This window comes from Mustelus asterias, chromosome 4, assembly GCF_964213995.1.
Source record: "Mustelus asterias chromosome 4, sMusAst1.hap1.1, whole genome shotgun sequence".
Classification (NCBI taxonomy): domain Eukaryota; kingdom Metazoa; phylum Chordata; class Chondrichthyes; order Carcharhiniformes; family Triakidae; genus Mustelus; species Mustelus asterias.
In genome coordinates, this window is record NC_135804.1 from 2,721,844 (window position 1) to 2,855,811 (window position 133,968).

General features: G+C 47.6%; 3 protein-coding genes across 6 annotated transcripts in view; all 3 read left to right on the forward strand.

Annotated features, from left to right (window-relative positions):
- The first annotated feature begins 229 nt into the window (after positions 1-229).
- Positions 230-33,302, forward strand: ss18l2 (ss18, like 2). Of its 4 annotated transcripts, none has more exons than XM_078210531.1 (9): positions 239-549; positions 4,475-4,551; positions 13,495-13,579; positions 15,509-15,611; positions 16,502-16,690; positions 23,369-23,470; positions 27,727-27,846; positions 29,253-29,380; positions 31,713-33,302. In XM_078210531.1, exons 1-9 carry the CDS (start codon positions 481-483, stop codon positions 31,737-31,739), a joined length of 900 nt encoding a protein of 299 aa, XP_078066657.1. In that variant the 5' UTR covers positions 239-480; the 3' UTR covers positions 31,740-33,302. The 4 variants fall into 4 exon arrangements, with proteins under 4 accessions (XP_078066659.1, XP_078066657.1, XP_078066658.1 ...); XM_078210532.1 differs by having other exon boundaries at positions 263-549; positions 16,505-16,690; XM_078210533.1 differs by lacking the exon at positions 23,369-23,470 and having other exon boundaries at positions 230-549.
- Positions 33,303-37,224: 3,922 nt separating this feature from the next.
- On the forward strand, positions 37,225-79,750 carry uba2 (ubiquitin-like modifier activating enzyme 2). The gene is made up of 17 exons (XM_078210508.1): positions 37,225-37,436; positions 41,373-41,456; positions 42,715-42,785; positions 45,304-45,368; positions 46,572-46,672; positions 49,405-49,526; positions 55,141-55,208; positions 58,540-58,661; positions 61,590-61,689; positions 63,476-63,639; positions 68,701-68,794; positions 71,949-72,061; positions 73,601-73,756; positions 73,870-73,966; positions 74,433-74,538; positions 75,603-75,739; positions 78,520-79,750. Exons 1-17 carry the CDS (start codon positions 37,299-37,301, stop codon positions 78,705-78,707), a joined length of 1,926 nt encoding a protein of 641 aa, XP_078066634.1. The 5' UTR covers positions 37,225-37,298; the 3' UTR covers positions 78,708-79,750.
- Positions 79,751-131,209: 51,459 nt separating this feature from the next.
- Positions 131,210-133,968, forward strand: part of LOC144492437 (uncharacterized) — a 3,146-nt gene continuing 387 nt past the window's right edge. The window contains exon 1 of the mRNA XM_078210445.1: positions 131,210-132,893. Within this exon, the coding sequence (XP_078066571.1) occupies positions 131,573-132,893 (1,321 nt within the window). The 5' untranslated portion in view covers positions 131,210-131,572. The remainder of the gene's footprint in view (positions 132,894-133,968) is intronic.

Below are 133,968 nucleotides of genomic sequence, written 5' to 3' on the forward strand. Positions count from 1 at the left end.
TCAGTCAGAGTCACCCTGAGCTGCTGCACATTGCTCCTGGCCTGCAGCAGTTGTGTGTTGGGAGAGGGGGTGGAACAGGCTGGGACACTCAGCCACACTGCAGCAGATTCCCCCTCTGGGCACAGAGATGCTGAGGGAGCCTGAGGGTCCCCGGGAGGGGGGGAGAGAGATTGTCTGTGAGCTGGGGATTGCTGCCCCTCCCCCAAGCCGCCCTGCAGTGCGCGCCCGGGGACTGGGGGAGGCGCTGGAGAGCAACCCGCCCAGAGACAGAGGGAGGGAGAGACTGGGGTGGTGACAGTGTGAGGGAGGGTGAGGGTGACGGGGAGGGTGAGGGACACAGGGAGTGACGGGGAGGGTGAGGGACACAGGGAGTGACGGGGAGGGTGAGGGACACAGGGAGTGACGGTGTCAGAGTGTGAGGGGCCCCGGGCTGAGGCCGCTCTCGGGCCCGGGACTCTGGCAGCGGCTCCGGGCCGCGGGATGTCGGTGGTTTTTGTGCCCCAGAGACTGCGGGGGAAATGCGAAATCAACCAGGCGACAATCCAGAAGGTGAGGCCCGGGTCCGGGGGACCGGGGATCGTGACCCGGGGGTCCGGGGGACCGGGGATCGCGACCCGGGGGTCCGGGGGACCGGGGATCGCGACCCAGGGGTCCGGGGGCCGAGGGCCGCGGGTGGGGGGGCCTGGACCCCGGTGTGGGGGCCGGGACCGGCTTCCCCCGGTAATCCCCGGGCCTGCCGCTGTCCGGTGGCTGCGAGCGGCTTTCCGGACACTCCGCGGCGATCCGGGCGGGAGCCGGGCCGCGGGGCTGATCTTTTCCTCCCGCCCGCACGGTTCCGCGCCGCCCGCCGCCTGTGAAACACAAAGTTTCTTCACTTCAAACGCCCGCCCGCTCCGATTTAAACCCCCCCCCAAATTTAGATTTAAAAAGAATCAAGCTGAATTCCTGCCGCTTTCTGAAATATCAAAAGGGAGGAGAACTCGGGGGAAGAACTCGGCCTGAGTTCTTAATTGTCATCGCTGGACCGTCAGCAAGGGGCAGGATATCGAGCAAAATCTGATCAGAGGCTGGAGACTGATCAGATTGAATAGTAGGACAGTCTGGAAGGGCTGAATGGCCTCATGTTCTGCTCCTGTGCACCATTGGCTACAGGATGGGGCTGGCTGAGGAGAAGGTTGGGTTTGGCTGTGATGCAACATGTAGTTGAATAGTATGTCAAAACAAATTGTCTAGAATAGTTCAGCGTGGGTCAGGTGCAAGAAATAATTTTAATTCACACAATGTGATTATTGTACGATGGCAAATAAGTGCTGGATAACAATTTTTTCTTACCAGTCCTATCCAGCAACTTTATTTAGTTTAAGCTCTATAGTCGGCTGCTTTGGTGGGTGGCGCAGTGGTTAGCACTGCTGCCTCACAGCACCAGGGACCCAGGTTTGATTCCGGCTTGGGTCACTGTCTGTGTGGAGTCTGCACGTTCTCCCCGTGTCTGCGTGGGTTTCTTCCGGGTGCTCCGGTTTCTTCCCACAGTGCGAAAGACATGCAAGTTAGGTGAATTGGCCATGCCAAATTGCCCTCAGTGTCCCTCGGTGATTGCCATGGTGAATGTGTGGAGTTACAGGGGTAGAATGGGAGAAAGGGCCTGGGTAATCTGAGAGACATGATGTGGAGATGCCGGCGTTGGACTGGGGTGAACACAGTAAGAAGTCTCACAACACCAGGTTAAAGTCCAACAGGTTTATTTGGTAGCAAATACCATAAGCTTTCGGAGCGCTGCCCCTTCGTCAGATGGAGTGGAAATGTGCACATTTCCACTCCATCTGACGAAGGGGCAGCGCTCCGAAAGCTTATGGTATTTGCTACCAAATAAACCTGTTGGACTTTAACCTGGTGTTGTGAGACTTCTTACTGTAATCTGAGAGAGACAGTCTGTGCACACTTGATTGGTGGCGTTTCCATGTATCTACTGCACTTGGCCTTCTGTGTGGTAGTGGTCACAGGTTTGGAAGTTGCTGCCAAACGAGCCTTGCTGCAGTGCATCTTGCAGATGGTAAACACTGCTGCTAATGTGCGTCGGTGTGGTAAGAGTGGCTGATCAAATGGGTAGCCGTGTCCTAGATGGTGTGGAGATTGTACACGAACTGCTTCAGTATCTGAGGAGTTGTGAATGGTGCTGAACATTGTGCAGCGATCAGCGAACATACCCACTTCTGACCTTATAATGGAGGGGAGATCATTGGTGGAGCAGCGACAATGAAGGCCGATAATCCAGGCAGTAGAGGTCACGGGTTTGGAAGGTGTTGTCAGAGGAACATAGTGATTGCTGCAATGCATCCCTGCAATACTGAAGGAATGTTGTATTGTCAGAGGTGCCGTCTTTCAAATGGAATGTAAAACTGAAGCCTTGTCTGTCCTTTCAGATGGGTGCAAAAGATCCCGTGGTCACTATTTAGTGGCAGAGCAGGTTAAATCCCTGGTTCCTGCTACAAACCAGGAAAGAGCCATTCAGCCCAATTGAGGGTGTCTGTCTCTTCAGAGGGAGGTGAAGCCTTTCTTCTGGAGCTGGCACCAAGGTACACAGTAACTGGTCAGTTATCTCCTGCTGTTTGTGAGGTCTGGCTGTGTGCAAATTATCTGACACATTTCCCCAAATTGCGACAGTGGCTACAATTTAAAATGACTTCACTGTAAATCATTTAAAACAGTAATAATGGAAAGGAATTGGATTCAGGGAATTAGTTGATCCTATTGCGGCACGGTAGCACAGTGGTTAGCACTGCTGCTTCACAGCTCCAGGGACCTGAGTTCGATTCCCGGCTCGGGTCACTGTCTGTATGGAGTTTGCACATTCTCCTCGTGTCTGCGTGGGTTTCCTCCGGGTGCTCCGGTTTCCTCCCACAGTCCAAAGATGTGCGGGTTAGGTTGATTGGCCATGCTAAAAATTGCCCCTTAGTGTCCTGAGATGCATAGGTTAGAGGGGTTAGTGGGTAAAATATGTAGGGATATGGGGGTAGGGCCTGGGTGGGATTGTGGTCAGTGCAGACTCGATGGGCCGAATGGCCTCTTTCTGTACTGTAAGGTTTCTATGATTTCTATTGCGTGAAGCATCTTAAAACTCTCAGACAGTTGTTTGGAAGGGGACACCTCACTAATTTGTCACTTCCTTTATTCTTTCACGGGATGTGGGTGTTGCTGGAAAGAACAGGATGTGTTGCCCGTCTCTAATTAACATTAAACTGAGTTGTTAAGAGTTGAGCACATTACTGTGGGTCTGGAGTCACATGCAGACCAGACTGGCTAAGGATAGCAGTTTACCTCCCGAAAGGACATCCTTGAACCAGATGGGTTTTTACAACAATTGATGATAATTGTTGTAGTCACCATCACTGAGACTAGCTTTATATTCCAGATTTATTAATCAAATTTCAATTCTAATAGCTGCTGTGGTGAGATTTGATTTTTGATTTATCATTGTCGCATGTATAGTATACAATGGAAAGTATTATTTCTTGCGCGCTATGCAAAGCATACCGTTCATAGAGAAGGAAAGGAGAGGGTGCAGAATGTAGTACAGTCATAGCTAGGGTGTAGAGAAAGATCAACTTAATGCAAGGTAAGTCCATTCAAAAGTCTGATGGCAGCAGGGAAGAAGCTGTTCTTGAGTCGGTTGGTACGTGACCTCAGATTTTTGTATCTTTTTCCTGATGGAAGAAGGTGGAAGAGGGAATGTCCGGGATGCGTGGGGTCCTTGATTATGCTGCCTGCTTTGCCGAGGCAGCGGGAAGTGTAGACGGAGTCAATGGATGGGAGGCTGGTTTGCGTGATGGACTGGGCTTCGTTCATGACCCTTTGTAGTTTCTTGCAGTCTTGGGCAGAGCAGGAGCCAAACCAAGCTGTGATACAACCAGAATTTGAACTTGGGTCCCCAAAACATTAGCCTAGGCTACTGGATTACAAGCCCACATCAGCATTTCTTGCCCCCCTCCCCTCCCACCCCGTTCACTAGCTCAGGGATGCTGAGACCATACAAACATACAAATTAGAAACAGGAATAGGTCCCTTGAGCCCGCTCCACCATTCAATAAGATCGTGGCTGATCTGATGGTAACCTCCACCCCACATTCCTGCCTCCAATTACAGTGTTTTTGTTGTTGATCATGACTGATGATGGCCGACCCAGACTGGAGACCTTCTGATCTAGCTGTATGTTGTAGCCATTAGCATTGCGTTATGTAAACAACTTGTGGATCCTTTTTTCTGTGCCATGTAAGAATGGGATTACTCTGAACATAGAACATAGAACAGTACAGCACAGAACAGGCCCTTCGGCCCACGATGTTGTGCCGAGCTTTATCTGAAACCAAGATCAAGCTATCCCACTCCCTATCATCCTGGTGTGCTCCATGTGCCTATCCAATAACCGCTTAAATGTTCCTAAAGTGTTACTAAAAGTGGTAATATTGTCTGATTTCAGTTACTTGATGAGAACAACCAGTTAATTCAGTGTATTGTGGAGTATCAGAACAATGGAAAAGCTGCAGAGTGCACTCAGTAAGTCATTTATTTTCTGATTTAATAGTGAGGGAGGGAGAGGGAAGTGGGTTTGGACACTGGAGAGGTAAAACTGCCTTACTGATGTGGGCAGTGGGGTAAATTGGAATTTCCCAATTTAAATTGGGTATATTTATTGGCAATTAATATAAAGTATAAATAGAAATAGTAACGTTGAATGTTCAAATAATAAAATTCCAGTGGGTTGGAGATTTATTTGGATAGAATATTAAAGTTGCTGTGGATTCTCTGAATCACATCCTAGTCAATAACATGTTGCTCTGGCTCATTGAACAGCATTCCTTGTTCAGGGAGTGAAAAGGAGATTTTTGTTGTGACCTGTTTCATATTTTGGTATTTGCACGTTTAGGTTTCAGCTAAATTCTGTTGAGCTGCAGTTCTCCACACACACCTCCCACGAGTAGCAAAACAAGTGAACGTGTGCGAATCGATGCCTCCAGGTGCATTGTTTTATTTGCATCTGTGACCAATTCATGCAACAGAATGATTCATTAATGAACTGTGCAGTTAGTTCAGTCACAGAAACACAGACACTTAATCTTCTAGGAGTTTAGAAGTGGGGAGAGGGTCATTTGACTCATCATATCTGTGCTAGCTCTTTCAATCAGTCCAACTCCCAGCTCTTTCCCTCTCCTGCATGTTTTTCCTTGCAGAGTATTTACCCAATTCCCACCTGAAAGTTACCACTAAACCTGCTTCTGCTACCTTTTCAAGTATTGAATTCCACATAATAACTATTTGGTGTGTTTAAAAGAAATCTCCTCATTACTCCTGTCACTGGAAACAGTTTATCCTTATTTGCTCTATCATAATCCTTCATATTTTTGAACATCTCTATTAACTCTCCACTTAACCTTCTCTGCTCTAAGGAGAGTAAATCCGGCTATTCCGAGCTCTCCACATAACCCAAGTCCCTCATCCCTTCTACCAGTCGAGTAAATGTCCAAGGTCTTGTCATCCAAGGATATATCTTTTGATCAAAGAATAGAGTTTGACCTTTAAATGAGACAATTCAAGCCCAAATAATAGTTTATTTAAAAATCAGATAAATTTAGATAATTTACCAGTCTTTGTCACAGAACCACTATTTATTCAGCAAACACCAACAATCATAGTTCTTATGCCGCTTGGACCTAGAGTAAGGATGCTCTTTAAATCAAAGGGATTCATGTCTTCTTACTTAAGGATTGACATAAAATAGATGTAGCCTGACTGAACACAGCAGCAAGTCACCATCCTTCACTAAACTGGCAAACTGAGATGGTGGGTCTATTAGTGATAATGTTCCAAAATTGGGTGAGGGATTGTTACTGGGAATGTTCCCCCAGATCTCTCCTTTCCAGAACAGAAATACCTCGAACTGTAATTGACACTGTTTCTCCGTCCACACCTTCAGCACCAAGTGTGAATAGCACTGGCTGTGAGACTGCAAGAAATAAAGATTTACATTAAAAGCACCTCACACAACCTTAGGATGTTCCAAAGAGCTTTACAGCAATTGAAGTGTAGTTGTAATGTAGGAAATGCACAAACCCCCACAAACAGCAATAATAGAACCAGAGAAAAGCTACAGCTCAGAAGGAGGCCATTCAGCCTATCTTATCTATTCCAGCCCGAGGCCACCCAGATGCCCTTTCTAATCCCACCTTCGTGCACCCGGCCCACAGCCCTGCAGCTTACAGCACTTAAGGTGCAGGTCCAGGTACTTTTTAAGAGTTTAGGGTCTCTGCCTCCACCACCAACTCGAGCAGAGAATTCCAAACACCCGCCATCGTCTGCGTAAAAAAAAAATTCTTCTTCATGTTCCCTCTACATGTACTGCCACTTATCTCGAATCTATGTCCCCTGGTTCTAGAATTTTCACCAAGGGAAGCAATATTATCCTGTTCTGTATCTCTTCCCCTCATAATTCTGTACACCTCTATCAAGTCACCCCTCAGCCTTCATTATTCCAAGGAAAATAACCGCAACCTATCCAATCTCTCCTCACAGCTACTCTCTACTAGCCTTGGCAACATTCTTGTAAACCTCCTCTCCATTCTCTCCAGAGCAATTACATCCTTCCTGTAATGTGGTGACCAGAACTGCACACAATACTCCAGTTGTGGCCTCACCAGTGTTTTATATAATTCCAACATTTTATCCTTATTTTTATATTCTATACATAAGAACATAAGAACATAAGAAATAGGAGCAGGAGTAGGCCATCTAGCCCCTCGAGCCTGCCCCGCCATTCAATAAGATCATGGCTGATCTGAAGTGGATCAGTTCCACTGACCCGCCTGATCCCTATAACCCCTAATTCCCTTACCGATCAGGAATCCATCTATCCATGATTTAAACATATTCAACGAGGTAGCCTCCACCACTTCAGTGGGCAGAGAATTCCAGAGATTCACCACCCTCTGAGAGAAGAAGTTCCTCCTCAACTCTGTCCTAAATTGACCCCTCTTTATTTTGAGGCTGTGCCCTCTAGTTCTAGCTTCCTTTCTAAGTGGAAAGAATCTCTCCACCTCTACCCTATCCAGCCCCTTCATTATCTTATAGGTCTCTATAAGATCCCCCCTCAGCCTTCTAAATTCCAACGAGTACAAACCCAATCTGCTCAATCTCTCCTCATAATCAACACCCCTCATCTCTGGTATCAACCTGGTGAACCTTCTCTGCACTCCCTCCAAGGCCAATATATCCTTCCGCAAATGAGGGGACCAATACTGCACACAGTATTCCAGCTGCGGCCTCACCAATGCCTTGTACAGATGCAGCAAGACATCTCTGCTTTTATATTCTATCCCCCTTGCGATATAGGCCAACATCCCATTTGCCTTCTTGATCACCTCTGCCAATGAAGGACAGCATTCCAAATGTTTTTTTTATAACCTTGTCTACTTGAGCTGCTGCCTTTAGGGACCTGTGTACTTGTAGCCAAGATCTCTCACTTCATCTATCCTTCTTAGTATATTCCTGTTTGCTGTGTATTCCCTATAACTGTTTGTTCTCCATCACATTTCTCTATATTAAAATCCATCTGCCACTTACCGCCCACTCCACCAACCTATCGATACTGTTTTGGAGACTATAGCTATCCTCTACACTATCCACTGCTCGGCCAATCTTTGTGTCGTCTGCAAATTTCCTAATCGTGCTCCCCATGTTCACGTCCAGATCGTTAAGATATAAGACAAACAGCAAGGGTCCCAATACCGCGCCCCATGTAACACCAAATAATGACCAGATAATCTGTGTTGGTGATGTTGGTTGAGGTATAAATATCGGCTAGAAGGTAGAAGCTCCTAGATCTATTTGAATTAGTGTTCATGGAATCTTTTACATCCATTTGAGAGGGCACATGGGTCTCAGTTTAACATTGAGCCCAAAAGACAAAACTTCTAACAGTGCTGAACTCCCTCAGTGCTGTATGGGAATGTCAGCCTTGTCTGGATGCTCTAGTTTCTGCAGTGGGGTTTGAAACTACAACCTTCATACACAGGTGACAATACAACCCACTGAACCATTCTGACATGAATATCCTCTTTCACTTCCCCCGGACTATGAACCCCCATCACATTAAATGTTTCTCCTCCGTCATGTTCTGGTAGAGCACACCACTTCAGTGAGATATACTTCCTGCTTTGTTAATATTCCTCTCAGCCTCCCATCACTTTCCATTTGAAAATCCCTGGCAGCACCTCTGTGCCCCCTCCTGCAGGGTCCATTTGATCCGCTCAATGACAAACTCACTTATAACCTTCATCTGTTCTCTAATGTTCACTCAGGTTCCTGTTTCCCAATCATTACCCACCTGAGCCAGACATCCCTCTTTCAAACCCTCATTCTGCTGTGTTCATGGAGGTCAGCCTGGCCAGAGGCAGGAATAATATCCTCTGCCTATGTGAATCTGCTGTGTCAACCTTAGCCGCTCCTCTCTGCAGCAACTTTCACCGCTCTGGGAGAGCCAGTGTCACACAGACTGTATTAAGACAGTATGAATGGAACAGGGTTTCTCCAGCAATGGCTTCCCTCTCTTTCCCTCCATTATTGCTTCCAAAGATACTCAAATAATGTCATTTTGTGAACATATAAATGCTACTCTTTGCTAATGTCATTGGCAGTTCTGGCTGAATGAAAACATCGCTGCAACTGGAGATTTATTCTGTATCTAAGTGCAGTTCCTATCCTGGGAGTGTTTGATGGGGACAGTGTAGAGGGAGCTTTACTCTGTATCTAACCCCGTGCTGTACCTGTCCTGGGAGTGTTTGATGGGGGACAGTGTAGAGGGAGCTTTATTCTGTATCTAACCCCGTGCTGTACCTGTCCTGGGAGTGTTTGATGGGGACAGTGTAGAGGGAGCTTTACTCTGTATCTAACCCCATGCTGTACCTGTCCTGGGAGTGTTTGATGGGGGACAGTGCAGAGGGAGCTTTACACTGTATCTAACCCCGTGCTGTACCTGTCCTGGGAGTGTTTGATGGGGACAGTGTAGAGGGAGCTTTACTCTATATCTAACCCCGTGCTATACCTGTCCTGGGAGTATTTGATGGGCATGATGTGGAGATGCCGGTGTTGGACTGAGGTAAACACAGTAAGAGTTTTAACAACACCAGGTTAAAGTCCAACAGGTTTATTTGGTAGCAAATGCCATTAGCTTTCGGAGCGCTGCTCCTTCGTCAGATGGAGTGGATATCTGCTCTCAAACAGGGCATACAGAGACACAAAATCAAGTTACAGAATACTGATTAGAATGCAAATCTCTACAGCCAACCAGGTCTTAAAGATAAAGTGTTTGATGGGGACAGTGTAGAGGGAGCTTTACTTTGTAACTAACCTGCCGCATCCAGGCAAAATTTAACAGTGGATGCATTTTGAGATTAAGTGACTGTGGGAAGTGACGAATGTAGGAATTTGAACAGTGTTCCCGAGTAAGTCTGATGTCTCAATCTGTCTCACGCTGACAGTAAGATCTTTGTTCTGGACGTGTCTGGACTCAACTGTAACATGATGCCAGAACGCGAGTGGTGTCATTGTTTGTGTTTGATGTTGCACAGTGAGTTTCGCTCCTCATTCTAGTCTGGCAGGTTTATTCAATAAATTTCCCTACAATAACCTTCTTGTTGAGCCCTGTAGTCTCCTGTTTCCTTCCTGTGCCTTGGTGGTGAATGTCACCGAGTGCGACTAACCTGTATGGGTTGTGGGGGTGGGCAAAGTGAGTGCATCATATTCACTTTTTGGCCTATCTCATTGTCCCCAGATGTTTATGGACTGGTTCCTGTTTCCTTGTCTCATGTTCCAGTGACTGCTGTTTGCAGATTCACGCTCTAATCCCAGCCCAAAAACACAAGAATGCCATTCTCCAACCTGTGTCTCAACAAGCAGAATGTGGCCTAAATCGACTGTCTGACTGAGAACATGACACTGCTCAACAACAACTTGCATTTATATAGCACTTTTAACATGGTAAAAATCCCAAGGAGCATTATCAAATTGAATTTTACACTGAGCCACCTTCAGGCAAATTGGTTAAATGGGAGCTTTCAAAGAACATCCTACAGAAAGAGAGAGAGAGGCAGACGGGTTTCTGAAAAGAGTTACAGACCTGAAGACGTGGCCTCCAATGGTGGAGTGATTAGAATCGGGGTTGCACAGTATACCGGAATTGGAGGAGCACAGAGACCTGGGAGGATTGTAGGGCTGGAGAAAACAAAGTTATAGCAGAATTCCCATGTTCAACTCCAAATAATGTTGAGTGAGCTGGTCTCAGTTAGTGCTCCAGGGTTTGGACAGGCTGTTGGTTCTGACCAATCAGCAACTACCGGTGGGGGTGCCAGCTCTGATTGGATGTATTCTTTGAGGTTTCATCACATGGTTGATTGCTGAGCAGAGCAGCGTGAAGTGATCATTTGGAATAGAGAACAATAACACCATAAGACATAAGAGCAGAATTAGGCCACTCGACCCATCGAGTCTGCTCCGCCATTCAATCATGGCTGATATTTTTCTCATCCCCATTCTCCTGCCTTTTCCCCATAACCCCATGTCCCCTTATTAATCAAGAACCTATCTATTTCTGTCTTAAAGACACTCAATGATCTGGCCTCCACAGCCTTCTGCGGCAAAGAGTGCCACAGATTCGCCACTCTCTGGCTGAAGAAATTCCTCCTCATCTCTGTTTTAAAGGATAGTCCCTTTAGCCTGAGGTTGTGCCCTCTGGTTCTAGTTTTTCCTACTAGTGGAAACATCCTCTCCACATCCACTCTATCCAGGCCTTGCAGTATCCTATAAGTTTCAATAAAATCCCCCCTCATCCGTCTAAACTCCCAACGAGTACAGACCCAGAGTCCTCAACCGTTCCTCATACAACAAGCTGTTCATTCCAGGAATCATTCTTGTGAACCTTGAATCTTGTGACAATACAAAATAAAGGGTACAATTCTAAAGTAGGTACATTTTTAAAAATTCATCTTGCAGGATGTGGGCATCACTGGCTAGACCAGCATTTATTACCCATCCCTAGTTGTCCTTCAGAAGGTGCTGGTGAGCTGCCTTCTTAGAACATAGAACATTACAGCGCAGTACAGGCCCTTCAGCCCTCGATGTTGCGCCGACCAGTGAAACCAATCTAAAGCCCATCTAACCTACACTATTCCAATATCATCCATATGTTTATCCAATGACCATTTAAATGCCCTTAATGTTGGCGAGTCCACTACTGCTGCAGGCAGGGCATTCCACGCCCTTACTACTCTCTGAGTGAAGAACCTACCTCTGACATCTGTCCTATATCTATCACCCCTCAATTTAAAGCTATGTCCCCTCGTGCTAGCTATCACCATCCGAGGAAAAAGGCTCTCACTATCCACCCTATCTAATCCTCTGATCATCTTGTATGCCTCTATTAAGTCACCTCTTAACCTTCTTCTCTCTAATGAAAACAACCTCAAGTCCCTCAGCCTTTCCTCATATGACCTTCCCACCATACCAGGCAACATCCTGGTAAATCTCCTCTGCACCCTTTCTAATGCTTCCACATCCTTCCTATAATGCGGCGATCAGAACTGTACGCAATACTCCAAGTGCAGCTGCACCAGAGTTTTGTACAGCTGCAACATGACCTCCTGGCTCCGAAACTCAATCCCTCTACCAATAAAAGCTAACACTCCGTACGCCTTCTTAACCAGCCTATCAACCTGGGTGCCAACTTTTAGGGATCTATGCACATGGACACCGAGATCTCTCTGCTCATCCACACTACCAAGTATCTTACCATTAGCCCAGTACTCTGTAATCCTGTTACTCCTTCCAAAGTGAATCACCTCACACTTTTCCACATTAAACTCCATTTGCCACCTCTCTGCCCAGCTCTGCAGCTTATCTATGTCCCTCTGTAACCTGCAACAGCCTTCCGCACTGTCCACAACTCCACCGACTTTAGTGTCATCCGCAAATTTACTAACCCATCCTTCTACGCCCTCATCCAGGTCATTTATAAAAATGACAAACAGATAAAAATGACAAACAGATAAAAATTGAACCCCTGCAGTCCCTGTAGTGTAGGTATACCCACAGTGCTGTTAGGGAGATAATTCCAGGAATTTGACCCAGCAACAATGAAGGAACGGAGATATATTTCCAAGTCAGGATGGTGAGTGACTTGGAGGGTGTTATGTATCGTGAAACAATGCATCGCTGTGATTAATCACATGATGTGCTGTGACATCACCCGAGGCAATCACAGGTTTTTTTATCTCTCCTCCATGTTGGACTACAGTGAGGCAACACTTTGTAAATAAAGCTGCATTGGTTTGTTGAAGTAACCCACAGTGTGGCACCTCAGAAACCCTTCCTCCTTGTTGTCAAACCAATCAGAAACAATTACACGTACACAACAAAGGGGAACCTCCAAGTGGTGGTGTTCCCAAGCAACTGCTGCCCTTGTCCTCCTGGATGGTAGTGGTTGTGGGTTTGGAAGGTGCTGCCTAAGGAATCTTGGCGAGTTCTTGTAGATGGGACACATTGCTGCCACTGTTCGTCAGTGGTGGAGGGAGTGACTGTTTGAGGAAGGGGTAGCAATTAAGTAGTCTGCTTTGTCCTGAATGGGGTCAAGCTTCTTGAGTGTTGTTGGAAAAAACAAAATAAATAAAAATGCATTAACTTAGAATAAAACAAATACATCCCAAGCTAAAATCATTCATAAGCCTGCATGCTCAGCATGTGAGCTGCCTTATGCAGACAAATTGGCACCATGTAAAACAGAGCTGCATTTTAAACATACCCCTTACAAGAAACATAAAAAATATATTTCTTAAAGACATAGTATCATTCCAACACAATCTGAGAATATGGGGCTGATCATTTTGGACTGAGATAAGGAGAAATTACTTCAATCAAAGGGTTGTGAACCTTTGGAATTCTCTACCCCAGGCGAGCCTCCTCCACAGCTGTGTGGTTCACTCCTGCTCCAATTGCTTGTGTTTAATCTGCTTGGTGTCTCACCTTCCGATGACCAATTGGAAAGTGAACACACTGGCACTGTAATGAATAATCTTTACTGTTAGTTAAATTCCCCCACCTCCAATCTCTTCATTAAAAATAAAAAATGCGCAAACAGGGTTCACAATGTTTTTAACGTCCTGATGATTTATCGCCTGGGATTTTACTCTCAGCCGTGCCGCAGGAAATTAATCATGAATTCCTAGAGGGTTGGCAGCCTCTAACCATGCTGGTATGTGAGGACAGATTGGAAATAGCCCAGGAGTAATGCCACCACCCCCCCCGCGCCCCCGCGCCCCCATTCCTGCTCAGTAGCCTGTCAAAGGCACATGTAAGAAACAGACTCGCTTGGAACTCTCCTCCAGAACGAATTGGTGTCTTAAAGAGAGAAAGTGGTGGATGAGAAATCAATAATCTTTTCTCATTATCATTCAGATATCAGCAGATCTTGCACAGAAACCTCATCTACCTGGCTACGATAGCAGACTCCAGCCAGAATGTGCCCAGTGCCCAACCTGTGGTAAGTGGCAGTGAATAGCTCAGTAATTGAGGGAATTGAACCGTATACTCCATGCCTGGGAAATGGGTGTCGGAATCCCTGCTCAGGTGTGAATGTTAGCCCACATAAACAGGCCAGCATGTTATCCTATGTGCTACCTGGCCAGGACTGTGTGTTATTCCGTGTGCTACTTGGCTAGGCCTGCGTGTTATTCCATGTGCTTCCTGGCTAGGCCTGTATGTTATCAAGTGCACCTTGGCCATGTGCACTCTTTGTCCCATTCCTGTGGGTAAATTCTGTATAAAAACTTCTCAATTCTAAATGGTAATCAAGCTAAACTGGAGAATATTTACCCATCCTCAGATCTTCACTATTCAGCCTTGGCGTGTTGCACTTGCAAGCAACATTGGGTAACCCATTCCCACGCATCTCAACCTCAGTCAGCTGGGGATTAGAGAGTGTGGTAGAGTCCAGGATGGGTTAAAGTGTACATGGGCTATGAAATAGATTAAATAGGTGGGCAGGGTACAGGTAAGTTGGGGAAGGAGGATAATGGGTGGGTAGAATCCATGATAGGGTTGGGTAATCCAGGGACTCTGGGTGAAACCGTCTTTCTGGATTGAATATAGAATGTTTTCCTCCTCCTTCACTTTCTGGAATCCGATCAGGAGTGTGTCTCGACTTGTTGTTGTTTGATTTACAGAGTGCATGTTCGGAATGTGCAGCAATTTGGTTATGCCTGATTTCCATGCCTTGTTTAAGCTTGAAGGTGTAAAACTGAGTTGTGCTGAGAATAGTTGTGTGTTCAACCTGACTCAGAAGCACTGGCAATGAGTGTGAGGCAGCTTGTGTGCTGTTCGGGGTGGGATACAGGGTGGAGGGAGGGAGGTTTGGCAACGCGTCAGCACTGCTAGTATCAAAAAGATTACGTTGGGAGCGGAATTATAGAACTTCTGTCCGTGTTCCCCCCTTTGAAAGAGCTTTTTGACTAGTCCCACTCCTCTCCTGTTATTCCCCCATGTCCCTGAACAATTTTTCTTTTCAAGTATTTATCTGGTTTTCTTTTGAAAGATTGACTCTGCTTCCACCGCCATTTTGAGCAGCATGTTCCAGATCAGAACTCACTACAGGAAGTAAATTCTCCTCCTGGTCCTTCTGCCAATTATCGGCCGCAGATCCATCAGAAAAGGACTTATTTAATGTTCTGGGTGGGAGCATTCACCCCACAAAACTTCCATCTGTATCTCCCTTTCCAGAGACGAGTGTATTTCTCTCTCTCTCTCCGACATTCACATTCTTTGTGAGTATTGATGAGGATGATGTGGAGTTATACAGTTGTCTGTTGGGGTTTTCCCAGCCGCTGCTGTTTAGGCCCCAGTCACACGCTATATCACAGAGACATCAGTGGAGATTTAGCCATCTAGCAGCAGACATTTACTGGCAATTCCCCCCCCACCCCCCGATTGTTACTGAGTGGATGGAGCTTTGTTACTTTTGAATAGTTGTTTTATTATTAATGCAGTTTTTAAAACCCCATTAAGCTGGGTCTAAAGAGTCTCCACAACTTCCAGTGCCTGATCCTTCTCTGCTGGTGAGTTTTTACGTCAGCTTGTATTTGCTGACTGCACGATAGCCTCGGTGTGGGCCAGATTCAGTTGTCACAATGGTAAATGGGTCAAATGGCTTCCCGCCCCTACATTTAATTCTAGGAATCAAGTGCCCACCATCACAGAAACAGTCTGCCTCCAAAACCCCTGCCTGACTCCCTCTGAGAACTAATCACTGCCCTTGAAGGTTTGAGGGAAGTGGAGATGGGGCCAAGATGAAATCAGCCACGATCATATTAAACGGCAGAGAGGGGCTAAGTTGTCGACTCGTGCTCCTAGTTCACCATTCCTATGAATCACTACCCTGACTGTTTTTTTTAATAAGCTATTTTCTCTCTCTCAGACACTCAGTCAGCCGATGGCAATGGAGCCTGTGGGCAGAGCTGTAGACTCTATGGGGAGTGGAACCCCTCCCCCTGGATCAGGGAATGCTCATCAGATGGCAGGTAAGTGGCAAATGGGTCCAGTCCCCGCTAGAACTGTTGGATTTAAATTTGAATGCAGTGCATTTAGGTAATAAATTTGAGTTGGGAACTGTGGGGTAGTGGGATGAAGAATCCTGTACTGCATTATATTTGTAATCGCAGTTTTTGTGTTATTCTGAGGGGGTGGATATCACTGGCAAGATTGGCATTTATTGCACTTCTCCTAGTTGCTCTGTTTGATAGAAACAGACTGGAGTCACGTATAGGCCGGACTGGATAAGCTCAGCAGCTTTCCTTCCCTAATTGGTTGCTGCATTTCCTACGTGGCAAGAGTGATTACATTTCAGAAGAATTTCATTGGCTGCAAAGCACTTGAGGATGAGCTGAGTTTGTGAAAGGTGCTATACAAATGCAAGTCTGTCAAATGTACATTAGTGAAACAGTTGGGATTTTTGTGGGAATCCAGCAGCTGCGTGGTCACTTCCAAGATTCCCATCAGATTCTCAAATTGTTGGAATTTAAATTTGTAATCTCTGGATTACGAATCGAGGAACAGAATCACACTTGAGCAATAGACCGAGCTGTCTGTGGCAGTGTGAGTGGACAGGCTGCCTTCTTTCCTTGTGGTTTGTTCTAAAACTTTTCCTTTCTGGTTAAACCCCTCCTCCCCAGGTTAGTATCGTTCCAGGGTTTTGATGGGGGGTTCAGGTAACTCTCTTCATCACCCCATCCCTGGTGTGGCTTTATATAGACGGGCGATTTTAATCTGGATCCTTAGTTTGTTGTGTTTGAGAGATGTGGGTTCAGGAGGTGCTTGATGAAATCGCCATTCCCAGAGGGACCAGTCATTGCTACATGATGGGAAAAACATGATTGTTTGTCTTTTAGAAACTTCTCTTTCTGCCCTACAGCAGGTGTTGGAGCAGCATTTCCCCAGGGGCAGCCTCACTGCCAATCGGTTACACCAAACCCCTCCATGGGCCTACCTGTCAGTAGTCATGGCAACGTCGGAAATTTCAATCAAGCCCAGGAGCAGATGGGAGTGAGTCTGGGGCAGCCCCTAGGGACCCACTTGCAGCCTGTCACCCAGCAGAACCCAGGTACAGTATAGATGGAGTACAAGACCACAGGTAAAATAACCTGCCTGTCAGAGCAAGAGACAACTTACTCAATGCTCCCTGACACCCTGGCCAACACTGTCAATGTTCTCTCTCTCTCCTGTTCCACACCATCTGATCTCCCTGTCACATCTGTTACAGTTTTATCAGAGCTGCAATTTTTATATAATATTCATTCTCAGGCTGTGGATGTCACTGGCGAATCTGACGTTTACTGTCCATTTCTCAGTTGCACTCGAGGAGATGGTGATGCAATTGATTATCTCAGTTGACCACTTCAGGGGAGCAGTTAAGACATAGTGTAGGACTGGAGTGATCTATCGGCCCAGACTGGGTAAGGATGGCAAAGTTTCTTCATTAAAGGACACCAGTGAACCAGTTGGGTTTTTCTGACAACCTGACAGTTTCCTGGTCACTTCAACCCAGTAAGAAGTCTAACAACACCAGGTTAAAGTCCAGACTTCTTAGTTAGACTTAGATCAAGTGTTGGACTTCTAACTGTGTTCACCCCAGTCCAACGCCGGCATCTCCACATCATGACTTCTACCCAGACCAGATTTTTATTTTCAGATTTTAAAAAAAGCCTGTGTTTAAATTTTCAGACTACGTTGGTAGGTTTGAACTCTCGTTCTATAGAAATGCTTGATAATACTTGTTTGTTTGCTCTTGTAGTGAGAGTGCTTGGACCGCGAGTTTCTTTTTGACCAGGCTAGGGGTGGTTTGACTCCATTGACTGACCTTTGTCCATATTCCTTGATGCTATTATCCAACGTAAATCTTTCTCTGTCTGAGCGCTCCAATGAACCCCCAGTATCCCCGTCCTTTTCAGGGAGAGAGTTTCAGATTTTGCGGTAAAGGCGCTCCTGATTTCACTGCTGGACAGACTGGCTTTAATTTGAAGATCCACCCCATAGTTCCGGATTTGACCACCAGAGGAAATAGTTTTCTTCCATCTACCCGATCTATTCCTGTTAACATCTTAAACACCTCAAATATATGACCCTTTAATCTTCTAAATCGAAATAAAATGAGCCCTATTTTCTAACCTTCAGTATTTTGGTGAATCTACACTACACACCCCTCCAAGGTTAATACCTCCTCACTGAAGTGAGGTGCCCAAAACTGACCCAGGTTCCTCCAGATGGACTCCTGCCTCTGTGCAACTGAGCTGTGGAGATGCCGGTGTTGGACTGGGGTGAACACAGTAAGAGTTTTAACAACACCAGGTTAAAGTCCAACAGGTTTATTTGGTAGCAAATACCATTAGCTTTCGGAGCGCTGCTCCTTTGTCAGATGGAGTTGAAATCTGCTCTCAAACAGGGCACAGAGACACAAAATCAAGTTACAAAATCTGTGCAACTGAGCAGCACTTTCTCTGTCTTTCAGCATCTTTGGCGTACAGTCAGGAGGTTCCTATAGCCCGGGGATTGTACCTCATTGAGAGTCCACACCCTCAGGAAAACACGGTGTGGAATCGCGTTTTTAAAAGTCAGTGAAGGTTGGGATGGGGGAAGAGGATTTTTAAAATAGTGACCAGGTTTACTGTCCTGCGACATACATTTCTGCTGTTAGTGCTGCACAGATCTGTAAACAACTCAGCTCCCCCTCTGCAGTAACATAGCTGTACTGCAGGTATATGTGTAACAAGGAAATAATTACCCTTATTTGAACCTTTTAAATGATAATTATGGAAATGAAGTCACTCATAAATTAAAATTTGCTACTAGAGAATGCTGCAGTTTCGCAGGACCTTCGGTACTTTACCCAGCTGAGAATTCTGTCAAAGAGCAGCCACAGGCAAACTGGGCTGAGTGGCTTAACCTGAATGCTCAGTCATTCCACAAACGGCCCAGTTTAATGTGGGAGCCTCAGAGTGAACATTGGCTGCTTATTATATAGAATCCAGAGCACATTCGGTTCGCTGGTGCGTCCACATGAACCTCAACCCACACTGACTTTCCATCTTTTCCTTTATTCTTCATGTACACACAAGCTTCCTTTTACCTCTGCTTCAACCATTCCAAGTGGTAAGGAGTTCCACATTCTCACCCCTCTCTGTGTGTAAAAGAACATATAACATATAACAAACACAGTTTGTTGTTCTGGGTGTATGATGTGGGAGGTCCTGGAGACTCCTAGCCTCCCGGACGCCCATATCTGCGCCAGGTGCATTGAGTTGCAGCACCTACAGGACCGGGTAATTGAGCTGGAGCTCGATGACCTTCGTCTGATGAGGGAGATTGAGCAGACAATTGATACCAGTTACAGAAACATGGTTACACCGGGGCCACGGGAGTCAGACAAGTGGGTAACAGCCAGGAAGGGGAAAGCTCGGGTGACAGAGAGCACCCCAGTGGATGTGCCCCTACACAACAAGTACTCCTGCCTGAGTACTGCTGGGGGGGACAGCCCGCCTGGGGGAAGCAGCGGTGGCCGTGTCTCCAGAGTGGAGGCCAGCCCTGTAACTCAGAGGGCTAAGGAAAAACGGAGGACGACAGTGTTGATCGGGGACGGACAGATGTTTTTGCGGAGACAGGCGGGAGTCTCGGATGGTGGTCTGCCTCCCTGGGGCCGGGATCCAGGATGTCGCTGGGCGAGTCCCAGAAATCCTGAGGTGGGAGGGAGAGGAGCCGGAGGTAGCGGTACATATTGGTACCGCTGATGTGGGTAGGAAGGGGTCATGAAAAGAGAGTATAGGGAATTAGGGAGACAGCTGAGAAGAAGGAAAGCAAGGGTAGTAATCTCAGGATTGCTGCCTGTGCCATGGGAAGGTGAGGACAGAAATGGAGTGACGTGGAGGATGAATGTGTGGCTGAGGGACTGGTGCAGGGGGCAGGGATTCAGGTTCCTGGGACCTCTTCAGGGGCAGGTGTGACCTGTACACAAAAAACGGGTGGCACTTGAATCCCAGGGGGATTCTGGCGGGAAGGTTGGCTAAGGCTACTGGGGAGAGTTTAAACTAGATAGGTTGGGGGGAGGGGATCGAGACGAGGTGACTGGGAGCGAGGAAGTTAGCTCGCAAACAGAGAAGGGTTATAGACAGTGTAAGAGGGAGGAGGTTAATAACATTTCAACAATTCGGGTCCAGATAAAAACTGGAATAAGGACACTTTGCCTGAATGCACGAAGCATTCGGAACAAAGTAAATGAGTTGATGGCACAAATCAGCACAAATGGGTATGATCTAGTGGCCATTACAGAAACGTGGTTACAGGGAGACCAGGACTGGGAAATGAATATCCAGGGGTATCAGGCATTTAGGAAGGATAGACAGGATGGAAAAGGTGGTGGGGTAGCTCTGTTAATAAAGGATAATATCAGGGTAGTAGTGAGGGACGACATAGGTTCTAAGGAGCAAAACGTGGAATCGTTATGGGTGGAGATAAGGAATAGTAGGGGGAGAAAGACACTAGTAGGCGTGGTCTATAGACCCCCAAATAATAATGTTGAGGTGGGGAGGGCTATAAACAAACAAATAATGGATGCGTGCAAAAACGGAACGGCAATAATCATGGGGGATTTTAACCTGCATATTGATTGGCTGACTCAAGTTGGACGTGGTGTGATGGAGGAAGAGTTCTTAGAATGCTGTCGGGATTGTTTCCTTGAACAGTATGTTACAGAACCGACGAGGGAACGAGTTATCTTAGATCTGGTAATGTGTAACGAGACAGGTAGAATTAAGGATCTTCTTGTGAAGGATCCTCTTGGGTCGAGTGATCACAATATGGTCAAATTTCTGGTGCAGATGGAGGGGGAGAAAGTAGGGTCCCAAACCAATGTCCTCTGCTTGAACAGAGGGGAGTACGATAGGATGAGGGCTGAATTGGCTAAGGTGGACTGGGAGAACAGACTAGTAGGTAGGACACCTGAGGAACAATGGAGGATTTTTAAGGAGATCTTTTTCAATACTCAGCAAAAATATATTCCAGTGATAAAGAAGGACTGCAAGAAAAGGGATAGCCAGCCGTGGATAACGAAGGAAATAAAGGAGAGTATTAAATTAAAAACCGATGTGTACAGAATGGCCAAAAATAGTGGAGACTTAGAAGATTGGGAAAGCTTTAAAAAACAACAAAGAATGACTAAGAAAGCGATAAAGAAAGGAAAGATAGATTATGAAACTAAACTAGCTCTAAACATAAAAAATAATAGTAAAAGTTTTTACAAATATATAAAAAGGAATAGAGCGGCCAGAGTGAATGTTGGACCCTTGGAGGACGAGAGGGGGGATTTAATAGTGGAAAACGAGGAAATGGCTGAGACTTTAAATAGGTTTTTTGTGTCAGTCTTCACGGTGGAAGACACAAATAGTTTACCGAATATTAACGATCGAGTGTTAGTAGGAGGAGAGGTACTCAATACAATTAATGTTACTAGAGAGGCAGTGCTTGGTAGACTAACGGGACTGAAGGTGGACAAGTCCCCGGGCCCGGATGGAATGCATCCCAGGATACTGAAAGAAATGTCAGAGGTAATAGCGGATGCGTTAGTGGTTATTTATCAAAATTCACTGGACTCTGGGGTAGTGCCAGCTGATTGGAAAACGGCTACTGTTACGCCGCTATTTAAAAAAGTAGACAAAAGGCGGGTAACTACAGGCCGGTTAGCTTAACGTCTGTAGTTGGGAAAATGCTGGAATCCATCATTAAAGAAGAAATAGCAGGCATCTGGATAAGAATGGTTCGATCAAGCAGACGCAGCATGGATTCATGAGAGGAAAGTCGTGTTTGACGAACTTACTGGATTTTTATGAGGATGTGACTAGTGCGGTTGACGGAGGGGAACCGGTAGATGTGGTGGTTTTGGATTTCCAAAAGGCATTCGATAAGGTGCCTCACAAAAGGTTGCTGCAGAAGATTGGGGCACACGGAGTTGGGGGTAGGGTGTTAGCGTGGATTGGGGATTGGCTATCCAACAGGAAGCAGAGAGTTGGAATAAATGGGTGCTTTTCTGGTTGGCAGATGGTGACTAGTGGCATGCCGCAGGGATCGGTACTGGGGCCTCAACTGTTTACTATTTACATAGATGATCTGGAGGAGGGGACTGAGTGTAGGGTAACAAGGTTTGCTGACGACACGAAGATAAGTGGGAAAGTGAATTGCGTGGAGGAAGCGGAAGGTCTGCAGAGAGATTTGAACAGGCTGAGCGAGTGGGCGAGGATCTGGCAGATGGAGTATAACGTTGGCAAATGTGAGGTTATTCACTTTGGAAGAAATAATAGCAAATTGGATTATTATTTAAATGGAAAAAAATTACAACATGCTACTGTGCAAAGGGACCTGGGGGTCCTTGTGCATGAGTCGCAAAAACTCAGTCTGCAAGTACAACAGGTGATCAAGAAGGCAAATGGGATGTTGGCATTTATCGCGAGGGGTATGGAATATAAAAGCAGAGATGTCTTGCTGCATCTGTACAAGGCATTGGTGAGGCCGCAGCTGGAATACTGTGTGCAGTTTTGGTCCCCTTGCTTGCGAAAGGATATATTGGCCTTGGAGGGAGCGCAGAGATGGTTCACCAGGTTGATACCAGAGATGAGGGGTGTAGATTATGAGGAGAGATTGAGCAGATTAGGTTTGTACTCGTTGGAGTTTAGAAGGCTGAGGGGTGATCTTATAGAGGCATATAAGATAATGAAGGGGCTGGATGGGGTAGAAGTGGAGAGATTCTTTCCACTTAGAAAGGAAGCTAGAACTAGTGGGCACAGCCTCAAAATAAAGGGGGGTCAGTTTAGGACAGAGTTGAGGAGGAACTTCTTCTCTCAGAGGGTGGTGAATCTCTGGAATTCTCTGCCCACTGAAGTGGTGGAGGCTACCTCGTTGAATGTGTTTAAGTCACGGATAGATGGATTCCTGATCGCTAGGGGAATTAGGGGTTATGGGGAGCAGGCGGGTAAGTGGAACTGATTCACTTCAGATCAGCCATGATCTTATTGAATGGTGGGGCAGGCTCGAGGGGCTGGATGGCCTACTCCTGCTCCTATTTCTTATGTTCTTATATTTGATCTGTTAGTAGTATTTGTTTTTTTTATAACCTTCTCGTTCTGCGTTCACCCACAAGTGAAAACAGTTGCTTACCCCAATAGACAAATTCATAATCTTAAAGATCTGTATCAGGTCTCTGCTTTTCCACTGGGAAGATTCAACTGTTGAGGGCCCATTGGGGTAATGTATGACTCTAACCTTAACTGATCCACTCTGCAGGAGTTACTGGACAGTAAACAGGAGCACCGGTTTCTGTAGCTCTACATGGGCCTTTAGTGTCTCTCACCTGAAATCCAGACAGTTAGACTGGCTTCAAACAGCAGATTGAACACCGGCTAACGATCGAACCTGTGATAGTACAACTCACCAAATGTTGTTACTTGTTTTGCGATTGAATACTCAGAACAGAGAAACAGAGGGAGCCCTGTCGAGCCTACTCTGACGCTCAGTTCAATCACAGTTGGTGTGTGTTGTAACTCCACTTACCCACCTAATCCATATCCCTTATTATCCTTACCCAACTAAAGCCCATCAGTCTCGTTCTTGAAGCACTGACCACAGTATCCACAGCCCTGTGTGTGAAAACTGCTCCCTGATCACACTCCTGAAAGGTCCGCCTCTACTTTTGGTGATGATGAGGAATGAGCGTTTTACTGATGTTTGTCTGTCTGCTCAGTTCCTGCACAGCCTCAAGCTTCCCAGGGAGAATTTTTCAACAACCAGTTTAACCAGACACAGGCACCAGCAGAGGGAATGAACCTACAACTTTATACAGAAGGTAAAGGAGACTGAGTGCCTGCAGTGTGTAACTTTGAGAGTGGGTAATCATGTCAAGTTCGGGTTTGGAATGGTTGTAGATTACAGGAGGACTGAAGATATTGAGAATGTTCCCACTGGAGCAGAGAAGGATAAAAGAAAATTTAACAAGAGGTTTTTTAAAAAACTGCCAATGCCTTTGAGAGCAAATGAGGAAAGAAAATTTCCTCTGGCGAGGGAGTCAGCAACGAGGGGTCATTAATTTAAAATGTTATAGGATGTGGGTGTCGCATTTTGTGCCTGTTCCTAATTGCCCTTGAGCAGGTGATGGTGAGCTTTCTTCCTGAACTGCTGCAGTCCCTGTGGTGTAGGTACACCCACTGTGCTGTTAGAACAGGAGTTTGAGGGGATATAATTCCACATCAGGATGGTGGGTGACTTGGAACTTGCAGGTGGTGGTGTTCCCCATGGATCTGCTGCCATTGTTTCTTTAGGTGGCAGAGGTCACGGTTTGGAAGGTGTTGTTGAAGAGCCTTGGTGAGCTGCTGCAGTGAATCTTGTCGATGGCGCACACGGCTGCCGCTGAGGGAGTGAGAGTTTAAGTTGGCGGATGGGGTGCCAATAAAGCGGGCTGGATAGTCCCGGATGGTGTTGAGCTGCTTGAGTGTTGTTGGAGCTGCACCCATCCAGGCAAGTGGGGAGTATTCCATCACACTCCTGACTTGTGCCTTGGAGATGGTGAACAGGCTTTGGGGAGTCAGGAGGTGAGTTACTTGCTGAAGGATTCCCAGCCTCTCAGCCACAGTATTTATATTGCGAGTGCCGTTCAGTTTCTGGTCAAATGTCACCTTCAGGATGTTGACAGTGAGACATTCCATGATGGTAATGCCAGGGAAGATGGTTAAACTCTGTTTTGTTGGAGATGCTCATTGCCTGGCACTTGTGTGGCTCGAATGATATTTCACTCTTATTGGCCCAAGCCTAAATTTTATCCAGGTCTTGCCGCATATGGACATGGATTGCTTCAGTACCTGAGTAATTGCAAATGATGCTGTACACTGTGCAATCATCAATGAATGAGGCTAGATACAGAGTAAAGCTCCCTCTACACTGCCCCCATCAAACACTCCCAGGACAGGTACAGCACGGGGTTAGATACAGAGTAAAGCTCCCTCTACACTGTCCCCTGCAGACACTCCCAGGACAGGTACAGCACGGGGTTAGATACAGAGTAAAGCTCCCTCTACACTGCCCCCATCAAACACTCCCAGGACAGGTACAGCACGGGGTTAGATACAGAGTAAAGCTCCCTCTACACTGTCCCCTGCAGACACTCCCAGGACAGGTACAGCACGGGGTTAGATACAGAGTAAAGCTCCCTCTACACTGCCCCCATCAAACACTCCCAGGACAGGTACAGCACGGGGTTAGATACAGAGTAAAGCTCCCTCTACACTGTCCCCTGCAGACACTCCCAGGACAGGTACAGCACGGGGTTAGATACAGAGTAAAGCTCCCTCTACACTGTCCCCCATCAAACACTCCCAGCACAGGTACAGCACGGGGTTAGATACAGAGTAAAGCTCCCTCTACACTGTCCCCATCAAACACTCCCAGGACAGGTACAGCACGGGGTTAGATACAGAGTAAAGCTCCCTCTACACTGTCCCCATCAAACACTCCCAGGACAGGTACAACACGGGGTTAGATACAGAGTAAAGCTCCCTCTACACTGTCCCCATCAAACACTCCCAGGACAGGTACAGCACGGGGTTAGATACAGAGTAAAGCTCCCTCTACACTGTCCCCATCAAACACTCCCAGGACAGGTACAGCACGGGGTTAGATACAGAGTAAAGCTCCCTCTACACTGTCCCCATCAAACACTCCCAGCACAGGTACAGCACGGGGTTAGATACAGAGTAAAGCTCCCTCTACACTGTCTCCATCAAACACTCCCAGCACAGGTACAGCACGGGGTTAGATACAGAGTAAAGCTCCCTCTACACTGTCTCCATCAAACACTCCCAGCACAGGTACAGCACGGGGTTAGATACAGAGTAAAGCTCCCTCTACACTGTCCCCATCAAACACTCCCAGGACAGGTACAGCACGGGGTTAGATACAGAGTAAAGCTCCCTCTACACTGTCCCCATCAAACACTCCCAGGACAGGTACAGCACGGGGTTAGATACAGAGTAAAGCTCCCTCTACACTGTCCCCATCAAACACTCCCAGGACAGGTACAGCACGGGGTTAGATACAGAGTAAAGCTCCCTCTACACTGTCCCCATCAAACACTCCCAGGACAGGTACAGCACGGGGTTAGATACAGAGTAAAGCTCCCTCTACACTGTCCCCATCAAACACTCACAGCACAGGTACAGCACGGGGTTAGATACAGAGTAAAGCTCCCTCTACACTGTCTCCATCAAACACTCCCAGCACAGGTACAGCACGGGGTTAGATACAGAGTAAAGCTCCCTCTACACTGTCTCCATCAAACACTCCCAGCACAGGTACAGCACGGGGTTAGATACAGAGTAAAGCTCCCTCTACACTGTCCCCATCAAACACTCCCAGGACAGGTACAGCACGGGGTTAGATACAGAGTAAAGCTCCCTCTACACTGTCCCCATCAAACACTCCCAGGACAGGTACAGCACGGGGTTAGATACAGAGTAAAGCTCCCTCTACACTGTCCCCATCAAACACTCCCAGGACAGGTACAGCACGGGGTTAGATACAGAGTAAAGCTCCCTCTACACTGTCCCCATCAAACACTCCCAGGACAGGTACAGCACGGGGTTAGATACAGAGTAAAGCTCCCTCTACACTGTCCCCATCAAACACTCCCAGGACAGGTACAGCACGGGGTTAGATACAGAGTAAAGCTCCCTCTACACTGTCCCCATCAAACACTCACAGCACAGGTACAGCACGGGGTTAGATACAGAGTAAAGCTCCCTCTACACTGTCTCCATCAAACACTCCCAGCACAGGTACAGCACGGGGTTAGATACAGAGTAAAGCTCCCTCTACACTGTCCCCATCAAACACTCCCAGGACAGGTACAGCATGGGGTTAGATACAGAGTAAAGCTCCCTCTACACTGTCCCCATCAAACACTCCCAGGACAGGTACAGCACGGGGTTAGATACAGAGTAAAGCTCCCTCTACACTGTCCCCATCAAACACTCCCAGGACAGGTACAGCACGGGGTTAGATACAGAGTAAAGCTCCCTCTACACTGTCCCCTGCAGACACTCCCAGGACAGGTACAGCACGGGGTTAGATACAGAGTAAAGCTCCCTCTACACTGTCCCCATCAAATACTCCCAGGACAGGTACAGCACGGGGTTAAATACAGAGGAGTAAAGCTCCCTCTACACTGTCCCCATCAAACACTCCCAGGACAGGTACAGCACGGGGGTTAGATACAGAGTAAAGCTCCCTCTACACTGTCCCCCATCAAACACTCCCAGGACAGGTACAGCACGGGGTTAAATACAGAGGAGTAAAGCTCCCTCTACACTGTCCCCCATCAAACACTCCCAGGACAGGTACAGCACGGGGTTAGATACAGAGTAAAGCTCCCTCTACACTGTCCCCCATCAAACACTCCCAGGACAGGTACAGCACGGGGTTAGATACAGAATAAATATGAGGGTTATGGCAGCTATGGATTGAGCTAAGGGGAATGGGAGGACAATTTTGTCAAGATGGTCTTGGTGTCACACAAGGTGATGTAGGATTCCCAAGGTTCCCCCCTGTCTACTGGAAGAGGAAGGGGAGGTGGGGTGGAGGGGTGAGATGGCACTCTTGGCTTTCATATTGCCAGGGTTCAGTTGCGGAAATGTTCTCTGTCCGTGTGATGACAGGTGTGGTCAAGGGAGGCAGTGGAGTTGGAGGCCATTGCCATGTTTACAGAGGTTGACCCCATAGGTGCCAATGGCATCACCAAGGAGCAGTATGTAGGCGTGGACAGGGTGACCTGATTGGGATAGTCTGGGGTGATGGCGTGGGGCAGAGAGAGAAGTTCCTACTGGAGATACTGTGTTCAGTTGAAATCTCAATCTGTAGTTCCTGAGTCCAATAACCGATCCAATACGGCACTGTATGTGCAGAACCATCAAGTAGCTGATGTCAGGAGGGTGGTGATCACCGTTGACCTGTACCCCAGTGTGAGTCACTGAACAAGGGAGTGAAACCTGATGATAACCTGAGATGAGTTTGTGGGTAACAGGAAACTAACTTTAGGGGTTTGTTTTCTTGCAGCAGGTACCTGGTATGGGCCACAGCAGGGACAATTCCAGCAGAACCCTGGCTCCCACCAACAAAACTTCTACCAGCAATACCCCACACAGCAGCCACTGACCAACACGCCTCAGGAATTCAGTGAGTTCCAGAAGTTTCTATTTTCTCTGTTTCTTACCTTACAGCCTGTGTCTGGGGTATATCAGCTCAGTACAGCGTTTATGTTACTTTCAGTCCTGGGTCAGTGATTGAAGGGGGAGAGATGGGGGAGAAAGAGAAACTGGCTGGTGTTTGAATACTGGCCAAACTGAACCGTACACCAATAAGGGAGGTTAATGAAGCCGCACAAACAACAGGGCACAAACAGTTTAACCCCACAGTATTACTGCATCCCACAACCATAACCTTGCTTCAACTATTAACTATATAATTTTTCTATGTACATGAATTTCCTTTCATATTATCTGGTAATTGTTTTACATTCCCCTTTAACCCTTCCCCCTCGACCAGCACTTGCTATATTCTTCATGATCATTTTTCATACTGTGCCCTTTGTTTTATAAACTGTCTCCCTTTTCAGTTAAATTCCAATCTGCTTACCTATGGAATTCTGATTTTTGAATCTCCCTCTTATTGCATTACAAGAGTATATTTACTGTCTGTTGATCTGTTTTTTGCTGTCAATTTGACACCTACCCATCTCATCATGCTGCTATTCCATTCCATATTATCTTTGGGGTGGCACGGTGGTTAGCACTGCTGCCTCATAGTGCCAGGGACCCGGGTTCAATTCCCGGTTTGGGTCACTGTAGAGTTTGCACGTTCTCCCCGTGTCTGTGTGGGTTTCCTCCGGGTGCTCCGGTTTCCTCCCACATTCCAAAAGACGGCTGGTTAGGTGCATTGGCCATGCTAAATTCTCCCTCCGTGTACCCGAACAGGTGTGGCCGGAGAGTGGTGACTGGGGGATTTTCACAGTAACTTCATTGCAGTGTTAATGTAAGCCTACTTGTGACACTAATAAATAACGTTTTTTGTTCTGCATTATCATCTTGCATAGAACAGTTTTCCAATTGTCCAAATCTCACCAGTTATTTAGAAACTAGAAGCAGGAATAGGCCATTCAGCCCTTCGAACCTGATACGTCCCACTTAGTTTCCCAGAATTAAATGAAGCAATTCTTCTTTCCTGGAATCAGCGCCGAGACCAATCCCACTGAGTCTTTAACAAAAACAGAAGATGTTGGAAAATCTCTGTAGGTCCGACAGCGTCTGTGGAGAGCTGCTGGAATGTGCAGTTGTTTGGAAGGAAAATGTAGACAGGATCTAACGCTGCAATGCACCTTGCAGTCAAATAGCCTGTCGTCACACACTATGGATTATGGACACTTGAGACATTGTACCGTTTGATGTCTTGTGGGCCACAGAGATCTTTCCGGTAAATATTCGGGGAACGGGGAAGAAAGCAGTTGTTGTCACAGGGTCTCTGTTTAGCTGCAGTGGTTCATTCAAAGTCATTTTGTTGTTTAATTATCTCTCGCTTTTTTGCAGATTCTGCACAGAATTCTCAAGGACAGTTCAGGAACTTCCAGCAAGATCCAGGACAACAATATGTGGCTTTTCGACCTCAGCAACCTGCTCCCAACCCAGCCCAGCAACAGGCATTTCAGTATGGTCAGGTACGTCAGGAGGCGATTCTGGAGGTTTTAACCATGCAGCTGTACAGTCAGGAACGAGAAATATTATCCAACTATATTAAACTTTGCAGCTTGCCTCGTGACTCTCACCAAATCCTCTACCCCATCAATCCTGTACTCACTGGCGTACACTGGCTTGCTAGCAAGCATTGACTCAAATTTGAATTAGTGACTATTCTATATTTAAGACCCAACAAAGAAAATTACAGCACAGGAACAGGCCCTTCGGCCCTCCAAGCCTGCACCGACCATGCTGCCCGACTGAACTAAAACCCCCTACCCTTCCGGGGACCATATCCCTCTATTCCCATCCTATTCATGTATTTGTCCAGACGCTCCTTAAAAGTCACTACCTTATCTGCTTCCACTACCTCCCCCGGCAATAAGTTCCAGGCACCCATCACCCTCTGTGTAAAAAAAAACCTTGCCTCGTACATCACCTTTAAACCTTGCCCCCTCACACCTTAAACCTGTGTCCCCTAGTAACTGACTCTTCCACCCTGGGAAAAAGCTTCTGACTATCCACTCTGTCCATGCCTCTCATAATCTTGTAGACTTCTATCAGGTCGCCCCTCCACCTCCGTCGTTCCAGTGAGAACAAACCAAGTTTCTCCAACCTCTCCTCATAGCTAATGTCCACCATACCAGGCAACATCCTGGTAAATCTTTTCTGTACCCTCTCCAAAGCCTCCACGTCCTTCTGGTAGTGTGGCGACCAGAATTGAACACTGTATTCCAAGTGCGGCCTCACTAATGTTCTATAAAGCTGCAACATGACTTGCCAATTTTTAAACTCAATGCCCCGGCCGATGAAGGTAAGCATGCCGTATGCCTTCTTGACTACCTTCTCCACCTGCGTTGTCACTTTCAGTGACCTGTGTACCTGTACACCCAGATCCTTCTGTCTATCAATACTTTTAAGGGTTCTGCCATTTAATGTATATTTCCTATCTGTATTAGACCTTCCAAAATGCATTACCTCACATTTGTCCAGATTAAACTCTATCTGACCAACCCTAGTTCTGGCCTCACCCACTTCTCTGTGTCTGCATCATCAAATCCTTTGTGTTGTGATCAGGTCACCCCCTCAACCTTCTCTTTTCTAGAGAGTGCCAGCCTATTCATTCTTTCCCGATAGATATAACCTCTAGCTTCTGGTATCGTAAATCTTTTTGTACCTTCCCCAGTGCCTCTGTATCCTTTTTACAATATGGTGACTGCTCACAGTACAGAGCTTGCTCCAATCAAGGTTCTATACAAGTTTAACACAATTTCTCTGTTACTCTATTCTGTCCTCAAAATTAATTTTGGTATCTTGTTTGCTTTTCGACTTGTGTATCTGTACCCTGCGATCTTTCTGAAACCTGTTTTAACCTAACAACTCCAGATCAATATATTTCTATATAGTATCAACTAGTTTATTTTACTTGATAAGCTTGCCTGTTATGAAAGGTGCTATATAAATCCAAATCTTGCTAGCTTTCATGACCCCCTCTCTAAATCCCTCTGGTTTGCTTTCTGTCTATGAAACAACTTCTCCAGACCTTCCCTTCTTAATCCACATTTGGTTACCTTACCTGGGACAGCAGTATAAACGCTTTGATCCTGGATTAGCAATCCAGAGGTCAGGAGCTGAAATCCCACTTCAGCACATTGTGAAGTCTGTGCTGATTTGTGGAATTGGCACTGGATAAGATGAACATTGTTAACAATCCATCTGGTTCACCAAGTCCTTCAATGAAGGGAAACTGCAGGCATAACCTGCACTGGCCCACTTTCACCTGACTTTAGTTCCCCCACCTTGTGGTTATCTCCGATGCTCAGAGAGGTTTCTGTCAACTGCAAGTTGGTTGTCTTTTTAACCTTGTTCAATGTCACTGACTTGGATCGCCCATGAAACATGTCCACCAGAGCTGACCCAACTCCCTTCATTCCTTACAAAGAGGTTGATTCGCAGCCTGTACCAAGTGAGATGGTCCTATCCCCGGCGGTTGATGGACTGTTTCAAGCGTTCTTAGCAACCCTGGCCTATGGGCAGGGATAGGGTCAATAGGAGTCCAATCCTTTACAAGGATATGTATGTGTGAAGATTGGGCTTGATGTGATGCTGCTCATAGTTTAATGACACATTGACCCTCACTGTGTGGACTTGCACGGCAAGAATGGCCATTTAGGAGGGTTCAGGGAGGGCACCAGCTGGTGCTATAGAATTATTACACAACAAGAAAAGAATTGTAGTGGTGAAGTATTTATTCATGCCCTGAGTTTTAATTTGCTGCGTAACCTAAGCCTCTCTGTCTCTGTTCTTTTCCAGGGAGCTCAGTATGGGGGCTTTCAGTAACACTCCAAACCTCACGATGTGAATGTTTAAACTGCCAATGGACTGCTCCGTACTGCGGACACTGTTGTATTCTGATAATGAAAGTTTAAATTTTGTTTCTCATTGTTGAAAAGAAGATTGACATTGTGATTTTCCTGAATTGTTTTGAAAATATTTCTACTGCTATCAGCCATGAATGCAAAGAGGGGACAAGAAACACAGGCCAAGCCATGAATCTAATATCCACTGGTACAGACCTGTATTTGATTGGGAGCTTATTGTATATTCTCAAACCTTATCTCACCTTTCCTGAAGGTCCTGACCCTTACTGGTACTTAGTTCCATTTGCCCCTACCCCTTCTCTTCCTCCCTCCAGGAGAAGGTGGAGGAATACTGCTTTATATTCGAGTTTATTTCTTCCCTGATGGCAGCCACACTACCCAAGACTTGTTTCGAGTGAATTTGGAGACAGCGATGCTGTAGGAAGCTGCAGGCTCATATTGCAGAATTCCTGATCTCACCCCTGCCACTCAGAGGTCCGGTAATTATTCAGCACAGAAGGAGACCATTCTACCCATCGTACCTCTGCTGACTCCTTAAATTGTGGAGATGCCGGCGTTGGACTGGGATGAACACAGTAAGAAGTCTCACAACACCAGGTTAAAGTCCAACAGGTTTATTTGGTAGCAAATACCATAAGCTTTCGGAGCACTCCTGAAGGAGCAGTGCTCCGAAAGCTTATGGTATTTGCTACCAAATAAACCTGTTGGGACTTTAACCTGGTGTTGTGAGACTTCTTACTGTGTTCACCCCTTAAATTGACAAACCCATTAGTCCCACTTCACTGCTCTTTCCCTGTTGCACTGCCAAATGTTTTCCGTTCAAATATTTATTCAATTCCCCATTTAAAGTTACAATTAAACCTACTTCCACCAGCATTTGAGGCAGCACATTCTAGAAGATCATTTTTTAAATAATTCTACTCCCCTTCAGAGTTTGGAACACCTCCATCAAATCTCCCCTGTCCCTTGTTTCTCGAAGGCGAACGACCCCAGATTCTGCAGTCCCCCCAGTAAGCAGGAGGGGCCGGAGGTCTTAACAGACCTGTGTGAAACACAGTGTCTCCCATCCACTCGATCCAGGACATTGGAATAGTAAACATCGGAGGTACCCGGGTCCAGGTGTGAAAGTAGCTGTACGCTTGGTACTGAAACGGTGAGTAAATAATACTGGTGAGAGCAGCTACAGTCCCACAGGCTTTTCTGGCTTCCCTCTGACTGCATAGGCAGTGATTGGACTGATTGTGTTGACTCTGACACAACTCTGCCACATTCATCATGGCTGTGGTGAACTGGACCAGCATCTTAACAGTTTGACACTTTCTCTTTACAAAGCGGTTTTAATTTTGGAATGGGATTCCTTTGGGTGGTGCTTTAACATGAACTGATTTGTGTAAAATTATTGTTTAGATTGAAGATGAATAGGAAGTTGGATTTACATGTATGGGAACCTCCTGAAATGAAAAAGGGTGATCACTTAATTGTCTGTGCAGATTTCTGATAATTAAAGTGTTTTTTATGTTGACGTGTGAAAACTCTACACCAATAACTTGAGCATTTATACAGTGACTTCAAAGTAATAAAACTGCCAAAGGCCTTTTATAGGATCATAACCTGACACAAATTGACATTGAGCCAAGTAAGAACAGTTTTAGTCCCCTTATCTAAGGAAAGATACACTGGCATTGGAGACCGTGCAGAGAAGGTTCACTAGGTATGGGTATGGAGGGATTTTCTTATGAGGAGAGGGTTGGGTCTGTATTCATTGGAGTTTAGAAGAATGAGAGGCGACCTTATTGAGACAAATAGGATTCTCAGGAGTTTGACAGGGTCGATGCTGAGAGGTTGTTTCCCCGTGTGGGAGAGTTTAGGACCAAATGGCCTAGTCTCAGAGTAAGGGGGAGGGGGGTCACACATTTAAGACAGAGATGAGGAAGAATTTTTTCTCTTAAGAAAGTGAATCTGTGGAATTTACCACAGAGGGCTGTAGAGGCAGGGTAGTTTAGTTCAAGACTGAGATTTTTAATCAGTAAGGGAATCGAGGGTTATGGGGATAAAGCAGGAAAGTGGAGTTGATTATCACATCAGCCATGATCTCAGCTTCGGACCCAGCCAGTTGTAGGAAGAGCTGCCAATGGTGGCGTGATTAAAATCAGGGATACTCAAGAGGCCAGAATGAGAGGAGCCCAGAGATCTGAGGGGTGTTAAGCTGGAGGAGATTACAGAGACGGAGGGGCTGGGCCATGCAGGAATTTGAAGGCAAGGATGAGAATTTTAGCATTGAGATGTTGTCAGACCAGGACTCAACATAGGTTGGTGAGCTCAGGGCTGCTGGATGAATGGGACTGAGGGTACAAGCAGCAGCGTTTTGGATAAGGTGAATTTGTGGAGAGTCGAAGGTGAGAGACACTGTCTCATTGTTAAATGATTTTGTGGCACTCCCACACTTTTCCTGGTAAGTTTTCTGACCTCCCTTTGTGTCACAGACCATTTGCTAATGTTCTGGTCTCTGAATAGCCTCTGTGAGACTGAGACAAGTGAGTGCCCAGTATGGAGAGGCGACGGCCTAGTGATATTATTACTAGACTATTAATCCAGAAACTCAGCTAATGTTCTGGGGACCCGGGTTCGAATCCCGCCACGGCAGATGGTGGAATTTGAATTCAATAAAAAATATCTGGAATTAAGAATCTACTGATGACCATGAAACTATTGTCGATTGTCAGAAAAACCCATCTGGTTCACTAATGTCCTTTAGTGAAGGAAATCTGCCGTCCTTACCTGGTCTGGCCTACATGTGACTATAATGAAATTAACTTTAAAAAAGTTTAACAGTCTTCAAATGATTGTTCGGTCAAGGTAGCAGCTGGTCTGGAACTGAGTCTCACTGAGCAGGAATGGTCATCTCTTCCACATATTGAGTTTGCTGTTCGCTGCTGGAACAGAAAGCGATTAGAGGTATATCTTTAAGGCAGAGCTAGATAGATTCTTGATTGACGAGAGTTGGGGGTAGGCAGGAATGTGGCGTCAAGGCTATAATTAAACCAGCCATGATCATACTGAATGGTGGAGTAGGCTCGCGGGGCCAAATGGCCACTCCTGCACCTGTTTATGTATGGGGACCATGGAATGTGCTTGTGCTGCGTGAGTGGAGCTCACAATGGAACTCGGTTGTGATATTTCCTGTCCCATTCCACAACACACGGCACGGTAGCACAGTGGTTAGCACTGCTGCTTCACAGCTCCAGGGACCTGGGTTCGATTCCCGGCTTGGGTCACCGTCTGTGCGGAGTCTGCACATTTTCCCCGTGTCTGCGTGGGTTTCCTCCCACAGTCCAAAGATGTGCGGGTTAGGTTGATTGGCCATTCTAAATTGCCCCTTAGTGTCCCGGGATGCGTAGATTAGAGGGATTAGCGGGTGGGATATGGGGGTAGGGCCTGGGTGGGATTGTGGTCGGTGCAGACTCGATGGGCTGAATGGCCTCTTTCGGTACTGTAGGGTTTCTATTTCTATGAACACACCTTTGCAGACACTTAATAACTCGGTTCACACTGGGGGAATTTAACTTGTGTGGTGTAAATAAATAAACTTTCCATAGAAACCTGCACATTTACCTGTGGCACTAGAGGAGGCAATGGCCTAGTGGCATTTTCGCTAGACAATTAATCCAGAAACTCAGCTAATGTTCTGGGGTCCCGGGTTCGAATCCCGCCACAGCAGATGGTGAAATTTGGATTTAGATTTAATTTGCAGTTGGCTTCATAGTTCAGTGGTTAGTGCACTTGTCTTGCAAACCAGTGGTTGTGAGTTCAATTCTCACTGGAATCTGGGGCCAATACCTAACTAATGGTAGCAAATCTAATGATAAATATTAGCATTTGGCTCCATAGCTCAGTGGTTAGAGCACTGGTCTTGTAAACCAGGGGTCACGAGTTCAATTCTGATAGAAGCTGTTGGAAAGGGGAGGACAGTCCGTGGAAATAGAGAGTTTTGATGAGTGGAGGTGCAGATCGGGTTTAATTTAGGGCGGCACGGTAGCGCAGTGGTTAGCACTGCTGCTTCACAGCTCCAGGGACCCGGGTTCGATTCCCGGCTCGGGTCACTGTCTGTGTGGAGTCTGCACATTCTCCCCGTGTCTGCGTGGGTTTCCTCCGGGTGCTCCGGTTTCCTCCCACAGTCCAAAAGATGTGCGGGTTAGGTTGATTTGACCGTGTTAAATTACCCCTTAGTGTCCCGGGATGCGTAGATTAGAGGGATTAGCGGGTGGGATATGGGGGTAGGGCCTGGGTGGGATTGTGGTCGGTGCAGACTCGATGGGCCGAATGGCCTCTTTCTGCACTGTAGGGTTTCTATGAAATTCTATGAAAACATTCTCCAAATCTCTCAAACAATTGGTTACTCCCCTCCCCCCCCCCCCCCGGGACCGGGGATCCCTCACCCTGACCCCCCCCCCTCGGTGACCGCTCCTCATCTCGCTCTCAAACCTGCCGCCCCTCATCCTCCGGCTCCAGATTGCCCGACAGGAGGGGACATCCTCTCCGTGTCCCCCCTCTCACTGCCCCCTCCTCCCCCCCTCAATCTGACCCACCCCGAACTCCTCTGACTGCCCAGAACACAAACTCCTCATCTCCACAATCAATCTGGTACACCTCCTCCACTGGAGGGGGCGCTGTGTGGGGATGACTCCGTCTCCGGGCAGGTGGGGGCGCTGTGTTGGGAGGACTCTGTCTCCGGGCTGGTGGGGGCGCTGTGTTGGGATGACCGTGTCTCCGGGCCGGTAGGGGCGCTGTGTTGGGAGGACTCTGTCTCTGGGCCGGTAGGAGCGCTGTGTTGGGATGACCGTGTCTCCGGGCCGGTAGGGGCGCTGTGTTGGGATGACCGTGTCTCTGGGCCGGTAGGGGCGCTGTGTTGGGATGACCGTGTCTCCGGGCCGGTAGGGGCGCTGTGTTGGGATGACCGTGTCTCCGGGTCGGTGGGGGCGCTGTGTGGGGAGGACTCTGACTCCGGGCCGGTGGGGGTGCTGTGTTTGGAGGACCGTGTCGCCGAGCCGGTGGGGGCGCTGTGTTGGGACGACCGAGTCGCCGAGCCGGTGGGGGCGCTATGTTGGGAGGATTCTGTCTCCGGGCCGGTGGGAGCGCTGTGTTTGGAGGACCGTGTCGCCGAGCCGGTGGGGGCGCTGTGTTGGGAGGACTCTGTCTCCGGGCTGGTGGGGGCGCTGTGTTTGGAGGACCGTGTCGCCGAGCCGGTGGGGGCGCTGTGTTGGGAGGACTCTGTTTCCGGGCCGGTGGGGGGTGTTTGGAGGACCGTGTCGCCGAGCCGGTGGGGGCGCTGTGTTGGGAGGACTCTGTTTCCGGGCCGGTGGGGGGTGTTTGGAGGACCGTGTCGCCGAGCCGGTGGGGGCGCTGTGTTTGGAGGACCGTGTCGCCGAGCCGGTGGGGGCGCTGCCTGTGGAGGCCGCGGTCGAAGCTCCGGCCTTTCTCGGCGAGTGCTGGCCGGCTGGGGGCCCTTTGGCTGAGCAAGATGGCGCTGGTCGGGCCGCTGTCCCGCGCTCTGTCGGAGCGGTTGTCCCAGTGCCGGTTGCTGGTGGTGGGCGCCGGCGGCATCGGCTGCGAGCTGCTGAAAAACCTGGTGCTGGCCGGTTTCCGGGACATCGAGGTGGTAAGGAAGGAAAAGCCGAGGCTGCAGGAGGCCGGGGCGCGGGAACTGAGAGCTGGCGGGAGGATGGAGGCTGGGCCCGGGCTTTGCCGCGCTGTGGAGGCGGGGGCCCCTCTCCCCACAGCACTCCCTGCACGGTTTGAATGAGGCTCTGGGGTCAGTGTCAAACATTCTGTGGCTCCTGGGTGTCCTCGGGCTGGCATGGACAAGGTGGCCAAATGGCCTCTTTCTGTGCTGTAACTTCTCCATGGTTCTGTTTGAGGAGCCGGGGATATTCTCCTAGAATCCTTACAGGAGGCCATTCGGGCCATCAAGTCTACACGGACTGAGCATCTTCCCACTGCCCCGTTAGCTCAGGTATTGACAGAAAATGCTGGAAAGTCTGAGCAGGTCTGACAGCATCTGTGGGGAAAAAACAGAGCCAACGTTTTGAGTCTAGATGACCCTCCAGAACTCTGACGAAGGGTCATCTAGACTCGAAGCGTTGGTTCTGTTCTGTCCCCACAGAGGCTGTCAGACCTGCTGAGATTTTCCAGCATTTTCTGTTTTTGTTTCAGATTCCAGCAACCACAGTATTTTGGTTTTAGCTCATGCATTCACCCTGCTAATCCCCCTAAACAGCACATCTTGGGGCAATGTCGCATGGCCAATCCACCTAATGTCCATATTGTTGGACTGTGGGAGGAAACCAGAGCACCCAGAGGAAACCCACGCAGACATGGGGAGAACGTGCAGACTCCACACAGTCATCCAAGGCTGGAATCTAACCTGGGTCCCTGGCACTGTGAGACAGCAGTGCTAACCACTGCACCTCAAGTCATGAAAAATAATTATTCTTCAACTTGCATTATTATAGTCAGTCAAATATTATGTAAAACATTCCCAATCATCCTTTGCACTTTGGAATGACTTGTTCTATGTCCCACATCCAAATTGCGAGTGCAGGACCATTATCTGATGAATGAGACAAGCCACATCCACAATGTATTGTTGCTGTGGCAGTTCACACAGCTCTGTGTAGAAAGCAGCTTGCATGGTAAGGAAAGACTTGCATTCATTCTAAATCACTTTACATTCAGTGAAGTACCTTTGAGGTGTGGTCATTGTTTAATGTGAGCAACACAGCAAGGTCACAGAAACAATAATCAGATAAATGAACAGGTAATCCATTTTGGAGATGTCGATTGGGGGATAAATATTGGCCAATGCCATGGAACCTTTTATTTATGCCCAGCCAAGAGGCTGAAAAATGGTAACTGACAATGCAGCACTCCCACATTGGGAACGGCAGCCTAGATTTGAGCTCAACTCTTTAGAATGGGTCTTGAAGCAGCAATTATCAGACTGTGGGATGTGTGCGCGCCCCACTGAACTGAAGCTGACACCTGTGGACCTGCTAACAGTGACTGTCTGTCTGCTTTCAGGCAATGCAGTGGTATTAGATTAGTGGCAAGATGGTCAAGAAGGCGCATGTCATGCTTGCCTCCATCAGTCGGGGCATAGAATATAAAAATTGGCAAGTCATGTTGTAGTTCTGGGGAACTTTTGGAACATTGTACTGTTCTGGTCGCCACACTACCAGAAGGATGTAGAGGCTTTGGAGAGGGTATCGAAAAGGTTAACCAGCACGTTTTCTGGTTTGGAAAGTATTAGCTATGAGGAGGGATTGGACAAACTTGTTTGATTTCACTTGACGATCGGAGGCTGAGGGGTGACCTGATAGCAGTTTACAAAATGATGAGAGGCACTGATAGAATGGATAGTTGGAGTCTTTTTCCCAGGTTAGAAATGTCAATTACTGGGGGACATAGCTTTAAGGTAAAAGGGGGAATGTTTAAAGAAGATGTGAGGGGCAAGTTTTTTACACAGAGGGTAAAGTGTCTGGAAAGCGCTGCCAGAGGAGGGGGTAGAAGCAGATACAATAGCAACATTTAAGAGGCATCTCGACAGATACATGAATAGGCAGCGAATAGAGGGATACGGACCGCGTAGAGGCAAAAGGCGTCATGCGATGGCACAGGCTTGGTGGGCTGAAGGGCCTGTTCCTGTGTTGTACTGTTCTTATATTCCGTCAAGCAACCAGTTTAGAAGTCCTGATGTTAGATGGAGGCAGAGAGAATGTTCAGTAACAATAGCAAAAGGAGCTGGAATAAAGTAAAAGAAGGAATAAGCATTTAAAAACATCACATGGTGGAGTTACTTAGTGATTGATCTTACTAATTGCACCCTGTTCTTCTGAGGCAGTGATAATATGATAAGGGTCTATCTGAAAAATGTTTCCTGTTAACTCGATTTGGACCATTGCTGGCTGTTTGTAAGATCGATTTCTCCCCCTTTGTCCCACCCCCTGCCTTCTCCCCATTTCCCTGTTGACAGTTATTGGGGGTTTTGCTTGTCTGCTGTTTCTGGTGGGGCAATTTTGTGTCCAAACAACTCTATAAACATGTGTTTGAACATCTTTGTCCTCTGGCTACTAATTCACCAGTAAGAGTTTTAACAACACCAGGTTAAAGTCCAACAGGTTTATTTGGTAGCAAATGCCATTAGCTACCAAATTGGCATTTGCTACCAAATAAAGCTGTTGGACTTTAACCTGGTGTTGTTAAAACTCTTACTGTGTTTACCCCAGTCCAACGCCGGCTTCTCCACATCATACTAATTCACCAACCAATGGGAGTAGTTTTTCTCAATTTATTTAATCAAAACCCCACCTATGTCCTTTAGAGAAAGAAATCCGCAATCCTTACCCAGTCTGGCCTACAAGTCACTCTAGATCCATAGCAATGTGGTTGACACTTAAATGCCCGAACGAGACACTCAGTTCAAGGGTAGTTAGGGATGGGCAGCGAATGCTGGTCCAGCCAGCGACACCCACATCCCATAAATGAATACATTTAAAGAAACTTCATTTTTCAACCCCTCCACCAGATTTCCTCTGAATCTTTGCTCTCGTGAAAAGTGCCCCAGGTTCGGTATTTACAGTCTCTCATTGCTGGCATCATCGTGAATCACTTCAACATCTTCTCCAGGGCTTTGACTTGCTTCCAATCCAGTGCTGTGCCCAAAACTGGATGCATTACATTTTGCTTAATTCAAATCATCTTGAATTTAAATTGGAATATTCTTAATCAAAAACTTATATTAAATTGCCAGACCTGCTGAGGTTTTCCAGCATTTTCTATCTCACATTAAGTTGCTTGATTTGAAATGTTGAGCAAATATACAGCTTTAAATTAAAAGCAATAGATAGCATTCCAACTGTAATCTAACCAGTGAGCAGGACGGGATTAATGTTACCTCATTGGTTCCGAATTCTGTATTTCAGGTTATAAAACCTCTCATATCCCACATGATTTCTTTTCAGTAAATAGATTTTCTGTGCTGTTTATCAGCCCCTCTCAGTGCTCCACTCTGGTTGTGAATTCTCCCACACAGTGATTTCCTGATTCTGGGTATTATTGAGCAAGAGCTTCAGATTTCTTTTCTCAACATCCTCTCGCTCCTGTGGATAAACGGAATCATAGAACCCTACATACAGAAGGAGGCCATTCGGCCCATTGACTCTGCACTGACTGCAATCCCACCCAGGTCCTATCCCCATAACCCTAGCTAGTACCCCAGACACTAAGGGGCAATTTAGCATGGCCAATCCATCTAACCTGCAAATCTTTCAAGTGTGGGAGGAAACCGGAGCACCCGGACGAAACCCACACAAATATGGGGAGAACGTGCAAACTCCACACAGACAGTGACCCGGGGCAGGAATTGAACCTGGGTCCCTGGTGCTGTGAGGCAGCAGTGCTGATCACTGTGCCACCCCCATGTTGGATTTAAGGTTGGGAAGACGTTGAGAGTTGGTACTGATCCTGTGGATTTATTTCACGATGCTATCTCTGACAGAGATTGAATTTCTAACAAGCCACTTTCACTTGTTTCCAGATGGATTTGGATACTATCGACGTCAGCAACCTTAACCGGCAGTTTCTCTTTCAGAAGAAGCATGTTGGAAAGTCGAAAGCTCAGGTAAGAGTCACTGAGACAGGCTTGTCTTTCCTTGCTTCTGTAAAATACTTCGGGGGGAATTTTCCTGTCCCGCTTGCCGTGGGAATCATAGCGAGTTGGGGGGTGGCTGTGGGCGGGCTTTTCCAGTTTTGGGGCTCGCGCGGCAGGAAAATCCCGCCCATTGTGACATTGTTCTCCATTAATGGTTTTATTTTTTTTTTTAAATAATCAGCATTATAAAGCTAGACCTTTCCTGTCTGTCTGACTTCTGGGAAGCCTCAGACTGCGGTGGCTCAAGAAGGCAGCTCATCTCCACCTTCTGAAGGACAACCAGGGGTGGGCAGTAAATGCTGACCTAGCCAGTGTCCCATAAATGAATAAAAATAAATAAATGAGAAACTCTTAGAGTGGTAGCAAGGTGGGTAACAGGTTTAAATGGCAAGTCAAGCAGACAGAATTCTTTAAAGACAAGTTGTGTTTGACTGACTTGGTTCAGTTCTTTGAAATAACAGAGAGGGTTGATGAGACTAGCGCAGTTAATGTGTATATGAGCTTTGATAGAATAGATAAGGATAAGCAGTATTCACTGGCAGGAAGGTTGGTAATCTGGGGACACAGATTTAAAGTGATTAATCAAAGAAGCAGAGATGAAATAAAAACACTTTTGCGTGGTTGATGTGGAACGCACAGGTTGGAAGGGCAGTGGAAGCAGATTTAATAATAATGTTCAACAAAGTGGGATTGGAGGAAAACTTAAAGGGAGAGCATTCACTGAGCAAGGGAGTAGGAGCAATCAGATAACTCCCCAAAGAACTGGTACAGGAACATTCGAACAAACTGCTTCCTTCTGTGTTCTATCATTCTGTGAATATATAATGATACCAGAATGTAGGAGATTACAACCATCGCAAAGGATTAAATAGGTTACTTTTACTAATTTTTCTTGCAAAGGCTGAAAGGAGATCTGATCGAGGTCTGTGATGGTGTTGACAGGGTATGTATTGGAGAGAATGTTTACACTTTGAAAAACTTCAAAACTGGGTCCATAACTCCAGGACGGTCTGATTGCGAAATCAGGGAATGTGTCTTTACTCAGTGGTGAGAATGTGGCGCTGTCTCCCACAGGGAGATGTTGAACTGCACAACTTCGATGCGTTCAGCAGGAAGGCGGACAGTTACATGAGAGGGAAGGAAGCAGAAAGATATGCAGTAAAGCTGAGGAGAAGTAGGCAGAGTGGGAGGAGATTCAAATTTTATTCAACCTTCATTTGGTTTGCAGGTGGCCAAGGAGAGTGCCTTAAAGTTCTGCCCCGAGGCCAGGATTGCAGCTCATCACGACAGCATCATGAAGTAAGCTTTATCTTTTGTTGTGTCTGCAGAACAGTGTACTTGATTTTTAAAGTGGTGTTTGAGACAGCTGCCTGAAGAGTAGAGGGTTAGTAGTGAATCTGAAGAGCAGGAATGCACTTTGAGCTGTGGTAACCTCAGTTCTTCTGATCAGGAAGGGACTGTTCCTGTTAAAGAATTTTATATGGCATCTTTCCCGACCTTCAGCATATCTCAAAATGTCTTCCTTTATTCCTGCTGGTCTCAACATTCTGTTAACCTTTTTAAAATTCTTTCTTGGATTGTGTGTGTTGCTGCCAGCACTTACTGCCCATCCCTAATCACCTTGAATTGAGTGTCCTTCGAGAAGGCATTTTAAACGTCAACCACATTGCTGTGGCTCTGGAGTCACATACAGGCCAGACTAGGTCAGGATGGCAGATTTCCCTCCCTAAAGGTACATTAGTGAAGTAGATGGGCTTTTCTGACAATCGGTAATGGTTTCATGGTCATCAGTAGATTCTTAATTCCAGAGATTTTTTATTGAATTCAGATTTCACTACCTGCCGTGGTGGGATTCGAACCCGGGTCCCCAGAGCATTACCCTGGGTCTCTGGATTACTAGCCCAGTGACAATGCCACTGCCTTCCCTATCTGGTCATAACACGCTGGCATTTTATATTGTTGGTTACTTCTTTAGAAATCCTATTAATCTAGTGGATTCAGATACTTCATGCTGTTACCGATTGACTTGTTAGGTACAGATTCATGCAGCAGTTAATAGTCATAGAATCCCTAGAGTGGAGGAGGAGGCCATTTGGCCCATCGAATCTGCACCGACCACAATCCCACCCAGGCCCTATTTCTGTAACCCCACATATTCACCCTGCTAATCTCCCTGACACTGGCTCAATTTAGAATGGCCAACAACCTGACCCGCACATCTTTGGAGTGTGGGAGGAAACTGGAGCACCCGGAGGAAACCCACGCAGACACGGGAAGAATGTGCAAACTCTACACGGGCAGTGACCCAAGCCAGGGATTGAACCCGGGTCCCTGGGGCTGTGTGGCAGCAGTGCTAACCACTGTGCCACCAAGCTGCCCCCAAACAGTTGCATTGGCATCATGTTGGTTGGGATGGGAGTAACATGTCGGCCCAAACCAGATAGTTGAATGAGCTGGAATTTTCCGACAGTTTTGTGGCAATTTTTATTGATACCATTTCTTTAAATTTCAAATCCTGAAACTCCTACTTAACTGTGGGGTCACCATTACCCCATAGACTGCAGCGGCTCGAGAATTAGTCTACACCACCCTCTGCAGGATAATTAGAGAAATGGGCAGTAAATATTGGCCTTGTCACATCCTGGGGATAAATAAACAACAGCCAGAAAATATTAATGAGACAGATTAAACTGGGAACCCGGAAAGAAGTATTTCCTTTACTTCAGAAAGTGTAGACATTCCACAGATTTGCCAGCAAAGGCTCTGAGATTTCCAGAGTTAGTTCATTCGAACGAGGGGAGCAGAAATGAATGAAAAAATGGATCATGATCTTTACTGAAAACAAGTTAATATCTCAAGTTTCAGTGATGGAAGTAAGATCTGAATTTCGTCCCACACGACTTAGCTTTATTGGATCAAATGGCCGTTTCCAATTCTTGACTGTTGTAACAACAGGGGGGTGGGGGGGATGCAGCCTGCAATACACGGTGACCTCTCCCTCCTTTCCAAGCTCACAGCCTCTGATTTTCCCCATTAAACTTGCTCATCTATTGAGATGATGACCAAGAGGGTGGGAATCGTTGTGCCGGATGACAAAAGAATGGAATGTTTGGAATGAGCTTTGATTTGATTTATTATTGTCACTCGTATTAGTATACAGCGAAGTGTATTGTTTCTTGCGCGCTATACAGACAAAGCATACCGTTCATAGAGAAGGAAAGGAGAGAGTGCAGAATGTAGTGTTACAGTCATAGCTAGGGTGCAGAGAAAGATCAACTTAATGCAAAGTAGGTTCATTTAAAAGTTTGACAGCAGCAGGGAAGAAGCTGTTCTTGAGTCGGTTGGTACGTGACCTCAGACTTTCATATCTTTTTCCCGACGGAAGAAGGTGGAAGAGAGAATGTCCGGGGTGCGTGGGGTCCTTAATTACGCTGGCTGCTTTGTCAAGGCAGTGGGAAGTGTAGACAGAGTCAATGGATGGGAGACTGGTTTGTGTGATGGATTGGGCTACATTCACGACCTTTTGTAGTTCCTTGCGGTCTTGGGCAGAGCAGGAGCCCCAGACCGAGCTGTGATACAACCAGAAAGAATGCTTTCTATGGTGCATCTGTAAAAGATGGTGAGAGTCGTAGCTGACATGCCAATTTTCCTTCGTCTTCTGAGAAAGTAGAGGCGTTGGTGGGCTTTCTTAACTATAGTGTCAGCATGGGGGGACCAGGACAGGTTGTTGGTGACAGGCTGTTGCGACAGCAGTGTGTTGTCTTAATGTTTTTTGGTCTAATTTGTAAAAGAGTGCTTTTATCTTTGTTACCCACAGCCCAGGTTATAACGTGGAATTCTTCAGGCAGTTTACGCTTGTGATGAATGCTCTGGATAACAGGGGTAAGGATTTCTGCTGGTTTCAAACACAAGGAATGAATGGTAAATGAACTCCTTGTGAAAAAAGATAAATGTTACTTACCCTCTCCGTGATCCAGTGGCCAATCCGGCCGGCGCTGAGGGAGGTCAACTGAGCTGGAACCGGGGTCAAAGGACCTTCCAGATCCTCATGGCTTAGTGCATCACTGCCTTAACAAATACACCACCGGGGATTGAGGACTCTGGGTCTGTACTCGTTGGAGTTTAGACGGATCTTATTGAAACTTACGGGATACTGCGAGGCCTGGATAGAGTGGACGTGGAGAGGATGTTTCCACTAGTAGGAAAAACTAGAACCAGAGGGCACAACCTCAGGCTAAAGGGACGATCCTTTAAAATAGAGATGAGGAATTTCTTCAGCCAGAGAGTGGTGAATCTGTGGAACTCTTTGCCGCAGAAGGCTGTGGAGGCCAGATCATTGAGTGTCTTTAAGACAGAGATAGATAGGTTCTTGATTAATAAGGGGATCAGGGGTTATGGGGAAAAGGCAGGAGAATGGGGATGAGAAAAATATCAGCCATGGTTGAATGGCGGAGCAGACTCGATGGGTCGAGTGGCCTAATTCTGCTCCTATGTCTTATGGATGGCCATTGTGATCAGAGAATGCCTGAATCGTGCAGCTATTTGGATTGGTTGTGTTGTAAATGGCATGTGGGGATGGTGAGATCAGTGCAGCAGCTTTCTGTTCTGCTTTTGGCCAGTGTAACAATTCCTCAGTTGAGTCAGAGGTTCCCTATGTGACTGGTCTACAAGGTCACCAGCTGGATTTCAGAGAGAGCAATACTTCTCAAAACTTAAGCTCGTTGCGTTTAAAGGAACAGGTATCAAGGGGGGGAAAAAACTAGCAGTGTAAATGCGTATTGGACAATATCTCCTGTTTGCGCTGGCTCAGAATGGCACAGCTATCCCTCTGCTGCACGAGAACCACTTTAAGTAGAACAATTCAGCATTCTTCCTCCTCTAACTCAGGAGAGTCGCTTCTGTACTGGACAAAACTCTCTCAGATTACAGAAACAAGGTGTTTGGTACTTTTTAAAAGGGTACATTTTTAAATTTCGATTGCGTGCATGTCCTGTTGCTTGAATGAGCAGCAATTTGCTGTTTCGTGGTCGATCGTGTTTACAGATCCCTAATGTTGCTTCTTTTCGATCTGTTGTATTTATTCAGCTGCTCGCAACCACGTGAATAGAATGTGTCTCGCTGCTGACATTCCTCTTATAGAGAGTGGGACTGCAGGATATCTTGGTCAAGTCACTGTTATCAAAAAGGTATTGAATATTATTTATTCTGCAATGACTGCTTTTTAGTTTAATAAAAGCAATCCCAACATTCCCAGTGTTCTGTGCTTGGGTGAGGGGACTGAAGGTATAGTTTGCTAAATTTGCTGATGACACAAAGATAGGTGCAAAAGTAAGTTGTGAGGAGGACGTAAGGAGACTGGAAGAGGACATGGATATGTTAAGTGAGTGGGCAGAGATCTGGCAAATGGAGTCTAATCCAAGCAAACGTGAAATTGTCCATTTTGGCAGGAAGAATATAAAAAAGAAGCTTACCTAAACGGTAAGAGATTTCAGAGCTCAGAGATTCAGAGGGATCTGGGTGTCCTAGTGCACCAATCACAAAAGATTAATATGCAGGTGCAGCAAGTAATTTGGAAAGCTAATAAAATGTTAACATTAATTGTGAAGAAATAAATATAAACATAGGGAGGTTGTGACGCTGGTGAGACCACATCTGGAGTACGGTGTACAGTGTTGGTCTCCATATTTAAGGAAGGATGTAAATGCATTGGAAGCGGTTCGGAGCAGGTTTACTGAACTAATACCAGGAATGGGTGGGTTGTCCAAAGAGGAGAGGTTGGAGAGGCTAGGCTTTTATCCACTGGAGTTTAGAAGAATAAGAGGCGACTTGATTGAAACCTGTGAGATCCTGAGGGATAGAACATAGAACATTACAGCGCAGAACAGGCCCTTCGGCCCACGATGTTGCACCGACCAGTTAAAAAAAAAACTGTGATGGATGAGGAGAGGGTGTTGCCCCTTGTGGGAGAATCTAGAACTAGGGGTCACTGTTTAAAAATGAGGGGGTCGCACATTTAAGTCGGATGAGAAGGGATTGTTTTTCTCTGAGGGTTGTGATTCTTTGGAATTCTCTTCCTCCAAAGGCAGTGGAAGCAGAATCTTTGAATGTTTTCAAGGCAGAGCTGCATAGAGTCTTGGTGAACCGGGGGTGAAGAAACATCAGGGGTGTGAGGGAGGCTACAGTCAGTACAGCCATGGTCTTAATGAATGACAGGACAGACTCGAAGGGCCGAGTGGCCTACTCCTAATTTGTACGTTCATATGAAGGTGCTGGCTGACTCGGTTACGGGTGCCATGGTTACCAGCTGCCCTCAGTGTCCTTATCTCAGTGAGCATCGTTCTTGTAAACGTCAGGGAGAGTGTTGGAAACGAGGTGGTTAAAATTGCTGAGTTTGACACTGGCTTCATGTTGCAGCTGTAAACACTGCAGCTTCTCACCGATACGGCTGGATAGTGATGGGGTGGAAATGAAATTGAATTTATGTCCTCTCTCCAGTAATGTAGGGGCAGGAGGAGGCCTTTTGGCCCTTTGAACCTGCTCCACTGTTCAGTAAGATCATGGCTGATCTGATTGAGGTCTCGACTCCACTTTCCTGCCAGCCCAAGGCACGGCCCAGTTATCATTCCCCAATTATCCCACTCTGAGATCAGTGTGCAGATGGTAGTGAAATGGTTCTTGTTCTGAACTAGTATTATCATAGGCCCGTTCTGGGACCCTTGCTGTTTGTCATTTTCATAAATGACCTGGATGAGGAAGTGGAGGGATGGGTTGGTAAGTTTGCTGACGGCATCAAGGTAGGTGGTGTTATGGATAGTTTGGAGGGATGTCAGAAGTTGCAGCGAGACATAGATAGAATGCAAGACTGGGCGGAGAAGTGGCAGATGGACTTCAACCCGGATAAGTGTGTAGTGATCCATTTTGGCAGATCCAATGGGATGAAGCAGCAGTATAATATGAAGGGTACCATTCTTAGCAGTGTAGAGGATCAGAAGGACCTTGGGGTCCGGGTCCATAGGACTCTTAAATCGGCCTCGCAGGTGGAGGATGCGGTCAAGAAGGCGTACGGCGTACTAGCCTTCATTAATCGAGGGATTGAGTTTAGGAGTCGGGAGATAATGCTGCAGCTTTATAGGACCCTGGTTAGACCCCACTTGGAGTACTGCGCGCAGTTCTGGTCACCTCATTACAGGAAAGATGTTGAAGCCATTGAAAGGGTGCAGAGGAGATTTACAAGGATGTTGCCTGGATTGGGGGGCATGCCTTATGAGGATAGGTTGAGGGAGCTTGGTCTCTTCTCCCTGGAGAGACGAAGGATGAGAGGTGACCTGATAGAGGTTTACAAGATGTTGAGAGGTCTGGATAGGGTAGACTCTCAGAGGCTATTTCCAAGGGCTGAAATGGTTGCTACGAGAGGACACAGGTTTAAGGTGCTGGGGGGTAGGTACAGAGGAGATGTCAGGGGTAAGTTTTTCACTCAGAGGGTGGTGGGTGAGTGGAATCGGCTGACGTCGGTGGTGGTGGAGGCAAACTCGTTGGGGTCTTTTAAGAGACTTCTGGATGAGTACATGGGATTTAATGGGATTGAGGGCTATAGATAGGCCTAGAGGTGGGGATGTGATCGGCGCAGCTTGTGGGCCGAAGGGCCTGTTTGTGCTGTGGCTTTCTATGTTCTATGTTCTCTGATCAGTCTTTCAATTAGCTTCATCGCGGAGTGTTCATCGCGGAGTGTTCAGCACAGCATCTTTGAACATAAAAAATTTGTCAAGTCTCATAGTTAATATAAACTCTGATTTCTTCAATGCTGTGGCCTCTCATGTTATTGCATGCTAATTTTCTCACACACAGCACAGTGGGGGCAGGCTGGGTGAGAGACTGGACCTGTTGTGATTCTGCTGAAAGTAAAACTCTCTTTTTGCAGGGAGTAACGGAATGCTACGAGTGTCAGCCCAAACCAACACAGAAAACATTTCCAGGTTGCACAATCCGAAACACTCCTTCAGAGCCAATCCACTGTATCGTGTGGGCAAAATATCTCTTCAAGTAAGGAGCTGTTCTGGTGAAATGCCATTGGCCTAAAACATTAACTCTGATTCTCTCTCCAGATGCTGCCTGCCCTACTGACTATTTCCAGAATTTTCTGTTTTTATTGCAGAGAAGTGTGTGTCTGACTGTGGGGGGGTGTGTGTGTGTCCATCAAAGTGTTTCTGACCGTGTGTGTCTCAACAATGGACATACCTCCAATCAGGCTTGCCCCTGTGGCACAATAATGAAATGGCTTTCATCAAAGTTACAAATTTAACTGTGCCAAAGGTGGACAATCCCTCCTCGTCCTTCTCGACCTGTCTGCAGCATTTGCCCACACCATCCACTTCCATTACCTTCCGCTGTAGTCCATGCTGGAGTCTCACCTATAATGTCTTCTGTTCCCACACCCCCGTTATTACCACTGGTGATCCCCAAGGATATTGCCATGCTCCCTCCTATTTCTCATCTCCATGACGATACTCGGCTCTCCTTCACCTCTACCTCTCTTTACTCCTCCATTGTCATTAAATTATCAGACAGCTTTTCCAACATTCACCACTGGATCAGCAGAAATTCTTCCAATTAAATATTGGGAAGACTAAGTCATTGTTTTTGGCCCTTAGCTGCTGACTCTATTCCAGTCCCTGGTACCTGTCTGAGTTTGAACCAGACTTCACAACCTTGATGCCATATTTGACTCACAAGGTGATCTTCTGACCACATATCTACCTTCACCCTCACGAAGAATGTCCATGTCCTTGTGGTAATATCGCCTGTCTACACCATTGGCTCAGTTCCCCTGCTGCTGAAACCCTCATCCATGCCTTTGCTGTCTTTGGACTTGACTGTTCTATCGCACTTCTGGCATGGCTTCCCACGTCCTACCCGGCAAAGGTTTGAGATTATCCATAACTCTGCAGCCTGCATCCTTATTCGCACACAATCCCATTCACCTCTCACTCCTGTACTTGGTTGCCAGGATGTGGAGATGATGGCGTTGGACTGGGGTGAACACAGTAAGAAGTTTAACAACACCAGGTAACAACACGGTGGAGGACACAAATAGTTTGCCAAATATTAACGATAGAGGGTTGCCAGCAGGAGAAATACTTAATACAATTAATGTTACCAGAGAGGCAGTGCTTGGTAGACTAATGGGACTGAAGGTGGACAAGTCCCCGGGTCCGGATGGAATGCATCCCAGGGTATTGAAAGAAATGTCAGAGGTAATAGTGGATGCGTTAGTGATTATTTATCAAAACTCGTTGCATTCTGGGGTAGTGCCGGTTGATTGGAAAACGGCTAATGTTACGCCGCTGTTTAAAAAAGGAAGGAGACAAAAGGCGGGTAACTATAGGCCAGTCAGCTTAACGTCTGTAGTAGGGAAAGTGCTGGAATCCATTATTAAAGAAGAGATAGCAGGGCATCTGGATAGAAATGGTTCGATCAATCAGACGCAGCATGGATTCATGAGGGGAAAGTCGTGCTTGACGAACATGTTGGATTTTTATGAAGATGTGACTAGGGCGGTTGATGGAGGAGAACCGGTGGATGCGGTGTTTTTGGATTTCCAAAAGGCGTTTGATAAGGTGCCCCATAAAAGGCTGCTGAAGAAGATTAGGGCACACGGAGTTGGGGGTAGTGTGTTAAAGTGGATTGGGGACTGGCTATCTGACAGGAAGCAAAGAGTCGGAATAAATGGGTGTTTTTCCGGTTGGAGGAAGGTAACTAGTGGCGTGCCGCAGGGATCGGTACTCGGGCCGCAACTGTTTACCATTTATATAGATGATCTGGAGGAGGGGACGGAGTGTAGGGTAACGAAGTTTGCAGACGACACAAAGATAAGTGGAAAAGTGAATCGTGTGGAGGACGGAGAAGATCTGCAGAGAGATTTGGACAGGCTGAGTGAGTGGGCGAGGATATGGCAAATGGAGTATAACGTTGAGAAATGCGAGGTTATACACTTTGGAGGAAATAATAACAAATGGGATTACTATCTCAATGGAAACAAATTAAAACATGCTACCTTGCAAAGGGACCTGGGGGTCCTTGTGCATGAGACGCAAAAGCCCAGTCTGCAGGTACAACAGGTGATCAAGAAGGCAAATGGGATGTTGGCCTATATTGCGAAGGGCATAGAATATAAAAGCAGGGATGTCTTGATGCACCTGTACAGGGCATTGGTGAGGCCGCAGCTGGAATACTGTGTGCAGTATTGGTCCCCTTATATGAGGAAGGATATATTGGCATTGGAGGGAGTGCAGAGAAGGTTCACCAGGTTGATACCGGAGATGAGGGGTTTGGATTATGAGGAGAGGCTGAGGAGATTGGGTTTGTACTCGTTGGAGTTTAGAAGGATGAGGGGGGATCTTATGGAGACTTATAAGATAATGCGGGGGCTGGATAGGGTGGAGGCGGAGAGATTCTTTCCACTTAGTAAGGAAGTTAAAACTAGAGGACACAGCCTCAAAATAAAGGGGGGTCGGCTTAAGACAGAGTTGAGGAGAAACTTCTTCTCCCAGAGGGTGGTGAATCTCTGGAATTCTCTGCCCACTGAGGTGGTGGAGGCTACCTCGCTGAATATGTTTAAAGCGCGGATGGATGGATTCCTGATCGGTAAGGGAATTAAGGGTTATGGGGATCAGGCGGGTAAGTGGTACTGATCCACGTCAGATCAGCCATGATCTTATTGAATGGCGGGGCAGGCTCGAGGGGCTAGATGGCCTACTCCTGCTCCTATTTCTTATGTTCTTATGTAAAGTCCAACAGGTTTATTTGGTAGCAAAATCCACTAGTTTTCGGAGTGCTGTTTGACGAAGGAGCAGCGCTCCGAAAGCAAGTGGATTTTGCTACCAAATAAACCTGTTGGACTTTAACCTGGTGTTGTGCGACTTCCTACTTGGCTGCCAGTCCAGCAAAGCCTCGGTTTTAGAATTCTCACCGTTGATTTCAGATCCCTCCATAAGCTCACCCTCCCCTACCTCTATAATCTCCTCCCGCACCACACCCACTGAAATATCTATTCTCTAATTCTACCCTTGAACATCCCTGATTATAATCATTCTGCCGTTGGTGACCATTCCTTCATCAGCCAAGACCCTAAGCTCTTGAATTCCCTCCCTAAACCTCCGTCTTTCCGTGTCTCTTTCCTCCATTAAGACTCGCTCTTAAAAGGATCAAGAATGAGAGGGCACAGATTTAAAGTCATTTGCCAAAGAAGCAAATGTGCCGTAAGAAAACCTTTTTCACCGGAGTGCTTCATGTCTGGAATGCGCTGCCTGGAAGTGCGGTGGAGGCCGGTTCAATCGAGGCACTCAAAAGGACGTTAGATGATTACTTGAACAGAAACAATGTACCTGGGAATGGCAGGGGAAAGGCACTGTGCTCGTTTGGAGAGCCGGTGCAGACACGATGGGCCAAATGGCCTCCTCCTGTGCAGTTACAGTTCTGTGCTTCTGTAATTTAATATCCACATCTTTGACAACATATTAGGAGCAGGAGTAGGCCATTCGGTCCCTTAAGTCCACTCTGCTATTCAGTGCGATCATGGCTAATCTGCTTGTGGCCTCAACTCCACATTCCACCAACTCCTGATAACTTTTAAGTCCCTTCTTCGTCAAGAACCTATCTACTTTTTCAATAGCGTTGCCTCCACCACTCTGAGGAACAAAGTTCCAAAGACCCGTGGGCCTCTATTGAATACAGGAGTTGGGACATCTTGTTGAAGTTGTACAAGACATTGGTAAGGCCACACTTGGAATACTGTGTGCAATTCTGGTCACCCTATTATAGAAAGGATATTATTAAATTAGAAAGAGTGCAGAAAGGATTTACTAGGCTTCTACCGGGACTTGATGGATTGAGTTATAAGGAGAGGCTGAATAGACTGTGACTTTTTTCTCTGGAGCGTAGGAGGCTGAGGGGTGACCTTATAGAGGTCTATAAAATAATGAGGGACATAGACAAGGTAGATAGTCAGTATCTTTTCCCAAAGGTAGGGGAGTCTAAAACTAGAGGGCTCAGGTTTAAGCTGAGAGGGGAGAGATACAAAAGGGTCCAGAGGGGCAATTTTTTCACACAGAGGGTGGTGAGTGTCTGGAACAAGCTGCCAGAGGTAGTAGTAGAGGCGGGTACAATTTTATCTTTTAAGAAGCATTTAAATAGTTACATGGGTACGCTGGTTATAGAGGGATATGGGCCAAATGCGGGCAATTGGGATTAGCTTAGGGGTTTTTTTTTAAAAAGGGCAGCGTGGACAAGTTGGGCTGAAGGACCTGTTTCCATGTTGTAAATCTCTATGACTCTATTAACCATCTCCCTCATTTTGCCTTATAGGGCTCAGTATCAGATTTTAATCTATATCGCTTCTGAGAGGGTCCTTGGGACATTTTATTACTTTAAAGTTTAAAGTTAATTTATTAGTCACAAGCAAGCCTATATTACCACTGCAATGAAGTTACTGTGAAAATCCCCTAGTCGCCACACTCTGGTGCCTGTTTGGGTACACTGAGAGAGAATTTAGCATGGCCAATGCACCCTAACCAGCACATCTTTCAGACTGGGAGGAAACCCACGCTGACACGGGGAGAACGTGCAGACTCCGCACAGACAATGACCCAAGCCTGAAATCGAACCCGGGTCCCTGGCGCTGTGAGGCAGCAGTGCTAACCACTGTGCCACCGTGCCGATATAGCACAATGTATAAGTTGTTGTTGGAATGGTTGTCGGTGTGTGTTTGCGCATTGGGCTTGTTTTGAGCCAGGTTAGTGGATTGGACCCCCTGCAGTGCCGTGAGGGCAATTGGTACTGAGAACTGGCAGGGCCAGAGTGGGACAAAGGGCTTCTTGTGTTGCAATGATTCTGTGGCCTTGGGCCCAGGAAATTTTCCCATTACAGTAATGATTCTTTTAATTCGAGGTGTCAGGACAGGTAGAGGCCACGTTCACACTTTGCATGTGGTTGCCCAGTGACTGTGACCTTACACTGGCAACTCAGAGATTAAGGTTCCACACTTCTTCATGACAAGTTGGGAAATTAAGTTCAGTAACTTTGGCGGGCACCTGAGAAGATGGAAATGAAATTTGTTGAATTGTTGTAGAGAACCAACTAGTTCACCAATGTCTTTCAAAAAGGGAGCCTGGGTCCTCACCTGATCCGGCCTGCACAGGGCTTCAGTTCACACAACATGGTTGACTCTCAGTGGTCTCAGGGCAATGAGGATTGAGCCTGTGGCCTTGTCAACTGCATCTGCATCCCAAAAACACGCAATTATTTAAAAAGATATTTGCACTGCGTTTCAGCGTGGCCTTATTGGAACTTGGCTGTAGGAAGGGGCTTGAACTAATGCGATTTCATATGTTGAATATATTTAGACCATTAAGAAGTCCACTTGTGCCTATGATAATTCCCTCTCCCTTCCCCCACCTCCAAAGCTATCTGCTCTCGTCCCATTCCCTTGCTGTTTTGTCTAGTATTAAATTTGCTTTTAAATGTTCTGCTTGGCAATGTGAATGGGAAATGATTTGGTCCATTGGGGTTGTGTACAGCAGGGGTGGAGAATTCGGAGTATCAGAATGCATCTGTTAGGCCAGATAACCGTCAGAGTGCTTGTTTTCTGTTCTCTCTATAGCCAGTTGTTTGGAGAGGAAGATGCTGACCAGGAAGTATCGCCTGACACGGCTGATCCAGAAGCTGCCTGTAAGTACAAGACTGAGCCTCGGGTGCCTTCCCCTGAATTCGACCCGCAATAAACCAGCCTAAGGGGATGTTAGTCTGGCTAACAGCAAGTCACAAGGTACCTTCCAACTGGATGGCAGGAATGCACCATGATCACATTACAAGGATGTAGACTTTATGTCAGAGCATAGTTGCAGCAGGGATCTGATCCCTGGACATAACTGGTCAACACCAGTCACAAGTAATTAAATCCACTTCACTTTTCCTTTTGAAAGTAACTTATAAAGAATACACATATATAATATATATCTGCCTGTCTCTGTCAAAGAACAAAGTATCGCACAGGAACAGGCCCTTCGGCCCTCCAAGCCTGTGCTGAACATGATGCCCTAATTGAAAATAAAACCTTCTGGCTTTACTCGGTCCATATCCCTCTGTTCCCATGGACCCATCCAGTTGCTGCTTAAATATTGCTAACGCGTCTGCTTCCACCACCACCTCCGGCAGCGCGTTCCAGGCACCCACCACTCTCTGCATGAGAAACTTTCCCAGCACACATCTCCCTTAAACTTTCCCCCTCACCTTGAACCTGTACCTCTTGTAATTGACACTTCCAACCTTGGAAAAAACCTCTGACTATCCACCCTGTCTGTGCCTCTCATAATTTTGTAGACCTCTATCAGGTCTCCCCTCAGCCTCCGTCTTTCCAGCCTTCCTACCGATCAGGAAATGGTGAGCAGGAGGCTCTTTTCTCTGGAAAAGTAAAGGGTGACCTTATATAAAAGTGGTTCATTGGAGCAGAACTAGAGAAAATGTTTCCACTTGTGGCAGAGTCCAAAACTGGGAGGCACAAATGGAAGATAGTTCTTCCTAAAATAAATCCATTCAGGAATTCAGGCGGAATTTCACCCAGAATGTGGAACTCGCTATTACATGGAGTGGTTGAGGTGACCAATGTTTTTAATGGGAAGCAAGTTAATGCACAAGGGAGAGAAATAGATGGATATGTCGATAGTGAGATTGAAGCAGGGAAGATAGAATCTCACGTGGAACATAAAACCAGCACGGACCTGTTGGACCACTTGGCTTGTTCCTGTGAATTTAACCTCTCCTGAATCTGTTGACTTCATAGAATCATCGAATCCCTACAGTGCAGAAGGAGGCCATTTGGCCCATCGAGTCTGCACCGACCACAATCCCACCCAGGCCCTATCCCCGTAACCCCACATACTTACCCACTAATCCCCTGACACTAGGGTTCATTTACCATGGCCATTCAACCTAACCCGCACAACTTTGGCTTGTGGGAGGAAACCCACGCAGACACGGGGAGAATGTACAAACTCCACACAGACAGTGATCCAAGGCCGGAATTGAACTCGGGTCCCTGGTGCTGAGAGACAGCAGTGCTAACCACTGTGACTTGTTGCTAGATTTCTCCAATTTACTTTTTTTCCAATTGGACCAGTTGCTGGGCTATTTCATCACAAGTTAAGGCTTCTGCTCTGCAGACCATCCGCTTTAGTGTTTTCATGTTGAGGCACTTACAATGTTACACAGGTACCCAGTATTTCAGCAGGTGATTGCTATCATGTTTGAACATAGCTGGTTATTTCATCAGAACCACCGCAGCCAGGACAGAGCCCGACCTCCCCCCCACACAGAGCCCGACCTCCCCCCCACACAGAGCCCGACCTCCCCCCCACACAGAGCCCGACCTCCCCCCCACACACAGAGCCCGACCTCCCCCACACACAGAGCCCGACCTCCCCCACATGGAGCCCGACCTCCCCCACACACACAGAGCCCGACCTCCCCCACACACACAGAGCCCGACCTCCCCCACACACACAGAGCCCGACCTCCCCCAAATGGAGCCCGACCTCCCCCACACACACAGAGCCCGACCTCCCCCCCACACAGAGCCCGACCTCCCCCCCACACAGAGCCCGACCTCCCCCCCACACAGAGCCCAACCTCCCCCCCACACAGAGCCCGACCTCCCCCCCACAGAGCCCGACCTCCCCCACACAGAGCCTGACCTCCCCCACACAGAGCCCGACCTCCCCCACGCGCAGCCCGACCTCCCCCCCCACACAGAGCCCGACCTCCCCCCCCACACAGAGCCCGACCTCCCCCACGCGCAGCCCGACCTCCCCCACGCGCAGCCCGACCTCCCCCACGCGCAGCCCGACCTCCCCCACGCGCAGCCCGACCTCCCCCACGCGCAGCCCGACCTCCCCCACGCGCAGCCCGACCTCCCCCACGCGCAGCCCGACCTCCCCCACGCGCAGCCCGACCTCCCCCACGCGCAGCCCGACCTCCCCCACGCGCAGCCCGACCTCCCCCACGCGCAGCCCGACCTCCCCCACGCGCAGCCCGACCTCCCCCACGCGCAGCCCGACCTCCCCCACGCGCAGCCCGACCGCCCCCACGCGCAGCCCGACCGCCCCCACGCGCAGCCCGACCTCCCCCACGCGCAGCCCGACCTCCCCCACGCGCAGCCCGACCTCCCCCACGCGCAGCCCGACCTCCCCCACGCGCAGCCCGACCTCCCCCACGCGCAGCCCGACCTCCCCCACGCGCAGCCCGACCTCCCCCACGCGCAGCCCGACCTCCCCCACGCGCAGCCCGACCTCCCCCACGCGCAGCCCGACCTCCCCCACGCGCAGCCCGACCTCCCCCACGCGCAGCCCGACCTCGCCCACACGCAGCCCGACCTCGCCCACACACTTGCATTCACCTGTGGATGCCCCATGAGTGAATATATTCAAGACTGAATTCGATAGATTTTTAGTGACCAATGGAATTGAGGGATATCGGGAGAGGGTGGGAAAATAGACTCACGGTAGAAATTCAATTATGACCTTATCAGAGGGGATATCAAAAAGTGATCCTGAGACGTGAGTTCAAATCCCACAACAACTGGGCAATTTAAATTCAATTAATTGAAGTAAATCTGGAATATAAAGCTAATATCACTAATGGTAAGCGTGAAACTATCAAATTGTTTGAAAAGCCCATAAAGTCCACTGATTAGGGACGGACACTTGCCATTTTTACCCAGTTTGGCTTATCTATGAATCAGATACACAGCAATGTAGTTGTAAGTGCCTCTTAACGGCCCTTTGCAATGGCTGAACGAGCCACTGAGCTGTATTCACGAGCGAGGCTCACCGTCACCCTCTGGAGGACAGTGGGATGGGTGATAAATGCTGGCTTTGCTGGCAATATCCACATCCCGAGAATTAATTATAAAAAGAGATGGTGGAGCAGGCTTGCGGGGCTGTGTGGTTACTCCTCCTGTTTCTTATCTTGCGTCTCAGTATATTTCCAATGTGCTTGTTGGCAGGGGAGCTGTCGGAGGCAGCAGCAAGGGCCGGTGCTTCCAATGAGGACGGTGGCATCAAACGCGTATCCACAAAGGACTGGGCCAGATCCACTGGGTATGACCCAGTTAAAATATTCAACAAGGTACGTGCAGCCCAACATCCGGCAAGACCTTTGAGCCAGGAGCAGGCGTAGAGGATGCAACATGTTTGAATGCCAGTGATAACCTTTCAGTCTGTGAGGCTGGAGTTTGTGCCTCAGAACCTGGTGCACCCTCAAACACAGCTCTCTAAATGTTCAGCAGCGTGGGAATTGCTAACTGTTGCAGGGCTAAGTTTGCTGTCTGATGTCCAGTCGGTTTACACAGAGCCCCAGAGATCTCGCTGCTGCTTATAGCACCCTGTGCTACTGTTCTGTTGAGCGTGTAACATGAGTTCAGCTGGACTAAAGACTGCTGGTCTGATGGAACTGCTCAAAATGCGGAGTTTAGATTCTGTAAATTTGGGGAAACTGTTCCTACCAATCTCAGAGTCTGTAATTATGGCACGTACATTAATGACTATCAGAAGAATAGAGTCTGCTGGATGGAAGAAGAATGGGGTCCATCCAGATTACCCTATACCAGCCTGCTCATTGCATGATAAAACAGTCATGGATTTATTGATTAATCATTGTAAACAATCTCTCAGTTTAATAAAAGCAAAATACTCCAGATGCTGGAATCTGAAACAAAAACAGAAAATGCTGGAAAGCCTCAGCAGGTCTGACAGCCTCTGTGGAGAGAGAACGGAGCCAACGTTTCAAGTCTGGATGAGCTCTGACGAAGGGTCATCCAAACTCGAAGCGTTGGCTCTATTCTCTCTGCACAGATGCTGTCAGACCCGCTGAGATTTTCCAGCATTTTCAGTTTTTGTAATCTCTATCAATAGTTTGTTGGGGGTCTGTAGAGACTTTCCATGGGGTCTGCAAAATAACTTGAAATTGTGAGTGAGGAGTAGACTGTGGCCATGAAATGTTCAACACCGACCTGGCCGCTCATTTCATCCGGGGGAAGTGTTCATCGCGGGATGTGGAGAGCTGAACATTAGCAAATACCTGTTTTCTTAAAGGCATTGATTGAAACATTCCCTTCATGCAGCACCTTGCTGTGATAAACATTATTGTAATTTAGATAGGGGAGATCCATAATTATTAAATTCAGAAAGAATGTTCCCAATGGTAGGAGAATCCAGAACTAGGGGTCATAATTTTAGGATAAGGGGTAAATCTTTTAGAAAGTTTAAAATTTATTTATTAGTCTCACAAGTAGGCTCACATTAACATTGCAGTGAAGTTACTGTGAAAATCCCCTATTCACCACACTCCGGTGCCTGTTCGGGTACACTGAGGGAGAATTTAGCACGGCCAATGCACCCTAACCAGCACATCTTTCGGACTGTGGGAGAAACCAGAGCACCCGGAGGAAACCCACACAGACACGGGGAGAACGTGCAGACTTCACACAGACAGTGACCCAAGCTGGGAATCGAACCCGGGTCCCTGGCGCAGTGAGGCAGCAGTGCTAACCACTGTGCCACCGTGCCATCCCTACTGAGGTGAGGTGAGGAGAAACTGAAGTGAGGAGAAATTTCTTCACCCAGAGGGTGGTGAATGTGTGGAATTCACTCCCACAGAAAGTAGTTGAGACCAAAACATTGTCTGATTTCAAGAAGAAATTAGATATAGCTCTAGGGCTGAAGGGATCAAGGGATATGGGGGATTAGGGTATTGAGTTCGATGATCAGCCATGATCAAAATGAATGGGCCTACTCCTTGCTTTTGCTTCTCTGTAATTCATTTGGAAAGGAATCCTTCAACCAGTAATGTTTGAAAACCACTGAATTTGTCTACAACAGGCCCACATGAGGTGAGGAAATTCCCCAGTGGAGGAAAGATTTGGGAACCATTTGTCCAAAGCCACCTGTTCCTCCCAAGCATGCTTAGTTTTACATGTTTTTAAAAAAAGCAAGGTCTTCATGGCTCAGTGGGTAAATATATTGAGCTGCGCTGGACAGTCTGAGGGTCACTCCACAGTTCGGGCTATTATTGATGAGAAGCTGGATTGTTAAATCTAAATAGTGGCAGATGTTTATGTTTCAGTAGGTGAAGTTTCTCCAGCTGTTGTGGCCAGTTATCCCCATCTCCAGTGTGCCAGATGTAATTGCTTCATTCTGCCACTGTGGCTCAGCGAGTAATCGCTTTGACCTGTGTCACACTGCATCTTACTGAGCAGCAGAACGCTTGTTCAATTCTTGATTTGTGCTGTGGGAGCTGATCTCAGTCAGGTCAGAAGACCCCCGAGACGAGGAATGGCAGAATCAGCCCGCTCCCAATGTCTGTGTTTATGGATATCACAAAGTCTGCCTGGACTCATACATGCCATGTAGCTATTTGGGTGCAAGAAAAGAATGCTTGCATTTCCACAGCACCTTACACGACATCAGAACATCCCAAAGCACTGCAGGATGTGTAGTTGGTGTTGTACTGTAGGAAGATGGGCAGCCAATTTGTGCGCAGCAAGGTCCCACGTCTTGTTTCAGGCTTTCTTTGAGGGACAAATGTTAGCCAGGATACTGGAGAGAACTCGCCCGATCATCTTCAAATAGCATCATTGGATTTTTAATGTTCATCTGAGGGCAGGTAGGGCCTCCATTTGACATCTCACTCGAAAGACCGCATCTCTGACATTGCAGCACTCCTTCAGCACCAGCAGTAGGAGTATTGGCCTGGTTGTGTTTTCTAGACTCTGGAGTGGGCCTTGAGCACAAGTGTAGTGAGCGTTGCAGCCCTCTGCATCGTGGTTGTACTGACTGGTCATTCGGAGAGATCAGTCACAGTGCTTCACTGCTGCTAAAGCTGGGATCAGTGAATTCAGCAGTGACGCTGAACCAGTCTGGTCTGTATGGCTCAGCATTACATTAAGTCACCAGTGAAATGGAATATTACCTTTTAAAGGAAAGTTGACAACTGTGGGCAGTGGATGCGTCGATCTGTTATTTTTAAATTATAGATATTTACACATTGTTTTGTTAGCTTTTCAGGGATGATATAAAATACCTGCTCACAATGGACCAACTGTGGCGCAAAAGGAAAGCACCAGTCCCGTTAGACTGGACTGAAGTTGAAAAATTTGGTAAGTGTACTATTGGATCAAGGCTTGACTTTTAATTGTGCTTTTCCTCTCTCCACCTCTTCCCATCTCTAATGCGCTGACGGTGTGTTGGATTATAGTTCCGTGGGTGCTAAATGCTCCTTCACACCTTTCCCCCATGAGAGTCCCGGCAGTAAGTGCTAACCCACTGTGTGGTACAGCACAGCTAACAGGATTTCTGCACGTACTCACGTGTCAGAGCCACATAGCAAACTTATGATGCAGAAAGTGGCTTCTTGGCCCATCATGTCTGTGCCATTCATGGAAGAGCTATCTTGCCTCACCCCACGTCCCAGCCCTTTGTGCACAGCTCTGCAGGTTACGGTGCTTTAAGTGCATTTCCAGCTATTTTATAAATGAGATGGGGGTCAGTGCCTCTACTATCCTCTCAGTGCTGAGTTCTAGATCCCCACCACTCTGAGTGAAAAGATTTCTCTTCAATTCCATCCTCACGGGAATGTGGATGTTATTTATGATGTGGAGACGCCGGCGTTGGACTGGGGTAAACACAGTAAGAAGTCTCACAACACCAGGTTAAAGTCCAACAGGTTTATTTGGTAGCAAAAGCCACTAGCTTTCGGAGCGCTGCTCCTTCGTCAGGTAAGTGGGAGTTCTGTTCACAAAGTGTCTTTATATGCCGTCGCAGCGTCTGCATGGTCTCCCCAATGTACCATGCCTCAGGACATCCTTTCCTGCAGCGTATCAGGTAGACAACGTTGGCTGAGTTGCAAGTCTATGTACTGTGTACCTGGTGGATGGTGTTCTCACGTGAGATGATGGCATCCATGTCGATGATCCGGCACGTCTTGCAGAGGTTGCTGTGGCAGGGCCGTGCGGCGCTGTGGTCACTGCCCTCCTGAAGGTCGGGCAGTCTGCCGCGGACAACGATTGCATTGGGGAGACCATGCAGACGCTACGACGGCGGATGAATGAACACTGCTTGACAATCACCAGGCAAGAGTGTTCTCGTCCTGTTGGGGAACACTTCAGCGGTCACGGGCATTCGGCCTCTGATCTTCGGGTAAGCGTTCTCCAAGGCGGCCTTCACGACACACGACAGCGCAGAGTCGCTGAGCAGAAACTGATAGCCAAGTTCCGCACACATGAGGACGGCCTCAACCGGGATATTGGGTTCATGTCACACTATCTGTAACCCCCATGACTTGCCTGGGCTTGCAAAATCTCACTAACTGTCCTGTCTGGAGACAATACACATCTCTTTAACCTGTGCTTAACCCTCTCTCCACTCACATTGTCTGTACCTTTAAGACTTAATTACCTGTAAAGACTTGCATTCCAACCATTATCTTGTAAATTGAGTTTGTGTCTTTATATTCCCTGTTTGTGAACTGAACTCCCATTCACCTGATGAAGGGGCAGCGCTCCGAAAACTAGTGGCTTTTGCTACCAAATAAACCTGTTGGACTTTAACCTTGTTACGATGTTATTTATGCCAAGGGAACAGGTTTGAAGCATCTCACCTTAGCAGAATGTTGACAGCTGAAACCTCAGTGTAGTGACTCCAGGCTAGGTATAATTCTTATACAGATCCTTTGCTGCTTCTTCAATCATATCAGCCTCCATTGGCACTGTCACCCACTTTGGCACTTTGTACAATACGTAAGAGTAGTGACTTCAGTATTAAAACTATTTTCCTGTAATTATATCCACTATCCTGTACTGTGGAGTGGCCTTTAACCTAAAGACTAAATGGGCGGTGCTTTACTCTCCCTGTCGCCATTGTCAATATGTTGTTCTTGTTGTTTAGAGACCTGTTCGTCGGTGCAGCAAACGGGGACCTGTCAGGCCGGCCTAAAGGACCAGCAGGTCCTGGATGTGAAGAGCTACGCGTACTTATTTTCACAAAGTGTGGATCACCTCAAAGCCCGTCTGGCTGAGAAAGGGGATGGAGGAGAGCTTGTCTGGGACAAGGTCAGAATGCCTCTGACATTGTTTATTGTTTTAATCTTTAAAAAGCCAAACTTATTTCAACTACACTCAGGAATTGGGATTAGTTAAGAGGGCATTGAATCAGAATACTGATTTCACCGTTGAAACCTGAGTTAGCATTCAGCCCAAACAAATACTGACATTTATATAACACATTTCATGACTGCAGAACCTTCCAAATTGCTTTACAGTGTTTTTGCAGTCAGTGTTGTAATGCAGGAGATATGGCTGCAAATTTGTCTATCGCGAATTCACACAAACAGCAATGTGATAAGTAAATACCTGTTTGGTGATGTTAATCGAGAGATAAATATTTGCAAGGCCACCAGGGAGGACTCTGCCCTCCTTCCAATTGTGTTGAAATTTCTCAGGACATGGAAATGGCTGCCAGCAATGCAAAAGACATTCGGAAAGCCAATGATGGTGGACGGGCAGATGCACTACATCTAGTAAATGAAGAAACCGAGTAAAAAGGTGAAGATAGTTGAGTGTTTTATGTGTGGAGGGTCACACTTTGCAACCCACTGCCAGTTTATGGATGCTGTTGTCATCGTTGCAACAAGAAGGGTCATTTACCTGAAGTGGCGAGGTGCTAAGAACAAGTCAAAGGCTGAGCACGGAACTTCGAACGCAAGGAGGCCTCAGTCAACGGCGCATTACCTGGAAACTCAGACAAGACAGAGGAGCAATCTTACGATATGTTTAGTATGAGTGAGGCCTCAATCAGGCCTCCAAGTTCGATGCTTACCCACAACCGTGGGTGGAAGATCTGTTTTCAACTCTAGCAGGGGGAAAGACATTTTCAAAGCTTGACCTGGGCCATGCCTGCCAGCAGCCCTTGTCAAAGGAGGGCTTAAAACAGTATGTCACAATCAACACTCTGAAAGCTTTGTTCAAATACAGCCGTCTGGTTTTCAGGGTACCCTCCATTCCAGCGATTTTTCGGAGGATGATGGACAATTTGTTGCAGGGGGTTCCTCATGTAGCAGCTTACTTGGACAATTTCTGATCACGGGGAAACCTGAGGAGGAGCTCTGCAGAAACCTGGATCAAGTGTTAGAGAATTTCAGTGGCAGAGCTGTGGCTGAAGCGTAGCAACTGCATCTTCCAGGCAGAGTGGGGAATATTTGGGTCATAAAATCACAGTGCAGGGTCTGTCCCCTGTGGAAGACAAAATCACAGCTATCAAGGAAGCTCCAAACCCCAGAAGGGCGGCACAGTGGTTAGCACTGCTACCTCACAGCGCCAGGGACCCAGGTTCGATTCCCGGCTTGGGTCACTGTTTGTGCGGAGTCTGCACATTCTCCCTTTGTCTGCGTGCGGTTTCCTCCAAGTGCTCCGGTTTCCTCCCACAGTCCGAAAAACGTGCTGGTTAAGTGCATTGGCCATGCTCAATTCTCCCTCAGTGTACAGGAACAGGTGCTGGACTGTGACGACTAGGGGAATTTCACAGTAACTTCACTCCAGTGTTAATGTAAGCCTACTTGTGATACTAATAAATAAACTTTAAAGTGTATCTGAGCTCAGGTCATTTTTGTGGTACATTAGCACGGGAGGTTTGTGCCAGACCTCTCAATGTCAGCATCACTGTATCTGCTGCTTCACAGGGAGACTCAATGGAAGCACAAGAGAAAGCTTTCAAGGACGTGAAAACTCTGTTACAATCAGCTCATCTGCTGGTTCATTTTGATCAGGGCACAACTCATTCTGTCATTGTTCTGTGATGCCTCAGTCTACAGTGTCGGGACAGTCGGGACTCTCTCATCTGATGGAGGATTGGGCGGAAAACCCTATGGGTTTGCATCCCACACACTGACTGCAGCTGAGATGGTGTATTCGCAGTCAGACGAGCAAAGTCTAGCCCTCATCCTTGCTGCAAAACGGTTTCACCAGCACCTTTATGATGGTTCATTCTCTATATGTACTGACCATAAACCATTGAGGAGTCTTCAGTGAATCCAAATGCATTCCTCCATTGGCCTCGGCGACAATACAGTACTAGGCTCTCACATTGTCAGCTTGCCAGTATAACATCGCGTACAGAGCACGGAAGGACAAGGCTAACTCAAACGTTGAGTCATTTTCCTTTACCTGATGTGCCAACCAAGATATTATTCCCTCCGGAGACAATTTTCTTACTTGAGGGACTTTCACATTCTCCAGTGAGTGTTAAGCAAATTAAACAGGGATCCTGTCTTGTCTCGGGTGAAGAAATCCCTGATGCAAGGCTGGCCTATGGTTGTAGGGATGTGGAAAGGTGAGCTAAGTGTGCACGACAGTTGCATTCACTGAGGGGCCCAGAGTAGGAACTTCACCCCAAGTCGCTCGCAAGTTATAGATAAAGTCGTTCCCAAGTAAAAGGTTTAGCCAGGCCATATGTTTGGTGGCCTAATATGGATCAGGGCTTGGAGAATAAGGTGCAATCCTTTTCTGTGTGTCAGATCAAACAAAAGATGTCACCACTAGATCTGTGGGAGTGTCCTGATTGTCCATGATCCAGGCTTCATGTGGACTTTGCAGGATGTTTTATGGATCATATGCTTCTAGTCATTGTGGACACATGTTCTAACCAGCAACAGAGAAACTACGCCAAGTTTTTGCAACTCATGGTTTACAGGATTCTCTAGTTTCTGATAACAGTACAATGTTCACGCGTGATTTGTTTCTAGAGTTTGTGAAGCAATGAAATGCACCATGTGCGAACTGCGCCTTTTCATACAGCTTCAAATGATTTAGCAGAGAGAGCTCTTCACACACTGAAAGAAGGATTGAAGAGAATGTCGGGTAATACTCAAGGTTCTTGTTCCAGTCTTGTATCACACCACAAACAACAACAGCACTCTCCAGCTGAGTTACTAATGGGTAGGAAGCCAGTCTCATTTAGATCGGCTACGTCCAGATGTCAAAGTGAGGGTGGAAGGAGACAGGGAAAGTAGACGGTGAGGCATGGTTTCCATCTGAATGACTGAGTGAGAGGAATTTTGGCGGTAATCGACATTGGCTACCTGGAATTATTCTAAACGAAAGTGATCCAGAATCGTTAGTTGTGAAGCTACTTAATGAGGAGAGATTCGCAGACACCAAGATCACATTTATCAGTGCCATGACTCTGAGTCAGTAAAGGTTCCAAATCACTCGGCCGAAGGGGACGCTGTGGAAATTCGATAAGAAGTGGTCCTGCTGTACCAGGGCTTCCAGTGGATTCCACTTGAGGAGAGGGACACTCACCCCACAGATACTCAACCTATTCCTGCGGCCACGAGTTCAGCTGAACTAAGTCCAGCATCACCAGAGTTGACGGAGTCGCCAGTGGTACTGCGCAGATCACAGCGTAGTCACAAAGTTCCTGAGAGGCTGACGTATAGTTCAGACATTAGTTTCATTATCTTTCTGTTCTTCAGGGGGATTGAAATTAAGGGGGGAGCAGAAAGAAGTGTTATTATAAGCATCTTATTTAAAAACATTTGTTGATGTTTCTAACGGTTGTGCGCATGCGCGGAGTAACACCATCGGTAGCGCGGGTTCTGTTTCTTCCACGAGGGATCTGTGTACCAGCTGCTGTTCCCAGCTCTGAGTTCTTGCTGTATTATATTTCAATGTTTCTTTGTATATCAGGCAGTTTGAATTTATTAATGAGTTTGATCACCTTTTGTGGCTAAAGTTACCAGTTTCCATTTACACCACGCTCAGAGACAGCGAGTTCCAGCTCATTACCACTCGCTGTGTAAAAAAGTTCTTCCTAACGTTACCCTCCCCCTTCTCTTGTCCAAAGCCTTCAATCTGTGTCCCCCTAGTCCTTATACCATCAGCCAATGGGAACAGTTTTTCTTTATCTACGTTGTCTAAACCTGCCAGAATCTTGTAAATCTCCCCTCGATCTCCTTTGCTCCAAGGAGAACAACCCCAACTTCTCCAACCTAAAATCCCTCGTCCCTGGAACCACTCTGGTAAATCTCCCTCTGCACCCTCTCAATGTCCCTCACATCCTTCTTAAAGTGTGCTGACCAGAACTGGACACAATGCTCTAGTTGTGACCCAACTAGATCTTTATAAATGTTCAGCATAACTTCCCTGCTTTTGTTCTCAATGTCTCTTAATGAAGCCCAAACCACTCTCTCAGTATGTACTGTCACCGTCTAAGTTTGATGCACACCAGGTCTCTGTCCCCGCACATTCTGTGGAACTGTGGTATTACGTAATTTGTAATTTGCTTCTGTCTATTGTTTCTGTCTAAATCCATCACCTCTCACTTTCTGTAATGAATCCAGCTGCCAGCTGTCTGCCCATTTTGCTCCTCTCTATGTGTTGTTGCAGTCGATTAATATCACCCACACGGTTTGTCACTCCTCCAAGTTTGGCATCACTGGCAAATGTTGAAATGTATTCTGCATTCCAGTATCCAAACCATTTACATGTTTCAAAAAAGCAATGGTCTGAGCACTGACCCACGGGGAGCAGCACCAGGCTCCAGCCTGGAAAATAACCATTTACCACAACTCTCTGTTTTCTGTCCTTGAAAAGTTTTTAACACTGACCCTCATTCCACTAAACCACAATTTGTTAATCAGCCTTTGATGTGGTACTTTGTTAAATGGTCTCTAAAAACATTTTTACATCGACAACATCCAGTGCACTCCCTCAGGATCCTTCACTGTTACTTCAACAGAACATTCCAGTAGATTAACCAAGCACAATCTGCCTTTTACAAATCCATGCTGGCGCTCCTTAATTCACTCAAACTTCTCCAAGTGCATGTTGATTTTTTTTTAAAACCTGATTATTGTTTCTAAAACCTTCCCCATCATTGAGCAGCAAGCACTGGGGTGAAGAGTGGACGGGACTCGCTGGGATTCACAATACGGGCAGTAGAGTTTGGGATAAGCTCAAGTGTAAGGTGGGAGATCCGTCTGGGGAGCATCAGGAGAATCGTGGTGTATGCTGTATGGACGAGGGGCAGTATCTGTAATTATGTCACTTGCTCGTGCACAGGTTCTTTCAGATAATGTGCAATTGAATTAGTTTCCCCGTCGCTTGTGTTCACAGGATGATGTCCCCGCCATGAATTTTGTGACTGCCGCTGCCAACCTGCGGATGCATATCTTCAGCATGAATATGAAGAGCAAGTTTGATGTGAAATGTAAGGCTTGCATGTTTAAGTTTATTGAAGAGACCCCCAGGCAAGACTCATTGAATCCTACTCAATATTGCTAATATGCTTTTGTCTCCCAGAAGTCACTAGCCAGTTTATCAGCCGCAGGACTAGCTGACGTTTCTCTGCCTTGCTGAATTACTGAGGTTTATTGTTCCAGTTCCTACCCTGTCCTCAAGCTCTCCATCAAAAATGCCCTGGCTGTGAGCGACACATTCAGCACGCACCGGGAATTGAACCTGGTGCCTTTGTGGCCTTGTGTGTGTCAATACTACATCCGTGACACTGGAAAATTTGTTTTAAACTTTAATCCTTTGGGATTGACCCAGGTTGAGTAATTCCGCAGCTCCTTATCCATTTCCACACTACCTGAAAGCTTGTGTGGGACACAGGATCTAAGGCATGAGCAGAGTGCAGGTGAAGTGGTGTCAGTGTGGTCAACCCTTGCAGCAATCCTTCCTGACAAACAAACTCGCATTTACTGTTGGAAATCTGAAATAAAAACAGAAAATTCTGGAAACACTCAGCAACTCTGACAGCATCTTGAGAGAGAAAGACTTAGTGTTTCAAACCAAGGACCGTTCATTAAAAAACATTGATATTGTGTCTTTCATGTCTTCAGAACATCCCAAAACACTTCACAGCCAGTGAATTATTTTGATCTGTTGTCACTGTTGTTTTAGCAAACACTGAATTATTTTAATTCATGGCAAATGTCCAATTCATCTGTTTTAATGATATGTTAGTTTAAGTGTTTATCCAGCTCAATTAGTTGATATCTAGCTGAGCTAGCAGTAAGAGGCATTGAATCATGGAATCTTGTAGCATGGAATGATGTTGTGTCTGTCCTGGCTCTTTGGAAGCACGATTAAATTAGTCTCCAGTTGAAATTGGCTTTAGGGAGGCAGATATGTGATACAGGGATAGCTGCATTTCCCTGAACTCTGGCACCACTCATCTTTTGATCCTTTCATTTATCCTGATGCACTGCTGATAATTATCTAATCTTTGGGTGAAATCTCTGTTCCTGGAAGATGGCTGATTGGTGACAAAATGCTGAGAAATGTCAAGAAAACCCTTGATAAAAAGGAGCAGTTGGAGGCAACCAGGGTGGAACCAAAAGCTCAACATGGCGACCTGATTGGTGAGCAGGTTTTTGACACGGCGCTGTTGGAAGGCATTGCAGAATGATGAGTGCCGATATTATTAAAGTTATCGGCGACGAACTCTGCTTTTTAGCACAGAGTGCTGAACTGCAGAGTACCGGTAAGAGGCTCAGTGAAGGGTGGGAAGCACCCTCACATCGAGCATGCAGATACCTCAGTTGAGGCCTGCTTATAATCCCTGGAAAATCAGTGGGAATGCAGTGTGCCCTGCTATATCCTGCTGAGGGTCACAAATCCTCAAGGACGTTTGACAACCCTATTTAGGCTTTGGCCTTTCTAAACTCCACAGAAAGCAATGTTTGGAAACACAATCTGTAGTTCATCGTTAACCCTGGACTGTACCTCTGGTCATTACATTTCCTTGCTGATACCGTGTTGTTACTTACCATATTGACAGGGGTGACCTAGTAAATGAGCACGGAAGCGAATTTCACCTGTTAACCTTTTGGAACCAGGGAGGTCCATGTATCTTTAATGGGATGCATCCTGCAGCGTTACAGCTTTTATTTGAGGAGTGCGCTATGTAGGTTGTATGGCACTTGGGTCATGCAATACTTACCATTTCTTCTCTTGTAATCCTTGCCTTTATAATGGTGGAATATATTATTTGGCTTCCTTTACTCTAATCATGGCTAATACAAGTAGCACCATTGCAGGGAGGTGGGTAAGTGGTTTAGTATAGAGGTTGTGAGTGTGGTCCTATGAGTCCTCAGTTGGTGAGGAAACCCCCCTTGGAATTAACGGTGTTGCGTACTTTTTGTTATTTTTGGAACAAAGAATCTTGGACTTATTCCTGTAAAAGTACAGACAGATCACCTACCCTGGGAAAAGACATTGCATCAATGGTGCCTCCAGAGTAGTTGGAGACGGAGGAAGTACAAGTCATACTCATACCTTCATCCTGATACCTCCCATTCTCTGAAATATCCTTTATTGTTTAGATGGAGGGAGTGAGGACAGGATTGAACTCAGCCATGCTAGACCATGTCTCTCTGCCTCCAGCAACTGCTAAACTGGATGACACTTGCCTGAATCAGGAATTTGTTGGTTCAGGCCCCCTGCCAGAGGCTTGTGCACAGAATTCGGGCTGACTACCTGAGTGTAGTACTGAGGAGCTGTCACAGGTGTCGCCTTTTGGGTGAGAATCCCCTGGGGTAAATTATCCACGGCAGTGTTCAGGAGAACAAGGTCCCTGATGTCATGCTCAGTAGTTCAATATTTATCCTGCCAACAGCATCTGAAACAGGTTAATTGGTCTTTATCACATTGCTCGTGATCCAATTTTGTCTGCTGTGTTTCCTGCATTACGACAGTGAGTAAACTTCAAAAGTATTCCATTAACTGTAAACTGCTTTGGGATCTCCTGTTGATCATGAAATACAAATTTGTTGTCTTGCATTCAAACTTGAAAAATGGTTGTTTGGTTAGTTTGGGATCCAGCAAGTTAGTCCATATCTTGGGATAAAGAGGGTGGAGGTACAAATACCTCAGTACCACAGAGTGTCAGCAGATGGCAGCGTTGGGCATGATATGCCAATCCCTCTGCACTGAGCGTTGCGACCCTGCTGTCCCTATCATAGTGGGTTCAGTAACATGCTGATTCCCTGCTGTCCCTCTCATTTCTGGTGGTCAGCTGCAGCATGGCATTGGTGGGAACCTTATTTCAGGGCGTTAATGCGCAGGGTGGAGAGCAAAACAAGATCTGGATTAAGATGTGGGGAAAATCAGCTGGGTTCCTATTCCTGATCAGTGAGCCAGTGAACTGATCAGGCTCAGTTAGAACAGCCTGCACAGTTGGCTGGGCTGCTGGTACTCTGTCCATGAAGAGTATCAGAGGATTCGTATTCACAGAGCTTAAATCCAGAGAGAAGATAGTTGAAGCTGAGTGTGAGAAGTGGAAGCCTGATCTTCAAACTATCCAGTGTGTAGCATTGACCAAGCTTTCATTCCCGTTAACTTGTATGTCTTGCCCGCAGCCATGGCAGGGAACATCATCCCAGCGATTGCCACCACTAATGCAGTGATTGCCGGCCTGATCGTGTTGGAAGGACTGAAGATTCTTTCCGGGAATCTGGAACAGTGCAGGACAGTAAGTCTATCGAACAAATCATGTAGTGAGGGAGGAAGAGAGAGAGAAATCCAGCCTAATAGCTCAAGTCAACCAGAGCACTGCCCTGTGAATGTGGGAGACCAGGCCGGTGAACTTTATCTTCATGACCTGGTGGCCGTGTTCCTCTTTATAAATGTGTCAGAGAGGCTGATGTTGCCGTATACACAACTGAGCCTGTTCCTCACAATGTTCTGCTTGAGCCTGTTAGCTGATGTCTAATTTATAATCCCAGATTGGCTGAGCGGTGGAGTATGTTCCTGAACACTCTGGGTTCAAGCCCCTCTCTAGATTGGCACTCCAGTGCAGTGGCGAAGGCACCAGCCTCCATCTACCTGCCCAGCAGATGGCAGCGTTGGGCATGATATGCCAATCTCAGCCTTCAAGATGCCCAACGCTATTTGTAGAGTTCTCCATTCCTCGATTGGCAAAAGTTTCCAAACTGAGGTTAACTAGTCTTGTGTTTCCTGGTGGATCCTTGCTGTGGCTCAGTGGTAGCTGTACAAGCCTTTGTTAAAATTAATTCTCAGGATGTTGGTGTTGCTGACAGGACCAGCATTTCTTGTCTGCCTTTTAGCTGGGCAGAGTTTGATGTGATGCAGTTGAGCATCTTGCTGGGCTGCTGGTGAGGATAGTTGGAAGTCAGCCATTGTAAGTACACTTAGTAAATAAAAGTAGGTGAAATGTTCTGCGATGTTTGAGATTAGGCGCAGTATAACTTTATCAAATTGATGTTTGACTGCTGTTTGTTATAAAGAGGGACAAAATAGCCCCAATCTTTGTTGTGGGGTACATCAACCCTTCAGATAGTCCCATGTCCTCTCTCAGTGAAACCTGGTGTGGAGATGCCGGCGTTGGACTGGGGTGGGCACAGTAAGAAGTCTCACAACACCAGGTTAAAGTCCAACAGGTTTACTTGGCATCACGAACTTTCGGAGCACTGCTCCTTCACCAGGTGAGTCAGCTGTTGGATTTTAACCTGGTGTTGCCAGACTTCTTACTGTGAAACCTAGATTGTGAAGAGGAGAACAAAGCATCCCATCCGAAATCCTTTATCCAGTGTGTGGTCAGAACGTCAGTGCCACAGAGAATGGTTGAGGTGAATAATGTCGATGTAGGTAAAGGGAAGCAGGCGAAACACGAGGGGGAAAGCAATAGAAAGATAGGTTGATAGGATGAGATGAAATAGAGTGAGACACTTATATGGAGCATAAAAGCTGACATAGACCTGGTGATCCAAATGGCATGTATCTGTGCTGTAAATGCTATATAATGGGTTCCCCCGGTAGCTTTGTGGGAGGGGGGAATCCTATCAATCCGTGTGTAGCTGAACTCTGCAAAGTGGGAGGGAACCCAATTGTCGGTCTCCACTGGGCAAGGTTAGATCAGGAAAGAAATATTTATCGCTAGAAATTAATTTGAACCTCTGAATGATGGCTTATAAATTTTCCAGTTTAGTATCCCACAGAAAAAAGGCGGGTTTGTCGGAGCATGTTTTAACCATTGGTTTTTTGTGTTTAGATCTTTCTGAACAAGCAGCCCAATCCTCGGAAAAAGTTGTTGGTTCCGTGTAGCCTGGATCCCCCAAACCCCAACTGCTATGTGTGTTCGATCAAGCCTGAAGTCACAGTCAAACTCAACACTCAGAAAGTCTCCATCCAAGTGTTGCAGGACCGGGTAAAGCAACGTGTTTTATGAAAGGGTAGTGTCCCAGGCCCCCCCCCCCTGTTGTGGAGCTGCACTTTGTGATAATTTCTACACTCAAGGTCAGTCTTGTGTTTTTGCTCCAGATTCTGAAGGATAAATTTGGGATGGTGGCTCCGGATGTGCAGATAGAAGATGGAAAAGGAACAATCCTCATCTCCTCGGAAGAGGGAGAGACGGAAGGTACAGAGCAGCTATATTCTCCTCCTCTCTCTCTCTCTCCGCCGCCGCCCCCCCCCCCCCCCCCCCCAACACACACACACACACACACACACACACACTGTGCACTTGGAACTGGGGGTGAGGGGGGGTACCTTGAAACTTGCTCTCACCCCACTGAACCAGCACACCAGCGAAAACTCCCCGTATCTTCCGAATAGCCCCCAGTCAATAGCAGTACAGCATCTCCTTGGTACTGGACGGGGAGTGTCGGTCTGCAATGTGTGCTCAGGTTACTGGAGTGGGACCTCAATCCACAAACCTTGTGAATCACATGAGAGTGTAAGCAACTGAGCCACAGGTGAGTGGATGGGTCAGGGCTTTGCCGTAGCAGCAAGTGCAGGAACCGGGAATTGTTGGTGTGATATCACACCGGAAGGCCAGGACTGGGGATTCTGTGCTGACCTGTTTTTTTTATTGTCTCTCCCAGCGAACAACAACAAGAATCTGTCCGAATTTGGGATCTGCAATGGAAGCCGACTCCAAGTAGATGATTTCTTACAAGACTACACTTTGACCGTCACCCTCCTGCACAGGTGAGAAACCAGCCCCCACTCTGTACTACATCTTTGCTGATGTCAGGGTTGTGATACTCTTCTGTTTTTGTGATCTCTATCGCTGACATTCTATAACAGGTGGCCTCCTCACTCCCTCCAATCCCCTCAAGTGCGCACTGGTTGTGTGGCTGCAGGTGGGAACCACCATAAAGTGCTGACTATCTGTCCTCTCTTGCATCCGCACAGCAGCCTTCCTGATGAAGGAGATGGATTGTTGTTTCCCTAGGCTGGGGCGCTGGGAAACCCGGCACAGATCAAGCATTGAGCGTGGCCCCTTCCTTGTGTATATCCATTCCTTACACCAAGAGCAGAGCATTTGGGATGTTGGCCTATATCGCCAGGGGGATAGAATATAAAAGCAGAGATGTCTTGCTGCATCTGTACAGGGCATTGGTGAGGCCGCAGCTGGAATACTGTGTGCAGTATTGGTCCCCTTATTGGCCTTGGAGGGAGTGCAGAGAAGGTTCACCAGGTTGATACCGGAGATGAGGGGTGTTGATTATGAGGAAAGACTGAGCAGATTGGGTTTGTACTCGTTGGAGTTTAAAAGGCTAAGGGGTGATCTTATAGAGGCATATAAGATAATGAAGGGGCTGGATAGGGTAGAGGTGGAGAGATTCTTTCCACTTAGAAAGGAAACCAGAACTAGAGGGCACAGCCTCAAAATAAAGGGGGGTCAGTTTAGGACAGAGTTGAGGAGGAACTTCTTCTCTCAGAGGGTGGTGAATCTCTGGAATTCTCTGCCCACTGAAGTGGTGGAGGCTACCTCGTTGAATATGTTTCAGTCACGGATAGATGGATTCCTGATCGGTAAGGGAATTAGGGGTTATAGGGATCAGGCGGGTCAGTGGAACTGATCCACTTCAGATCAGCCATGATCTTATTGAATGGCAGGGCAGGCTCGAGGGGCTAGATGGCCGACTCCTGCTCCTATTTCTTATGTTCATTTACAAGGGGGCAGTGGAGTGAGAGACGTTTATGTTTCTCTGTAATGAATCCTTTGGGTTGCTGGGCGGCTTATATGTTGTGATGGTCAATTGCAGTGAAGATCTGGAAAAGGACATTGAGTTCGAGGTGGTTGGAGATGCCCCTGAGAAAGCCCCTCAGAAGCCGAGTGAGGAAGATGGCAAGGCCATAACCAATGGCAGCGACGATGGAGCACAACCGTCCACATCTAAAGGTAATAGCTTTTCGTGCCTACCCTTCCCCAATTCCTCTTATCTTTTCCCAAATTAGATAATAGAAATGCAAGTCTTCTTCTTGCACTGGCATGAACGGACTTGTGTTTTTCATACATTCTTGGGATGAATGTCACTGGCTAGGCCAGCATTCATTGCCCATCTCTAAGTGCCTCTGAGAAGGTGGGGGTGAACCACAGCAGTCTATCTGGCCAGTGTGTGCCCACAGTGCTGTTAGGGTGGGAGTTCGGTGATTTTGACCCGGTGGCAGTGAAGGAATGATGATATAGTTCCAGGTCAGAATGGTGTGCAGCACATGGAGACTATTCCATCACATTCCAGACTTGTGCCTTGTAGATAGATCCTCAGGCTTTGGGAGTCAGGAGGTGAGTTACTCACCGCAGAATTCCCAGTTCTTGTAATGGTATTTATATGGCTGATTAGTTCACTTTCTGATCAGCAGGATGTGATGGGGGATTCAGCAATGGCAATGTCATTAAATGTCATGAGGCCGTGGTTAGATTCTCTCTTGTTGGAGATAGTCACTACCTGGCATTTGTGTGGCGTGAATGTTACCACTTGTCAGCTCAAACCTGAATGTTGATTGGTTGGTAATTGATTAAATTAGGACCTGCAGTGTTAGAAGACTGTCATAGAAACCCTACAGCACAGAAAGACGCCATTCGGCCCATCGAGTCTGCACCGACCACAATCCCACCCAGGCCCTACCTCCATATCCCTACATATTTTATCCACTAATCCCTCTAACCTATGCATCTCAGTACACTAAGGGGCAATTTTAGCACGGCCAATCAACCTAACCCGCACATCCTTTGGACTGTGGGAGGAAACCGGAGCACCCGGAGGAAACCCACGCAGACACGAAGAGAATGTGCAAACTCCACACAGACAGTGGCCCAAGCCGGGAATCGAACCCATGTCCCTGGAGCTGTGAAGCAGCAGTGCTAACCACTGTGCTACCGTGCCGCCCCACGGGATGGTAGCATAGTGTTACTGGGACCCTCAGACTGTCACCATAATATCACCAGAGCCTAACGAGACTCACACTTACACAGTGATTTTTCAGGGATCCTTCTGACCAGTGACATGTAGTCACTGTTATAGGAAATGTGGGTATTCAGCATCATGAGGACTCTGGACAGAGGGAGAAACAGTTCCAATTGGTAGAAAGGTCCAGGATCTGAGTGCACAGATTTAAGGTAATTGGCAAAAGAAGTAATAACATGAAGAAAAACCTTCTCACACAACAACTGGTTAGGATCTTGACTGGTGTCTGGGTGGAGAATTTCAAACATTAACCCAATAAGAAAATAAATTCTTCCTCCTCTCCATCTTCAATGGGAGACTCCTCATTCTGAAATTCTGCTCTCTGGTTATAGGTTCCCCCGTAAGGGAAACATCCTCTCAGCATCTATCTGTCAAACCCTCTCAGAGCCTTTCATCTTCACTAAGATCACCTCTCATTCTTCTAAACTCCAACCTCCTCAACCTTTCCTCATGAAATATCTCCTTCATCCCAGGAATCGGTCTTCTCTGAATTGCTCCCAAGTATATCTCTTTGTAAATAAGGACCAAAATTGTACACGGTACTCCAGGTGTGGTCTCACCAATGCTCTGTATAGTTACAACAAGACTTCCCTGCTTTTCTATCCCACTTATAGTAAACGGGGTTAAAGCTGGGCACTTAGATAAAGGTAATCAGGAAGAGTCAACATGGTTTTGTGAAAGGGAAATCATGTTTAACCAATTTATTGGAGTTTTTTGAAGGAGTCACGAGCTGTGGATAAAGGGCAGCTTACAGACATGCTGCAGTTGGATTTCCAGAAGGCATTTGATAAGGTGTCATATCAAAGATTATTGTGGAAAATAAAAGCTCATGGTATCGGGGGATAGAAGATTGGCTGGCTGGCAAAAAAACAAAGAGTATATATACATCCACGGGGCTTTTTCTGATTGGCAGGATGTGGTGAGTGGGGTCCTGCAGGGGCGGGGGTCTGTGCTGGGGCCTCATATTACAATTTACATCAATGATTTAGGCGAGGGGAGCGAAAGCATGGTGGTTAAATTTGCAAATGACAAAGATAATTAGGAAAGTATATTGTGAAGAGGACATAAGGAGGCTGCAAATGGATGTGGGTAGGTTGAGTGAGTGGACCAAAGGCAGATGGAGTATAATGTGGGAAAATGAGAAGTCATTCACTTTGGCAGGAAGACTTAAAAAAGCAGAGTTTTACTTAAATGGAGAACAGTTGCAGAATTGTGAGGTGCAGAGGGATCTGGGTGTTCTAGTGCATGTCACTAAAGGTTGGTGTTGATGTATAATTACAGCATGTAATTAAGGCAGCTAATGGAATGCTATCATTTATTAAAAGAAGAATTGAACATAAAAGTAAGGATTTTATGTTTCAGTTATGCAGGGCATTGCTGAGACCACACCTCGAATACTGTGCACAGTTTTGTGCTCATTTAAGGAAGGATGTAACTGCGTTGGAAGTGGTTCAGAGGAGGTTCACTAGATTTGCACTAGGAATGAGTGGGTTGTCTTAGTGAGTGGTGGGGGGGGGGCGGTGTTGGTTGATTGGTTGGTTCTTTACTGGGGGGTGGGGGTGGGTCTAACTGGATAGTTCTTTCAAAAGAACTTGTACCGCAACGATGGACAAAATGACCTCATCCTTTGCTTATCAATTTGTCATTCTATGACAACTCTTCCTGTGCAAGGCACTCCATCCTCTTCCCTTTATAACTATGTCCTGTTCTTCAGCCTCCGAGCAGGACGATGTACTGATCGTTGACTCAGATGAAGAGATGCCCTCGTCTAGCAGAGTGGATACCAACATGGATAGCCGGAGCCTGAAGAGGAAGCTGGAGGATGAGGCGGAAGGTGTCATTGTGAAGCGGATTTGCACCGAGCAGGAAGATGAGGAGGATGATATCATCGCGTTGGATTGAGTGACGTGTTGGAGATTCTGGCTGCTCTCTGTTCTGGCTCCGCTCTGTGCCGTCAGTCAGACAGTTACGGTTGGGTGGGGTGGGGTGGGGAAACAATGCCAGTAAAGAACTCAGCGACAAGTCACAGCCTTAATCTATCTGATCAAAGTGAAAGAGGCGGCTGGGGGGGAGACACTACAACTATTGAGAGTGTCACACCGTCCGAGCAAGCCTGGATAGCACAGTCAGCCATGCTGCTGAATATAAATTGACAACCAAATCTTTTGGCTTGCTGTTCAAACTGATTTTGTTCTCCAGTGTTGTTTCCCTACCCCTCCTCTTCTCTGGCTCTGATAACACTTAAGGAATTTGCTGTTGATGAAGTATTAAAAATGTTCCTTTGTATAACAGCAGCGATATGTTTTGTAAATTGCTGTAAACACTTCATTTTCCCCAAGCCTGTTTGTACTTTCCGATATCAGAGCCTCTTTAATCAGATCCCGGGGCCTTTCCTTGTGTCTTGTTACAGTTTGTAGTTATTTATACGTGACTTTTGTATAACGCAGATATCTTAACTTTTTTTGTTCATACTTTATGCAGATTCCAATGATCAGATTCCGAGTCGACTCAAGTGTCCAAATCCCGCGATGGCCCCAGTGGTCAGGTCCAGGGTGGGCCCTGACACTTGGGTCTGAAGGCGGCCCACCTTCAGGCAATCTCCACAATGTGATTCCCTGGCAGTGTGGGAATGAAATTGTATAGTGGATGGAAGCAGGGTAGCATAGGGACTTAGCATTGTCCGGAGAGGAGTCATCTGCTCTGTAGTTTCGAGTGGGTAGAAGAAATGTGTCATATGCAGTTGGACCGTCTGTAACTATAACTGATCCAATCGACCTGTTCAATGTTGAGAGAGAGAGAGATTGCTGAGGGTGTAGCTAAAAGTATTTTTGTAGCAAATTGACATTGCCGTTTCAGTAGGTTTTTTTTGTATCTGAATCGACTGTAAAATGTACCGAGAAGCTTTGTTACAAATGGCAGTTGTCATGATTAAAATATTCACTGTGTGCAGCTCTTGTGTCTTCAGTTATCCAATCACCCTCTCAGAGCTATTCTCCCTCCAAGTATCCATTCGTACTCACCTCGACATTTCCATTGCCACATTTAGCCTTGTGTTTATTGTCTAAATGTTGGAAGGGGAGTAACTGTGAAGATTGTTTTTGAGATTCCTTCTCCTTTCCTGGTGGGACAAAGAACTCCACTGATGTCTTAATTTTACTCTGCTTGGGTGGTGGAGTTTTGAAACCCATTTGCAGAGGAAACCCCTCAGCCCCGATCTAATCCCCCTCACATGCGCACACACTGCCAGACTGAGTGGGGACAGGATGTAGACTGCTGGCTGAAGTCCCTAGCCTGGGACATGGATCCAAATGGCACTGTACATACCATTCATCACAGTGAGCTTCGTTTGGATAGTAGTGAATGTTTACATGTTAATCTTTCACACTGTTCCAGGAGAAATAATGAGTGCAAAAATCCTGGATGGTTTCTGCTCTCAAAATTGGGAGTTTTTCACCCCATTGGTCTAAACATTCACTCCATTCAGGACTAACGAGCACTGGCTGCATTGTGTGCAATCTACAAGATTCACTCCAACTTGCCGAGGCTCCTTTGATTGCACCTCCTGTGACCGCTACCTTCTAGGAAAACGAGTGCAGCAGGTGGATGGGAATTCCACCCCAAGCTGCACACATCGTCCTCACCTGAACATTCAGGGGCTGTTCCTTCATGATCACTGGGTGAAAATCATGAAACCTTACTTCTCAAGGGTCAACTAGCAATGGGCAGTAAAGGCCAGTAACACCTACAGCTTGAGAATGAGTGTTAAAAGATGTCATGGATTGACGTGAGGTCAGCCAAGCAGCGTTGCTCCGGAGTTTATTTTGAGCTTTGGTACAATAACGTGATGGTGTTACTGAACTAGTAATCTGCAGAGCTGGACCGTTGATTTAAAGATGGACTGGAATGATTCAAGAAGGCAGCTCACCACCTTGAGGGCAATTAGGGATGGGAAACAAGTACTGGTCGAGTCAGTCAGTGATGCCCACATCCCCTGAATGAAAAACATCAGTTCAGCCCCACCACAGCAGCTGGAGAATTTGAATTCAGTTAATTAAATAAATCTGGAACAAAAAGCTCGGGTATCAGAAATGGTGACTGCAAAACTACCAAATTATTATAAAACCCATCTGGCTCACTAATGTTCTCTCAGGAAGGAAGGAAGGACTGTCCTTAACCCAGTCTATGTCCACAATGTGGTTGACGTTTAATTGCCCTTTGAAATGGCCAAGCAAGGCACTGTTGTACCATTCAGTCCAAGGTGACTCATCATCTCGAGGGCAGTTAGGGGTGGGTAATAAATGTCGGCCTTGAAACACCCACATCCCATGCGTAAATATTTAAAATATCAGTTATTCACTGACCATCTAAACCAGGCTCATGAGAAGAATTCACTAGCTATTTCCTGTGGTGGGTGAGCCCAGAACAAAGGAGCAGAACCTTCAAATTGGAGCCAGGCTGCTTGGGCGTGATGTCAGGAAGAACTTTACACAAAGCTTCTGGAAATCTGCAACTCTCCATTCTCCCCCAGGACCAACAGATGTGTGGGGGAAGTTTTTTACACAAACGATGGTGGGGATCTGGAATGCACTGCCAAGTGAGGTGGGTGAGGGGGCAGACACATTAGCGACATTTAAGACTTATCTGGATAGATGTATGAACAGACGGGGACTCCATACATTCTCTCTTCCACTTCCGTCGGGAAAAAGATACAAAAGTCTGAGGTCACGTACCAACCGACTCAAGAACAGCTTCTTCCCTGCTGCTGTCAGACTTTTGAATGGACTTCCCTTGCATTAAGTTGATCTTTCTCTACACCCTAGCTATGACTGTAACACTACATTCTGCACACCTTTCCTTCTCTATGAACGGTATGCTTTGTATAGCGCGCAAGAAAATACTTTTCACTACATGTGACAATAAATCAAATCAGTAAGAGGGATACAGGTGGTTGATCTAGATAGGACAACATGATTGGCGCAGGCTTGGAGGGCCAAAGGGCCTGTTCCTCTGCTGTACTGTTCTTTGTTCTCACCTAAAAGTCTGGGTTCAATCGAAAAATTCAGAACGCAAAGTTTTGTTGAGCATGTGGACCCATGGTGAGTAGATGGAGTTAATGTACGGATCAGCCATAGTCTAACTGGTGGATCAGGTTTGAGGAACTGAATGGCTTCCTTTTCCTATTAAGGATTGAGTGGGGGAATGAAGCTTGTTCAGCTCTCCTGCTGCTTTAACTCTCAGCCGTGCTTTGTGTTACCTCCAGACTTGACTCTCCCAGTGCATTCCTGGCTGGCATCACACATTTTATTCTTGGTAAACTTGAGGTCATCTAAATTTCTGTTGCCCTTGATTTAACCTGCACCAGATGCCATTCCCCTACCACCCCTCTTCTTACTGCCGAGCATTGTGTTTTAAGTTTTGAGCAAAAGGATTAATCTGTTTTGTCATGGACAGCCTATGTTGAAAGAATGAGGAAGGGTGAATAAGCATTAGGTAATCCAATATACAGCGGATGGAATAATGAAACCTGTTGGTAAATGTTACAGGTGAACATTCCATTCATGCCTTTTCCTTATGACAAGTTTATAGTATGTAGTTCCTTTAAAAGTTAAAATGTGGCATTACCCCTGTGGCGAATACATTGGCTAAGAACTGTTCGGTAGCACAGTGGTTAGCACTGCTGCTTCACAGCTCCAGGGTCCCGGGTTCGATTCCCGGCTCGGGTCACTGTCTGTGTGGAGTTTGCACATTCTCCTCATGTCTGCGTGGGTTTCCTCCGGGTGCTCCGGTTTCCTCCCACAGTCCAAAGATGGGCAGGTTAGGTTGATTGGCCAGGTTAAAAAAATTGCCCCTTAGAGTCCTGGGATGTGTAGGTTAGAGGGATTAGCGGGTAAAATATGTGGGGGTAGGGCCTGGGTGGGATTGTGGTCGGTGCAGACTCGATGGGCCGAATGGCCTCCTTCTGCACTGTAGGGTTTCTATGATTTCTATGAACTGATTATTCACTGAAAAAGGCATTTGAAAATTGACATTCTTGTGGTTGTCCTGATGAGTGCAAGATGAAAAGCTTTGGTGATGTCTGTCTTTTCAGTGATAATGGAGCTGATGAATCGTTCATTGACCATGTCACTGTTATGTGGGTAACGCTGTTGGATCCTGTATATGTACAGCACCATATACAAAGGGGTGATTCACTCCCATCTGATGCTGATATGGGTGCCTCAATGTCAGCTCCTGCTGCCAGTCCCGGATATCACATAACTGCCATTGTCATGCAAGGTTTCTCAGGTCGAAGATCGAACCCTAATTCTGGAATTCCTGCGTCTATCCCTGATAGTTTGTTATGTACATTGTCCAAGTGTGCAGCAACCTGAACCACGTGGGACCCCAGGATGCTCCTCATGTCCTGGACAACGACATGCGCAGAATGCAAAAAATCAAGTGCTGTATCTTGGAACTCGAGCAGCAGTTGGTGCCACTGAGGTGCATTCGTGTGGCTGAGAGCTACACAGATAGCACATTTCAGGAGGTGGTCACCCCACAACTGAAGAATTTGCAGACAGAATGACTGGGTGGTTGTCAGACAGATAAGAAAGACAAGGTGGTACAGCAGACCCCTGAGGGCATGTGACTTTCAAACAGGTACTCAGTTCGAAGCACCAATGGGGGAGAGGGCTCCGCTGGAAGGAGCAGCGAGATTACGACCCAGGGCTGGGTGTGCAGGAAGGGAGGAGAAAAGACAGGATATCAATAGTTCTTAAAAATTTATGCACGAGATGTGGGTGTCGCTGGCTGGGCCAGCATTTATTGCCCATCTCTAGTTGCCCTGAGAAGGTGGTGATGAGCTGCCTTCTTGAACTGCTGCAGTCCATGTGGTGTAGGTACACCAACAGTGCTGATAGGGAGGGAATTCCAGGATTTTGACCCAGCGACGATATATTTCCAAGTCAAGATGGTGAATGTCAGGGTATTGTGTAGTTGGAGGAGCAGACAGGTTCTCCTGGGGTAGCAGACAGGTTCTCCTGGGGGTGCAGACAGGTTCTCCTGGGGTAGCAGACAGGTTCTCCTGGGGGTGCAGACAGGTTCTCCTGGGGTAGCAGACAGGTTCTCCTGGGGGTGCAGACAGGTTCTCCTGGGGTAGCAGACAGGTTCTCCTGGGGGTGCAGACAGGTTCTCCTGGGGTAGCAGACAGGTTCTCCTGGGGTAGCAGACAGGTTCTCCTGGGGGTGCAGACAGGTTCTCCTGGGGTAGCAGACAGGTTCCAGGATGGTATGATGCCACCTGGTGCAAGGATGCTGAATATCACACAGCAGCCACACACCATTCTGGAGGGTGAGGGTGCACAGCCAGAGGTCATAGTTCACAATGGTAACAAGGGTATAGGTTAAAAAAGGGCTGAGGTCCCACCAGCTGTGTTAGGAAAGAGATTAGCAAGCAGGAGCTGAAAGGTAGTAATTCCCAGGCTACTCCCAAGACCAGGTGCTAGTGAGTGTAGAAATAGGAAAGTGTACCGCTGGACATGTGACTGGACAGATGGTGCCGGTCAGAGGCTGGAAATCCTGATCTGCAAAACACTCAACACTTCAACTTCGATTCTGGCCTCGGGTCACTGTCTGTGTGGAGTTTGCACGTTCTCCTCGTGTCTGCATGGGTTTCCTCCGGGTGCTCCGGTTTCCTCCCACAGTCCAAAGATGTTCAGGTTAGGTGGATTAGCCATGCTAAATGTGTGGGGGTTTACGGGGATAGGGCAGGGAATAAGCCTGGGTGGGTTCCCAAAGTGCTTTACAAGCAATGAAGTGCTTTTAAATTGTAGTCATTGCGTAATGTAGGAAACACAGCAGCTTACTTACACAGCACAAATAACAATGTGATAATGACCAAACTGTGATGTTGATTGAGGGATAAATATTGGCGAGGGCACTGGGAAAAACTCCCCTGGTTTCCTTTGGCTGAGAGGGCAGACAGGCTTCCATTTATTGCTTCCTCTGATAGACCGCATCTCTGACAGTGCAGCACTCCCTCAGTACTGTGTGAAATTGGGAACTCCTCTGGCACTGCAGCACTCCCTCAGTACTGTGCTGTACTGGGAACTCCTCTGGCACTACAGCAATCCCTCAGTACTGTGCTCTACTGGGAACCCCTCTGACAGTGCAGCACTCCCTCAGTACTGTGTGAAATTGGGAACTCCTCTGGCACTGCAGCACTCCCTCAGTACTGTGCTGTACTGGGAACCCCCCTGACGGTGCAGCACTCCCTCAGTACTGTGCTGTACTGGGAACCCCCCTGACGGTGCAGCACTCCCTCAGTACTGTGCTGTACTGGGAGTGTCAGTTTAGATTGCATACTCTGGAGTGAGACCTGAGCCAAGTCTCTCCCATGACAATGGTCCTCAATGCCTGGCACTCGGCGAATCTCTGCTGTACTCCCTTTACCGTATCTTTCAACTGATGCTTCATGTCATTCAAGCTTGTAAGGTGTACATCCAGCACCTTAATACATGTCTGGATGGAGGGGGAAAGAGATACTGAGCACTGAGGTAAGAAAAGGTAACCTGCTCCTTCAGGTCACGATGGCTGAATGGTTCTGCATCCAACCAAATACCCACTTGCATCCTACCACCAACCCACCCACCGGCATCCAACCAAATACCCACTGGCATCCAACCAACCCTCCCACTGGTACCCTCCCACCCACCCACTACCATCCTACCAACCCACCCACTGGCATCTTACCAACCCACCCACTGGCATCTTACCACCAACCCACCCACTGCCATCCTACCAACCCACCCACCGCTATCTTACCACCCACACACCGGCATCTTACCAACCCACCCACACAACAGTTCCCTCCCCCACCCCCATCAACTCAGTCATGGAACAAGCAAAAACCCAGGGCCATTGAGGGAAGGTGGATCTGGCGGAATGTTTCTCCAAACCCTTCGGAGATCAGACGGATCGAGTGTTATTTCTGAAGACACTTATCTTCTATGTACAGTTCTGTGATCTCTGGCCCGGTCTGGAACCTATCCAACTCTCTCTCAAAGGCAGCTCCTGGCACACCTGCCAGCAACACATTCCTGACCTCCCTCGACTCTCCAGGAAATGAAAACCCGCCCAACAACCAGCCTATTCCTACTCCCAGACAGCATAAACTCGTTCCCCGGCCTCCCACAGTCTGTTAAACTGGGATAACCTATCAATATTGAGCCCCATTATCTTACTGATCTCAATCTGCCCCTGCTCAAGGTGTTGGAAGGTAAACAGCTCGTGAAGCTGGCCTGAGCAGCAGAGCTTCCTCAAGTGAGGAATCATTCCCCCTCGGAACTTCCTCTAAACCCATTTTGTATCAGCTAGCTTTGGAAAAGCGAGTCAGGACTAGCTGTAATATTTCAGATGTGGCCTGAGCTGTGTAACAGAGCGATGTGTATTGTTTATAAACAGTTATCCATTTGGGTATTGCATTGTCACTGCATTAACTATTAAATATTAACCATTAACTGAGGCACAGACCTGTCTATCTCAGCCAAAGTGTAAACCTGACATTAATCACACTCTGCTCCTTATAAATCCCACCTGAATTTCCTCTCTGTTGGTTTCTGTTGGAAGGAGCTGAATAGATCACAGGTGACTTGCTAGACACTGGGAGCATTGGCCCTGTCTTCCAGTGTCTCCTGAAGAACCTTCCCTGGGTTACAGCTGTCCAGTAACTGGTCGTTTGCTGGTACCTTGTCCAAATGTTCATTCTCAACCTGCACGCATTGAAGAGCTATTCGACTTGGAGGACTTTCACAACAGAGCCCTGTGTTGGCCTCTGAGCTCGACTCTAGAGCAAGGGGTTCCCCAGGACACAATCCAGGGGCTGGATCTCAGGCTGGTGTTTCCCACTCACGAAACCAATGGTACTGAGGCCAACTGGAACACAGGAAGGGTCAACCCTTCCAGTGTTGGTCTTTATCTCCAATGGGCTGGAGTAGATGGAGAGAAGCTATTTCCTCTGGTTGGGGCGAGTGCAGAGCGACATGGGGTTTGTTTCAGTGTAGAGGGGCGTTATCTGAAATCTCGGGTAATGTCAGGAAACATTTCTTCATAAAGGAAAATGGAAATCTGGAAATTTCTCCCAGGAAACTTGTGGCTGGAAGTCAACTGAAAGTTTCAAAGCAGAAATTGATCATTTCTTTGCTACTTGAGGGTAATAAGATTATGGAACCAAGTCAGGTACATGCTGGTAAGACACAGATCATCTAACCGAGTGGCAGAATAAACTGGAGGGGCTGAATAGCCTCCCCCGTTCCTGTAATAATGTTGGTGTGCACAGAACCTGCGACATAAGAACTAGGAGCAGGAGTAGGCCATCTGGCCCCTCGAGCCTGCTCCGCCATTCAATAAGATCATGGCTGATCTTTTTGTGGACTCAGCTCCACTTACCCGCCCGCTCACCATAACCCTTAATTCCTTTACTGTTCAAAAATGTATCTATCCTTGCCTTAAAAGCATTCAATGGGGTAGCCTCAACTGCTTCACTGGGCAGGGAATTCCACAGATTCACAACCTTTTGTGTGAAGAAGTTCCTCCTCAACTCAGTCCTAAATCTGCTTCCCCTTATTTTGAGGCTATGCCCCCTAGTTCTAGTTTCACCTGCCAGTGAAAACAACTTCCCTGCTTCTATCTTATCTATTCCCTCCATAATCTTATATGTTTCCATAAGATCTCCCCTCATTCTTCTGAATTCCAATGATACAGCCCCAGTCTACTCAGTCTCTCCTCATAAGCCAACCCCCTCAACTCCGGAATCAACCTAGTGAATCTCCTCTGCACCCCCTCCAATGCCAGTATATCCTTTCTCAAGTAAGGAGACCAAAACTGTACACAGTACTCCAGGTGTGGCCTCACCAGCACCTTATACAGCAGCAACATAACCTCGCTGTTTTTAAACTCCATCCCTCTAGCAATGAAGGACAAAATTCCATTTATCTTCTTAATTACCCGCTGCACCTGCAAACTAACTCCTTGTGATTCTTGCACAAGGACACCCAGGTCCCTCTGCACAGCAGCATGCTGCAATTTTTTACCATTTAAATAATAGTCCATTTTGCTGTTATTCCTACCAAAATGGATGACCTCACATTTACCAGCATTGTACTCCATCTGCCAGACCCTCACCCACTCACTTAGACAATCTATATCCCTTTGCAGACTTTCAGCGTCCTCTGCACACTTTGCTCTGCCACTCATCTTAGTGTCATCTGCGAATTTTGACGCACCACACTTGGTCCCCAACTGCAAATCATCTATGTAAATCGTAAACAATTGCGGTCCCAACACTGATCCCTGAGGCACACCAGATCGCCAACCAGAAAAACACCCATTTACCCCCACTCTTTGCTTTCTGTTAGTTAACCAATCCCCTATCCGTGCTAATACATTACCCATAACACCATGCACCTTTATCTTATGAAGCAGTCTTTGGTGCGGCACCTTGTCAAATGGCTTCTGGAAATCCAGACACACCACATCCACAGGTTCCCCATTGTCCACTGCACATGTAATGTTCGCAAAGAATTCCACCAAATTAGTCAAACATGATTTTCCCTTCATGAACCCACTAACCTGGTTTAGATATTTGGGGGTGGCACGGTGGCACAGTGGTTAGCACTGCTGCTTCACAGCGCCAGGGACCCGGGTTTGATTCCTGGCTTGGGTCACTGTCTGTGCGGAGTTTGCATGTTCTCCTTGTGTCTGCGTGGGTTTCCTCCGGGTGCTCCAGTTTCCTCCCACAGTCTGAAAGACGTGCTGGTTAGGGTGCATTGACTCGAACAGGTGCCGGACTGTGGCGACTAGGGGATTTTCACAGTAACTTCATTGCAGTGTTAATGTAACCCTTACTTGTGACTAATAATTAAACTTTACTTTAACCAGTGGAGAAATCGATTTAGGAGAGGATGAATTTTGTTCCAGCGATGCTGCCCCACCCACTGGTTGGGAATCGGGGGGTGGGTCGGCCTGGGGGGATTAATTGCCCGTTAGGCATTTCTCTGGCCAGTGTTGGACTTCCCACACAATCAAACTCTCATTGCACAGAAATGCCACCAATGAGAGCTGTTGATCAATCAGAGGTTGGTCGCTCTCCATTGTCTGCAGTGCCACCAGGGCTAACCACCTTCAACTGCTCCATCAATGACCCACTGTTGCCTTTCCAGACACGACTCGAATTGGTTATTAAAAAGTTCAAATGGATTCTTATAATTGAATTTCCAGTTCAGAAAAAGGCCAATCAGCCCATCTGGTCTGTACTGGTGTTTCTGCTCCACACGAGCCTCCTCCAATCCCAGTTTATTGAACCCATCATTATATCCTTCTATTCATTTCTCCTTCATGTGGTTTTCCAGCTTCCTTTAAATGTATCTATACTCCATCTACCTCAGTCATTCCCTGCAGCAGCGAGTTCCACATTCTCTTGGTAAAGAAATTTCTCCTGAAATTCCTGCTTGATGTATTAGTCATCATCTTATACTTCTGGTCTCTATTTTTTGCACTCCCACAAGTGTAAACATTGGGACAGGATTTTTCGGCCTCGCTCATCCCGAAACTGTAAAATCCCGCCCAAGGTCAACAGGCTTTTCCATTGTCCGCCTCTCGCCCGCTCCGATTCCCGTAGCGGGCGGAGCACTAAAATTCCAGCCATCGTGCCTACTCTTTCAAACCCCTTTATAATTTTAAAGACATCTATCGGGTCACCTCTCAGCTTTTATTTTCTAGAGAAAAGAAACCCAAACTATCAAATCTTTCCTGAAAGTTATAACCTCTCAGTTCTGGTATCATCTTTGTAAATCTATATTGTACCTTCTCGGGTGCCTCTATGCCCTTTTAGTCCATTCAATTTACATGTTCCCATTGGACTGTTTTCCAGGAAGTGACCCCCACATGGTCATGCAGTGACCCCTGCCGTAAAATCCATGGATGACAATGGGCACTGCCAATTGGCCAATGCTGAATATCGTGCCTGACACCGTCATGGATCAAACTTGGGTGACGGTTATTTGGTGAGGAACCAGAGCTTAGCTGGCATTGGAAAAAGTCCTGGAAGGTTGCTTGGCATCAGAGCAAGGTCACAGAGGTTGCCTGACCGTGGTCTTGTATTGGGCATTGGCTGGTTCTTGGCGATATATTGGTCAGATCCAGAGATGACCTGACAGTTGTAGAATCCCATTCCTGCAAGAGTCAGTGCTATGAGGAGGAGAAAGAATTGAGAGATACAGAGATGATTCAAAGGGTTAAATAAAGCTGCAATGACCAGGTCAGTGTTGTGATTTGTTACCGTGCAACAAAATCCTGATGAATGCACAAGCAGTTTATCATTAACATTTTTCAGTTACAACATTCAAATTGCTGCAGGAACACCTTCACTTGTTGGGAAAACGAACTCTTTGCAGGCACAAGGGAAAGGAAAATTGTAATCCATTGGGAAAGGAGAGGGAACAACATGGAAAAATTCAGGAAAAGCCTTATTATAATCCAGGAGAAAGGTTTTTGTAAGAATAAATCCCCATATTTAAATAACACTTCCTCACACCTCTTCAAAACATCTCAAGAACAAAGAACAAAGAACAATACAGCACAGGAACAGGCCCTTCGGCCCTCCAAGCCCGCGCCGCTCCCCGGTCCAGGATTGAATCCTGAATCCAGGATCCCCGCCCAATTTTCCAGCCTATCTACATACCAATATCCTATCCACCGAGCTGTCCCTCACAGCTACGATGCTTTGTTCTTTGTTCATTACAACCTAAACATCTCAAAATGTTTCACACCTGATGAATAACTCTGAAGTGCGGTGAACATTGGCAGGTAAATTGGTCAAGTTAAACAGAGTGAGATAACACAAATCGCCAATGGGTGAATGGTCAGTGGGTTTGGTGCCTTTGGCTGAGAGAGAAATGCTGTCGCAGACACTGGGTGGGTAACTGCCCCGCTCTGTGATGTTGTATCATTCACAACATCTGAGCTGTCACCTGGAGGGTAAGAGCTCCCACAATACAGCAGCATGTGGCCAGCCTGATCCGAGCGAGACCCTTTTCCAATCTGGACCAGATTTAGTCCTGGACTGCAGCAATGAAACCGGTTAAATCCAGCTCTTGTTCCTGGGTTTTCAGCGCAGGGACTGGATAGTGCGTGCTCATTGAAAGTCCAACCTCTACCATGCTGAGAGATATCAGTGCCGAGATATCAGTGCAGAGAATCCATGTCTTTGAAACATGGGGGCAGCACGGTAGCACAGTGGTGGGGGGTGGCACGGTAGCACAGTGGTTAGCACTGCTGCTTCACAGCTCCAGGGTCCCGGGTTCGATTCCCGGCTCGGGTCACTGTCTGTGTGGAGTTTGCACATTCTCCTCGTGTCTGCGTGGGTTTCCTCCGGGTGCTCCGGTTTCCTCCCACAGTCCAAAGATGTGCGGGTTAGGTTGATTGGCCAGGTTAAAATTGCCACTTAGAGTACTGTGATGCGTGGGTTAGTGGGATTAGCGGGTAAATATGTGGGAGTGGGGCCTGGGTGGGATTGTGGTCGGTGCAGACTCGATGGGCCGAATGGCCTCCTTCTGCACTGTAGGGTTTCTATGATTCTATGATTCTATGAAACACTCTCCCTGAGAGGATTGTCCCCTGGAATCTATCCCCAGAAATTCTAAACATGGAAATATTTTCCCAGTGTCAATTTGTACATTTCTACAGGTGCAAGATGCCATTCAGAGATGGGTCTGAAAGTATTGGATTGGCAAGTGATTTATCGGCATAGTCTCCTGTGCTATCAGATTCGATGGGAAACAGCAGGTTGACTGAGGCTGATCGAATGGTTTTTATGAAGAGCTGAAGCAGACAGGATGGTCCTCCGTGTGCTTCTGAGTCTATGATTTGTTCAATCCTTTAGCCACTCAATAAATGTTCCACTCTGGGCTCACTGGGTGGTAATGGAGGACAGCTTTGCCGGTTGGTGTTTTTTCTCCTCACTTACTCAAGGCATCAGCATTCCCCCTTCCTTATGTCAAACTAGGAATCGGCTTCAGATCCACCCTTATCGCACACTGGGTTACAAATAGATGCATCTGAGGGGAATCGAGGGGTAGAGTTGCTGATAGGGTTGGATGAAGTTGACTGGATGGAACTCTGTGTGGAGAATAAAAACCAACATTGACCAGCTGTGTCAAATGGCGGTAAATGAACAAGAATGTAAGAAATAGAATCATAAAGAGTCATTATGTTAAAGAAGGAGGCCCTTCAGCCCATTGAGTCCATGCCCACAGAGCAGTCCAGCCAATCCCAATCCCCCGCTCTATCCCTGCAGCCTGTAGGTTTATTTCCTTCAACTGCCCCTCCAATTTCCTTTTGGAATCTTACATCGACTCTGCTTTCTCCACCCTCGGAGACAGCGAGCTCCAGCTCATTATCACTCGCCGTGTAAAAAGGTTCTTCCTCACATTACCCCCCGTGATTCTTGCCCAAAGCCTTCAGTCTGTGTTCCCCTAGTCCTTATACCACCAGCCAATGGGAACATCCTTTCCTTATCTACCTTATCTAAACCTGTCAGAATCTTGTAAACCTCTATCAAATCTCCCCTCGATCTCCTTTGCTCCAAGGAGAACAACCCCAACTTCTCTAACCTAAAATCCCTCATCCCTGGAACCACTCTGGTAAATCTCCCTCTGCGCCCTCTCAATGTCCCTCACATCCTTCCTAAAGTGTGGTGACCAGAACTGGACACAATGCTCTAGTTGTGATCTAACTAGGTCTTTACAAATACTCAGCATAACTTTCCTACTTTTGTTCTCAATGTCTTTATTTATGAAGCCCAAGATCCCAAATGCTTTGCTAACCACTCTCTCATTGTGTCCTGCCACCTTCAAAGATCGATGCTCATGAACCCTCAGGTCCTTCTGTTCCCATACATTCTTTAGAATTATGGCATTAAATTTATGTTGTCTCTCCCCATCTCTTTTATCAAATCTCACACTTGTCTATATTAAACTCCACCTGCCTCGGGTCTGCTCATTCTGTGAGCCTAACTATTCCCAATGCAGTCAACTGGCATCATCCTCACTGTGTCCCACATCTCCAAGCTTGGGATCATTGGCTAACTTTTAAATTTTATTCTGTATTCCAGTGGTTCCCAAACTTTTTTCACTGGGCCGCACTTTCGGAATAATAATTTGCTGGCGTCACACCGAATTTTTTATTGATAAGAAATACATTCAAAAACAAAAAAAACCCAACTCCAAGCAGTGCTTGATTCATAACATAGAACACGACTACTTTATAATATGATCATGGGACATCCAGAAAATATAAAACAATGCTTGTTTAAACCATGTTTAAATGTTTCTTTGATTGTCCTTGAATCTTCCCGCCACACTTACCATCCTCTCTCACCGCACCAGTGTGGCGCGCCGCACCCTTTGGGAACCACTGCTGCATTCCAATAACCAGGTATTTTCTATATCATCAAACATACGACATAGTTGGTTCCTGAAAATCATTTCGAAAGTCGTGATGTCATAAGTCAAAACCGATTTTTCCACAGGTTCAATGTTTAAAAATGTTTGCTGATTCATGGTCACATGTTAATGTCCAATCCTTCAGGTTTTTGAGTGCATGTGCTTTGCAGCCCCTCATGGTGGTAAACCAATTGTCTAAAGCTATTATCAAACAACAAGTCACTGCAGGAGATTAAACCACACGGATACGTTATGTTGTGATCTGGCAGGTGGTAAGTGCCGTAAAAATCAAATCTCAAAGGAAAACATAACAAGATATCACAACTCTTTTCTTTTTGTATTTTTTTACCACAAGGTGATACATAAAATAACGTCAGAAGCCACAAATTCCAGTAACACTTTTGGGGACATCAAATTAAAACACTTATTACTAAAAGAAAAGCAAACTTAAACACACAAGTTTACATTTACACAGTTAAAATGAGCCTCGCTGAACATTCCCCCCAAAAGATTTCCTATTTGTCTAGACTCACAAAACAAGCACCCCTTAGGCAACAATCTCTTTTAGACCTGGAGGAAACCCACGTAGTCACAGTGAGAATGTATCTCCAGTCTCCCAGATTGCCTGGATCCACTACAGTTCACCTATGGCTGTCACAGGCCCACAGCCCTACATTCAACCCTGGAACACCTGGATAACAAGGATACTTATGTCAGACTCCTATTTATTGACTACAGATCAGCCTTCAACACCATTATTCCTACAAACTCATCTCAAAACTCTGTGGCCTGGGCCTCCGCTCCTCCCTCTGCGTCCTGAACTTCCTAACTCTCAGACCACAGTCAGTAAGGATAGGCAACAACACCTCCTCCATGATCATCCTCAACACCAGTGCCCCACAAGGCTGTGTTCTCAGCCCCCTACTATACTCCTTATACACCTATGACTGTGTGGCCAAATTCCCCTCCAATTCGATCTTCACCATGACGACACCACCGTAGTGGGTCGGATCTCAAACAATGATGAAACACAGCACAGGAAAGAGATAAAGAATCTGGTGAACTGGTGCAGCAACAATAATCTCTCCCTCAATGTCAACAAAACAAAGGAGATAGTCATCGACTTCAGGAAGTGGAGTGGAGAACATGCCCCTGTCTACATCAATGGGGATAAAATGGAAATGGTCAAGAGCTTCAAGTTTCTAGGTGCCCAGATCACCAACAACCTATCCTGGTCCCCCCATGTCAATACTGTAGTTAAGAAAGCCCCACCAATGTCTCTACTTTCTCAGGAAGCTAAGGAAATTCAGCATGTCCAATATGACTCTCACCAACTTTTATAGATGCATCACAGAAAGCATTTGTTCTGGTTGTATCACAGCTTGGTCTGGCTCCTGCTCTGCCCAAGACTGCAAAAAACTACAAAGTGTTGTCCGTCACTCAAACCAGCCTCCCATCCATTGACTCTGTCTACACTTCCCTCTGCCTCTGAAAAGCAGCCGGCATAATTAAGGACCGAACACTCCCCGGACATTCTCTCTTCCATCTTCTTCCGTTGGAAAAAAGATACAAAAGTCAAATCAAATCAAAACATGCAAACTCCACATAGACAGTCACCCAAGGGCTGGAATTGAACCCAGGTCCCTGGCGCTGCTAGGCAGCAGTGTTAACCACTGTGCCACTGTGCCACCCCTATTCCTGAGACTTCCCTCTTTGTTTTTTCTGTCCTTCCTTCCACCTGGAGCGGTGACTCCTCACATCCTCTTCTTCTTGAACCACTCAGTTCAAGGGCAGTTAGGGATGGGCAACAACTGCTGGTGAGCCAGCGACAGGCAGTTGAACTTTGTGTCGGGGACGGGGAGGTGCCGGCGTGGCTGTGTTTCAAACCGTGCAGGTGCTCTCTGATGTCATGTTTCACACTGTCTGGAAGCTGCATTTCTGCCGTGGCCAAAAATCTGACACATTCGCAAACGAGTCGCAACTTGACTTATCAAACCATTTGGCCACACCTCTATTTTCTTGATCTATTTTGTCTTGAACCTGAAAAGCTGTCACTGATTCTGCACTAAAGTCATTGCTGAAGATTATCCGCAGGTTGGGAATCGCTGTTTCACTGTCCGGGGTTGGTCTTTCTGCACGGATTGGTGCTGGACTCTGTGGGGTCCTTTCATCACCAAAGCAAACTCTGAACCCAGGGTTCTAAAAGAGATAGCTGAGGAAAATTATGGAGGCATTGGTGGTGATCTTTCAGGAATCACTGGAGGCAGAGAGGGTCCAAGAGGACTGGAATGTAGCTAATGTAACATAGCTGTTTAAGAAGGGAGGGAGGCAGCAGACGGGTAATTATAGGCCGGTTAGCCTGACTTCAGTCATGGGCAAGATTTTAGAGTCCATTATTAAAGATGAGATCACGGAGTACTTGGAAGTGCATGATAAAATAGGACTGAGTCAGCACAGCTTCGTCACGGGGAGGTCATGTCTGACAAATCTGTTAGAGTTCTTAGAGGAGGTAACAAGGAAGTTAGATAAAAGAGAACCAGTGGATGTGATTTATTTAGATTTCCAGAAGGCCTTTGACAAGGTGCCACATAGGAGACTGTTAAATAAGTTAAGAGCCCATGGTGTTAAGAGTAAGATCCTGGCATGGATGGAGGATTGGCTGACTGGCAGAAGGCAGAGAGTGGAGATAAAGGGGTCTTTTTCAAGATGACAGCCGGTGACTAGTGGTGTGCCTCAGGGGTCGGTGCTGGGACCACAACTTTTCACAATATATATTAACGATTTGGAAGAAGGAACTGAAGCACTGTTGCTAAGTTTGCAGATGATACAAAGATATGTAGAGGGACAGGTATTTATTGAGGAAGCAGGGGGGCTGCAGAAGGACTTGGACAGGTTAGGAGAGTGGGCAAGGAAGTGGCAGCTGGAATACAATGTGGAAAAGTGTGAGGTTACGCACTTTGGAAGGAGGAATGGAGGCAGAGACAATTTTCTAAATGGGGAAATGCTGAGGAAAACAGAAACACAAAGGGACTTGGGAGTCATTGTTCAAAATTCTCTTAAGGTTAATGTGCAGGTTCAGTCGGCAGTTAGGAAGACAAATGCAATGTTAGCATTCATGTCGAGAGGGCGAGAATACAAGAGCAGGGATGTACTTCTGAGGCTGTATAAGGCTCTGGTCAGACCCCATTTGGAGTATTGTGAGCAGTTTTGGGCCCCGTACCTCAGGAAGGATGTGCTGGCCTTGGAAAGGGTCCAGAGGAGGTTCACAAGAATTATCCCTGGAATGAAGAGCTTGTCATATGAGGAACGGTTGAGGACTCTGGGTCTGTACTCGTTGGAGTTTAGAAGAATGAGGGGGGGATCTTATTGAAACTTACAGGATACTGCGAGGCCTGGATAGAGTGGACGTGGAGAGGATGTTTCCACTAGTGGGAAAAACTAGAACCAGAGGGCACAACCTCAGGCTAAAGGGACGATCCTTTAAAACAGAGATGAGGAGGAATTTCTTCAGCCAGAGAGTGGTGAATCTGTGGAACTCTTTGCCGCAGAAGGCTGCGGAGGCCGGGTCATTGAGTGTCTTTAAGACAGAGATAGATAGGTTCTTGATTAATAAGGGGACATGGGGTTATGGGGAAAAGGCAGGAGAATGGGGATGAGAAAAATATCAGCCATGATTGAATGGTGGAGCAGACTCGATGGGCCGAGTGGCCTAATTCTGCTCCTAGGTCTTATGGTCTTATGGACAATGACGAGGCAGTTGACTGGATTTAGTTTGTGTTGGAGGTGGAATTTACTGACGAAAGCTCTTGGGAATTGTAGCTGCTGTGGCCGGGTCTGGACCCTGCTTCCACCTCATTCTCTTCTTGACCTTTCAAACAGATTTTCCCATTCAATCCGTGTCACTAAGAAATCGAGCAAAGGGCCCACAGCGACTTGTTCAGGCAATATGCATGCTACATGCTTGCCTTTATAGGACGGGGCATAGAGTATAAAAGTTGGGGTCTGATGTTGCAGATGTATAGAACGTTGGTTCGGCTGCATTGGAATACTGTGCCCAGTTCTGGTCGCCGCACTACCAGAAGGACGTGGAGGCTTTAGAGAGAGTGCAGAGGAGGTTTACCAGGATGTTGCCTGGTATGGAGGGGCTTAGTCATGAGGAGAGATTGGGTAAACTGGGGTTGTTCTCACTGGAAAGACGGAGGATGAGGGGTGACCTAATAGAGGTGTATAAAATTATGAAAGGCATAGATAGGGTGAACGGTGGGAAGCTTTTCCCCAGGTCGGTGGTGACGTTCACGAGGGGTCATAGGTTCAAGGTGACGGGGGGAGGTTTAACACGGATATCAGAAGGACATATTTTACACAGAGGGTGGTGGGGGCCTGGAATGCGCTGCCAGGCAAGGTGGTGGAGGCGGACACACTGGGAACGTTTAAGACTTATCTAGATAGCCACATGAACAGAGTGGGAATGGAGGGATACAAAAGAATGGTCTAGTTTGGACCAGGGAACGGCGCGGGCTTGGAGGGCCGAAGGGCCTGTTCCTGTGCTGTATTGTTCTTTGTTCTTTGTTTGTTCATCATGAGCTTCATCTGTGCATTTACTGAGCTGACTCCCTCCAGCTGAAAGTTAAATTGCAAAAGTTAAAGTTTATTTATTAGTCACAAGTAAGGCTTACATTAACACTGCAATGAAGTTACTGTGAAATTCCCCTCGTCACCACACTCCAGCGCCTGTTTGGGTCAATGCACCTAACCCGCACGTCTTTCAGACTGTGGGAGGAAACTGGAGCACCCGGAGGAAACCCACGCAGACAGATGGAGAATGTGCAAACTCCACACAGACAGTGGCCCAAGCCGGGAATCGAACCCGGGTCCCTGGCGCTGTGAGGCAGTAATGCTAATCACTGTGCTATGAAAGTTGGGAAACAATCTGTCATTTAACCCAACATTTCTGTTCCCCTCAGAGATCCCCATTCCTGTCGACACCTCATTCCCGTTTGCAATCTCCACATTTGGATCAGGTGAATGATCAACAGTGCTGAGGTAGTTGAGCTGTGTTGACTCATTGTTTACCTGTGTGTGCTTGTTGGAGGTAACAGACTGGAAGTCTCTCTGTGTCTGGGACTTGGTGGCCACTGATGCATTTTCAACCACTCTCATTTCTTTATTATCGAGCGAACTTTGCAGTTCTTGCTTCTACTCTCCAACCGTATTGCCAATTTCAGAAACAATTTCTTCAGACAGGTGAAATCTCTTTGTAGTTACATCCTCTGCGCTGTGCAAAATCCCACCGGCAGCACAACTCAAATCACAGACCTGGTTGTGTGGCGCTGCAGTGAAGCTCTGCATGCTTCCCATCCATTTATCAGTCATCCCATTTGAATCAGAGAATGTGGTTCAGTTTGCTCATGTCCCTTAGACTCTTGAGAGACAGCTGGCAGTGACACTAAAGGCCGGCTCAGTGCTGCAACCAGAGCAACGACCTCCATGTGAGGAACACAGGAGCAGAGCTTTGTAGCTCGGCCTTCAGAACCAGGTGAGGTGCGTGGATTGGGAATATCGTGAGATCCGGGCACGGTGACACTGCAGCGCTTGTAAAGGCCAAGCTCATTCCAGTCCCTTTCACAACACTTACCGTATTTCTCAAGCCTGCAGTGAAGGCCTTTCTATCTGTCCTGCTTAACTTCTTCAGCGACTGAATCTTCGAGACTCTCTCCTTGCCACCCAGCACCAAGGACGCTGAGTACTTTGGCAACTTCTTTTTCACCTCGCTTTCTTCTAACTTTATGTCTTCCAAAACATGTTTGTCTACACGAGGTACATGTGGTTGTTTGTTATTTCCCACAGACCATCTGCAGCACCCTCGCAGACCACCAGCGGTGGAGCAAGACCAGGCCATTCCGCCCCACAGCCTGCTCCTCCATTCAACAAGACCATGGCTGATCTTCTACCCCACCGCCATCTTCCCGCACCATCCCCATATCCTTCAATGTCATCAATCAGTTGACCTCTGTTTTGAATGTACTCAGTGACCGAGCTTCCACAGCCCTCCGGGGTAGGGAATTCTAAAGATGTACCACCCCTCTGACTGAAGAAATTCCTCCAACTCTTGATCCTAACTGGTCTACCCCTTCGTCTGAGACTGTGCCCACTGGTTCTAAACTCACCAGCCAGGGCAAACATTCTTGTAGGAATTTTGTAAGTTGCAGTGAGGTCCCCTGCATCCTTCTAAACTCAAGAGAAAACAGGCGCAGTCTCCTCAATCTTTCCTCACGGGATGATCCTATCATCATCGGGATTCATCTGATGAACATTCATTGCACTCCCTCCATGGCCAATGTCTGCTTCTCTCAGTAAGGAGACCACAACTACAATACTCCAGGCCTGGTCTCACCTAGGCGCTATACAATTGCAGCAAGATTTCCTTACTCCTGTACTCAAATCCATTTCCCTTTCTAATTGCTGGTTTGCAGCAGTGACTTATGAACAAGGACACCCAGAACCCATTGGACACCAACATTTCCCAATCTCTCACCATTCCAGAAATACTCTGCATTTCTGTTTTCTATCCAAAATGGATAAATTCACCTTTTTGCACGATATATTCCACCTGCCAGGTTCCTTCCTGCCCATTCACCATAGCCCTTCAAAACCTTAATCATTACAAATCTGTCCACCTCTATAAGTTTACCAATTCTTGCAAAGAATTTGTCAACTTTTTCAATGCTTTGTTCAGTTGTAGCAGATCTCAGAATAAAAACTTCTGGCCACTTTGAGTGTGCATCAGGTATGACCAGGAACATGTAACCGTCAAACGGACCAGTAAAATCCACATGTACTCATTGCTATGGCATTTTAGGCCACTCCCAATGGTGTAAAGGAGACACCGGTGGTGTATTTCTTATTCACGCTCAGGATTGACACTGTCCCACTTTTTCTACAATCTGAACACCCAGACCCGGCCACCAAAAATAACTCGGTGCTAATTCCTTCATCCCGACTGTACATCCTGACTTATGATGTGAAGATGCCGGCGTTGGACTGGGGTGGGCACGGTAAGAAGTCTGACAACACCAGGTTAAAGTCCAACAGGTTTATTTGGAATCACGAGCCTTCAGAGCGCTGCCTCTTTAGCGGGCAACTCAACTGATGAAGCATCAATCCTCTGAAATCACGTGATTCCAAATAAACATGTTGGACTTTAACCTGGTGTTGGGAGACTTCTTTTCCTGTAGTTGTTCAAGAACTCTTCCATGCAGATTAGGAGCAATGACCACTCTGATTCCCTACAACAAACACCCACCTCGGGCAACTGAAACTTTCTTGATACACATGGTTTCAAATCAGGATGCAAACGATGCGTTCCAAAATGTTTTAAAGCAAAGTTTATTTATTAGTCATAAATAAGGCTTACATTAACACTGCGATGAAGTTACTGTGAAATTTTCCTAGTCGCCACACTCCGGCGCCTGTTTGGGTCAATGCACCTAACCAGCATGTCTTTCAGACTGTGGGAGGAAACTGGAGCACCCGGAGGAAACCCACGCAGATACGGGGAGAATGTGCAAACTCCACACAGACATTGACCCAAGCCGGGAATCGAACCACTGTGCCACAGTTCCTCTCAATACCATATCCATCACCTTCCCCATCACCGGATTATTTGTGGATGTTTCTAAACTTGAGAAGCTGTGACAGGCACATGATCTACTCGTGAAAGATAAAGAATATTCGCAAAGCGAGTTGGTGGCATCTGCTGCATCAGCATTAGTATGGCACTCTGATTGACGATACTTTATATTGTAGGAGTGTGCAGATAAGATCAGTGACCATCTTTGCAATTGGCTAGCAGCTAACGACAATATGCCTTTATGCCGCCCAAAACGAGTAGTTAAAGGCTGATGATAAGTCAATAATGTGAAATGAAGACTGTAGAAATAATGATTAAACTTTCATATGCCAAAAATTATACTCAATGCTTCTTTTTCTAGCCGAGCATAATTAGATTCAGCACCAGTCAGAGTACATGAAGCAAAAGCTATTGTTTGTTCTCCTGAAGGCATAATATGTCAAACTACTGCCCCTACTCCATAAGGTGAAGTGTCACAAGCAGTAATGGTATGTTGTGATCTGGCAGGTAGTAATTGCACAAATCAAATCCCAAAGCTATCACAACTCTTTTCTTTTTGTGTTTTTTACCACAAAAGATACATGTACTGAAGTCAGAAACCACAAATTCCAGTATCACTTTTGGAGACATCAAATTAAAACATTTATTACTAAAAGAAAAGCAAACTTAAACACACAAGTTTACATTTACACAGTTAAAATTAGCCTCGCTGAACATTCCTCCCAAATGATTTCCTATTTGTCCAGACTCACAAAATAAGCACCCTTTAGTCAACAATCTCTTATAGATATTTAATCTACAAAACATTCCCAATTATATTAGCACTGAGCAAACCCAGCATTGCTATAGAGGATGTTTGTCACAGGAATTCTCACAACTCCCACTCAGCTGTGGAAATTCTAGACAATTAAAAACAAGACTGCTTTCTGAGAAAAACAGACACTTTCCTGAGTTGACTGAAACTGCCCCAATTGGCTTCTTCACGCTTCCAGCACAAAGCACACTCCAGGAGGTCTTACTTGGCCACTCCCCAAACACAGCTCCCAACCTCTCTTTAAGTAATTGTTTTGCTCTTTCACCTTGATTCCATTGTCCTTATCCTTCTTTGAAATTTACATTTCCCAGAATATGAAAACCTTTTATGTTCTTCTGATTGCCATCACTTTCAGGTCAAATGAAATGTAATAACATTGTTCTGATTTACTTACAAACTTTTCTCAGTTGTAAACCCCTTTATACTTCCATTTGAAAATTAACAACGGATCACAGAAACTTTCTTTATCTCCTAATGCAAATTTCTACCCGTGTCTTATTTGCTTATAGAAAATTCAACTTGGTCATATTTACTTCAAGTACCTGCCTTTCACACCCAGATCCCTTTGATGATCTCAGCCCTGTAGACACCAAGTCCCCAACTTAATTAAATTATATTTGCACAGAGACACAGAAATAGCCCCCACATTAAATTAAAACATTTATTACTAAAATAAAAGAACATTTGAACACACAAGATTACATTTACACAGTTAAAATTAGTCTTGCCAAACATTCCCCTCAAAAGACTTCTTACTTGTCCAGACTCACAAAATAAGCACCCTTTAGACAATAATCTCCCTCACAGACAGCAGACCTCAATAATATTAAAAATACTAACATATTTCTTGACAGCTAGGAGATAAGCCCAGCATGGTATTGGCATGTTTATCATGGTCCCATGCTATGGGTATAAGTATCTGTCTAAACTGGGCACACAAAACCAAACAGATAGCACTGCCATACCTACTCCATTGTACCCTGTCCATCCGTCATCCTGCCTCCCTCTGCCCTCATACCTCTGCACTGTCAGGCCACATTTTTACTGAAAAATTGGAGGGTGATTTCTCTGCTTCCACAAGCTCATTTGAGGTTATCAACCCAAAAATATAAATTATAGGTGCCGCAGAACATCATTACATCGAAACCGGCATTGTCAGACTGAAAGAGAGTGTAAGTTTATAAATGTCGTAAGTGCTGTTTGTTGTAACTCAAGCGTTGTAAAGTCAGGGACTGTCCCGCTAGCAAAAATACAGCAGTGATTGTAGCACTGAGCCTTTGTGAACGCCATTGTCCACCATCTTCCAGTCCAAAAACAACCCTTCACAACGACCTGCTGATTTCGGCTGGAAACCATGTTTTTTACAATTGGATATGGACCCTCCTGTTTGGTTAAGCAGCCTTTGTGTGGTATCTTGTCAAACACTTTCATAAAATCCAAATAGACAACATTTACCATATTCCCTTTGCCAACCTTTGATTGGTTGCCTAGTTTTGGAATGATGACTGCATGTTCTACCAATTACTGGTTGATTTTATACAGCTAATCCATGTCCAGTTATCCGTGAGTCAGTGTAGCAAACTGAAACCATGAACATTCCCCCCTCTCCTCTCTTAGTCATGTGTATTCTTACCTCATCATTATAGGAGGCGCAGTTTGCACAGTGCCCTACATTAACCTTTACAAACTCTGAAACTACATCTGTCCCAAGTCTCATCCATATTCTTTACATTTATATTTATATACTGCCCCATCTCCCACCAAGTCTCTGCTACCATCAATTCAGTCTGTCAGGAGGCTTCACATCGCTCGCTGATTGTGTTCTGGTCAGACTCGGAAGATCAGTCGTCTGTCTCTGAACTCCTTGTTCTGGACTGCGATGGTCTTCATTGAGAGTTGTAGCATCTGTTTCTTCATTAATTACTCAACATCCGGTTCTTCCAAATGTATGACTGATTGTTGTCTTTGCTGACTGGAAACCAGATTCTTCCGGTTCTATGTACAGTATCTTCTGAGGTGTGATCTGAGTAAGATTGCTGTTGATTGGCATCTGTCTGGATTGTTGCTCCTTCTTTCCCTGACTTCTGGGTCTGGATTTGATCCGTTTCTTCCTCTCTTTGCTATTTTCCATTTCTCAATCGTATTTGTCTTTTTATTTGACTTTGCAAGTTAATCTTTTTCTTTGTGTTTCACATCTTCCCTATCATAGAATCATAGAATAGAATTATGGAAACTCTACAATGCAGAATAAGGCCATTCGGCCCATTGGGTCTGCACCGACTCTCCAACAGAACATCGTACCAGGCCCTATCCCCATAACCGCAGGCATTTCCCATGGCCAATCCCCTTAACCTGCACATCTTGGGACACTAAGGGGCAATTTCCCATGGCCAATCCACCTAACTTGCACACCTTTGGGCTGTGGAAGGAAACTGGAGCACCCGAAGGAAAGCCATGGTGAGAACATGTCTCCAGTCTCTCAAATTGCCTGGATCCACTACAGTTCACCTATCACCACAACAGGCCCACAACCCCACACTCAACCCTGGAACACATAGATAACAAGGACACCTATGTTAGACTCCTATTTATCGACTACAGCTCAGCCTTCAACACCATTATTCCCACAAAACTCATCTCCAAACTCCGTGGCCTGGGCCTCAGCTCCGCCCTCTGCGACTGGATCCTGATCTTCCTAACCCACAGACTGCAGTCAGTAAGGATAAGCAACAACATCTCCTCCATGATCATCCTCAACACCGGTGCCCCACAGGGCTGTGTCCTCAGCCCCCTACGATATTCCTTATACACCTATGACTGTGTGGCCAAATTCCCCTCCAATTCGCTTTTCAAGTTTGCTGATGACATCACCGTAGTGGGTCGGATCTCAAACAATGACGAGACAGAGTACAGGAATGAGATAGAGAATCTGGTGAACTGGTGCGGCAACAATAATCTCTCCCTCAATGTCAACAAAACGAAGGAGATAGTCATCGGCTTCAGGAAGCGCAGTGGAGGACATGCCCCTGTCGGGCGCTGTGAGGAGCAGTGTTAACGACCGTGCCATTGTGCCACCCCTATTCTTGAGTCTTCCCTCTTTGTTTTTTCTGTCGATCCTTGTACCAGGAGCGGTGACTCCTCACATTCTCTCAATCTTGAACCCTTGGATAGTCCTGGATTTGCCCTGGAGGAGCTTGTTTGGGTCAGAATCCATCTGGCTGAGGTCCTGGTTTCCCTCAGAGTTCAGCATGTTTGGTTTATCAATAAATTCACTCTCTTCCCACAGAGGAAAAGTGGACATTTTGTGGCTTGGTTCCATGTCTAGTTTTTGACATTTTTGACTGATAGCAGCCAGCATAACTAAGGACCCCACGCACCCCGGACATTCTCTCTTCCACCTTCTTCCATCCGGGAAGAAGATACAAAAGTCTGAGGTCACGTACCAACCGACTCAAGAACAGCTCCTTCCCTGCTGCCGTCAGACTTTTGAATGGACCTACCTTGCATTAACTTGATCTTTCCCTACACCCTAGCTATGACTGTAATACTACATTCTGCACCCTCTCGTTTCCTTCTCTATGAACGGTATGCTTTGTATAGCGTGCAAGAAACAATACTTTTCACTGTATGTTAATACATGTGACAATAAGTCAAATCAATATCATCTTTGATGACCGCCTTTGGTGGATGGACAGATGCAGATGGACATTCGAGACGATAACCACAGTTGGATCAATGTGGTACTTGAACAGAATATTCCAGCACTGGATTTTCATCTTCTGCTTCTGAAGCAATGCTGCAGAGCGATCGTTCTCCTCTTTCTTTTGGTCCATTTTTTTTTGTAAACCCCATCTGGTTCACTAATATCCTTTAGGGAAGGAAATCTGCCGTCCTTACCCGGTCTGGCCTACATGTAACTCCAGAGCCACAGTAATGTGGTTCACTCTTCAATACCCTCTGGAAGGGCCCAGCAAGCCACTCAGTTCAAGGGCAGTTAGGGATAGGCAACAACTGCTGGTGAGCCAGCGACAGGCAGTTAAACTTTGTGTCGGGGACGGGGAGGTGCCGGCGTGGCTGTGTTTCAAACCGTGCAGGTGCTCTCTGATGTCATGTTTCACACTGTCTGGAAGCTGCATTTCTGCCGTGGCCAAAAATCTGACACATTCGCAAACGAGTCACAACTTGACTTATCAAACCATTTGGCCACACCTCTATTTTCTTGATCTATTTTATCCTGAACCTGAAAAGCTGTCACTGATTCTGCAATAAAATCATTGCTGAAGATTATCCGCAGGTTGGGAATCGCTGTTTCACTGCCCAGTGTCCCCTGGACTCTGTGGGGTCCTTTCATCACCAAAGCAAACTCTGAACAGTGACGAGGCAGTTGACTGGATTTAGTTTGTGTTGGAGGTGGAATTTACTGACGAAAGCTCTTGGGAATTGTAGCTGCTGTGGCCGGGTCTGGACCCTGCTTCCAGATCATTCTCTTCTTGACCTTTCAAACAGATTTTCCCATTCAATCCGTGTCACTAAGAAATTGAGCAAAGGGCCCACAGCGACTTGTTCCTCATGAGCTTCATCTGTGGATTTACTGAGCTGACCCCCTCCAGCTGAAAGTTGGGAAATAATCTGTCATTTAACCCAACATTTCTGTTCCCCCCAGAGATCCCCATTCCATTCGACACCTCATTCCCGTTTGCAATCTCCACATTTGGATCAGATGACTGATCAACAGTGCTGAGGAAGTTGAGCTGCGTTGACTCATTGTTTACCTGTGTGTGCTTGTTGGAGGTAATAGACGGGAAGTCTCTCTGTGTCTGGGACTTGGTGGCCACTGATGCATTTTCAACCACTCTCATTTCTTTATTATCGAGTGAACTTTGCAGTCTCACTTCTAGTCTCCAACCGTATTGCCAATTTCAGAAACAATTTCTTCGGTCGGGTTAAATCTCTGTACGCGATGTTCCAAATGTGACCCAATTAAAGTTCTAGACAGCTGCAACATGACTTGCCAATTTTTATAATCAATGCCCAATTGCTGAAGGCAAGCATGCCACACACTTTCTTGACCACCTTACCCACTTATGTTGCCACTTTCCTGGAACTGTGGATCTCTACGCCCAGATCCCTCTGTATGTTAATGCTTCTAAGGGTTCTGCCATTTACTGTATACTTCCCTCCTGCCTTAAACCTTCCAAACTTCATCACCTCACATTTGTCCAGATTAAATTCCATCTGCTATTTTTCTGCCTAAGTCTCCAGTCTATCTATATCCTGTTGTATCCTCTGGCTACTGCATCCTCTTCGACACTGCAGCTCCCCCAGTCTCTGTCATCCGCAAACTTACTAATCAGACCACCTACGTTCTCCTCCATATCATTTATATATACTACAAACAACAGGGGTCCCAGCACTGATCCCTGCGGAACACCACTGATCACAGATCTCCAGTCAGAAAAACAGCCTTCCACTGCTACACTCTGTCTTCTATGACTGAGCCAGTTCCGTATCCATCTTACCAGCTCACCGTAGATCCCATGTGACTTCATTTTCTGTATCAGCCTGCCATGAGGGACCTTATCAAAAGCTTTGCTAAAGTCCGTGTAGACAACATCCACCGCCCTACCCTCATCAACCCTGTTGCGGTGCAGCCTGTTTCTTTTGAATAGATGCCTCCTGGTCTAAAATGGGCCCCAATTCCCCAAGAATCAGAGGCCCTCCTTCCTGCACCACGCTTCAAACCATGCACTGACCCTCCCCATCTTCCTATTCCTACCTCGCTAATGCATGGCATTGGGCGTAATCCCAATTACTACCCTTGAGGTCCTACTTTTTAAACTTCCTCCCTAACTCCTGAAAACCTGAATGTAAGATCTCAATATCTTCTTCCTCTATGTCATCGATACCAAGGTGGACCACAATCTCTGGCTCACTCCCTTCCCCCTGCAGAATGTCCTGCACCTTCTCTATGATGTTCTTTACCTTCCAAAAAGTAACACATTGTGTGGGACTCACATTGATGGTTACGGAGATGCCTGTCTGTCCCCCTGACTATGGAATCTCCTACATTTCTATTCTTTGCTGACCAGAAAATTTACCCTTTGTATCTATCTTCATGGAGGATGATACAAGATATCTCCCTCAAATACTAGAGAACCAAGAGACTAGAGAGACAGAGGACCTGAAAGAAATTAATAATATTGCTGAAAAAAGAGACATACTATCAAAGCTTTTCATCTTGCACGCATCAGAATAGCTCGCAAGAAATTACCAAACTGTGACGAGGGAACAACAATTTATGCTGCATGAGAAGAGAGTGCTGATTGGTTGGCAAGTAGAATCTGACTGATGGAGAAGTTGCCATGGAGAATGCAGCATGGAACAGTTAACTGCCGAGCTTTGTTCAAATTCAAACCGGGCAGATCAACTCTGATTAGGTAAGGCATTGCCCACAGGAGCAAAGTTTTTGTTTAGTTCAAAACGTCCCAGTGTGTGGACAAGTTCCTTCTGTTGGTAACTGACAGGGCCCTTCATGTAAATATATGGAGTTTCAGCATTCGTAAGTGAGTCACACTACGAGCCCTACTTGCAATCTTAAATTGGTTTTCAGTGTCATTCTCAGCACACTCAGGATTGTTTAGCAGGCTTTGTCCAATTGCAGAATCACATCGAATGTTGGACACCACGTTTTGAGTTTTACAAGCACAGGGTGGATGGGTAGAGTGAGTACTCTCTCTCTCTGCCTGTTGTAAACAGCAGAAGGTACTTGCTATTTGATACGATCCACTATTCACTGTAACTTAGGATCCAAATACCTGGCACCTGGACAGAGTCAAGGTGGATTTATGAAGGGGAAATCTGTTGGAGATTTTTCAGGATGTAACGAGCAGAAAAGATAAGGGGGACCAGTGTGATGTATTTGGATTGTAAGAATGCCCTCAATAAGATCCCACACAAGAGATTATTAAGCAAAACCTGAGCACAGTGAGATTGGGGTAAATATATAGCCATGGATTGAGGATTGGTTAGCGGACAGAAAGCTGAGAGTAGGGGTAAATGGGTCATTCTCAGGTTGGCAGGCTGTGACTCTTGGGGTTGAATAAGGGTCAGTAATTGGGCCCCAACTGTTCACAACCTAAATCAATGTTTGGATGTGTGGATTCACTGCAATATTTCCAGGTTTGCTGAAGACACAAAACTAGGTGGGAATGTGAGTTGTGAGGAGGCAAAGAGGCTTCAAGGGGATTTAGACAGACTGAGTGAGTGGGCAAAGACATGGCAGATGGAAAATAACGTGGAAAAATATAAAGTTATTGACTTTGGTCCAAAAAACAGAAATGCAGAATATTTCTGAAATGGTGAGAAGTGTTGGTGTCCAATGGGACCTGGGGATCCCTGTTCATAACTCACTGAAAGCTACCATGAAGGTGCAACAAGCAATTAGGAAGGCAAATAGTAAGTTGTCTTTATTGCAAGAGGATTTGAGTCCAGAAATAAAGAAACCTTGCTGCAATTATATAGAGCCTTGGTTAGACCACACCTGGAGTATTTGGTTTGGTCTCCTTACCTAAGAAGGATATACTGGCCATAGGGGGAGTGCAATGAAGTTCACCAAACTGACCCCTGGAGTGGTGGGATTGTCCTGTGAGGAGAGATTGAGGAGACCAGGCCTGTATTCCCTGGAATTTAGAAGAATGAGGGGTGATCTCATTGAAGTGTACAAAATTCTTACAGGGCTCGACAGGGTAGATGCAGGAAGGATGTTTCCCCCCGGCTGGGGGTGTTGTCTAGAAGCAGAGGACACAGCCTCAGAATAAGAGTCGGCCATTTTGGACTGAGATGAGGAGGAATTCCTTGGGTGGAATTTTCCAACAATTTCCTCACCTCTGGAACCATTCCCATGAATCTTTGCTGCACTCTCTCTAAAGTGCGGCACCCAGACCAGGACTGGACACAATACCCCAGCTGAGGACAAAGTAGTGTCCTCATAAAAGTTCAGCATAACCTCCTTGCTCTTGTACTCTATGCCCCTATTAATAGAGAACAAAGAACAGTACAGCACAGGAACAGGCCCTTCGGCCCACCAAGTCTGTGCCGGCATAGATGTCTCTCTAATCTAATATTTTCTTGCCTCTATGTGGTCCATGTCCCTCTATTCCCTGTCTATTCATGTATCGATCCGGATTCCTCTTGAACGTTGTTATAGAATCTGCTTCCACCTCCTCCGGCAGCGCGTTCCAGACATTCACCACCCTCTGTGTGAAAAACTTGCCCCCTACATCTCTTTTAAACTTTCCCCCTCTCATTTTCAACCTATGCCCCGAGTAATTGACCCTTCAACCCCAGGAAAAAGACTGATTTTCCACTCTATCCAAGCCTGTCATAATCTTGTAAACCTCTATCAGGTCCCTCCTCATCCTCCGAAGCTCCAATGAAAACAATCCAAGTTTGTTCAACCTTTCTTCATATCCATATCCTCCAAACCAGGCAACATCCTGGTAAATCTCTTCTGCACCCTTTCCAATGTAGCAACATCCTTCCGGTAGTGTGGTGACCAGAATTGTACACAATACTCCAAATGCAGCCTAACCAAAGTCTTATACAGCTGCAACATGATTTTCCAATTCCTATACTCAACGCCCCGGCCGATGAAGGCCGGCATGCCATACACCTTCTTGACCACCTTGTCTACCTGAGTTGCCACATTCAGGGAACTGTGGATCTGCACGCCTAGATCCTACTGTTTGCTAATATTTCCAAGGGTTCTACCATTTACTGTATACTTTCCTTCTGCAATCGACCTTCCAAATCGCATCACCTCACATTTGTCCGGGTTAAATTCCATCTGCCATCTTTCAGCCCAGGTTTCCAGCCGATTTACATCCTGCTGTATCCTCTGACAATCCTCCTCACTATCTGCTACTCCCCCAATTTTTGTATCAACTGCAAATTTACTAATCAGACCACCTACATTTTCCTCCAAATCATTTATATATATTACAAACAACAGAGGCCCAGCACTGATCCTTGTGGAACACGGCTTGTCACAGACCTCCAGTTAGAAAAGTACCCTTCCACTGCTACTCTCTGCTTTCTATGCCCAAGCCAGTTTTATATCCATTTTACCAGCTCACCTTGGATCCCATATGACTTCACCTTCTGTATCAGCCTGCCATGAGGAACCTTATCAAAGGCTTTACTAAAGTCCATGTATACAACATCCACTGCCCTGCCCTGGTCAATGTTTCTTGTCACTTCCTCAAAGAACTCAATCAAGTTTGTGAGACACGACCTCCCCTTCACAAACCCATGCTGCCTATCACTAATAAGCCTATTCTCTTCCAGATCTGAGTACATCCTATCCCTAAGAATCTTCTCCAATAATTTCCCCACCACTGATCTAAGGCTCACAGGCCTGTCATTTCCCAGATTGTCTCTTCTGTCCTTCTTAAACAGAGAAACAATGTTAGCCATTCTCCAATCCTCTGGTACCCACTCGTGACTAAAGAGGATACAAAGATTTTGGCCAAGGCCTCAGCAATATCTTCCCTCGCCTCTCTCAGTATTCTGGGATAGATCCTATCTGGCCCTGGGGACTTGTCCACCTTAATGTTTTTCAAAACCTCCAATACCTCCTACCAAAAGAGAAAATGCTGGAAAATCTCAGCAGGTCTATTCGCAGTCTTTTCCCCTGGTTTCTGTGGCTATGACTCATCTTTCATTCCCTCACCCTGCAGTATAAATATCTCCCACTTTCTGTGTCTTTTAGCTTTGACAAAGGGTCATCGGGACTCGAAACGTCAGCTCTTTTCTCTCCTTACAGATGCTGCCAGGCCTGCTGAGATTTTCCAGCATTTTCTCTTTTGGTTTCAGATTCCAGTATCCACAATAATTTGCTTTTCTCCAATACTTCCTCCCTTTTTATCTCAAGATGTCCTAGAATGTCAACATCCACCTTTCTACACTCGCCATCCACCACATCCTTCTCCTTTGTGAATACTGATGCAAAGTACACGTTAAGGACCTCACCCATTTCTTCAGTGTTCACCAAGGAGAGGGGCCATGTTTTTGAGGAAGAGAAGGTGTTACAGGCTAATAGGCTGGAGGAAATAGATGTTCGGAGGGAGGATGTCCTGGCAGTTTTGAATAAACTGAAGGTCGATAAGTCCCCTGGGCCTGATGAAATGTATCCTAGGATTCTTTGGGAGGCAAGGGATGAGATTGCAGAGCCTTTGGCTTTGATCTTTGTGTCCTCGCTGTCCACGGGGATGTTGCCAGAGGACTGGAGAATGGCGAATGTTGTTCCTCTGTTTAAGAAAGGGAATAGAAATGACCCTGGTAATTATAGACCGGTTAGTCTTACTTCGGTGGTTGGTAAATTGATGGAAAAGGTCCTTAGAGATGGGATTTACGACCATTTAGAAAGATGCGGATTAATCCGGGATAGTCAGCACGGATTCGTGAAGGGCAAGTCGTGCCTCACAAATTTGATAGAATTTTTTGAGGAGGTAACTAAGTGTGTTGATGAAGGTAGGGCAGTTGATGTCATATACATATATTTTAGTAAGGCGTTTGATAAGGTCCCCCATGGTCGGCTTATGATGAAAGTGAGGAGGTGTGGGATAGAGGGAAAGTTGGCCAATTGGATAGGTAACTGGCTGTCTGATCGAAGACAGAGGGTGGTGGTCGATGGAAAATTTTCGGATTGGAGGTAGGTTGCTAGCGGAGTGCCACAGGGATCAGTGCTTGGTCCTCTGCTCTTTGTGATTTTTATTAATGACTTAGAGGAGGGGGCTGAAGGGTGGATCAGTAAATTTGCTGATGACACCAAGATTGGTGGAGTAGTGGATGAGGTGGAGGGCTGTTGTAGGCTGCAAAGAGACATAGATAGGATGCAAAGCTGGGCTGAAAAATGGCAAATGGAGTTTAACCCTGATAAATGTGAGGTGATTCATTTTGGTAGGACTAATTTAAATGTGGATTACAGGGTCAAAGGTAGGGTTCTGAAGACTGTGGAGGAACAGAGAGATCTAGGGGTTCATATCCACAGATCTCTAAAGGTTGCCACTCAAGTGGATAGAGCTGTGAAGAAGGCCTATAGTGTGTTAGCTTTTATTAACGGGGGTTGGAGTTTAAGAGCCGAGGAGTTATGCTGCAACTGTACAGGACCTTGGTGAGACCACATTTGGATTATTGTGCGCAGTTGTGGTCACCTCACTATAAGAAGGATGTGGAAGCGCTGGAAAGAGTGCAGAGGAGATTTACCAGGATGCTGCTTGGTTTGGAGGGTAGGTCTTATGAGGAAAGGTTGAGGGAGCTAGGGCTGTTCTCTCTGGAGCGGAGGAGGCTGAGGGGAGACTTAATAGAGGTTTATAAAATGATGAAGGGGATAGATAGAGTGAACGTTCAAAGACTATTTCCTCGGGTGGATGGAGCTATTACAAGGGGGCATAACTATAGGGTTCATGGTGGGAGATACAGGAAGGATATCAGAGGTAGGTTCTTTATGCAGAGAGTGGTTGGGGTGTGGAATGGACTGTCTGCAGTGATAGTGGAGTCAGACACTTTAGGAACATTTAAGCGGTTATTGGATAGGCACATGGAGCACACCAGGATGATAGGGAGTGGGATAGCTTGATCTTGGTTTCAGATAAAGCTCGGCACAACATCGTGGGCCGAAGGGCCTGTTCTGTGCTGTACTGTTCTATGTTCTATGTTCACCTCATCTGGCTCCACACACAAATTCCCTCCGCTGTCTTAGAGTGGACCTGCCCTTTCCTTAGCGACCCTCTCCCTCCTTATATACACATAAAAAGCCTTGGGATTCTCCTTAGTCCTACCTTCCAAGGACATTTCATGGCCTCTTTTTGCTCTCCTAAGTTCCTGTTTAAGCTCTTTCCTGCTGTCTTTATATTAACACAACTTTATGGTTCACTCTGCTGCCTCACAGCTCCAGGGACCCAGGTTCGATTCCCGGCTTGGGTCACTGTCTGTATGGAGTTTGCATGTTCTCCCCGTGTCTGCGTGGGTTTCCTCTGGGTGCTCCGGACAGTCCAAAGATGTGCAGGTTAGGTTGATTGGCCACGTTAAATTGCCCCTTAGTGTCCCGGGATGCGTAGGTTAGAGGGATTAGCGAGGTAAATATGTGGGGTTACGGGGATTGGGCCTGGATGGGATTGTGGTCGGTGCAGACTCGATGGGCTGAATGGCCTCTTTCTGTACTGTAGGAATCTATGGATTCCTCAAGAGCCTTATCCATTTTCAATTTCCTGAAATTTATGTATGCCTCCTTCTTCTTTTTCACTAAGCTCATAATCTCTTGTCATCCAGGGTTCCCGAATCTTACCATTTTATCCTTCATTTTTACAGAGACATACTTGTCCTGAATTGTTAACAACGGACTTTTAAAAGACTCCCACATATCGGATGTGGATTTACCCTCAAACAGCCGCCCCCAGTCTACATTCCCTAGCTCCTGCCCAATACTGTCATAGTTAGCCTTCCCCCAGTTTAGTACTTTTACTCTGGAACTACTTCTATCCTTTTCTACAAGTATCTTGAAACTTATAGACTTGTGATCCCTGTTCCCAAAGTGGTTCCCCATTGAGACATCAGTCACCTGTCTGGGCTCATTTCCCAGAACCAGGTCTAAGATAGCCCCTTTCCGAGTTGGACTATCTACATATTGTCTCAAGAAGCTGTCTTGGACACACTGAACAAACTCTGCCCCGTCCAACCCCTGGCACTAAAGGAATCCCAGTCTGTGTTGGGGAAGTTAAAATCACCTATCACACAACGCTGCCCCATAATCTGCTGACGTATCAGTTTCTCCACTTCACACTGGCTGTTGGGAGGTCTGCAGTACAACCCCAACAGTGCGATTGCACGGCTCCTGTTCCTGAGTCCTACCCATATGGCCTCACTGCATGATCCCACCTCTGTATAGCTGTGACATTCTCCCTAATCAGTAAAGCAACACCCGCACCTCTTTTGTCACCCTCTCTATCTCGCCTGAAGAATCTAAATCCTGGAATGTTAAGCTGCCAGTTCTGCCATTCGTTCATCCAAATCTCCATAATTACCACAACCTCACAGTTCCATGTAGAAATCCAATCTTTAAGTTACCTGTCATGCTCTTTGCGTTAAAGCAAACACACCTCAGACTATCTGTCCTGTCATGTTTTGTACACTCTCCCTGTGTTTTATTTCTCTGAGCCTTACTGGACCCAGTCACTGAGTTCTCCACAGTCTCTGTACTGTGGCCCTTTTTGATTTTTGTCTTTGGTTTCTCTGCCTTTCACTTCTCCCCCTTCCTGCCTTTTATTTCTGTCCTCACTTTACTTCCCTCTGACTTCCTGCATCGGTTCCCATCCTCCTGCGGCATTAGCTTAAACCCTCCCCAACTGCACTAGTAAACACTCCCCCGGGACATTGGTTCCAGTCCTGCCCAGGTGCAGTCTGTCCGATTTGTACTGGTCCCACCTCCCCCAGGACTGGTTCCAATGTCCCAGGAATTTGAATCCTCCTTCTTGCCTCAATTCATCCCTCAAGCCACATACTCACCTTAGCTATCCTGACATTCCTACTCTGACTAGCACATGGCACTGGGAGCAATCCTGAGATTACTACCTTCGAGGTCCTACTTTTTAGTTTAACTCCTAACTCCCTAAATTCAGCTTGCCGGACCTCATCCTGATTTTTACCTATGGCGTTGGTGTCTATACGCACCAGGACAGTTGGCTATTCCCCCTCACCCTCCAGAATACTCTGCAGCCACTCCGATAAACCCCAGGATACTGTCTGCTTTAATAACTGCCCTTTCCACCTGTCTGATTTGATTTGATTTATTATTGTCACATTAATTAACATACAGTGAAAAGTATTGTTTTATTGTGCGCTATACAGACAAAGCATACCGTTCATAGAGAAGGAAAGGCGAGAGTGCAGAATGTAGTGTTACAGTCATAGCTAGGATGGAGAGAAAGATCAACTTACTGCGAGGTAGGTCCATTCAAAAGTCTGATGGCAGCAGCAGGGAAGAAGCTGTTCTTGAGTCGGTTGGTACGTGACCTCAGGCTTTTGTATCTTTCTCCCGTCCTGCCACCGTCAATGATTTGTGTAGGTATACCCCCAGGTCCCTCTGCTCCTTTAGCATTGTATCCTTTATTTTATATTGTTTCTCCATGTTCTTTCTTCCAACATCTTCACATTTCTCCACATTGAGCATTATCTGCCACCTATCCGGCTATTGCACCAATCAGTCAGTGTTCTGTTGAAGTTTTACACACTCCCCCTCACAGTTCACAATGCCTCCAGCTCTCGTAGCAGCTGCAAATTTTGAAATTGTGAAATGTGACGACAAAATTAAGTCAACAGGTCTGATCAGACATCTTATACTTTCAGCACAATCAGCTCAATCACACACTGACACATTGTACCCTAAAGCATCTTGAAGGAAAAGAGCAGCAGATACCTGGGAACACCACCACCTGGAGCTTCCCCTACAAGTCACTCGCCATCCTGATATATATGTTGGCCGTTCCTTCACAGTCACTGGGTCAAAATCCTGGAACTCCCTCCCTAGCAGCACTGTGGATGCACCAAATGGACTGCAGTGGTTCAAAAAGGCAGTTCACCCACCACCTTCTCAAGGGCAATTAGGCATGGGCAAAGGTGTGCAGGTTGGGTGGATTAGCTGTGGTAAATGTGTGGAGTTATGAGCACGGGGATGGCTGGGCCTGGATAAGATGCTCTGTCGGAGAGTTGGCGCAGACTCAATGGACCAAATGGCCTTCTTTGGCACTGTAGGGATTCTACGATTCTATGGCAATAAATTCTGGCCTAGCCAGCATCCCATAACTGAATCTTAAAAATCCTGAAACCTGTTGGTTATTTCAAGCTGCAACATAAATCCAAAAGCCATTTAGATGTAAAAAAAGAATTGTCTGAAATGTATTAAAATCTTCACCCTACATATATCCGTATGCACAACTAAGAATATCCAGCATACTGGTCTAAACTTAGCCAGATCATTGCTACAAATGCCCCTTCCCTCCTCCCCAGTATGTGTTCAGTGATCCGCAAGGAACCAGGAGCTGAGAAAAGTATTGATGAGGGGTTACGCAGCAGCTAAGCTGGGGATGGCACTGCTGCAGAATCTTTGTGATGGAGGAATAAGGGGTCAAACATTTCTCTCAGGATTGAATAACACACCCAAGAACCTAGAATCCCTACAGTCCAGGAGGAGGCCACTTGGCCCATCGAGCCTGCACTGATAACAATCCCACCCAGGTCCTATCCCCATAACCCCCCATATCTACGCTGCTGACACTAAGGGGCAGGTTAGCATGGCCAGTGCACCAAACTCACACATCTTGGGACTGTGGGAGGAAACTGGAGCACCCAGAGGAAACCCATGTAGTCATGGGAGAACTCCATACAGACAGCGACTGAGGCTGGAATTGAACCCGGGTCCCTGGCGCTGAGAGGCAGCAGTGCTAACCCACTGTGCCGTCGTGCCACCTCCAAGATTTCAAACCGAGATTTCAAACAACCCAGTTCACTCTGAGACGGCGACCGGGAAGGGAGACGGAAGTTCAGAGCTTGTGGTGATGAATTCAGTCTTTATAATTTTTAACTGTAGGGTGTGAAGCTTCGCCCGAGACCGGATGCCAAACAGTCCAGCAACACCGAGTCACTGGTGTAATTTAGGAAACATTGCAGCCAATCACAGCAAGGTCCCACAAACAGAAATGAGATCATGATCTGCTTTTTGTGATTTTGTTTGAAGGATAAATATTAGTCAGAGTTTGTAGGAGCACCCGGAGGAAACCCACGCAGTCACGGGAGAACTCCACACAGGCAGTGACTGCGGCCGGAATTGAACCCCGGTCCCTGGCGCCGAGAGGCAGCAGTGCTAACCCACTGTGATTTTGGTTGAAGGATAAATATTGGTTAGGACTTTGGAAGGAACTCCTCTGCTCTTCTTCAGAACAATGCCCTGGGATCGGAGGGGCCCAGTAAGGCTGAGAGTGCAAAGCTCTGCAGCACTCGATTACATACTCCGATCTCAGGAATGGAATTCAAACCACAACTTGCGACTTCAAAGGAAAGAGTGTTACCCACACAGCCACAATATCCACTCTCCAGCTTGCAGCTACTCAACACTGCGCTTGTGAGTTGTCATGAGATTGTAAGAACATATGAAATAGGAGCTGGAGTTGGACATGTGGTTCCTCCAACCTGCTTCACTATTTAATATGACCCTGGCTGCTCCCTCCATTTCACCCCCCCCCATATAATAAGTGGTTGGTCTAGATAGGGCAACATGATCAGCACAAGCTTGGAGGGCTGAAGGGCCTGTTCCTGTGCTGTACTGTTCTTTGTTCTTTATCTCCATATTTCCTGTTTCCCTTGCAATCCAAAACTCTATCACAGAATTGTCATGGTGTCGAATGAGGCCATTGGGCTCATCATGTCTGTGCACCCAGTCTGAATGAACAATTCCCTCAGCGCCAGTCTCCCGCCTTCTCCGTGTAACCCTGCTATCTATTAGTCTAATTCCCTTCTGAATGTTTCGACTGAATCTCCCTCCACCACTCTCTCAGGCAGAGCATTCCAGATCTTAACCACTTTCTGTGTAAAAAAGGTTTATCCCACATCACTTTTGCATCTTTGCTAATTAATTTAAATCTGTGTCTTCTCGTTTTTGAACCTTTTATGAATGGGAATAATTTCTCCCCATCTATTCTGCTCAGATCCTTCGTGATTTGGAATATCTCTATCAAAGCCCCTCTCAGCTTTCTCTTCTCCAAAGAAAACATTCCCAACTGCTCCAATCATGGGAACACATGGGAACACAGTCATCTGTAGGTTCACTCCAAGCCCCATTATCCTGACTTGGGAATATTTCACTATAATTTCACTGTCACTGGGTCAAAATCCTGGAATTCCCTCCCTAACAGCACTGTGGGTTTACCTACACCACATGGACTGCAGCGGTTTAAGAAGGCAGCTCTCCACCACCTTCTCAAGGGGTAAGTAGGAATGGGCAATAGATACTGGCCTGGCCAGCGATGCCCACATCCTGTGAATTCATTTTAAATGTGACTCAGGGAGCAATCCAGAGATTAGAACCTTTGAAATTATTAATTTGACCTCCACCTGCTCTAAACCCCTCAGCACAACCAAGTGGGTGGCACAGTGATTAGCACTGCTGCCTCACAGCGCCAGGGACCCGGGGCAGCACGGTAACACAGTGATTAGCACTGCTGCCTCACAGCACCAGGGACCCGGGGCAGCACGGTGACACAGTGGGTTAGCACTGCTGCCTCACAATGCCAGGGACCCGGGGCAGCACGGTGACACAGTGGTTAGCACTGCTGCCTCACAGCGCCAGGGACCCGGGGCAGCACGGTGACACAGTGGTTAGCACTGCTGCCTCACAGTGTCAGGGACCCGGGGCAGCACGGTGACACAGTGGTTAGCACTGCTGTCTCACAGCGCCAGGGACCCGGGGCAGCACGGTGACACAGTGATTAGCACTGCTGCCTCATAGCGCCAGGGACCCGGGGCAGCGCGGTGGCACAGTGGTTAGCACTGCTCCCTCACAGCGCCAGGGACCCGGGGCAGCACGGTGACACAGTGGGTTAGCACTGCTCCCTCACAGCGCCAGGGACCCGGGGCAGCGCGGTGGCACAGTGGTTAGCACTGCTGCCTCACAGTGCCAGGGACCCGGGGCGGCACGGTGGCACAGTGGTTAGCACTGCTCCCTCACAGCGCCAGGAACCCGGGGCAGCACGGTGGCACAGTGGTTAGCACTGCTCCCTCACAGCGCCAGGAACCCGGGGCAGCACGGTGACACAGTGGTTAGCACTGCTGCCTCACAGCGCCAGGAACCCGGGGCAGCACGGTGGCACAGTGGTTAGCACTGCTGCCTCACAGCACCAGGGACCCGGGGCAGCACGGTGGCACAGTGGTTAGCACTGCTCCCTCACAGCACCAGGGACCCGGGGCAGCACGGTAACACAGTGGTTAGCACTGCTGCCTCACAGTGCCAGGGACCCGGGGCAGCATGGCGGCACAGTGGTTAGCACTGCTCCCTCACAGTGCCAGGGACCCGGGGCAGCATGGTGGCACAGTGATTAGCACTGCTGCCTCACAGCGCCAGGGACCCGGGGCAGCACGGTGGCACAGTGGTTAGCACTGCTGCCTCACAGCGCCAGGGACCCGGGGCAGCACGGTGGCACAGTGGTTAGCACTGCTCCCTCACAGCGCCAGGGACCCGGGGCAGCACGGTGGCACAGTGGTTAGCACTGCTCCCTCACAGAGCCAGGGACCCGGGGCAGCACGGTGGCACAGTGGTTAGCACTGCTGCCTCACAGTGCCAGGGACCCGGGGCAGCATGGCGGCAAAGTGGTTAGCACTGCTGCCTCACAGCACCAGGGACCCGGGGCAGCACGGTGGCACAGTGGTTAGCACTGCTGCCTCACAGCGCCAGGGACCCGAGTTCAATTCGGGTTGCTGTCTGTGTGGAGTTTGCATGTTCTCCCCGTATCTGTGTGGGTTTCTTTCGGGTGCTCCAGTTTCTTCCCGCAGTCCAAAAGACGTGCTGGTTAGGTGCATTGGCCATGCTAAATTCTCCCTCAGTGTACCCAAACAGGTGCCAGAGTGCCGGAGTGTAACTTCATTGCAGTGTTAATGTAAGCCTACTTGTGACACTAATAAATAAACGTTTCAGTCCGTGTTCTATCCATGTTGTTAGTTCCTATCTGCACCATGACAACTGGATCCTCCCCCTTCCACTTTGAGCATTATTCCAGCCACAAGGAGCTGGCTTTAGCCCTGGCACTGGGCAGTCAATACAACCTTTGAAATTCCCTAGCGCTGCAGCAGAGAACTATATCTATTCCCTAACTAATACCATCCACTACCATTGCCCATTCCTCTTTACTCAGATAGCTTCCTGGACCAAGGTGCTGGCCACTTTGCAAACTGTGCTCACAAGGGCAGGCACAGCCTTGTAGCTGTTGGAGAAAGCCAAAGGCTGAGACTCCTGCAGTACAGTAAGTGTGTTTCTCTTCCTGCAGTCACTCCCTTCCGTCCCTGACCACGAACCAGACTTGTACCACTTCCTAACCTCAGGAACGTGACTGCCTCCTGAATCAAAGTATCTGTAATGATTTTAACGGGGCCCACGAGGTGGACCTCTTAGAATATGAGCTCCCTGATAAAGGCAGTAATGAGCTAGCCTATCACTGAGCCCGGTCTGTGTATATAATGTGAGTGTCGGGTTTACTGGCACTCGGGGTATATACTCTGCACGAGGAACTAACTACCTTTTAATCATAGAATCCTACAGTGCAGAAGGAGGCCATTCGGCCCATCGGGTCTGCACTGACCACAATCCTGCCCAGGCCCTATCCCCACATGCATTTACCCCGTTGGTTCCCCCTGACAGTAGGGTCAATTTAGCACGGCCAATCAACCTAACCCGCACATCTTTGGACTGTGGGAGGAAACCGGAGCACCCGGAGGAAACCCACGCAAACACGGGGAGAACATGCCACTCCGCACAGACAGTGACCTAAGCCTGGAATCGAACCCGGGTCCCTGGCGCTGTGAGGCAGCAGTGCTAATCACTGTGCCACCGTGGCTGTGTGTTATTGACTATGGAAATAAATCTAAGTTTGGTGAAGGGATCATGATCTCAGAGGAATTATTTCCGTGTCCAGGTGACTCTCTCGCTCCTTGGTACTCTGCAATGTCTGCACTTTACACTCAAACTCAACAGCTCTGAGCTGAAGTTTCTGCAACCACTTACTGCAGGTGTGGTTTAGGACTGAGACGAGGGGAAATTCCTTCACTCAAAGCGTTGTAAATCTTTGGAATTCTCTACCCAGAGAGTTGTGGATGCTCCATCGCTGAATATATTTAAGGCTGTGGGACTGACAGATTTTTAGTCTCTCAGGGAATTGAAGGATATCAAGTGGGAAAGTGGGAAGATGAGCCATATGGAATGGTGGAGCAGCCTCGATGGGCCGAATGGTCTACTTCTACTCCTATTTCTTGTGGTTGCCTGGGTTTTGCCCACAAACTCTCACATTCATACTGGTGGCAATTTCTGGTGTTGTGAACAGCCAATGAATGAGCGGTTCTCTTTGGCTGAGATAGTTGGTTACATGTTTGGTGATGGGGGGGGGAGTTAGGAATGGAATCAATTCCCTCCGGTTCCTCCAGGCAGATCCAGGCTGCTCCCAGACAAGGACCTGGAAGGTCAAAAGCAAAAAGCTGCCTATTCTGTAAATCTAAAGACAGAGAATGTTGGGAATACTCAGCAGGTCAGGCAGCATCTGTCAGGCAGAAACAGAGTCCCAAATGAAAGGTCGCTGACCTGAAACACGACCCCTCTATCTCCCTCCACAGATGCAGCCAGATCTGTGCTACCGTGCCAGGGTGGCACGGTAGCACAGTGGTTAGCACTGCTGCTTCACAGCTCCAGGGTCCCGGGTTCGATTCCCGGCTCGGGTCACTGTCTGTGTGGAGTTTGCACATTCTCCTCGTGTCTGCGTGGGTTTCCTCCGGGTGCTCCGGTTTCCTCCCACAGTCCAAAGATGTGCGGGTTAGGTTGATTGGCCAGGTTAAAAATTGCCCCTTAGAGTCCTGGGATGCGTAGGTTAGAGGGATTAGTGGATAAATATGTGGGGGTAGGGCCTGGGTGGGATTGTGGTCGGTGCAGACTCGATGGGCCGAATGGCCTCCTTCTGCACTGTAGGGTTCCTATGATTCTGTGAGGTGTTTCCAGCAATTGCCCTTTGTAATTCAGATTTCCAGCATCTGCAGAGTTTTGCTCCCCTGGGTGGGGAAGTGAAGTTGAGGCTGATTCTCAGCCATGATCAAATGGAGCAGCTTCCAGGGGAGGGGCTGCCTAACTTCCCCCTGCACTTTCTTTCTTCTGTACCTGACCATCGGAGGCTGAGGGGGCGACCTGATGGCAGTTTACAAAATGATGAGAGGCACGGTTAGAATGCATAGTCGGAGTCTTTTTCCTAGGGTAAAAATGTCAATTACCGGAGGACGTGGGTTTAAGGTAAAAGGGGGAAAGTTTAAAGGAGATGTGAGAGGCGAGTGTTTTACACAGAGGGTGGTAAGTGTCTGGAACGCGCTGCCGTCGGAGGTGGTAGAAGCAGATACAATAGCAATGTTTAAGAGGCATCTTGACAGATACATGAATAGGCAGGGAATAGAGGGATACGGATCGCGTAGAGGCAAAAGGTCTTTAGTATGGAAAGGCGTCATGTGTTGGCACAGGCTTGATGGGCCGAAGGGCCTGTTCCTGTGCTGTACTCTTCTTTGTTCTTCGTATGTCAGTGGTAGCTCGGTTTTTGATACTCTTGCCTCTTCAAATCCCAATCCAGGGCTCGAGCGCACAATCTGACATTCCATTGTTGCACTGAGAGAGTATTACAATATTGGAGCTGCTGACTTTGGCTGAAGTATCAGACTGAGGGCCCATTACCCTTTCAGCTGCACATAAAAGATCCCATGGCACCATTGGGAACAGGAACAAGGGAGTTCTCCACTGTGTCCGAGTCAATATTTCAATATTTGTCCCTCAAACCACATCACTAGAACAGATAAATGTCCTCCTTTTATGCTGTACTATTTTCCTATCCCATGACAGCATTGCTGTTTGTGGGATCTTGCTGTGCACAGTTTGACTGCTTGAGTAAGCCTGTTGCACAGTCACAACTGTTCTGGTGGACGGTGGATTTATGCATGAAGTGTGAAAAAGGAAGACTGATATTTCTATAGCACCTTTCACAACCTCAGGACATTCCCAAACACCTTACAACCAGTGAAGTACTTTTGAAATGTAGTCACTGTTGAAATATAGCAGCCAATTTGTGCACAGCAAGATCCCACATACAGCAAAGCGATGGGGACTGGATCACCTGTCTTTCTGATGCTGACTGGGGGATAAATCTTAGCCTCAGGACCCCAGGTAGAACTCCTTTGTTCTTCTTTGAAAAAATGTTACTTAAACGTCACCCGAGAGAGAACATGGCCTCAGCTTAACACCTTTTCTGAAAGATGGCACCATCAACAGTGCAGCACTCCCTCTGTACTGCACTAGAGTTTCAGCTGAGGTCATGGCTCAAATTATGTTACATCTGTTTAAACCACTGGATCTGCCTCTACTGGAGCACTGTATCCAATTCTGTACACCACACGGAAGGATGTGAAGACTTTAGAGAGAGTGCAGAGAAGATTCATGAGCATGTTTCCAGGGATTAGGAACTTATAGAACATAGAACATAGAAAGCCACAGCACAAACAGGCCCTTCGGCCCACAAGTTGCGCCGATCACATCCCCACCTCTAGGCCTATCTATAGCCCTCAATCCCATTAAATCCCATGTACTCATCCAGAAGTCTCTTAAAAGACCCCAACGAGTTTGCCTCCACCACCACCGACGTCAGCCGATTCCACTCACCCACCACCCTCTGAGTGAAAAACTTACCCCTGACATCCCCCCTGTACCTACCCCCCAGCACCTTAAACCTGTGTCCTCTCGTAGCAACCATTTCAGCCCTTGGAAATAGCCTCTGAGAGTCCACCCTATCCAGACCCCTCAACATCTTGTAAACCTCTATCAGGTCACCTCTCATCCTTCGTCTCTCCAGGGAGAAGAGACCAAGCTCCCTCAACCTATCCTCATAAGGCATGCCCCCCAATCCAGGCAACATCCTTGTAAATCTCCTCTGCACCCTTTCAATGGCTTCAACATCTTTCCTGTAATGAGGTGACCAGAACTGCGCGCAGTACTCCAAGTGGGGTCTAACCAGGGTCCTATAAAGCTGCAGCATTATCTCCCGACTCCTAAACTCAATCCCTCGATTAATGAAGGCTAGTACGCCATACGCCTTCTTGACCGCATCCTCCACCTGCGAGGCCGATTTAAGAGTCCTATGGACCCGGACCCCAAGGTCCTTCTGATCCTCTACACTGCTAAGAATGGTACCCTTCATTTTATACTGCTGCTCCATCCCATTGGATCTGCCAAAATGGATCACTACACACTTATCCGGGTTGAAGTCCATCTGCCACTTCTCCGCCCAGTCTTGCATTCTATCTATGTCTCGCTGCAACTTCTGACATCCCTCCAAACTATCCACAACACCACCTACCTTGGTGTCGTCAGCAAACTTACCAACCCATCCCTCCACTTCCTCATCCAGGTCATTTATGAAAATGACAAACAGCAAGGGTCCCAGAACAGATCCCTGGGGCACTCCACTGGTCACTGACCTCCATGCAGAGAAAGACCCCTCCACAGCCACTCTCTGCCTTCTGCAGGCAAGCCAGTTCTGGATCCACAAGGCAACAGCCCCTTGGATCCCATGCCCTCTCACTTTCTCAAGAAGTCTTGCATGGGGGACCTTATCGAACGCTTTGCTGAAGTCCATATAGACCACATCCACCGCTCTTCCTTCGTCAATGTGCTTGGTCACATTTTCAAAGAACTCAACCAGGCTCGTAAGGCACGACCTGCCCCTGACAAAGCCGTGCTGACTACTTTTGATCATACTAAACTTCTCTAGATGATCATAAATCCTGTCTCTCAGGATCCTCTCCATCAACTTACCAACCACTGAGGTTAGACTCACCGGTCGGTAATTTCCCGGGCTGTCCCTGTTCCCTTTCTTGAATATAGGGACCACATCCGCAATCCTCCAATCCTCCGGAACCTCTCCCGTCTCCATCGACGATGCAAAGATCATCGCCAAAGGCTCCGCAATCTCCTCCCTCGCCTCCCACAGTAACCTGGGGTACATCCCATCCGGTCCCGGCGACTTACCAACCTTGATGCCATTCAATAGTTCCAACACATCCTCTTTCTTTATGTCCACATGCTCGATCCTTTCTGTCCTCCGCAATCCAGCAGTACAACCACCCAGATCCCTTTCCACCGTGAATACCGAGGTAAAGTATTCATTAAGCACCTCCGCCATTTCTAACGGTTCCGCACAAACTTTTCCCCCTTCACCTTTTAAGGGTCCTATGCCTTCACATCTCATCCTTTTACTCTTGACATATTTGTAGAAAGCCTTGGGATTCTCCTTAATCTTACCCGCCAAGGTCTTCTCATGACCCCTTCTCGCTCTCCTAATTTCCTTCTTAAGCTCCTTCCTACATCGCGTATACTCCTCTAAATCCTTAACACCTCCTAGCTCTCTGAACCTTCTGTACGCCTCTCTTTTCTTATTTACCAGGTTCATCACAACCTTCGTGCACCACGGTTCCCGTACCCTACCAACACCCCCCTGTCTCATCGGAACGTTGTCATGCAGAGCTCCAGACAAACATTCCTTGAAAATCCTCCACTTTCCTTCGGTACTTTTCCCCAAGAATGCCTCCTTCCAATTTACCCGTCTAATTTCCTCCCTGATGACACTGTATTTCCCTTTACTCCAGAGAAACACTTTCCTAGCCTGCCTGACCCTATCTCTTTCCAATGCTATCGTGAAGGAGATAGAATTATGATCGCTATCCCCAAGATGCTCACCCACCGAGAGATCCTCCACCTGTCCAGGTTCATTAGCCAGCACCAGATCAAGAACAGCCTCTCCTCTAGTAGGCTTATCCACATACTGTGTCAGGAAACTCTCCTGGACACACCTAACAAACTCCTCTCCATCCAAACCCCTAGCCCTAGGGATATTCCAATCTATGTTTGGGAAATTAAAATCTCCCATCACGACAACTCTGTTATTCCTACATCTCTCCAGGATCTGTTTCCCCATCTGCTCCTCAACATCTCTGTTACTATTGGGCGGCCTATAGAAAACACCCAGCAAAGTTACCGACCCCTTCCTGTTCCTAACCTCCACCCACAGAGATTCCGTAGTCAGTCCCTCCACGGCGTCCACCTTCTCTACAGCCGTGACACTATCCCTGATCAACAGTGCCACTCCCCCCCCTCTCTTGCCTCCCTCCCTGTCCTTCCTGAAACATCTAAAACCCGGCACCTGAAGCACCCAGTCCTGTCCCTGAGACATCCAAGTCTCCGTAATGGCCACCACATCACAATTCGAAGCAGCAATCCACGCTCCAAGCTCATCCACTTTATTCACTACACTCCTGGCATTAAAATAGACACATCTCAGACCTTCAGCCTGAGCACTTCCCTTCTCCCTCACTCGTCTAACCTCCCTCTTACCCTGTCTACATTCCTTATCTATTTGCGAGCTAACCTCCTCGCTCTCAGTCCCCTCATTTCGATTCCCTCCCCCCAACCTTTCTAGTTTAAAGTCTCACCAGTAGCCTTAGCCAACTTCAGTTGTGAAGCTAGATTGGAGACGCTAGGACTGGTTTCCTTGCAGAAGAGAAAGTTGAGAGGAGATGTGATGGAGATATTCATAATCATCAGGCAAGGAAAAACTGTTCTGGTTGGTGGATTGAAAACAAGACAATACAGATTTAAGGTAATTGGCAAAAGAAGCAATGGAGACCCAGAGAATGGTTAGGGTCCAGAATGCACTGTCTGAGAGTGTGGTGGAGACAGATTCACACAGCGAGTGGTTAGGGTCCAGAATGCACTGTCTGAGAGTGTGGTGGAGACAGATTCACACAGCGAGTGGTTAGGGTCCAGAATGCACTGTCTGAGAGTGTGGTGGAGACAGATTCACACAGCGAGTGGTTAGGGTCCAGAATGCACTGTCTGAGAGTGTGGTGGAGACAGATTCACACAGCGAGTGGTTAGGATCTGGAATGCACTGTCTGCATGTGTGGAGGAGACAGATTATACAGCGAATGGTTAGGGTCTGGAATGCACTGTCTGAGAGTGTGGTGGAGACAGATTCACGCAGCGAGTGGTTAGGATCTGGAATGTACTGTCTGAGAGTATATAGTGTTCAATTCTGGTCGCCACACTACCAGAAAGATGTGGAGGCTTTGGAGAGGATACAGAAGAGATTTACCAGGATGTTGCCTGGAGGGCATTAGCTATGAGGAGAGGTTGGAGAAACTTGGTTTGTTCTCACTGGAGTGACAGAGGTTAAGGGGAGACCTGATAGAAGTCTACAAGATTATGAGAGGCATGGACAGAGTGGATAGTCAGAAGCTTTTTCCCAGGGTGGAAGAGTCAATTACTAGGGGGCACAGGTTTAAGGTGTGAGGGGCAAGGTTTAAAGGAGATGTACGAGGCACGTTTTTTTACACAGAGGGTAATGGGTGCCTGGAACTCATTGCTGGGGGAGGTAGTGGAAGCGGATCTGGTCGTGGCTTTCAAGGGGGGTCTTGACAAGTACATGAATAGGATGGGAATAGAGGGATATGATCCCCAGAAGGGTAGGGGGTTTTAGTTCAGTCGGACAGCATGGTCAGTGCAGGCTTGGAGGTCTGAAGGGCCTGTTCTTGTGCTGTAATTGTCTTTGTTCTTTGAGAGTGTGGTGGAGACAGATTCACACAGCGAGTGGTTAGGACCTGGAATGTACTGTCTGAGAGTGTGGTGGAGACAGATTCACACAGCGAGTGGTTAGGATCTGGAATGTACTGTCTGAGAGTGTGGTGGAGACAGATTCACACAGCGAGTGGTTAGGATCTGGAATGTACTGTCTGAGAGTGTGGTGGAGACAGATTCACACAGCGAGTGGTTAGGATCTGGAATGTACTGTCTGAGAGTGTGGTGGAGACAGATTCACGCAGCGAGTGGTTAGGATCTGGAATGCACTGTCTGAGAGTGTGGTGGAGACAGATTCACGCAGCGAGTGGTTAGGATCTGGAATGTACTGTCTGAGAGTGTGGTGGAGACAGATTCACACAGCGAGTGGTTAGGGTCCAGAATGCACTGTCTGAGAGTGTGGTGGAGACAGATTCACGCAGCGAGTGGTTAAGATCTGGAATGCACTGTCTGAGAGTGTGGTGGAGACAGATTCACGCAGCGAGTGGTTAGGATCTGGAATGCACTGTCTGCATGTGTGGAGGAGACAGATTATACAGCGAATGGTTAGGGTCTGGAATGCACTGTCTGAGAGTGTGGTGGAGACAGATTCACGCAGCGAGTGGTTAGGATCTGGAATGCACTGTCTGCATGTGTGGAGGAGACAGATTATACAGCGAATGGTTAGGGTCTGGAATGCACTGTCTGAGAGTGTGGTGGAGACAGATTCACGCAGCGAGTGGTTAGGATCTGGAATGCACTGTCTGCATGTGTGGAGGAGACAGATTATACAGCGAATGGTTAGGGTCTGGAATGCACTGTCTGAGAGTGTGGTGGAGACAGATTCACGCAGCGAGTGGTTAGGATCTGGAATGTACTGTCTGAGAGTATATAGTGTTCAATTCTGGTCGCCACACTACCAGAAAGATGTGGAGGCCTTGGAGAGGGTACAGAAGAGATTTCCCAGGATGTTGCCTGGAGGGCATTAGCTATGAGGAGAGGTTGGAGAAACTTGGTTTGTTCTCACTGGAGTGACAGAGGTTAAGGGGAGACCTGATAGAAGTCTACAAGATTATGAGAGGCATGGACAGAGTGGATAGTCAGAAGCTTTTTCCCAGGGTGGAAGAGTCAATTACTAGGGGGCACAGGTTTAAGGTGTGAGGGGCAAGGTTTAAAGGAGATGTACGAGGCACGTTTTTTTACGCAGAGGGTAATGGGTGCCTGGAACTCATTGCTGGGGGAGGTAGTGGAAGCGGATCTGGTCGTGGCTTTCAAGGGGGGTCTTGACAAGTACATGAATAGGATGGGAATAGAGGGATATGATCCCCAGAAGGGTAGGGGGTTTTAGTTCAGTCGGACAGCATGGTCAGTGCAGGCTTGGAGGTCTGAAGGGCCTGTTCTTGTGCTGTAATTGTCTTTGTTCTTTGAGAGTGTGGTGGAGACAGATTCACACAGCGAGTGGTTAGGATTTGGAATGCACTGTCTGAGAGTGTGGTGGAGACAGATTCACACAGCGAGTGGTTAGGATCTGGAATGCACTGCCTGAGAGTGTGGTGGAGACAGATTCACACAGCGAGTGGTTAGGACCTGGAATGTACTGTCTGAGAGTGTGGTGGAGACAGATTCACACAGCGAGTGGTTAGGATCTGGAATGTACTGCCTGAGAGTGTGGTGGAGGCAGATTCACACAGCGAGTGGTTAGGATCTGGAATGTACTGTCTGAGAGTGTGGTGGAGACAGATTCACACAGCGAGTGGTTAGGACCTGGAATGTACTGTCTGAGAGTGTGGTGGAGACAGATTCACACAGCGAGTGGTTAGGACCTGGAATGCACTGCCTGAGACAGATTCACCTTTGCTATCTCAGTTTGAAGGCTGTGGTCTAATTTTCATCCTCCCCCTCTCTGAGCTATAATCCGGTGCGTAACCTTCACCCTCCACGGTAATAATCGGTATCTAATCTCTTTTTACATTCATTTATTAGTGTTACATTAATACTGTAATGAAGTTACTGTGAAAATCATCCAGTCGCCACACTCTGGCACCTGTTTGGGTACACTGAGGGAGAATTTAGCATGACCAGTGCACCTCTCCAGCACGTCTTTCGGACTGTGAGTGGAAACTGGAGCACACGGAGGAAACCCACGCAGACATGGGGAGAACATGCAAACTCCACACATTCATCCAAGGCTGGAATCGAACTTGGGTCCCTGGTGCTGTGGGGCAGCAGTGCTAATCACTGTGCCACAGTGCCTTCTTAATCTCCCCCCTCCCCACCCGGCAATAACCCAGTGTCTAATCTTTAACCCCGTGTTATAATGCGGTGTGTTGGGTTTGTTCTGTTGGGTCTATTACCCTGTGCTGGACAGAAGTTGTCTCTGGTTTCAATGGCCACAAGGGAGAGATTCCAGAGGGCACGGAGTGTCACCGACACCTGAGCTCGCAGCTATCAGCACTCTCACCCACTCCCCCATTATTGTGTCTGCTCTTGGACAAAGCAGGGAGGGTGATTTCTCAGGGAAAAGGGGGAATTGCTGGGGAAAGCTGGCTGCTGCAGAAGGGGCTGGGTGTTCCGCGTGCTGTGCAGAATGGGAAGAAAATGCTCCTTTTTTCAATGCCTGTGTGTGAAGCAGTGAGCAGTTTGTGAAAGTTTCTGCTCTCTCTTCCCCCCCTCCCCGAGTCTCTCCATCACATTGTTTGGCCTCGGAATGAAGCACATTCCTGGCTGCCTCATCGCTCCCCCCCTCTGCCCTGCCTGGGCCGTGCCACTGCGCGCATTCCACAGCCCCGCCAAAGAGTGCAGCCGGGGGGTGGGGGGGAGAGCCCGGGACAGACTGGCATCCTTGTCCCTCCTTCCAGCCAGTGTGTCCCCCCCCTACCCTCCCCATCCCTGCCCGGGGGGGGCAATAAGCTGCAGCAGGGGGGAGGGGGGGCTGTGCCGCTTGGGGAGGCAGGGAGAGGGGGGGGAGGCAGGCAGGGGGGGGAGGCCGGCAGAGGGGGGCAGGCAGGGAGGGAGGGGCCGGCCCTGGCAGCCGGATATGTTGGTGTTTGTGTGCGGGGAGTGAGCTGCTTCCCTCCGCCGGGCGCGCCATTGGGATCGGTGCTGCGCCGCTGAAATTCAGCCCAGACACACTGGGAATTTCCAATGTGAAAATGAAATGTGGCCCCGGGAGGGGGACAGACACAGAGACACAGACAGAGAGGGACAGGGACACAGAGAGGGACACAGACAGGGACACACAGGCTTCAGATGCAGCATTTGATCAGCGATTGCAGAACAAAAGCCGCCGGGTAGAGGCAGCGTCCGCAGCGATGTTTTAACTCGCTCTGCTGCCGGGGTTTGGCTCTCCTGCCGGGGCTGGGAGTTCGCTGCAAGTTGCGGAGAGTTTGGCCGCTCCGGAGCGATGTCGAAGCTGGAGGAGGAGCTGGGAGTTGAGGGGAGTTTCCTGCAGGACGTGCCCCGGTTTGAGGTTCCTGCCGGCGGCTTCTACAGCAGCCCGGAGCTGGAGGAGAGGAAGCGGGCGCTTTTCCTGCAGATGATGCCGGGACACCAGCCCCAGGTCCCGCAGCTGGAGCCGGGACACAGGATGAACGGAGCCGACAGCAGCCACCCGGAGCGGGGCCCGGGCCCCTTCTGCAAACTCCCCGCTGCCCGGCCTGCGGGCGGGAGTCGCGGCGGGGAGGCGGCCGGGGAGCCGGAGGCGCTGGGCGGCTACAGGAGAGGGGGAGCCGGGTTCAGCTCCGGCGGGGAGAGCCGCAGGTACAGCGGCGGGGAGGCGGGCTGCGGCCGCCAGGGAGTTTACCCGCTTTACCCCGGCGCCAGTGTGTGCGCCCGGGGCAACATTGTGTCGGTGTCCCGGGGAAACAATGTATCGGCCCCGGGTAACAGTGTATCCAACCCGGGTAACATTGTGTCGGTGCCCCGGGGGAGCGCGGTCTCCGGCCGGGGGAGCGGCAGCAGCGCCGCCTCGGCCCGGGGCAGCGGCAGCAGCCCCCGCTCCAGCCTGGCCTCCTGCGGCCAGGAGCAGAGCCCCCGCTCCAGCCTCTACCCCAGCCCCCGCTCCAGCCTGGTGGTGCCGGGCCCGGCTCAGGATCGCTACTCCAGCCCCCGGTGCAGCCTGATCCAGTGCGAGGGCAGCGGCGGCAGCAGCGGCGGCGGCAGCGCCCTCAGCTCCCGCTCCAGCTACGCCAGCTCGGCCAGCGACACCAGCAAGCAGTCGAGCCCGCGGGCCAGCCTGACCAGCTCGGAGGGAGGCGGCAGCAAGGCCAGCAGCAACCGCACCAGCGGCATCAGCATCGGCTACGACCAGAGACACAGCAGCAGCCCCCGCTCCAGCTGCTCGGGCCCGGCGGCCGATGCCGAGCTGCCCGGGGCGGCTCTCAGCGCCAGGAGCAGCATTTCCAGCCAGAGTTCCCGCGGCTCCATGAGCGCCGCTTACCCCGAGCTCCCGCTGCTGGAGGACGGCCCTCCGGCCCCCGGGGAGCAGCTCCATCCCCGGCCCCTGGGAGCGCCCGGCTCCCCCGGCAGCGAGCCTCCCGCCGGCTCCATCCTCTCCTACAGCTACAGCCCCGGGAAGGCGGCGCCCACCGCCCACAAATTCCGCCTCCCCTACCAGGTCACCCCGTCCCGGGAGAGCGGCCCCAGCCTGGCCGAGCGGAGACTGGAGGCTCTGACCCGGGAGCTGGAGAAGGAGCTGGAGCTTCATGTCCAGAAGGAATATTTCGGTAAGTCCCAATTATCACCCCCCCTAAACACACCCCCCCCTCCAAACACAACCCCCCCCCCCAAACACAACCCCCCCCCCCAAACACAACCCCCCCCCAAACACAACCCCCCCCCCCAAAAACAACCCCCCCCCAACACAAACCCCCCCCTCCAAACACAACCCCACCCCCCCCTAAACACAACCCCACCCCCCCCTAAACACAACCCCACCCCCCCCTAAACACAACCCCACCCCCCCCTAAACACAACCCCACCCCCCCTAAACACAACCCCACCAACCCTAAACACAACCCCACCAACCCCTAAACACAACCCCACCCCCCCTAAACACAACCCCACCCCCCCTAAACACAACCCCACCCCCCTAAACACAACCCCACCCCCCCCTAAACACAACCCCACCCCCCCCTAAACACAACCCCACCCCCCCCTAAACACAACCCCACCCCCCCTAAACACAACCCCACCCCCCTAAACACAACCCCACCCCCCTAAACACAACCCAACCCCCCTAAACACAACCCAACCCCCTCCCTCAACACAACCCACCCCCCCACCCCCCCCCCGACACACGCCCCCACCCCCCCGACACCCCCCCCCGACACCCCCCCCCCGACACACCCCCCCGACACACCCCCCCGACACACCCCCCCGACACACCCCCCCGACACACCCCCCCCAACACACCCCCCCCGACACACACCCCCGACACACACCATCGACACACACCCCCACCCCCCCGACACACCCCCCCCACCCCCCCGACACACCCCCCCCCGACACCCCCCCCCGCCCACGCCCCCCGACACCCCCCAAACACCCCGACACCCCTCCACCCACCCCAAACAACCCCCACCCCCCCCACACCCCCCACCCCCCCACCCCCCACCACCCCCCACCCCCCCACCCCCCCCAAACACCCCCCACCCCCCTAACACCCCCCTACCCCCCCTAAACACACCCCCTACCCCCCTAAACACACCCCCTACCCCCCCTAAACACCCCCCTACCCCCCTAAACACACCCCCTACCCCCCCTAAATACACCCCCTACCCCCCTAAATACACCCCCTAA

Coding starts and splice junctions, on each gene's coding strand:
- ss18l2 (XM_078210531.1), top strand. CDS start 481: ATGTCGGTGGTTTTTGTGCCCCAGAGACTGCGGGGGAAATGCGAAATC. Junction 550..4,474: donor ACCAGGCGACAATCCAGAAG/GTGAGGCCCGGG, acceptor GTCTGATTTCAG/TTACTTGATGAGAACAACCA. Junction 23,471..27,726: donor CCTACAACTTTATACAGAAG/GTAAAGGAGACT, acceptor GTTTTCTTGCAG/CAGGTACCTGGTATGGGCCA.
- uba2 (XM_078210508.1), top strand. CDS start 37,299: ATGGCGCTGGTCGGGCCGCTGTCCCGCGCTCTGTCGGAGCGGTTGTCC. Junction 68,795..71,948: donor GAGCAAGTTTGATGTGAAAT/GTAAGGCTTGCA, acceptor TCTTGCCCGCAG/CCATGGCAGGGAACATCATC. Junction 73,967..74,432: donor GGAAGAGGGAGAGACGGAAG/GTACAGAGCAGC, acceptor TGTCTCTCCCAG/CGAACAACAACAAGAATCTG.